This window comes from Xenopus tropicalis, chromosome 4 (genome assembly GCF_000004195.4).
Source record: "Xenopus tropicalis strain Nigerian chromosome 4, UCB_Xtro_10.0, whole genome shotgun sequence".
NCBI lineage: Eukaryota > Metazoa > Chordata > Amphibia > Anura > Pipidae > Xenopus > Xenopus tropicalis.
In genome coordinates this window covers 121,980,396-122,102,543 of record NC_030680.2, presented here as the reverse complement: position 1 = coordinate 122,102,543, position 122,148 = coordinate 121,980,396, and the positions used below count along the sequence as shown (strand labels likewise).

The 122,148-nt window shown below is 40.2% G+C and overlaps 4 protein-coding genes across 6 annotated transcripts; 3 read left to right on the top strand and 1 right to left on the bottom strand.

The window, feature by feature from the left end:
* Positions 1-9,546: 9,546 nt before the first annotated feature.
* eif3l (eukaryotic translation initiation factor 3 subunit L) lies at positions 9,547-19,887 on the bottom strand. The gene is given in 15 exon segments (NM_203649.1): positions 9,547-9,743; positions 10,191-10,271; positions 10,813-11,002; positions 11,092-11,265; positions 11,372-11,505; positions 11,941-12,111; positions 12,213-12,367; positions 12,861-13,032; positions 13,176-13,249; positions 13,379-13,448; positions 14,665-14,726; positions 16,061-16,140; positions 16,632-16,842; positions 18,129-18,177; positions 19,804-19,887. Coding segments are annotated over 15 exon segments (1,689 nt in total). The 5' UTR covers positions 19,831-19,887; the 3' UTR covers positions 9,547-9,704.
* Positions 19,888-21,933: 2,046 nt separating this feature from the next.
* ankrd54 (ankyrin repeat domain 54) lies at positions 21,934-34,879 on the top strand. The gene is made up of 8 exons (XM_002934211.5): positions 21,934-22,257; positions 24,815-24,862; positions 25,070-25,168; positions 26,344-26,415; positions 28,338-28,385; positions 29,969-30,093; positions 31,809-31,916; positions 32,294-34,879. The coding sequence occupies exons 1-8, from the start codon at positions 22,053-22,055 to the stop codon at positions 32,366-32,368; spliced, it is 780 nt and encodes a 259-aa protein (XP_002934257.1). The 5' UTR covers positions 21,934-22,052; the 3' UTR covers positions 32,369-34,879.
* Positions 34,880-39,007: 4,128 nt separating this feature from the next.
* hmgxb4 (HMG box domain containing 4) lies at positions 39,008-49,117 on the top strand. Of its 3 annotated transcripts, none has more exons than XM_012961211.3 (11): positions 39,008-39,032; positions 39,308-39,384; positions 39,985-40,133; positions 40,335-40,407; positions 40,814-41,643; positions 42,187-42,268; positions 42,721-42,785; positions 43,256-43,361; positions 43,909-44,078; positions 44,582-44,704; positions 46,832-49,117. In XM_012961211.3, the coding sequence occupies exons 2-11, from the start codon at positions 39,363-39,365 to the stop codon at positions 46,874-46,876; spliced, it is 1,665 nt and encodes a 554-aa protein (XP_012816665.2). In that variant the 5' UTR covers positions 39,008-39,032; positions 39,308-39,362; the 3' UTR covers positions 46,877-49,117.
* A 1,938-nt stretch (positions 49,118-51,055) lies between these two features.
* tom1 (target of myb1 membrane trafficking protein) lies at positions 51,056-107,874 on the top strand. The gene is made up of 15 exons (NM_001016770.2): positions 51,056-51,160; positions 65,844-65,928; positions 66,632-66,710; positions 68,618-68,767; positions 69,292-69,426; positions 71,965-72,114; positions 72,363-72,479; positions 73,312-73,445; positions 74,482-74,530; positions 75,725-75,821; positions 98,471-98,591; positions 103,667-103,742; positions 104,827-104,886; positions 106,123-106,162; positions 106,848-107,874. Exons 1-15 carry the CDS (start codon positions 51,109-51,111, stop codon positions 106,988-106,990), a joined length of 1,488 nt encoding a protein of 495 aa, NP_001016770.1. The 5' UTR covers positions 51,056-51,108; the 3' UTR covers positions 106,991-107,874.
* Positions 107,875-122,148: the final 14,274 nt, after the last annotated feature.

Sequence of the window (122,148 nt, the reverse complement as noted above, 5' to 3'; positions counted from 1 at the left end):
ACAACACAAAGAATCAAGTCATCTGTCAAAACAACAAGAACTTGTACACGATTTTTGTAATACTTTTATTTAGCACCTGTTTACTAGGCAGAAACACAAGCAACACCCCCCCTGGAATATTTAACTGAATATGGGGAAAAACAGAATAATTATATAGAATTAAGATTAACCTTTTCCCTTCAACCAACATTTGAAATTAAAATCCAAATTAATGAGGCAGTGATGATTATTATACACTTACAAGCACACATTCACCTTTTGGACTGTGGACCAGTATAGCAAATTGAGTGCAAAAGAAACTGGCCCACTAGCCACTTGTTTAACCTCAGTGGGTGGGTAGTGAACTTAAAGGTGCCAGTTAGTGTGTTGGCTTTTAATCAGCTAAATCCACTCAGTATTGACTTTTCCACTTGCCTTAATGTTAACTATACAGTATAAAATGCCATATTCTTAGCTTGTGAATTATTTACTCTCCAGTTTTCAAATGGGGGCCAGTGACCCTGGCAACCAAAAAAAATATATTTCTCTGCAAGGCTGTAATGTTATTTTGTATTACTTTATTCCTTCTACTTAGAGGCCGATTCATTAAAGTACGAATTACAAGTACGATTTGCAACAATTAGCATTAAATGCGAAAATTTCTGATGTGCGTTAATGTTGCAAAAAGTTGCGTCGTGCTTGTATGAAAATATCATTGTGCGATCCGAAAGTTCCGGAATCTTCGTATCCGAACGTCGGGAAAACCTTTCTGAACCTTCAGTGCATGATTTTGGAAGCCTCCCATGGGACTCAATGGCACTCTGCAGCTCCAGCCCGGCCCAAGGAAAGTCTCCCATAGGACTCAATGGCACTCTGCAGCTCCAACCCGGCCCAAGGAAAGTCTCCCATAGGGCTCAATGGCACTCTGCAGCTCCAACCCGGCCCAAGGAAAGTCTCCCATAGGACTCAATGGCACTCTGCAGCTCCAACCTGGCCCAAGGAAAGTCTCCCATAGGGCTCAATGGCACTCTGCAGCTCCAACCTGGCCCAAGGAAAGTCTCCCATAGGGCTCAATGGCACTCTGCAGCTCCAACCTGGCCCAAGAAAAGTCTCCCATAGGGCTCAATGGCACTCTGCAGCTCCAACCCGGCCCAAGGAAAGTCTCCCATAGGGCTCAATGGCACTCTGCAGCTCCAACCCGGCCCAAGGAAAGTCTCCCATAGGGCTCAATGGCACTCTGCAGCTCCAACCTGGCCCAAGGAAAGTCTCCCATAGGGCTCAATGGTACTCTGCAGCTCCAACCTGGCCCAAGGAAAGTCTCACATAGGGCTCAATGACACTCTGCAGCTCCAACCCGGCCCAAGGAAAGTCTCCCATAGGGCTCAATGGCACTCTGCAGCTCCAACCCGGCCCAAGGAAAGTCTCCCATAGGGCTCAATGGCACTCTGCAGCTCCAACCCGGCCCAAGGAAAGTCTCCCATAGGGCTCAATGGCACTCTGCAGCTCCAACCCGGCCCAAGGAAAGTCTCCCATAGGGCTCAATGGCACTCTGCAGCTCCAACCCGGCCCAAGGAAAGTCTCCCATAGGGCTCAATGGCACTCTGCAGCTCCAACCCGGCCCAAGGAAAGTCTCCCATAGGGCTCAATGGCACTCTGCAGCTCCAACCTGGCCCAAGGAAAGTCTCCCATAGGGCTCAATGGCACTCTGCAGCTCCAACCTGGCCCAAGGAAAGTCTCCCATAGGGCTCAATGGCACTCTGCAGCTCCAGCCTGGCCCAAGGAAAGTCTCCCATAGGGCTTAATGGCACTCTGCAGCTCCAACCCGGCCCAAGGAAAGTCTCCCATAGGGCTCAATGGCACTCTGCAGCTCCAACCCGGCCCAAGGAAAGTCTCCCATAGGGCTCAATGGCACTCTGCAGCTCCAACCCGGCCCAAGGAAAGTCTCCCATAGGAATCAATGGCACTCTGCCGCTCAAACCTGGCCCAAGGAAAGTCACGATACTGAAGCTTGAATGAATTCTGAAACTTATGTACTCAAATACGATTTTGTCGCAAAGTATGAAAAAGTCGCTCAAATTAACAAAAAAAATCGCAGAAAATACGCAGTTCTAGAACTTAAAAAAAAATACTAATTTTTTGTATTTCTACATTGATGAATGTGCCCCTTTGTGTCTCCTCTAGAATCTTCCAGTCTCTTATTCAAACCATTACCTGGTTGCTAATATAAATTGGACCCTAGCAGCCAGCTTCTAATAAAAAAAAAATGTGCAAGTCATCCCTCAATACCACTGTCTGCATCTTAGTAAAAGTTAATTTAACAGTGAACAGAGTCTATCCCCAAGTTCCACAGCTGCTTGATTTACTGTGCCTTGTTCTGTATATTAGTGTTGGAACATTCCAGCCATATTTCTATCATTGCTGAACGCACATTTTCCAGGCATGTTGTAGTGCTTACAGGTTTAGGTTTTTTGGCCCTGATTATTGCATGCCCAACCTTTTCCATATCTCCACACTCTTCTGGATTTGTATTCTTATTAAAGAATACCATTCTAGATTGCAAACTCAGACCTGTGTAACACCTTTAAAATTAACTTTCAGTATGATGTAGAGAGTAATATTCTGGGACAATTTGCAGTTGGCCTTCATTTTTTTTTTGTGGTTTTTGAATTTTTTGGGTTTTTGTTCAGCTGTCTTATGGATTTTATCTGGCTGCTGAAATCCAAATTACCCTAGCAACCAGGCAGTGGTTTGACTGCGACTGGAATAAATACAGCGAGGGACTGAATAGAAAAATAAGTAAAAAAATGCAGTAACAAAACTGTTGCTTTACAGCTATAAAAAGTCTGAAAAAAATAAGACCAATTGAAAAGTTGCTAATAATTAGCCATTCTATAACAAAAAAGCCAACATGAAAGTGAACTACAGTTTAAGGTAGTTGCTGAGAGTCTGGCATATAATATATGTATAGTACGCAGATGACAAGAATGTATTAAAACACTTTTTTGCTAAAATCTCCTGTATTTATTGCCATTTATATGAAAAAGTATGTGTTTCCTTGTTAGTGAAATCAGCATCACTGTCTCCTTGACCTCTTCTGTGATGTGTGTATCCTGTTTAGGAACAAGGCAGTAATACTGTATATTGCAGATAATTCTACCATTTAACCCTTTCACTGCCAGCCGTTTTGGTCAAAGCGGAACTTGTATTGCCAGACAGTTTTTGAACATTTTGCACTGTTTCACTTTAGGGGCCTTTCCTCTGGGGTACTTTTAGTTTACCCAGGAAAACAATATATTGTTTTTTTCAGGACAAACTAAGCTTTCAAAATATGGTAGAATTTTGGTGTAATTCCAATTCTGTAACAAGATATAGGCTTCTAAATGTCTAAATTTTTTAAAAAAATCATATTTTCCATAATATAAACACATATACCAGAAACAAAAATTATTTTATGCACAAAAATACAACTGATTTGGAATGTCCCATGTCTCCTGAACGTGCCAATACCAAATATATATAGATTTATGGAGATTTCTCCCTTGTATAGGTCAAAAACTCCCAGCAGTACACTACCAAATTTCCAAAGCACTGCTTCACATAGCTGCATACTTTAGATTTCAAGGCCAAAACTTCCACTCACAGAAGGTTTATCCCAGAAAATTACACATTTCTAGAAAGAACAGATTCTGGGGAATCCAGAATAGGCACAATTGTCTGTCTACTCCAAACTATCAAGTCACAATGCTTTCCTAAAGTTATAGGTTTTTATAAGTTTTTTATAAGTTTTTAAAAAATCGCTTCAAAGCTTCGAGTCTATAGTATCTTATCTCCTACAGGTCATAAAGTAACCAAATAAAACACCCTAAATATGAACGCCAGGGGTCCACTGAACAGTTTGATGCCCAATATGTATAGGTTGACATAAGTATGTGGCATGTAGGGGCCCCAATGTGAACATACCCCCATATGATCTATCATTTCTGTCATTTCAGCTCCTGCAAAATCAACACATTTACATCATTATATGTGGGATAAAGCTAGTAAAAAGTACACTCACCCCAGAAAGTCATATATTTTTGGAAAGTACACATTCCCCCGAATCTAAAATGGGTACCCGTGTCTTTCTACTCCAAAGTACCAAGCCGCAAAACATTTCTAAAGTTTGCAATTTTGATGAAATTTCAAAAAATCCCTTCAAAGCTTCCAGTTTCCAGCACCTTATCTCCCACATAGCATTAGGTACCAAGATAAAACACCCTAAATTTGAATGCCAGGGGTCCACTGAACAGTTTGATGCCAAATATGTATAGGTTGACATAAGTATGTGGCATGTAGGGGCCCCAATGTGAACATACCCCCATATGATCTATCATTTCTGTCATTTCAGCTCCTGCAAAATCAACACATTTACATCATTATATGTGGGATGAAGCTAGTAAAAAGTACGCTCACCCCAGAAAGTCATATATTTTTGGAAAGTACACATTCCCCCGAATCTAAAATGGGTACCCGTGTCTTTCTATTCCAAAGTACCAAGCCACAAAGCATTTCTAAAGTTTGCAATTTTGATGAAATTTCAAAAAATCCCTTCAAAGCTTCCAGTTTCCAGCACCTTATCTCCCACATAGCATTAGGTACCAAGATAAAACACCCTAAATTTGAATGCCAGGGGTCCACTGAACAGTTTGATGCCAAATATGTATAGGTTTACCTAAGTATGTGGCATGTAGGGGCCCCAATATGAACATACCCCATATGATCTATCATTTCTGTCATTTCAGCTCCTGCAAAATCAACACATTTACATCATTATATGTGGGATGAAGCTAGTAAAAAGTACGCTCACCCCAGAAAGTCATATATTTTTGGAAAGTACACATTCCCCCGAATCTAAAATGGGTACCCGTGTCTTTCTATTCCAAAGTACCAAGCCACAAAGCATTTCTAAAGTTTGCAATTTTGATGAAATTTCAAAAAATCCCTTCAAAGCTTCCAGTTTCCAGCACCTTATCTCCCACATAGCATTAGGTACCAAGATAAAACACCCTAAATTTGAATGCCAGGGGTCCACTGAACAGTTTGATGCCAAATATGTATAGGTTTACCTAAGTATGTGGCATGTAGGGGCCCCAATATGAACATACCCCATATGATCTATCATTTCTGTCATTTCAGCTCCTGCAAAATCAACACATTTACATCATTATATGTGGGATAATGCTACAAAAAAGTACGCTCACCCCAGAAAGCCATATGTTTTTGGAAAGTACACATTCCCCCGAATCTAAAATGGGTACCCATGTCTTTCCACTCCAAAGTACCAAGCCGCAAAGCATTTCTAAAGTTAGCAATTTTGATGACATTTCCAAAAATCCGCTCAAAGCTTCCACTTTGCAGCATTTTATCTCCCACATAGCATTAGGTACCAAGATAAAACACCCTGAATTTGAATGCCAGTGGTCCATTGAACAGTTTGATAACCAATATGTATAGGTTTACCTAAGTATGTGGCATGTAGGGGCCCCAATGTCAACATACCCCATAATGATCTATCATTTCTGCTCCTGTAAAATCAACACATTTACATCCTTTATGTGGGATAATGCTACAAAAAAGTACGCTCACCCCAGAAAGCCATATATTTTTGGAAAGTGCACATTCCCCCGAATCTAAAATGGGTACCCATGTCTTTCTACACCAAAGTACCAAGCCGCAAAGCATTTCTAAAGTTAGCAATTTTGATGACATTTCCAAAAATCCGCTGAAAGCTTCCACTTTGCAGCATCTTATCTCCCACATAGCATTAGGTACCAAGATAAAACACCCTGATTTTGAATGCCAGTGGTCCACTGAACAGTTTGATGCCCAGTTTGTATAGGTTTACCTAAGTATGTGGCATGTAGGGGCCCCAATGGGAACATACCCCCATATGATGCGTCATTTCAGAAAATCAACACATTTACATCCTTTATGTGGGATAATGCTACAAAAAAGTACACTCACCCCAGAAAGCCATATATTTTTGTAAAGTACACATTCCCTCGAATCTATAATGGGTACCCATGTCTTTCTACTCCAAAGTACCAAGCCGCAAAGGTTTCCTAAGTTTGCTGATTTTTGTGATATTTCAGAAAATCGCCTAAAAATGTTGCAGTTTGCCGCATTTATCTCACAATATCTTGCGTACAATGGCAAATCACCCCCAATAGGAACACCAGAGGTCTACTGAACAGTTTGATGCCCAATATGCATAGATATACCAAAGTCTGTGGTAAGTACTGACCCCAAAATGAAAATAGAGTATATGGATTTCTCGCCTGCCAGCTCAGCTTTTGCACACAGAGCCCCCTGTCAGTGTATTATGTGCAGTAACACCCCCAAACTATACAGAAAAACCCAGAAAACCATATATTTTTGGAAATTACACATTCTGACAAATCCAACATGGGTAAAGAGTCCTTTCTACACCAAAGTACCAAGCCGCAAAGCTTTTCTAAAGTTAGTGGTTTTTATGATATTTCAGAAAATCGCCTAAAAATGTTGCAGTTTGCCGCATTTATCTCACACAATATCTTGCGTACAATGGCAAATCACCCCCAATAGGAACACCAGAGGTCTACTGAACAGTTTGATGCCCAATATGCATAGATATACCAAAGTCTGTGGTATGTACTGACCCAAAAATGAAAATAGCGTATATGGATTTCTCGCCTGCCAACCCAGCTTTTGCACACAGAGCCCCCTGTCAGTGTATTATGTGCAGTAACACCCCCAAACTATACAGAAAAACCCAGAAAACCATATATTTTTGGAAATTACACATTCTGACAAATCCAACATGGGTAAAGAGTCCTTTCTACACCAAAGTACCAAGCCGCAAAGCTTTTCTAAAGTTAGTGGTTTTTATGACATTTCAGAAAATCGCCTAAAAATGTTGCAGTTTGCCACATTTATCTCACACAATATCTTGAGTACAATGGCAAATCACCCCCAATAGGAACACCAGAGGTCTACTGAACAGTTTGATGCCCAATATGCATAGATATACCAAAGTCTGTGGTGTGTACTGACCCCAAAATGAAAATAGCGCATATGGATTTCTTGCCTGCCAACTCAGCTTTTGCATAAGAGCCCCCTCTCAGCATATTATCTGCTGTAACACCCCCAAACTATACAGAGACCCCCAGGAAACCATATAGTTTTGGAAAGTACACATTCTGATATATCCAACAAGGGTAAAGAGTCCTTTCTACACCAAAGTACCAATCTGCAAAGCTTTCCTACACTTATTGGTTTTTATGACATTTCAGAAAATCGCCTAAAAATGTTGCAGTTTGCCGCATTTATCTCACACAATTTTTTGCGTACAAAGGCAAGTCACCCCAAATAGGAACACCTATGGTCTACTGAACAGTTTGATGCCCAATATGCATAGATATACCAAAGTCTGTGGTATTCACTGACCCCAAAATGAAAATAGCGCACATGCATTTCTCGCCTGCCAACTCAGCTTTTGCACACAGAGCCCCCTGTCAACGCATTATGTGTCGTAAAACCCCCAAACTATACAGAGACCCCCAGGAAACCATATATTTTTGGAAAGTACACATTCTGAGGAATTCAAAATAGGTAAAGTTATTTTTCTACACCAAAGTTACACCTGGCAAAGCTACGCTAAAAACAGATCAGGAATACTAATACAGGTATAAAAATGCAATAAAACCACAAAAATTGTGCAAATTAGTGAAACAACAAAATAAGTCACACAACAGTGTAATTAGTGGTCAGAATATCTGATCCAATAGTCACGCTGTCATAATAAACAGTTTTTAAGAAAAAGAAACTAAAAACAAAGTGGTAAAAAAAAAATTAAAAAAATAAATAAATAAAAAATATTTGTGTATACATGTGTGTACATGTGTAAAAGTTGTGTGACAGTGTGTAAGTGTGTATATTAGTGTGTATAGGTGTATAAAAGTCTATATAGGTGTATATGTGTGCAAAACAAAAAAAAAAAAACAAAAAAAAAAATAAATGCAAAATTGTATGCTGTATGTGTGTGTAAATGTATGTAAGTGTGTATAAGTGTGTATAAATGTGTATAAATGCAAAGAATAATCACCCTTACCTGTCCTGAAGCTTGCCTGGTCCTGGTGCTGCAGTCCTGTCCTCCATCTCGCGTGAACACGCGTGGGCGTGAGAGGAAGCAGGAAGCAGAAGGGAGCCGGCAGGTAAGAGCAGCAGACGCGATGCGTCTGCTGCTTGGGGGGGGGGGGCCCTGCGACGATCGCGTTGCAGGGCCGGCCTGACAGCCCCCCTGGCTCGTTGCCCAGGGGGCTGTCATGCTTAAAAGCTCTCTGCCGAAGCGGCACATGCCGCTTCTGCAGAGAGAATGCTTATCTGCCAAACAACGTACGGCGCACGTTGTTGGCAGATAAGCTCTTTCCCTGCAACAACGTACGCCGTACGTTGTTGGCAGGGAAAGGGTTAAAATGTTGTTCTTAGCTGAGCCAGACTCAGATTTTTACTATTGAGTGCTATTCCCATATGTATTACTAGGTGGGACATTTTTATCAATTGCAGGTGTCAGGGAACGGCTTGGTACCTTCTTTGTTCTGCTGATCGGCTGCTGGGGAAGTAAGGGAGAGGGGAGATATCACTCCAACTTGCAGCGCAGCAGTAAAGTGTGACTGAAGTTTATAAGAGCCAAGTCACATGGCTATGGCCACCTGGGAAACTAAGAATATGGCTAGCCCCATGTGAAATCTCAAAATTAAAATTTAAAAAAAAATCTGTTTGCTCTTTTAAAAAATGGATTTTAATGCAGGATTCTGTTGGAGGAACTCATTTATATTTTCCAGGGACAGAAGCCCTTTAATATCTTTCTGTAGACCTTCAGTACTAAAATCAACATCTAAGTATAGGTCTCACCAGTGACAAGAAAGTAGTAGGCATGGGCACCAAGTTAATCCTTTCAACTTTAGTTTTTTGTTATAGCAAAACCAAGAAATGTTTATCTGTCCAATCTGATCATTTTACTTAAGGCCATGTCCAAAATGTTCCTTCATAATTGCCTTAATGAATGTTTTTTTGTGGTGTTTCATCTTTTGCAAATGTTACTGTGCTGAGATACTAGCATAAAGGTAGAAGCCACTTCAGACATTGCAATGACACTATGACCCTCCCTGATGACCTAAATGCATTGACATTTATCATCATCTCCTTTAGGGAGAGGTTTGCACAGACCTCTAGTGATTTGTACTTTTCTTCTTTTCAATCTTTTTCTGCTTCTGAAGACCTGCGAGAATAGAGTTCCTGCTTTTTTCTATGAGCAGACTTAGGATATTCTTCCTAATAGTTGGCCCTTAATTCAACTGATCAGCCTTTGACATGGGATATAATGCTACAGACTGTTTTACTTTCAGGCATACATAACTGCTGTCAAGCTCATCGAATCCCTTAGGAGAAAAATGCTATGTAAATAACCCCAGTTGGGATTCTCGTTTACTATATTTGTTGGTTTGTTACATTGCTAAATTGCCATCATTATTCCACTATATAATCATATACCTTTACAAACTTTATTAGGCGAGACATCTTATTTAAGAAGAGATAACAGAATAGAGAATTGAAGGTATTTTATTAAAAGTTGTTGAAGTCCTTTTCTGTGTATGTTCCACAGATTTAAGGTTTGACAAACTGTATCTATAAATAGTTGAGTCATGTTAAGGTTTCTGGCTCATTTTCTTTAGGGTCTTGTTCAGCTGTGGATAAAAAGGAAAAGCATGTCAGTACCATATCAAAGGTTCTGGATGCCCTTTACTCTACACTGCTTTCACTCTTGAACACAGTCGCAGACATGACAATGGCCAAAAGCAGTTAAGATAATGCTGCATCTGCCAAGAACAACATTACATTGACATGGATTTAATCTGAAACATATAACTCCAAATTATCATCCAAGACTACGATCAATGTCACTATTGTCTTTCTGAATGTATGTATGCATAATACCCAGAATTCATAGAATACATAGTGCCCTGTTACGGTAACTAGCAAATAACTATAGATCATTACTACCCACTATAAACAAACCGAGACAAAGGTTTTATATGACAACAGTACAAGGATATGGACACATTGTTTCTTTATGGGACGCTAAAGTGAAACACAGCATAATTACTTCCCATGGAATACTGTAGTCCTCTTACCTCCTCAAACTTGTGAATCTGTCGTATGAAGAAGTCTCCATACCGCCTAGCAACTTTAGTATCTGCAATGTGTATCATATCCTGAATATAGAAGACAATATAGTTAAGAAGGCTGCAGAACAAAAGAGTGTGTGTATATCTATACATATTTTTTTCTCCAGATGCACACTCCACTTATATTCAATCCAATTTATTGCTTCATAAAATTACATCAACGTTTCGGCCCTGGTCTAGGGTGAGGACAGAAGTCGGAGGATGCTAAAGCAGCTGCAAGGATCCGCAGGTCCCTGGGGGGGGGGGGGTGATGGAGGATGCTGGGGGTGGAGTTGGAGGATGCTGGGGTGGGAAGCTGCAGGATGCTGGGGAGTGGAGCTGTGAGGCCCCGTGATTTCTGATGGCAGCCCTTGGCATAACGCTGGCCCGGCCTGGCTGTAAGTGAATGTGGCCCCTGAGCCAAAAAGTTTGCCCACCCCTGGTCTAGAAGGTAGGCAGTGGTGCACACACAAGGCTCTACCAGAACTGGTTAGATTAGAGCCTGGTTAGATGAAAACATGTTAGTCCTTGAATTCTTAATTAATGGCTTTAAAGGTCCTAGCTGGAAGGAGGAAAAGTTATCTGTCACCTTATCTATGTAGAAGTCTACTTCTGAGGCAGACTGGAATTCTCCTTCGAGGGCAGAAATACCACTGGTCCAAACCAAGTTCTTCATTTTGTGTTTGAAAACCAGTAACTGAATACGGAACTCTTGTTCTGGGAGATCCAAGAATCCAGCCAGTTTGGCTACAGGCATGGTTGTATAGAGTTTCAGAAAACTAAAACACAATAGAGAGTAATAGGCATACAATGAAATCTTAATGTAAGCCAACAGTGTCTCTTGTAAGGTGTAAAGAGGCAGACTTACCTTCTTATTGTGGAAAGCTGGGCTTGCTGCTGCACCTCATCAAGGAACACCTTAAGTTGCTGCAGGTAGGGCTCCTTGTGGTAGTTGGGATGAACGTTGTCATAATTGGGGACCACTGGGGACAGGAATTTGGGGCAAGCATAATTGAAAAGCTCCTCATAGATCTGGGCATCTCTGTAAAGGAAAAAAAAGTCGGTCAACCTATAGGTAGAAGCAGTTTAACCCATCCGCTCTATGAGCCTTTTTAGCAAGTTTTATCATGTTACTCTTCATTACTCACCCTTTCTGCATGCGAAGCATCTTATCCCCATATTTCTCTCTTAGCTGAGTGTGGATGCTCTCGTCAATTCTCATGGGGTACATGGTGAGGGCGATGGCTAGAAGACCATGCATCTGCTCATTCTGCTTGTTAATCTGCACCAACAGAAGATAAGTTAACTGGTATCTAGTGGGCAAAAAACTGAAAAGGGCAAGAAAAGTAAGACTTGATATGCAACCAGATGCATTCAGCTACGGGAAAGAGGATACTTTACTTTTTCATAATAACCCTAGCAAAGGGCAAACTACACTGGGGCAGGGGTTGAAGCATTTTTAAAAAAAAATGTTGTTGTATATAAAGGACACTAGTAATAATTTAAAGGGAAGTTCACCATAAAATAAATTCACATTTGTCTTTGGCCTTAGTTTAGTTGCCAATTTAAGGCAATATAGATACTGTGCCTCAAGAGTAACAAATATTTATATATATTTTTTGGTGTGCAGGGGAAAAAAAACAGATATGATCATTAAATTAGTTTTACAGGTGAGAAGAGACAGCCAGCATGTACATGAGCAATAAAAAGGACCTACCATCTCATACTTGTATGTGGTCCTTTGAAACATACTCTTCGTCCTCTGAATATACAGCAGAATGTTGGCAAACACACGGATGGCATCCTGATATCTCCTCATCATGAGGTAAGCAAAGCCTACATAGTAATATGTAGTGACCTGGCACTCAGGCACACGTGAATACATGCTCTGTCAAAGAAGGAATAAACAGAAAAGAACTGCAGGGTCACAAACCTACAGGAGGAAACTCCACTTAAAGGCTCAAATAGGAGTGTATTTGGGTATATTACCTTTTTGTTAAGCTCAATATTCTCCAGCACCTTGATGGCTTGGTAATAATCCCCTAGCAGGGAGTGGAGACGCAGGAGACCAACAAGGCTGAAGTAACCCAACATCTTGTAAAGAGAGTGTCGCCCATATTCCCCAGCCACACTTTCAGGGTCCCCTGCAAACAAAGAACTAATCAGAAACATACTTTGTGCAAATACCTTGAGTCTTTTTGTTTATCAATTACACAGAACCACTGACATGCATAATTGCTAAAAATCTCAGAAGCGAAGCTTTAATGGAATAGGTTTTAACCTTTCAAACAGGAATGGTGATTTCTGTAGTGGCTTAAACAGTTCTGGCAAGGGATTTAAAAAGATCACCAAACAGTTGGGTATCAATCAAAATGTAATCACGGCACTTACAGATAGCTTTTACCACTGCTGAAGTCAAAGCCATTGAAGTCTACCATTAGACACAGGCTGAATAAATTAGATCTACATGGGAGATGTACCAGGAGGAAAACTCAGCAGTCCAAAAAAGGGCTTAAAACTACAGTTTGCCCATTAACACCACTGTCTTGGTTAGCGTCTATACACTATATTTTAGGCCATCTAACAGGCCCCATAGGTTGCTTCATCCTTTGAACCAAACAGGGCCCCTTTTCTTACCTCCACTGGTATAGACCTCCAGCTGGCGGTTGATGTTGGACTTATCAACCAATGAGTGTAGAACATTTAGTACACTGTGGACATTCCAGATCTTGGGGTTGGAGCGCAGGAATTCAATCTCCTCCTCTGATTTTTTGGCTGTTTTACAACGATATTGACTGAATGACTGGAACTGAGAGAATGAATAAGAAAAAAAGAAAAAGGTGCTTAGAAAAAAAATCATATTTTAATACAGACTCTCTAGGTCACAGAACACAAGTACAGCATGGTCACCTGGATGTTCCAAATTAGACATACAAGGAGGAAAATACAGACCTGGTAAATAAATTCATCTATAATGTCCCACAGCCATTGGTTTGGAAGTTCTAAAGGAGCAGGTCCATCAGCATCTGTGATAGGAATACACAAATTTTACCCTGCTTCTCTGTTAAGTTCCACTCACAATCTTGCAGACTCCCTCCCACACAGTTTCCCAATAAGCAACAATCGCCGCACTGCATACATTCCTGTACACTTACTGAGTATGTAGTTGAAGAGGTTGCAGTAATTGTAATAGGATTCAAAACGCTGCTCCAGTGTTGGACCACCCTGAAGTAATAAATATGCTTATTATTATTAGTGTAGACAGTCAGAAAGAATGATGTGAAGGTCAAATAATAAACTGCAAGATATAAACTAAATATAACTAGAAGCACTTTAACATTTATAAGATACCTTAACAATCCATTCTCTTGCGAAGGGTTACGTTGGCAAACTAACTAAATTCATTCCTGCTTGTTCTACTGTAGATTTGCTTTTTATTTTTCAAAAATGAATGCCATTTTGTAGCTACAGGTTCACAGTTCTGTCTGCTGTATTGCCTATCTATCACAAAACATTCTAATAATCTAGATACTACTCAAACAGGGAACATTTTACAATTCTCAGTCAAGGGGAATTTTTCCAAACAGTTTTTTGCACAATAAAACAAAATGTAACTATAACTTTTAAGGATAAATTGATTAAAAATGTTCAGTGGTTTAAAAGATACAGTATTTTTAAACATAACCAACTGAACAGTATCTGTATCCCTTGTGTGTGTCTGGTTCTAAAGCTTAAAAAATTGCAGTTCTCCTTTAGGTCTTTGAAGCAGCTGTCTTCTGCTACATTGTTTGTGGAGTCCAGAAAACAGACTCTGTTTTAATAGCAAGTACATTTACATACATTTACAACATACATTTTGCACAATTGTATGCTCTCTCCCTCATTTTTTGGTATGGTTTCACAACACTGAATTATGTAGGCATCTTATGAAGCGGAGGCCACCGTAGAGACCAAATAAAGCAGGACATGTTATTCGGATTTGTTTATTTCACTGCCCTGCCATCTAATTAGGGAAACTTTACCCACTGTTGCAAACTTGTGTATATCTGTCACAATGCCTTGCTATAATAGGTCCTTTCTTACAGAACTATTAAATACAAAACATGCAAGGCATTGTAGGAATTAGTACTTGGCTAAAGGGAATTGTACTATACACTTTCAACGGTAGGCGTAAATTAGGACAAGCAGTACATACATGGCAGATACAATTACATATACACTTTAAAATAATCAAACTTTTAAATTGATGTATATTGAAAAGGTGATAATAGCATTTTCTTTCACTGTAAAGACTTTTACATTCAGTATTTGGATGGAATTCCCCTTTACAGAGGCCTCTGTAAATAATCCAATAATTGCTGTACCTTTTCAATCAGGATAGCAATACATTATAAAGCTATAAAAGGACTCAATCAGCACTACTTTTCACAATGATACTCACACTGACTTTGGCGTAAATGTGCCTGTAATATAATTCTTTATATAAAATCAGGAACACTGCATCTGAAAGAAAAAAGATGTTATATTTACCTTAACACAGTCCAGTAAGGGTAGGGTAATTGCACTGAAAGGAAAACTATACCCCCTATACCAACAGATAGTTTATTTAATGTAAAAGTAGAAGGTGAAATAAAAACTAAGTAAGCTTTATCAGAAAGGTCTATGTAAATACAGCCATAAGCACTTTTTTTTGCAAACGTTCCAGTGTCTGACTTCCTCTCTCAGAAACAGCCTTAATTCCAGGGGCCAGAGTTTGCATGGTTCTCTCCCCTCTCCTGCTCCCCCCTCCCACCAGAATACTCCCCCGCCTTAGGAATGTGTGATCTCAGCTATAACTGCTAAAGCAGGACTTTCCTTCTCCTTTAAGTCACCTATTAAATAATCTTACCTATCTATTTATCTAGATATATATATATATACCATGCTGAAATACTTTTTGTAAAACCTTTATTTTTTCTGATGATATTATTTTGAAGTCCTGTGAGTGCTGGCCTCTGCTGATGGGGCCTGGCATGTATGTGTGCCTTTGCTTGTTTTTTTCCACTGTGAATCCTATGATCCCTGGAGGCAGCATTTAGTTCTTAAAATGGCAATTTTCTATTTAGAACTACCCAATAGCACATACTACTAAAAAAGTATATATTTCTGAAAATGGTTTATTTAAATGAAGCAGGGTTTTATATTTGAGCTTGTTTATGCAATATATATTTTTTTTATAGAGACCTATATTATGTGGGGGTATAGTTTTCCTTTAAATTTACTTTAACAATGAAAGTGCTAAAATATATAATCATATTGATTTAAATATAATGTTCATTTAATCAGCACATGCTTCACAGCTCTAATATAATTTAGAGACACCTTATAGCCTTCTCATGAAAAATATATTGTTCTCACAATATATGCCAGTGGAGAAACCAGTTATGAACCCTGTGATTTTAAGTACTAAAAGCCAACCCCTCAAGGCTTGTAAGAGGGACTGTGCTCACAAACAAACCAGGAGGACACATACATGCTATGGTACATCAGCCAATGAATGACCAGACCCATGTCATTTACTTTCACAATTCCTTTTACAATTAAATGCCCAATTTATTTTTTTTAGTCAGGTGGTCAGTGAGTGAGCATAAAAAGGGAAATATTTACTGATAAGTATATGCCAATTTGATAAGATTCAATTTGGCAAGGGTATTCTTATCCTGATAAGGTCACTTATTAGGATATAAATTATCTGTTTCATTTAGAGCATATTGTTCTCCTTTAAGGTGGAGCACCCTAACATACACAACCTCTACTGATGCTGGACCATAAACACCTACTGTGGGAAAACTACTCACCATTTCCAACTTGAGGTGCAATGGCTTCTGCTTCAGGCCAAGGGGAATTCTTGAAAAATCGCTCTGTGAGTTTGGTCCAGCTGTATGATGAATTATGATTTAGGTACAGCAGATTTCAATGGGGATAAAGATCATGAAAGACATCTGATAACTAAATCTAGCAATTCACCAAAAGTATAGCTTCCTATTAAATTATACAGAACACCAAGCTCAATTGGATATTAAGAATAAAAACATATGTTTAAAGACACATTAATGTATTCAACTTGAGGTAACATTGCAAATGAAAACACAGTTAAACTGATATAAGAGCTACTTATGCAGAAGACTGTAACATGCAAAGTATCTATCTTTATAAATGCTGTCAGTAAACTTGAAATGCAGATAACTGCAGGGGCAAATGTGTGATGCCTGGTGTAAGTGTGTACCCTTTGACTGTACAAAGCAACTTCAAACTAACTTGGTGTTCTCCTCTTCAAAGGAGTATGGTGACTGGTTTGCAGTTCTTAGGTTTCAAATTTCGCTACAAATGTGTTTAAATCATTGGTGACAGATAATCAACAATATTCACCTGTTTTCATAGATGTCCTGGATTTCATAAACCTTCTGATCTATTACATCGCTGGACACTCTGCTGGCCTGCAGCTCATACACTTTTTGGTCAATAAGGTCAGACACAGTCTTGTGGAAGTACTGAATGAAATTTTTAATTACTTCAGGGATGACTTGATAAGTCTGCTGTTCATACTGTCGTTCATAAGCCAGGTCTTGCTTAGGGTCACCTGCAAACAGAGGCATAGATTCAGGAAAAAAAAACTAGCATCTTATCAATGCAACTTCTGCAGCACTTATCTCCTACAAACAGCTTAACCATGATCTTTATGTATTTGTTTTGTGTGTTTCTACCCTTATCTGGATATTCAGTAAACGTTAAAGGAGAAGGAAAGGTAAAAACTAAGTAAGCTTTATCAGAAAGGTCAGGAAGCTTCCTCATAGTCTTAAGATAGTCTTACAAACTGCACATGTACAGTGGTCTTGGTGCAGGAGCATGGCATTATGGGAATTTTGTTTACAGAGCTCAGCTGGTTTTTTTTTTTTTTTCTATGAGGTTTCTGATTATCTGAACAGGCGAAAAATGGGGAGACTTAAGGGCACTATTGAGAAAACTGAAGGTATGCCTGCAGCGTGAGATTAACACTTTATTAGTCTTTTCTTCTCCTTTACTAGGGCTCATTTACAGTGCAAGTGCTAGTTTGGACACAAAATTAAGCACACAATAAAGAAAAACTGACACCAGAAATTAAGCTGTTTTAATATATCATAACATTATCTTTGCCTGAGCTTCGAATTTTTGACATAAAGGTATTTTCGCAATGCTTTCACATTACCTATCTGATCCCCTATGTTCTTTTATGAAGGGGCTGCCATATTTGTGCAGCAGTAGGCCTAGAATCTTTAACCGACAGACTGAGAAGAGACAGTCAGGTTAGCAAAAAAGTCAGGTTTAGGAACTTCAAGTGACAATTATTAACAGATGCAAACCTATCTGTAAAAAAGGATCAACATGACATATTACTTTTTATGAACATTAATATTTTGAAAAGTAGTTTTTTTTTCATGTCAGTATCACTTTAACACTCTTTACAAAAGGTTTCCTCCCCTAGTGGGTTGGCTTTATAAGCCAGTACCAATGTGCCAGAAGTGAAGGAATAATGTCCGTCCCAAATGGTCACTGTAGCTTGCAGCCAAATCTGTCAAACCAGATAGTAAATTGCTTCCAAATTGTGGGGCGTGCATCCTAATGGGTGCAGTGGATGAAAATAGAATTTAAAGGGAAAATAAACAATGCATCATAGATTAAAAAAACCATGGTAGTTGCATGATATTTGTGTCAAAAAAAGTGCATCTTGCACTTTGAATCACTTTGCAAATAAGCCTGATGTCTGTAATCACAAAAAAAAAAAAACTATTTCACTGCAATAGCATGACAACATAGAATTACAAAAACTATATTTAATAAGAAAAAAAAGAGTAAATGTATAAATCTAGGTGCAAAAAATGTACCTACCAGTATGCATATCATAATCTGCCTGGTAATTGTATGGATCATAAGAACCCTGTAAAGAAATAAAAATGTTAGTATGGAGCAAGATGATAGTATAAATTGGCCGATCTGTGTTAGGCTGAAGCACTTTTACAGATGCAAGTTATGTCACAAATAGCAAATTGAAATAAGCTAGTGTAGGGACCCATAGGGTTAAATGCCCTATGGAGTGATATCCCTACCTCTTCACATATCCCTGGGCAGAAGCCTTTGTAACATTTTACAGGTATATCTTATCCTTTATTGGCCCATATGGTTGTCCACACCCCTTGTAGCCTCATATAGTGTCTAGCAAGGAGGTGTGGCTTCCTCTTTGGCTCTCTGTCTGTCATCCAACAACAGCTCCACTGAGCCTGGGCACAGCAACAGGCCCCAGCACAGCCATTATCACCCCAGATACCAACATCCTATCTGGAGAAGTCGGGGACAGGGCCCCGTGAACGAGGTGTAGACAGAATAGCAGTTCTTGTGATAGCATCCTCTAGGAGGAGTGAGCTCAGTTAGATCTATATAGTAAGGGCAGCTCAGCCCCCAACTAGAAGACAGCCCTGGGAGTATTTCCTCCACTAGGCAATATTGCCTTAGCTTAGGGCCACGGACTAGTGACAGGATACAGGTTAGTATAAACCCTGATCTCTGCCCAGCCATAGGACCCACAAGAGTTAAAGGTTATCAACCTGGGGATTGACTTCACTATCCAGACTGCCTTCCAAAGTGGTGCCAAGCTGACAGGTACTTTACCCTGCCCAGACTCTACCAAGAGGTGGGATAAACCGGTGGTACCCTCCTTTACTATCCTCAGTGGGTTCTGTTATATCTACATGTCTCTGAGTATTGATTGAGCCCTGTGCTTATAACATCTGTCTTGGACAATAGAGAGTTAACAGTTTGATTGCAAGAGCTCCTGGCATCCATTTTCTAAATTTGAACTAACAAACTACACAGTACCAGTGGGAGTTGTAGTACAACAACACCGTTCATCCCAATTCCTTTCACATAGCGAAGGCCCATTCCTTTGAGAGTCCCAATGTACCCCATGCTCTGTCCATAGCCGTAGTTTGTCTAATTATAGCCAAAAAGGGGTTACACTAGGATAGTGGGAAAGCCAAAGGAGCTAGTCTGCCCCATGTTAGATTGCAAGCCACTATACTGTTGGACAGAGCCATAACTAGCAGTCAGGGCCAGCTTGTGATACATTAGACTGGCTGGGCAGTACAGACAAGTGTTACTGCTCTGATATATACATGTGTACAGCAGGAACCCACTATGTAGGCTCACAGTTGCTATCTGGCCAGTATATTACTGACCTGGCTACTAGGCTTACTGACAGTGTTAACAAGGGTGGCAAAACCGGTATTCGTTAATGTGAATATATAGCAGGGAGGGGATTCAGCACTAACACACGTCTTTATTTTATAGTCCCACCTTGCCACCAAACATGAAGCCTCAGAACTAATCTGCCATATTACAAAATCTCAAATAAAGATAACGTGCATATTATTACTATGGCATTGTTCTTTTAACACAAGGGATTGAAGTCCTATAACCCTAACTATCATATCCCACAGCAACGTCTCTAGCTATAGTGCAATGCACCGCACCCCAAAGCAATCAGGGCCAAAAGGCCAACGCTACTCACTTCAAACTCTTCGTTGGCGTAGGACATGGTTATATCGTGCGAACAGGACACCGAACACCGGCACCCGCGGAGCGCACACTACACACTTAAACAGGAAGAGAAAAGGGAGACTTCCGGCGCCTTTCTAAAACGTCATGGCGTACTAATGAGCGCTGCCGAGAGATGGCGCTGGAGAAGCGCGCGCTTACTAAAGTAAATGTAGTGAGATCTTGTAATTATAACTGGTATATTCTGTGTGGAAGGGAGGCACACCGTCATAAAACTGTTCTTCTTTATGCCACCTATACTTGGCACCCAGCAGCCACAGGCCCTTGGTTTGTGGCAATTGTTTGTGTTCAGCTTGGCCTGGTAACTACAGCAATGTGTCACAAACAAACATTATGCTTCCAAAGAAGCAGCACAACCTATAGACTGGGGCTACATTTCTGCCATTTTTAATGACATGCTCAAGAAGCAGGGCTTTTCCTTTACTGTTCCAAGAGTCTGAACGAGCAGTGCAGAGAGGGACAAACAAATACTGCTTTTATTTTCAATTTATATAAAAAATATCTGTGGGTTTCTCTTTTAATTATAGCAACACAGCTGAAACTATATTATGCTAACACAAGTATTAGTATTATACAAATATGTGTGATATAGGATTTATTGAACCATTCCCAGATCCTGTGTCACAAACGTGAATTATGACCAAGCTGGGAATATTTTTTTGTTCACTTTGTGGACATGCACATAAGCAAACACACCCATTTTACCAAAACACACCCCAGATGTGGGTATGGGTAATGTGCATATTAACCCTAGATGTGCCAGTAAGATAACTCTTCAGCCTCCCTCTTCCTGATTATTAAACCACTGTGAAAAAAAAATCCACAATGGTGCATTCCACAGTGGCAAAGCATCTTGGATTTTGTTTAGAAGAGCAGGGAGCTGATAGCTGGCCATGACATGTGGCACAATTTATTATTATTAACATTTATTTATAAAGCGCCAACATATTCCGCAGCACTGTACAATAAGTGGGTTTCATACATTGGACATACAGAGTAACATATAAAGCAATCAATAACCGATACAAGAGGTGAAGAGAGCTCTGCCCAAAAGAGCTAACAATCTACAAGGAGAAAGGGTTGAGACACAAGGTGTGGGAATAAGAATACAGTCCAGGACAGCAGGCTGTGTGCTTAACTGTGACTGTCCCATAAAAATTAAGACAGATAGGAGATATGCATCTACCCCAACATGGCCATACACACTGGGAGCTTCCACCAAGTGCTTGGGGGGGAGGGGGTCACTTATTTTCCCCATCTGTAGTGTGGGCTCTGTTACTTGTATGTGATAGATACCCTTTCATAACATTGGCATCATTTTTTACTGGCCAGGTGGCCACCATAGATATGTGTTACCCTGGTCTCCCCACATAAAGCAGTGCAAAGGAGATAAAGGAAAGTGAAAGAAGCTGATTTATTAAGAGAAAAATATTGGGAACTGCACAGTCAGTTCATATGCAGTTACAGGAACATACAATGAAATTGTTTTGGGTCCACATAAACATTAGTAATATGAACATTGTTCACAATCATATATTGATTATATTGTATTTATATAGCCCCACAAGGGTACACAGAGCTTTAAAAGCAATAGACACAAACAGGGGTATGGTCATTATAAATCAGACAGTTAAAACAAATATTAAAACAAATATTGGGATGAGGTCCCTATCCCAAAGAGCTTACAATCTTTTCTAGTCGGCCCCCTACTTGGCCTCAGCAGCTACTCATTCAGAAACTGGGTTCTGAATGGCTTTTCATTTTACAAAAGCCTCATTTATATTTCACAAATGGTTTTACTGTATTTAGAATTGCACAAGACAAGTAGCAGTAACGTTGTGAAAACCATCATTAATGGCTTCTGTAGCTGCGGTGTCCAAAACTACACTTCCCATAATGCGTCAGGACTGCACGGCATTGGAGGCCTTTATAGCCGGATCGTTCCGCTTTACAGCTGCCCATCAGTTACTGGCGGAAACAACTGTCTATCAAGATCTTTCAACCAATGAAGGATGGCTATATGTATTTTGCCGCTCGCTGTCAAAAGTCTGTTCATGTTGGTTGGCCGGAACTGTCATAGCGCTGATAGAAATCAGTAAAGCTGATTGGTCGAGATTTACGCTTCGCAGTCTTCGATTGGCTGTAGCCTTCCATTGCTATGGTTACTGTGGCCTGCTGGTCCTTTAGGAACCTGTGAAGCAAATGGAGCTTGAGGAGCAGGCTAGTAAGACTGTACCGACAGAACTATGTCATGTTCCCACGGCAGGGGATTTCTGTGTATCCGAGGTACCCGAGCTTTTAAGAGCTTTATGGGAGGAACCAGAGAGGCCACGGAGAAACCTAGGAGGTCGCGTTAAGACTCGGCAGCACCGTCACAGGCTCTGTCCCCTGGGGAGAGAGAACTATGGTAATATGCTGTACCGATATGGGCACCTGAACGCCTGAAGAGGGTTACTAAAGTAACGTTTGAACCAAAATAGCAATTTCCTCTGCAAATAACTTTAAAACCATTGCAAATGTTCAATTAATGTGTATTGGAAAGAATTACATTTTTAGTATGCAACAGACATTATTTGGGTGGAGATCCCCCTTTAAAAAGCCAAAGCACGTGGCTTTCTGCGCCAGTTATTACAAACCTACTAGACATGGTGATTTCTCAATTCTTCTAAACTTGCTTGGCATTCTGGGTAAATTGCACAGAAGTTTGGGAAACCAGATTGTGTTTAGTGTTGGAAGTATTAGGGATTGTGTGTGTAAATGAGCCCCAGTGACCCAGTATTTGGTTAGAGAAGTCGCTCAATGTTTTCCCCAGGCCCTTTTTACGGGGTGGATTGACTGGTATTTTCCCCACCACCTGGTGCCCCTCTGGCCCGCACGTTGCACACGGTGTCAGAATTCTCATTTCAGAAGCCAATAATACTGCACTGTGTCCAGTCCTGTTGGCTTGTACAAAAAATTTTGTTCAGGGGAGAACACTATCATACTTGGGGCTGCAAGGGGGCCATAAAGATTGTGGGACATGTTTATTATCACTGGTGTGTCAGACAGTGGATCTTACTGGTCACTGGGTGGGAAGCATTGATGCTAAGAATCATCTAGGATAGGCAGCTGATACAAAAGAATAACATCAGCAGGAGAGTAGTACAGAGGAGTTCTTCAGTATAATTATGCATATATTGTGTAACTCCACTCATATGAATCACTACTATATTTGGTGCATTGCTCTGTTTCTCTGGTATTACCTTAGTAGACATGCACAGTATCATGTGGACTAGAGTATTCGTGCTTTCAGCCCATTCATTATACAACAGGGGTCGGGAACCTTTTTGGCTGAGAGAGCCATAAACACCACATATTTTAAAATGTAATTCTGTGAGAGCCATACAATATGTTTGGCCGTGGATGCTGCGGGGCAAGGTAGGGTGGGTGCCAAGGATGCCGGATGCAATGCGGAGGAGGTCGTGGCCTGCGCTCGGCAGATAGAAGATGTGTTCTAAGGCTTAGAACACGTCTTCTATTCGCCGTGCGCAGGCCACGCCCCCCGTTATTTTTTTTATTAAAGATTTGTTAGTGAGCCAGATGCAGCCATCAAAAGAGCCACATCTGGCTCCAGAGCCATACGTTCTGTACCCCAAGAATGCTTGTCTGACATTGAAAATGTGTCTCACAATTGGAATAAATGGATTGTGCTTAGTATTCCAGTAGAAAGTAGTAGGGGGGCTTCTAAATGGGGATTAAAGGGGCGATTCACCATTAAGACTTTTAGTATGTTATGGAATTACTTTTCAATTGGGCTTCATTGTTTATTTGTTATAGTTTTTTAATTATTTGCCTTCTTCCAACTCTTTGCAGTTTTAAAATGGAAGCCACTGTTCCCAGCAGCCAAAAAACTATTGCTCTGTGAGGCTACAGTTTTATTGTTACTGTTACTTCTTGTAACTTTCGTTTCTATTCAGTCTCTCTCTTATTCATATACAGGTATAGGCGCCGTTATCCAGAATGCTTGGGACCAAGGGTATTCTGGATAAGGGGTCTTTCTGTAATTTGGATCTCCATACCTAAAGTCTACTAAAAAAATCAATAAAACATTAATTAAACCCAATAGGATTGTTTTGCATCCAATAAGGATTATTGATATCTTAATTGGGATCAGTTACAAGGTACTGTTTTATTACTATAGAGAAAAAGGAAATCGTTTATAAAATTCTGAATTATTTGATTAAAATGGAGTCTATGGGAGACAGGCTTTCCATAATTCGGAGCTTTCTGGATAACAGGTTTCCGGATAAGGGATCCCATACCTGTACCAGTCTCTCGTCCAAGCCACTTCCTGGTTGCTTAGGTAACTTGGACCCTAGCAACCAAGTGCTGAAACTCCAAACTGAAGAGCTGCTGAACTGAAAACTACAAATAATAAAAAAAACAAAGATCAATTGCAAAATGTCTCAGAATTTTACTCTCTACATCATACTTAAAGTTAACTCAAAGGTGAACAACCCCTTTAAGCATTTATGCATGGAGTAATAAAATGATCTTTGATTATATAAACAGAGATACCATCAGGGGAAATCAGAGCCAGCTACAGCATCCCCACCCATAGTCACCCCCCCCTCAATGCTAGTTTACCTGTGTAGCCTGTTTATGAATTCCATCACAAATATTTAAGTATCTCCCTGTGCTTTGCATGTTCATTACACACCAAGGAATCCTGGTAATTGCTTACATAAAGGAGGTGTTAAGTGGTGGTTAGTGGACCCAGACTGGCAGTCTGTAGATTCTGGCAAATGTCAGAGGGGCTGCTGCGAGATGCCATAGGCAGTCACTATTTAGTGGTCTGTTGGGGCCTCTGAAATGCCAGGGCCTATTTTGAATGCCTGTCTGAGCCTGGTGGATAGGCTGATTTCAGTTGCATTAGTGTCAGTAATGAACCTCAGTATTAACTAAACTTAATTTTGTACTTTCAGCGTTAAGGAAGCTAAGGGAAGCAGCCAATGGAAATGATTTGGATACAGGTGTGTATTTCACAAGCTTGATATACTATCAAAGCTAAAAATAAAATTAAATAAATAAATGAGCATACTCATATTTCTTTAAACTATTAAATATAGTGTATTAGGACTTAAGAATATCCACTTTAAAAGCCTATATAATAATTGCCCTCCTATAGCACCCCTCATATTTGCTTGTGATTGGTCATAACCCCTTTTGCTCTCTTCCAGTACAACGATTATTAGATGAGGGGGCAGATCCATGTGCAGCTGATGACAAGGGACGGACAGCACTTCACTTTGCATCGTGCAACGGAAATGACCAAATTGGTAATAAACTTGAATAGGGACAGAAAAAGAATCATTTTTGTGTACTATTGGCAAATCTTCATTACCAATATTTTGTGTGAGGGCATAGTACTTTTACTGACAGAAAACTATCATGTGATAAATATTGCGTGAACACAAAGCAGAGAAAGGAGTATATCTAGACTTTCAGACACTCAAAGTATACACAGCCTAGCAGGAGGGTTGTAGTTCTTTCAGGAGTTTGGCACTAATAAGGTAACTCTGGACTAAGAGATGCAGTTTGGCTTAAGAAGAATACTAACATTGTTCCTATATTACAGTACATTGGAATGTCTACTGCAGCACATATTGCTAGTGCTGCATATCCCGCATTTGTGGCAGCACCTGGGTAAGAGTGACCCCTCAGTGCAGTGACGTGTGACCGCAAGCATAACGCCTCATATGACGCGCATAAGGCTGCGTATGATGTGCTGATGTGCATTACACCACATATCACACGCACGGGTCTGACACAATAACAAGCAAAATGCCACAACTGCGCTTCATAGGTGTCAAACACTGTTTGCCTGCTTGGTCTGCTAATTTCTGTCCCGTCCCCCTCCCGGTAATTGAAATTCGCTCCCCACCGGTCCGTGGAAACATTTTCTAAATTGTAAATTGGTCCGTAGTACAAAAACCGTTGGGGACCGCTGTTATAGGCTTTAGTTCAGTTTGGTTTACTCCATTTTAAAATCTATCAAAATTGGTGTGTAAGGCAGCCATCTCAGTGCATTGTGCCTGAGTCTGAGCTTTCAGAAGGAGCCAGCTCTACACATTAGAACTGCTTTCAGGTAACCTATTGTTTCTCTTACTCCCATGTAACTGGAGGAGTCCCAAGTCAGACTTGGATTCCTTGATATTGAGTGCTATTCTGATATCTATTTGGAGCTGCTATCTTGCTACCTTCCCATTGTTTAAACTTGTTGTAAAAAACTTACAGTTCAGCTGAACCAATTTCTTATCCTTGTTATGTGACTTAAAGCACTAGCCAGTACAAGGTGACAGGTCTTTTTTTTTTCTCTGTGTTGGCAGTCATTGCTCTATTACTTGGGCATAAATAGAAAATAATTAAAATAAAGTGGATAAACCTGGTCTATAAACTATAAAACATGCTCCTTGTGTATATGCTAAAATAAAAGTTTTTTTTCACTTTTTAGTTAGATTACTTCTAGATCATGGTGCTGATCCAAATCAAAGGGATGGACTGGGAAACACAGCATTACATTTGGGTAAGTTATGAGATTCAAGAAAGGAGTGTGAGAATATACTAGATGAACACTATTAATACTACTAAACTACATGGGAGATTTTTGGGGTCAGACTTTATCTGGCCCACAAAATCTTGTCATGCAACAGCATAAATCAGTACAAGATTTTGTGCTGTCCTACAAAACCTGATCCCCCACTTTAATGTAAATTTGATCAGATAAAGCCGGATGGTGTTTTTTGTTCATGCATGTATTTTAACAAGAAAAAAAAGTCTTTCAGACACTATCAGATTTTATCTCATAGGATGCAGACCCAGCATGCAGTATTTCCTTCCGAAAACCATATTTTCCTGTTTAGAATATGTCTGTGAAACTTCTTATTCATTCAGATCAAGGTGTATCTGTAGTAATTAATTAAATCAACTGGACTTGCTGTGTTTTTCAATTTAGAATGACTTGTACAAGGATCTTTTTGGAATATATACCCTGGAATGTTGCTCTGTTTAATCTGTTTATCATAACCAGCATAAGGTCAGGGATCTCATAAAGGTGAGGTTTTGATTGTATTAGTAAGATTGGAACTGAGGTGTTATTAAACATTCCAGTGAGAGGTACTGAAACTGCATTGTATTGTGGCAATTCGGATGTCATTCTGAATTGAGAATGCCAATCTGATGACTGGTGAAACATCTTCAGAAAAAATACAGCATGTTTAGTTGATTTGAATTATTACTACAGATATACCATGACCTGGATGAAAGTGTTGGAACATCTCAGAAGGGCCCTTAAAACTTGCAGGTATCCAGATTAGGCCCTTGTTAAAACTGGTAGAAAGATAAACAACAGTACTGGTGAAGGTGGAAAGCATGACAGGCCAAAGAACTTGGTCCTCCCATATGTAGCTGGGTTCTCTGAAAAACTTAGAAGGATCTTTAATAAACACTGCATCCCTGTCTGCTTTAAACCCAGCAACAGAAGAGTAACATTGTGTATGCAGTGCAGCGAGGAGTGCTCTGACTCAACTGTGTACCTACATCTAAAGATAAAAGGACACACATTTGAAGACTGGCAAGTCCGCATCTTGGACATGGAGGATTACTGGTGCAGAAAAGGTGTTAAAGAAGCCATATATATAAAAATGGAAAAACCAAGCTGTTGCGAGGGGTGCGAAATCTTGTTAATACAATCAACCTGAGATCCCTGAGGCCATGCTGATTATGATTAACAATTTATGCTGATTGCAGTAACATTGCATGGTATATATTCCAAAAAGATTGTTGTACAAGTCATTCTGAATTAAGAAAGCCAGATGACTATGAAACGTCTTAAAAAAAAAAAAAACACAGTTGATTTGAAATATTACTACAGATACTCCTGTGTAGAAATTATTTAAGCACAGGTTTATAGTTTAACTTTTCACTCGACTAATGTATTGTTCTGTTAGGATCAAAGGGCATTCTCAGTAGTAGAACAGTGTCTCATTAATTCCACAATGTGGTAAAAAAAAAACAAACAAACTTCATCTTCTGATTGCATGTTCATATATGAATCCTTGTCTTACAGGGGATGTTTGTTTGTATTGTCAGCAGGTCTCATTTAGCAACAGTAAAATCTATATTTAAAACTGCTAAAACTGCTAATGTTGATTAGCTTTTATGTTGTTTTATGTTTGTCCAGCAATGGATACATAGGCTGTATCTCTCTTTGCTTCCCAGAAAATGTTAGCTTTTTAGCAATATTAGCATTGATATGGAAGGTGCTTCTTCCCTTCAGTCTAGCACAGGTTTCTAATACACTTTCTACATGCTTCCTCCTGTCAGTGGTTTGATCTGAACCTGATTCTCCAACTCACTTCAGAAAAAAAAAATGCTTCAACCATCCCTATTCAGTATTGCCAAATAAACCAAGTTGTGTGGTAATTATGGTTGTTTTTTTCATTCTAGCTGCCTGTACCAGCCACGTTCCAGTAATCACAACACTGCTGCGTGGGGGTAAGTTGTCTTTTAGCTATCTAATGGTTAAATAATAGTTATTTATAACAGTTGCCATATAGTTTATACATTATTAAATTAATCTGTGTTTAATAAATTAGTTTCACTTGCACATTAATAATATAACTATAAAAAAGCAATGTAATAAATATATATCTACAAAAGAAATATTAAGGCATTCATGTTGCTTGTTACCCAAACCAAGGACCAGTGTACTACCACCTCCTTAAAAAGGTTCTCCAAGGACCTTTGTCATCTGTAATTGTTTTCTTTTTTAACAGTTTCTAAAATTATTTTGGGGGGTTTAGATCCCCTTTTTTAATGCCATGAAAAGAATCTTGTGGAATTTTAGCATGTAAAAGGGAATTATATAGAGCAACCAGTGGTATAACTAGCTGGGGGAAAGTTGTGCACAGTGCTAAATTTTAAACTATTAGGGCTGCAATGTGTTGTGACCACAAAATTCTAATACACACAAGTGTGGAGAGCCCAACCTGTGTAAAATCCTTTTTGTAGGTGGGGTGCTGACCAGTGAGCCGGCCTGCCATGAGTCATGTAGTATATCCAAAGAGCAAAGTTCACTGTAGCAGATGGCAATGCTGAGTAAAGGTGCTTCAGAAGTGCTCTATTGGCTCCATGTGTAGATAAAAATAAAGGCATGCAAGGCGTTGTTTTGTTTGTATCTACACATGGAGCCAATAGAGCTCTTTTAAAGCACCTTTACTAAGCACTGCCTTGTGCTACAGTAAACTTTGCTCTTTGCACAAAATTTATATAAACATAAAGAAGAGGTCCTCTGCACTCACCCAGTATCAATATATCTAGGACTGTGATAGACGTGGACCGCGTACCCAATCCCACCGGCGATTTACATTTTAGCCGGTGGGATGGCATTTTGGGGAGATTAGTCGCCCGCGACAAGGAATATTTAGTCGCGTGGCGACTAATCTCCCCGTATGTCACAGCCCTTAGACATTCTGTGCATTAAGCTACTAAGAAATGCCCTCCCCTTTAAACAAAACAGGGATTGTTTGTCCACATATTGCAATATATTCAAGCAGGGGCATTGACAAAGGGTGAGTGACCCTTTGTTTCCATATAAATAACTAAAGAGGGAGCAGCAGGTATAACTCCAAAATACAGCCTACTTAAGACACTGTGCATGCAGCATGGCAACTAGCCCACAGGCCCCTAGTTATGCCCTACTTACAAAAATAAGGTTTTAAGTTAATATATACACATATTTTAGGCATATGTTTAACCTTTAGAAATCAACAAGATAAAATCCGCTTTACTATTCTACAATATTGTTTCGTGTCCTGTTCAGTACAACAATTAATCAAATCAAAGGTGCAACACCCATGGTTGTGATAACTGTCAAGGCAGGGAGTAAAGGTGAAGTCCACTAAATAAAAATAAGTAGGCTGTATATAGACATATTCTAAGCAACTAAAAGACCCTTATGTTATGCAAAAATGTACAGTTGCTGTACAAACAGCTGCACTCTCATTTCCATTTATGCTTTAACAAACAGGACTAGTTTTTAACAGTCTTAATGACTTAAAATGTTGTTTTGTTGCAAGGTGCCAGAGTGGATGCTTTAGATCGTGCAGGCCGCACTCCACTTCATTTGGCCAAATCAAAGCTTAACATTTTGCAGGATGGAAAGTCACAGACATTGGAATCACTGCGACTGGAGGTGAAACAGGTGAGGATATGGTAGTTAGGGGTAAAGTGGATAGGTAGTTTTTGAAAATTATTTAATCCAACCATTTTTGAAAAGTTGTGCTATATCTATAGTGATGGGCAGAGCTGTGGAGCCGGAAGCAATATGGGGTTTCTGGAGTTGGAATCGCCAAAAATGTTCTGACTCCTAATAAATTTAAATTGTAATGAAAAGAAATGCAATATTTTACAATGTCCTATTTCACAGATAATAGTTATAATAAAGTACTTCTCTGCTGTAAGAATAAAGGCCAGTGTGTAGTTGTTTTACTAGTGTGAAGTCCAGCTGAGCTATTAGAACCTTATTGTTTTAATTTTTTGTCTTTTTAAACTTTAGGTGTAAGGAATGTTTTATTTGAAAAATAAAAAGCCACAATGACTAAAGGTCCCCATACACTGGCAGATCCGCTCGCTTGGCGATGTCGCCAAGCGAGCGGATCTTCTCCCGATATCCCTCACCTACGAGTGGGCGATATCGGGAGAATCCAGGGTAATTCGATCGAATTATAATGACGGGCATAGGCAAAAACGGTCCGGGGACCGCATCAACGAGCCGATGCAGTCGCCGATCCGACTAGATTTTCTAACCTGCTCAATTGAGATCTGGCCGAGGGACCTGTCGTGAGTGCCTATACACGGGCCGATTAGCTGCCGAATTGGTCCAAGGGACCGATATCAGAAGCTACTATCGGCCCGTGTATGGGGACCTTTAGGCTTAGTTATAGATTTAGACCCAAACTTGAACAGTATTCATGTTGGCAGTGCCAGGCTTGGATGGCCAGTAGGTTAGTGCGCCATCTCTTTGTTCTTTGGTTTGTTGCCAAAAGCAGACACCATCTTCATATAGCTTTAACATTGCTGAACTTTGGCAATGAAGAAATGTCTTGTATGTTGTGTTCTTTCAATCAACATGAAAAATACATTAGTATATTAAAAAAGAGGAGTCTGAGGTACCATAAACTGAGGAATCTGAGTCAAAGGATTTATGTTCCAACGCCACAGCCTTGCTGATGGGGAACATCACTATGGAGCATCAGTAGACCCACTCCTTGTATCAGATACCTTGGTTTAATTGAAAAAAGCAGTCGTATGTGTGTGAAAAAAATGAAATAAAAAAAAAATATATATAATATTCTAAATAATACACACAGACTCTATTTTTTTTAATATGGTCATAAAACTACACTCTGTCTTTATGTATGGCTGTATGTCTTGAATTACCTGTCAAACTTCCAAACTGCTGCTGCCAATGCAGTTAATTATACATGTCGTTTTTGTCTATAAACTCTTGTCTTCTTCATATTTAAGGTGGCCATACACGCACCGATAATATCGTACGAAACCTCGTTTCGTACGATCTTCGGTGCGTGTATGGTATGTCGGCGAGTCGACCGATATCGCAGGAAGCTGCTGATATTGGCCGACTCGCCGATCGGACCAGTTGGAAAATTTTTATCGGGCGCCATAGAAGGCGCCTGATCAAAATCTCCCTTCAGCGCTGAATCGGCAGAAGGAGGTAGAAATCCTATTGTTTCTACCTCCTTACCTGCAGATTCAGCCCTGCATGGTGTGTGGCACATCTGACGATGTTTCGTGCGACTGATCGTCCGATCGCCACGTGTATGGCCAGCATTAGACTCACATTAGATAATCGATTGATAAATGACTCTTTTTTTTCTTCTGTTTTCCAATCCCTAGATTATCCAGATGTTGCGGGAGTACTTGGATAAGCTTGGACAGCAGGAGCAAACAGAACAGTTGGACCAAATCTGTTCTAGACTGCAGCGAACTAGCACCAAGGAACAGGTAATATCTCAAGCTAACAAGTTGAAAGAAACTGAAAAAATCATATTTAGCGCTTAAATTCACTTTTTTTTTAGTTGTTTGGTGGAATTAATGCTTATGCCCCCTCAGTATATAATAATACCAAAATGTAAAAAACAGACATGGCTTTGGATACCTCAGCTCTGATTCCCTTTACCTAAGTGAATTTTTGATGCTGCTCACATATTGTTATTTCTAAAACTAGCATTTTAAGTTAATTGAATGATGATGTATCTATGCATATATTTGTTATTACTAAGCTAAAAGCACACCTCATGCAGCTTTATAGATCTGTTTGATAGCAAAAAGATGTTTGCAGCTGTCAGTCATATTATATAACTGAATTACCACTCTTGCAGGTGGATGAAGTAACAGATCTGTTGGCTAGCTTCACATCACTCAGTCTCCAGATACAGAAAATGGAGAACAGGTAGCCAGACCTCATCCAAGAACTTGCATGTCTTTCAGTGACATGAACTTCACCATTACCTACCTGGAAAGATGCTGTCACTTTTTATTTTTTAAATGTTTTATGGAAAGGTAATTAAAGGTACGAATACTGACGGTGCTTTAAACATGTCTAATCAGGTTTCAAGTGCTTACCTTCTGTCATTAAAATAAAAAGTCTGCGTCTGAGCACAATGTTTAGTGGGTGGGGGTGCTGTTAAAAAAACCCCCAAAAAACTGCAGTTTTGAATAAGATAAAGCTACCTTCCTTTTACAACCTGGGTCTGTTTACCTAACTCATATTTATTCTTTCAATCGCATGCAAAATATTGTGCAGTCCCTTTATAGTGTAAACTGTATTAAAAAAAAAAACCTGTATACTGTAATAAAAAAACCTGGAGAAACGTTAGGGTAATATCATACACAAAACTTTTCAGCTGGCTAAAAACACCCATAACTGCCTCCTGGAGCTCCCATTAACTTGAATGGAAAATGCACAAAAGGGTAGATGTGAGCACTCATGGCAGTACTTTATTTTGTTTCCCATTAAAACAAAGGGAGCCACAGGATGGATACCTGACAGGATCTTTTCAGTCAGCTGAAATGCACTAAGCTGCGTGTGATATTACCCTTAATAAAATCATTGTAAAAAAACTGGCTTAGTTGAGTAAGAGGAAAATCAGTTTCTATTCAAGGGCGTATACCAAAAATGTAAATTATGGTGACATTATTGCAAAAAATGAGAGTATCTCTTTACTTCTCCTTCTTTATCCAAGGTGCAGTATTAGGCTCATGGCACACCAGACATGCCCAAACATAATTGTGCAGACAGACACAGTGTCAGCTTGTTAGTGCACAGGGGGGGGCAGATCGCATCTCAGAAACCCAAAATCTGCCCTGTCTGTACTAACTGGAGGATGCCTTGCCTGTCAGAGCACAAAAATGCTGAAGTAGCTGATGGTGTTTTCTCCCTTTGTAAATATCCTGGCAGAGAAATGCCTGGTGTGAATTGGGCTTTGATGTGGCAATTTCCACACACTTGCCATACCATTCAGTGTATTAAATTTGTATTTCCACAAACATTACATTTACAGTACTGGGCTGTTCTCTTTTATATTTCTTATTGTGCTATGTGTATTATAACCTCATTGCAGTGTAATTTCTGTGTTCTCTTGGAAATCTTTGTCCTATGTTCAGGTGTAACATTGCCATTTTGCTCCTCCATGATAGAGTTCAAGGTTAAAAAAATGTTTTATCAGTTGAATTGCCACTGTAAAAAGAAGTTGTAAAAAGCAATCGTATATAAAGTCATTCCCTGCTCATCCCTACTTTCTGCTTCTCATTGAGCAGTTTATCATTTACTAAAATTATTTTGTATCCTTCACCTGTTCTGCTGTTTGTACCTACCCTGTCTCATTACAGCATTGTTTTAAACCCTCTGTTGTGTTTTATATATTATGCATGTAGAACTAGTACAGGTATGGGATCCATTATCCAGAAAGCCTGAATTATGGGAAGCAATTTCCTATTAGGTTTATTTAGTGTTAAAATTATTTTCTAGTAGTAAGGTATGGAGATCCAAATTAACCCTTAACGTGGAAAACCCCAGGTCCCAAGTATTCTGGAGAACTGTTCCTATACAGGTATATAGTTATTCATCAACATTTTAACAACAAAATGTTCCTTTAAAGGTGAACTAAACCCTAGTCCATCCTCAGCCTCCCTCCACTGTTCCTCCTCCAAGCTCCCTCCCCGCAACATCTATGCTGTTTAAAATTGTCCCTATGTGCCGACATGCCATAAATCTGCAGAGTTGTGCAGCAGAATTCAAAAGCACCATCTTCTGTTAGACCTCCGACACAGATCTTGTAGGGGAAAATGGTGCCTTTGAACTCCTCTGAACAACTCTGCAGATTTATGGCATGTTGGCACACAGGGACACTTTTAAACAAATTTCAGTTCTCTTTTAAAGCTCCAAGGAAAACAACTAATAATCTGTAAGACATCCAGAGCTCAAGCATTTTTGCAGCATACCATTAACTAAGTTCCAACTGTGTGATCATTAAAAGTGATATTCTTATCCATGTCAGTCCAGTCAGAACAGATACACTTTAAAAATGAATTTCAGTGCAACTCATTGTCATTTTGTGGCATTAATGATACTTTAATTAAATAGCAGAAAGACTACATGCATAATATACTTGAAACACAGTGCTGTGCGCTTTTTCACCAGAAAACTCAATTTTTCACAGCAATCATGGGGGTATAAAGGGAAAGATGTACTGTGTAGACATAGGACATGTGCTTATACATATGAAAACTGTTCACAAACCTAACTTAATCCTCTGTATATTAAAATGGGGGGGTAACTCACAATGATTGCTGCCAACTGACAAGGGTAATAATGCTCAGATATTTTGACATATCCGCATATCTCGTTTGTTTACATTTTAATCGTACACATTATGTTTTTAAATAAAAAAAAAAAATTAAAACCAGTAAAGTTTAAGGTTTTTTTTTTTAACAGTAATGTGCTCAGTGTATGTGATGATCTTGTAACTTTATACAGTTTTGTATTGGTGCAATTTCACATACACAGATTTACCTACAAAGAAAATGTAGCAGTTTAACCCTGTGACATTCTGCAGGGAACAGGAGGAGCAAGCCCAACCACTGAATACTCTTATCTGTAAATTCTCTTTCCTTCAGTCCATGCTAACAGCACAGCCTAGGACAGTTATGCCCACCTAGATAGGAAACACAGCTTGCAGGCACCACCTCCTGTCCAATTAAATTAAATATTCATCATTTAGATAGATATATAGCCCAATCAGGGAATAGCAAAATATATTTTTATGAGGAGTAGTGACCTTTCAACAAGTCCAAATCCTCTCCATTTTAGTGAATTGGATTGGACTGTATATCAGAACAGGTTTCATTTTGTTAGTGCATAAGGGAGATTAACCAAGGGATCCCTAAGCTATACTATACCAGGAAGGTAACATTGGCAATGCAGACTGTGCACTTGTAAAAACTGTCTAATATATCTTCTGTCTTATTTAGTATGTGTTTTGTTGTGTAGTATACTGTCATGACAATCTATTCCTTGTAAGGAAATAAAAATATTGATTGCTGTTCATGATTCACTGTTGATGTTCCTAATTAATTTCTGTTTGACTGAACTGCCACTTTGTGATTGAATCCTCTATAATAGGAGATATAGGTATATTCTGTATAGATGTGCATGCCCAGGCAACATACCCTGAGGGCCCAATAGTTAAAAACAAGCATAGATGGGAACTCTTCAGTATACTCGCATAAGGCTGTAAAGGAAGCAGCTCAGACCCAAATTTAACATAATTGAAGACAGGCTTATTTTTAAATAGGAAAAAGTAAAGTTTATATTTTTTTACAATATGTCCTGTAAGCTCTCCCTTCTGCTCCTGATCACTTTAGGCTTACGGCTCACTGTGTATTCAGTCTGCCAGGAAAAAACACCAGCAGAGAAAAGGCCAATCTGTTCCACATCATCCCTTGTGTGTGGTGACAAAAATAACTAAGATCTGCTTATCACTTCACACATGGGGCAGATTTCAGCCAAAAAACATAAATACAAGCAATATTTTAATACTGGCAGAGAAAATCCTCTGTGTGCCAAACACTTAGCATAAGCTGTGCCTCGGCATTGCCTACATTTTCTCTGCAGGTGGAGAGAAGCTGATGCACTCTCATCCACTGTGACGGTTCTCTGCACTGACATGCACTACTCCGGCCTGTGCACACATACCCGGAGCAGTATGAGAAGAGGCTCTGATAGTGGCAGGTAATGTTAGCAACCAGGAAAAATGTTTGGAAACCCTAAATCAGGGGTGCCCAGACTTTTTCCCCCAGCAATCGACACGCGGAACCACTGCATTTCCCGGCTTCGACACGGTCCACCAGACATCAACGGGGGATCAGCTGGTGGACCGTGATAGACGTTTTGGCCACCCCTGCCCTAAATTGTGAAAAATATTATCCTTGTCAAAGAGCACTCATTTTCATTTGGCCCTAGTCTGTACCTAAACTCTTTCCTTTTCGTCTTTCTCACAACCGGGAAAAAATAATTCTGACACTACAGTATAAAAAAAAATAAAGATTACTGCTGATTCTCATAAATTAGCCTATACAGTGTCCCTAAATTATGAAAAATATTGTCCTCTATCTTCATATAAAACACTGTAGTGGAATTCAAAATAACTGAAAGTCTGTTTATGGGTAAGGGGGAGGGCAGCCGAAGCGTTAATCTGCTTCTCAGCCCTGCCCTTTACTGCCTGGCTGAGAGAAGCGGATCTGCTCTGTGTGCGTGCATTAATAGCTATGACAACCAGGGCCGCCATCAGAAATCACGGGGCCCCTCACCACAAAATTTTGTGCCCCACTGGCCACCAATGAACCAATGACAGGGCCCGGAGTTCTTTAAAGGGGGCCCGAGCTGAAAAACTGTATCACGGCCGGGCCCCCTTTAAAGCAACCATCGTCCGGGCCCGGGACAACTGTCCCCCTGTGCCCCCCTGATGATGGCCCTGATGACAACAGCCAGAGTATTCGCACACAGAGCGATGCGGATCGGCAGTCAACATGGAAACCGCTTGGTTTCCCGTTTTCCAGTCCGACCGCCGATCCGCACCGCTCTGTGTGCGCACACTCTGGCTGTTATCATAGCTATTAATGCACGCACACAGAGCGGCGTATGGAATCAGATCCGCTTTGCTCAGCCAGGCAGAAAAGCGCAGGGCTGAGAGAAGCGGATTAACGCTTCATTTGCCCTAACTGTTTGTGAGTAAGGTCTAACTTCTCAGTGAAACAGAACAGTGCCAGCACCGGGTTTCACCTACACCCTTTTGGGGCCCTGGAACTTTCTGCTGTGGAACTGACAGGGAACCAGCACCCACCAGGGATTGGACCAGAGAAAACAAAGAATTAAAGATTACTTTTGGTCAATTTTACCCATTGACTTGTCCTAAATTAGCCACTGTTCCATTCCCTGTTTGCACAAAAATACTGGGCCCCTCAAAGTACATAAAAACTAAAGAGATGGGGGGGTTGGCTAGCCGTTGAGCAAGCAGGGTGTATACTTGTAGACCAGAAACTGGTATAAATCAGATAAAAACATGTGAAAATATAATAAAACAAACCACTGGAGAATATGGGAAAACTCCCAAACAACAGGACTCCCAACAGCTTTTGAAGCACTTTATCAGTCCAAATGTAGGCTGATGCCACACGTGGCGTTTTTACGCTGCGTATTTTCTCAGCCTAAAAACGCCGCACAAGCCACACAGCCTCTGACTATGGCGTTTTTCAGCCTAGTACTGGTGACGTAGGAAATCCCGTTTCCATGGTACTAATAGTGCGAAATAGTAAAAAATGCCGTGTATTTCCGCTAGGTCTGGCAGCTGCCTTTGTGTATACATAGGAATAGCTTGCTGTGCAAATACTGGTGTATTTCGCAAACGCTTGAAAAATCCGTGGTAAGGCGCGTTCTAGCGTATTTACGCATTGTGTGGTTTGCTTCGAGTCTTTTCAAGTTATTTCTATGGATGATGATATCGTGCGTTTTTCAGCCGCTGAGAGAATTAGAAAATACGCAGCGTAAAAACTCCACGTGTGGCATCAGCCTAAAGGTAAGTAAAATGCAGACTCAGCCCTTAGTATGGATTTTCCATAGACTGGGCAGTTTTCACCTACCAAGGAGTACCAGCCTGGGGAAAAAACCTTAGAGATTTATTTCAAAATGATGGCACCAACCAGTAAAATACATTTTGCATGTCCTTTATGAAATTGTATGAGCATAAAGGGTTTACCATGTTTATGGCTTCATAAAACATATCTGCATGTCACTTCACTAGCCCCTAGTTTGCAAAAAAAATCTACCCTTTTTGTCAGATTGGGAGATAAGGCTCTGAAGCATGAGACCACAAAAAGAAAGCCACACTCCTTGTAAAAAAAACATCTTTAATTCTTGAGTAAATATTATGAATGGCTACCGCAATGCAAACAGCCTGTTTTGGAAAAACAAAACAAAAAAAAATCTTAAGGGATTAAGGTTTTTTTCTGAAACGCTTTTTGTGTCGCATTAGCCACTCATGTTTTTAACTCAATAATAAACGGGTTTTTTTTTTTAGGAGTGCGACTTTTTTTTTCTTTCTGTGTTCTCAGTTACACAGCGGAGGAGCACTGAGGTAAATTAACCAGCACCAATCCTCGACATTTTCCCTCGTTTATGTGAAGGCACTGAAAAGATGGGTGTCTGTGCAGATCTACTTTTTATTACTGTTTTTAATTGTGGAAGGGTAGGCATGGTGGGCAATCAGGAAAAATATTTTTTTTTAGTTCTCTGGAACAATTCGAACTCTGGGCAGAACGTAAAAACGGCTTCTACGGAAACTGGGAACTGATGTGGTGTAGGACATGGCAAAACAAAACGAAATACAAGTCTTTTCTTATTTTCTTTTTTGTTTTCTGACTTAGGTTGGATGTGAGCAACCGCTACATATTAGCGGTCCCGACTGTGTAACTCTAAGCTACGCGGGAGCGTCACTTCCAAAGGCAGCTACGTCATGCGCCGCCGCGTTACGTGTAATCGTCACGCCAATATCGCGAGAAGAGATTTGTGGCTTCGGGATTTCCTGTCAGACAGGAGACTGGGAGACTGTGGGATGTGCAGGTAGCGTTCTGGAATCGCGGACTACGTTAGGGAAAGTGGGACTGCTGGGCAGTGTGAAAGCTGTGTAGGGGTAAACATTCAGGGACTGTAACAATCGCAAGTCCCTCCACAAGTCTGCAGCTCAGTGACAGTAGGGGGCCGGTAAAGAAATTTCCAGTAAGGGAGGCACAGTATGTTTTTGGTTCCAGGTATACTTAATATAATATTTCTCTTACAGAGTTCAGACAATGTGACATTTACATTCTGGTGAAAAACTGAGGACTGTTATAGCCATGTCCTTCCGCGATTTAAGAGGTACAAATAAATCATTTCTCTGTACAGTTGTTCCCCCATATAATATAAAAGGCCCAAGGATAGTCCAGGTGCAGTTACACATAGACGTTTGCAAGGAAAACAGGTGCTGATAGGTTGCTCTATGTGACAAGACTTACTATTATACACTGTTATGTAAAGCAATGTGTGTATACTTTACAATCCAAAAGAAATAAGAGATGAAGAAGAGAAATAAGAGATGGCCTGTAGGGCGATGCTTACAAAGCATGTGTCAGTATACTCGGGAGTGGGGTCCAACATTAGCATTTTGCTTTCATTTGTCTATACTGCAGTATAGATCAAGGCTATTTGCTGTCTCATCATAACTTTGAATTACTCCCATGTGTATGTGTTTGTGTGTATATACATTAATCCATATTGAACAACCTGGGGTCTCCTTTAGCTGTCAGTAGGTTTGGCTGTGATAGTCCAACAACAACTGGAGGGCAGCAGGTTGCCTGTCCATTAAATGCAATTAAAATGAATTCAAATTTTATAAGTAAAATTTTAGAGCAGGTGTATCAGTTTATTTTGTTTTGTTTTCAAATTATGCCTCTAACCTGACCTTTTTGCTGGTATCAGAATGCATAGATTCAGAGCGTGGAATGGAGGATGTAGGTTTGGCAGCTGGCAGAAGCCAACGGGAGAAGAAGAGATCATATAAAGATCTGCTGCGTGAGGAGGAGGAAATTGCTGAGCAAGTTCGGAAGTCCTCTAAAAAGAGATCCAGGGTACGGAATTCAAAGACAGTAAAATTACATTTTGTTCACTGTTGGGTGGGGAAACAAGGTTGGAGATTTGTATAATCCTTTTATCACAATTCATTTTTATGTGGTATCATAAATATATGACTGATGTGGAGCTATCTTTTGGGATCTGTGGTAATAGTGGGGTAGAGTTAGTCTCTGCAATTATATAATTTTTTTTTTCAGGAGTTAGATTTATTCTTGGCATCTGAATCACACAAGAAGAAGAAAAAGCATTTAACAGATGACTATCATGCAGGTGAGGCTGTCTCCTTACAAATTACAGAACCAGGCAGTAAGAGCTATTTTGTTACTGCTCTTCCTTTGCTACCTACAATTATTAACTGTCTTTTCTTCTCTCTGGGGTTCTTTGCATATTTTGCCTACTTCTAACAGATGCCATCACTTCCCATATCCCAACTTCTTTCAGCCTTATTAGTTCTGTCAGCGATGACTTTTCTGCATTTTCAGTTATTGTATCTCTCTCATCTGGTGCGTGTTTGTACCATGCCATTTGAATTTAGCTGAAATCATTATAAGATGTAATTCAAAATTATTTATCAGATAAGTACTGTTTCCTTCCTGTCTCAACCCTCCTTACACAGACTTTGTCAGTTTGTTCTCTCTGTCTCAGTTAACTGATGGTTGTCTGCTATGTACTTCAGATACCCCTTCACCAGACCTTGCAAAGAAGAAAAAGAAAGCTTTACTTCCCAGTCCTGCTCCTCCTTCTTCTTCAGACACAGCTATGGATCTTCTGAAAGCCATTACTTCTCCTCAAGTGGATACCTCCACCACACACCTCCCCAAGAAACCAGAGAAAATACTGGCAACTCCTGTTAACTTTTCATCCCCCAGTCAGTCATCACACAAAGAGCATCACAAAAAAATTGGAGAAGTATCTGGGGATGATTCTTCCCATCGATCAAAGAAATCAAAACCTCTTACTCTGCGTGAGCCAGATGGCTTAAGGATGAAACTAATATTGTCTCCCAATGAAAAGAGTGAAGAAGAGTCTGCCTCACCACAGGGGGGTCCAGGACATAGTGAGGGTGCATCTTCTAAGAAAACCAGCAAGAAAACAGGAAGAGAGGAAACCGAGAGCAGATCTAGCCACAAAAAACACAAAAAGGAATCTCATACACCACGGTCTGGTGGTACACCTGATTCGGCATCATCCACTGGTGGGGAGCTGGAAGCTGGGGAACTGATCATTGATGATTCTTTCCATGAAATGAAAAAAAAGAAGAAATCAAAGAAAAGCAAAAAGAAAAAAGACAAACACAAGGATGAAAAACACAGAAAACATAGCAAAAGTAAAAGAGAGCATGAGGGGGAGCAAAGACCAACGCAAATTGCCTCTCCTGTGCTGCCCTCACCACCTCCTCCCACTGCTACAACACCAACTTCACCACCATCTGTACCTCCACAAGCACTCATTACTCACGCAGAAGAACAGTTGGATAAGAAGAAGAAAAAAGAGGACCCAGAGAAGGTTAGAGCAAATAGCCACAGTCATTCCAAATAACACTTAATTAACAATTAATGGATTGTTTAAAATGCTGTATATATGAGCAGCAGAGTGACCATTTGTTAGTAATAGTACAAAGAGCATACCATCATGGGGATATTTGAGAATGTGTTTCTCTTTTGAGACTGAGGTAAAGCAAGTTTTGTAGTGTACTTACTTATCCAGCTTGAGTGGAATACATTTATAGCCCTGCCATGCCTTTGAAAAATCTTTTATCAGCTCTACTCCTGTCTGTCAGGACAGTGACATATGGTGGGAGCCTGATCTTTCTTTATCTCCCCTGGCACACAAAAAAAGCTCAGGGTATTTTGATAATCATAAAATTAGTTACTGTTAACAGAGAGCTGAGGTCTATTGGGCACCCATACAGGAGAGAAAAATCAACATTTTCAGAACAAGCTGGAATTTAAAGATGAGCTGTTACTAGGGCTATTTTAGGATAAGAAAATAGTGGATTTGATATAAAACTTCATTATCACTTACTGATGTATGCTTATCCACCACCAGCCCAAAAAGAAGAATATGTCTGCTTACCAGGTCTTCTCCAAAGAATATCGAGGTAGCATCATTGCAGAGCACCCAGGAATTGGTAAGTAATAAAGGCATATGTTTTTATATGAGAATTGGTATATATGTTTTGTGCTCAGTGTGTAAAAATATATAAATAAATTATAAAACAAAATTACACTCGGTCTTTTTTAAGATTCCCTGTGCCCTCTCAGCAGTAGCTTGTAGGGTAGCAGATAGTAGACAGTCTTTGCTACCAGGAAATTTTGCCTGTTTATGAATACGATTCTTCAATCACTAAGAGGCAACTGTTTGTCCAAGAAAACTGTCCTTTCCCCCAAACAACTCACTGTTAGAAACAGGTACGTATTTGTTAACAATAACAAATAGGTACCTGCGTTGTGAAAGTATATATAAATATAACACTTTTTTTTAGAAATGTCAAAAAGGGTATATTGTAAATTATGAATAAATTCTTCTTGGTATATTTGTTTTTTTACTTGCTATTTTACTCACTTTTCTTCCTGTTAACAGACTTTGGGGAGTTAAGTAAGAAACTTGCTGAGGTGTGGAAGCAGCTTCCGGAAAAAGATAAACTTGTGAGTTCCCTTTCTGAATGATTATATTACGTTTTATATAGAATTTTAAAATAATTTAAGTGCTTTGTACAGGCACTTACAGTTAATCAGGATTTTAAAAAAGTAAAATCCTGATTAACTGTAAGTTACCCATTGTTCAGTTCAATTCACAAAGAAATTTGAGTAGTAGAGTTAAGAAGTAGTACTTTTACAATGCTCAGCAGAACATTTTAGTGTTTTTAGTGTTACATGGCTTTAGAGTGTCTTTACGGGGGGTTTAGCCATGACGGAAAAAATAACCTGAGATTATTGTCCACTACTCCTTAACCCAAAGGGGCCCCCTTTTTGAGTTTTATCCTAACAAAGTGACTCCATAAAATATTAAAGTTTAATTTTTTTTACTTCTGTTTTCTTTCTAATGTAAAACAATGCAAAACTAATTTTAGGTGTGTGTAAGTTTGAGTGTATTTTTTTTTTTTTACAAACTGTAGGCTTGGAAACAAAAGGCTCAGTATCTCCAGCACAAACAGAACAAAGCTGAGGCCACTACTGTGAAACGGAAATCCAGCTCCTCTGAGTCTGCTGCAAGGAGCAAAGGTATTGTCCAGTGGCAGTCAGAATTAATAATGTACATAACAATTTTTACTGTGCCATGTTTCCTGCAAAGCTGCTGTTGTTAAAATACCAAACCCTTTATTCAGAAACTGGTTTACCAGCTAGGCACAGATCTGTGACTGCTTAGTCCACTTGGTGAGAATGAAGAGGGCAGCACAGTTCCATTGTACATTTGCCCATTTTGTGAAGAAATCTTCACAAAAACGTCATAGTGCTCTGATGTAAGTCTTCTACATGAAGACACCTCCAGCACACACAGGGCTACAAGAGCATGCAATGTAGCCTCTTATTGTGGAAAGGAAAGGCAAGATCACTCTAATGACTTCTTAGTGTTTAATTAAAATACTTTTAACATACTGTTGGTGTTGGGATTTTTGATTAAGAGGTAGTTTGCCTACTATTGCACTCAAGTACCAAGATTAATGATAGGCTGTTTCTGATAGCAATTAAGCAAATATACATTTCCATTTATATAATGATGGAACTGTTTGTCTTAAGTCTGTCATCCTTATGTATTCTATTTTTTCAGGCTCATCTTCCGGTCTCCCCTCCCCAAACAAGAAGTCACCAACCAGTGTTGTTTCCTTCTCCACCTCTCCAGCCAAGGTCCCTGACACAGAGCCAATTGATGTAGCTGCACATTTGCAGCTGCTAGGGGAGTCTCTAAGCCTAATCGGACACCGCCTCCAGGAGACAGAAGTTAGCATTTAATTTATTTGGTTTTTAGTAGTGGTAGTCCGCTTATGGATGCTAAAATGTGTAGAATTATTAGAGGTAGAGAGCTACAGGTTGTATAATACTTATTTCTTGCACCCTTAAAGCATGATTGACTAAATGTTGCAACAGTGCTGTTTCTGAGGCTGCTTTCACCTCAGGGAACATCCCCAGCAAAGTTCCCCCTTATTTCTTTTTGGCAGTGTGCACAAAACATTTGGGTGACTTTGAGCATAAATTTATAAAGCAGGCAATAAACGTACTGATTTCAGCAAATGTATTTGTGATGGTGTTTGTTTGTTTACAAACATATGAACACTTGTACAGTAGTTGGCTCATGTGCAATCAGTCAGATACTAAAGATTTGATAGTTGGAAAAAAAAAATCATTTTTATTTAAGGTAAAATAATAATAAGGTAAAATAATCTTTTCTTTGACTTATTATAAATCATCCTGCCTAACCATCTTTCCTTACTTATATTTCAAAGGGAATGGTTGCTGTCTCTGGCAGTCTGTCTGTGCTACTGGATTCTATCCTGTGTGCCCTGGGCCCATTGGTATGTCTTACAAGTCATGTGCCACAGCTCAATGCTTGCCCCAAGCAAATACTGGTGAGTATGAAACTGAGTGGAAATGTAAAATATTTATAATGGATTTGTTAATCTGGAAACACACACGCATTACAAATGCCTGCCTGTTGTAATTCTGTTGCATCATTTAAAAGTAAATCTCCATGATGTAAAGTACTGCAGAAAGTGTGCACAGAGAGAGAGTACATTTCTTCTAAGGACACTTGATTGTGCATTAGCTAAGGGTGTGCTAAGTATTTTTTGACATTACAGTGATGAAATTGGGAGCCAAGGGACTGCATTCCAAAGGCCTCAGAGTTTGCCATAAAGTAAATAATGATTAGGGTAAATATCACTCCACCAAACACACAACACTAGATGAAGATGTAAGTCAGCATACAAGTATAGTATGGACAAAGGACTGTATGGAACTGTCATCACAAATGAACCACTTAATTTTCTAATTCTTTTCTTCCAGTCTGCACTGACAGTCTGGGCCTATGAGAAAAAAAAGTTTCCAGTTAGTTCAAAATCTCCTTTTTATCCTCACACAGGCATTAATAGTGTTCTGTTATTTTCTGCCAGATTGATCCTAATGTCACATAAAGCCTTTTCTCTGCCAGTAGCTAAAACACCAGTACTGCTCTGAAGTGGAAGCAGCCATTCGGTGTTGGACTGGCCCACCAGGATACCAGGAAAACTCCCGGTGGGCCCAGGTGTCATTGGGCCCTCCTGCTCCTGACCCATCTGGTTTATGGTCATTCCCTATTTCTGAATGGAAAGAAAGAGGAGAAATAAATGGAAAATAGATGCTAGCATGTAAATTAGGAGACTAGGAGAATGAAGAGTTTGGGTGAGAAAAGAAGGAAAAATAGTTTGGAAAGCAGAGCCTAGGGTCTAAAGTTTTCTGGTGGGCCCCTGGGGTCCCAGTCCGACACTGCAGCCATTGACTTAAATAGCAACTGTCTGATACTGTTAAAGTTAAATCCACCGGCAGAAACAGTGGAGGTAGCAACACTGTGCTATTAGCTGTAGAGCTATGCTACATGGGGTGTTTTGTTCACTGCTGCTATCTGGCCAAAAAAAATCAGTGGTCAAAATGCCGCTGTGCATAAATGAAGTGTCGTACAGAGCACATGTGGAGCAGTGCAGAAACACTCAAGGAAATAAAAGTATAACATATTAAAGGAACGGTAACACTAAAAAATAAAAATGTTTTAAAATAATTAACATATAATGTACTGTTGCCCTGCACTGGTAAAAGTTGCGCGTTTGCTTCAGAAAGACTACTATAGTTAATAGAAATAGCTGCTGTGTAGCCATGGGGGCAGCCATTTAAATTGAAAAAAGGAGAAAAGGCACAGGTTACATAAGAAGATAACAGATAAACTGTGTAGAATACAATGGGAATCTGCTACTTATCTGTTATCTGCTTAGTAACCTGTGCCTTTTCTCCTTTTTTCAATTTAAATGGCTGTCCCCGTTGCTACACAGCAGGGTATTTATATAAACTGCAGTAGTGTTTATGAAGCAAACTCACAAATTTTACCAGTGCAGGGCAATAGTACATAATATATTAATTATTTTTATACACTTTCATTTTTTGGTGTTACTGTTCCTTTAAAGCTTACAGAATGGGAGGGAAAATCAGTGAAACCAGTACTTTGGTCAGTAGACACCTTTCTTGAGAAAAGCAGCAAAGCAGGGAGGTGCCAGCCTATGGAAAATATAATCAGAAGTAAATAGGAGCACAACATGGGATTTACCCTGATCGGTTCTTAGCAACTTGATGAATGCATGTTCTTGCACATATTTAATTAAACCTGGAAATGTGCACTCATCAATCCCCTCTATTTTATATGTTTGTAGTAAATGTAGGCTCTTATCCTTGCAGTGTTCTCACAACCCTTTTTGTATAACTTTCTGTTTGCCCATGCTTTACAAAGCGCTTTATAAGCACAGTTTCCCAGAAGTACATTGCCATTGAGAAGAACTTGGGAATATAAGCTTTAGAGTTCCCACCATAAAAATGAGAGCACCTAAAATGTTTCATTATATTTAACAAAAAAAAAAGATTTTCAGCATAAGCATTATATACAGATGTATATTTCTCTTTGAAATTCTCACTTGAAGGTTTTATTCATTATTATTCCTTATTGCTTCTTCTAGTCAAACACATTGGACAACATTGCCTACGTGATGCCTGGCTTATGACAGTAAAGGACTTGTTGGTAAAAGAGAGAATAAATAAAGGGCATCAGATGCCAGATTTTATATTTGTACAGTATTAATGGTATACAAAGTATACAGTATTTTATACTCACTGTCTTTTATTGTCTTTTAGAAGTCAGCACTGAATACATCTATTTATTTGGCCTGGGTGCAGGTACACTGGTGTTGAAATGCATACTTGCACATTTCAGGGCTGAAATCCTCTCCGTGTACCTGCACCCTGCCCAACGCAGTGGCACCTGGTGCAGACATATGAGAGGGCTGATTCTTGCCTTGCATTGATCTGCAGGCCGAAAAACAGCCCATTGTTGCATTAGCCTTATATGAGGGCTTATATACATATAGTAATAAAATAATTTTAAAAATAGAATCTACTTCCTGTTTGCTGGACCATATCAGATAGCATTCTTAATTTCACGTTGAAGAGGAGCAGACTAGAATCACAAAGAAATAAAAAGACCTAATGTGAATGACCCATGGCAGAGCTGATTGGATTACTTCTATGTAGCATATAAGAAAAGTACAGTGAATTTCAGCTGCGTGTGCCTGCAACCGGGCGGGTTCATTGCTCCCTGGGGCAGCCACAACGAGAATGTTTGTTTTTTCAAGTGTACGGACGTATTGTTAGCCTTCGCTTATCGGCAGGCTGACAATATGCCCTGTTTGACCTTGCCCTAAATCTTAAATATAAATGCCTTTTTTACCCATCAAATTTAGTCTTCCTTCAACATCATAGTTTTGAATTTATACCATTTTTCTAAGAAGGTCAAATACTGCCTTTAAATGAAGGGTCTTCTAGTGTTGTTTTAGTAAGGTTCCATAGTTTTTTCTCCTGCAGTTTTCTGCTGGCTGAGAATTACCCATGACTGCCTCCTGCACCTCTAATTTACACTTACAAAAACAGGGACCAATGATTAGATCATACAGCAACGGGGCTATAGAGACCCATCAAACCTATTTAATAGATATCTGGTGGATTTTCAGATTGATTTTGCTCATACGGGCCTTCCGAAATGACTGCAAACAGACCAATAAGCTGTTGACTAGGTCTGGAGGGGCTGAGTTGGCTGCTTTTACAGCAGGGAAACATCAACGCTTTTCTCAGTAAATATATTTCTAATGGGGCTATTGACATGAAATTTATACCAGATGTCGGCAACAACCCAAGTAATCCACACATATAAAGAAATCAAAACAAATTAGTCCATAAATTAAGTTATGTGTAGTAAAGTGGAATGATACAGGGAAGAAGTATTGAACTCACAGTTATTGAAATGTATTTAATACTTAGTAGAAAAGCCTTTGTTGGCTTCAAGGTGCCTCCTGTGTGGAGAAACTAGTTTCATGCATTGCTCAGGTGGGATTTTGGCCCGTTCTTCCACACAAACTCAGTGCCAATTTTCTTAGAATGTAATTTTCAGCCGTTTGGGTTAGCTACACATTATGTCAGTGATTCCAAAACTGTGGGTCTGAGGCCTGGAGCAATGGCAGGGTGGTTGAATTATGGTAGGATTTGGGGGAAAAAGCCTATTTGCTCTCCTAGATACACTTGAACGCACAGTAAAACAAAAAAAGGTTATTTGTGGTAAACCCTTTCATTTGCTGTCCTGGGTATACTTAGGCCTGGGCCTAGTGCAGCATGCCGCCCAGCTGCATCTAAATTGGTTCTGAAAGTACTGGCAACACCTAGGAGATTGGATAGCTCTTTAAATCTCCCATGCCAGTCTCCAGACCCAATGAGGAAGGACTTGCACAGGTACACATTCTCACAAAAGGGGAGGGGGGGTTTCAATGAGCGGTGCTGGCCTAGGAGCACCCGCTGATTAAATCTAGGCCTGGTCTGAATATTTAATACACAATCATTTTCTGTACTTGTAACCTCGTTATGAACTAAGGGGGTGCCCTGAGCAACGACTGTGTAAATATTGGATTGAATTCTTTATTTATCTAATTGATTTGGATGAAAGATATAATGAGCGGGAGGGCGTGTGTGTAGGAAAGGCTGTAATTGTTATATAATAATTACATCATGCTTTCAGTATTGCAAGTTCTAAACAAAATAAAAGATGTAGGAAAACTGCTTTCTTTTTGTATTGTAACATTACCAACTGATCTTATATTTTATTTCAATGACACAGAAGTGTAAACAGTCCTGCATTGTCTTTGTGTATCATTTTTAAGATTGTTTTTAATAGTTTTTTATTAATAAAAAATAAAACATGATCTCTTGTTATTTGCGTATATAATTCTGGTCTGTCTGAGAACTTTTCGAGAAGAGTGACAATATAACTTTTGTGAGATTCAGTCATGAACCAGAGGGTTACTTATTGCACATTCCTTCACAGCCAGAGGGAAATGGCCTAGTGTTTTGGTTGTCATTACTGGATGCAGAGACAACCAATAGTCCATTTGTGCAGGTGGGTTATCTGTAAATTGGTAATCTAATTAGCACCTCGCATGAATCAAACATGGCGTAGATGCAATTTCCCTGTTCAGCTCAAAGAATAAGAAAAAGATTTAAACAACAGGCTAAATGTATGTTCACCATAAGCCCTATTCATTACACTCTGGTTAAATCCCCTTTAGGGATTACCTTATACAAACAGGGAAAAATAGAGGCCAACTCATCTGTGGTTTAAAAGGCACATCAACCAATGAAAGCAAATGCAGATTTATAAAATAATTGTTAGCCTATAGGGGAGGGAATGTATATATGATGGTTTCTTCTCCCTTAAATACTATTTTATACCTAGTGATTGTGTCACTGGTGATGTGGCCCTAAGTAATAGAAGGTATACCGAAATCCAAAGATTATATATGGCATTTGTGTGACTTCTACCCCCCCCTCTTGAACATTAACTCCATACAAATAAGATGTGGACTTTATCACATTATATGCTTTGAAGTGGTGAGAATCTAAATCCCCCTGCATTCCATCCTTGAGGGGGGGGGGGGTGTTGTGAATTGCAATGACCATCTCAGTGCAGGAATGCTGTATTCAGGGTGTGCATATGTGTTTTTTTTTGTTTTTTTTTTTAAATGGGGCATTAAGCTCCAAGAGGGAACTGTACTGCCAAATCTGGTATTACACTTCTTTAGAGGATTGTAAGATTATTTAAACCCCTCATATTTCCACGCTATAGAGACCTGGTTGGCCTAATTGGGGCATAGCCACACCTGACTCATAATCCATACCTGGATTTCTAACCTGTGTTTTTACCCAGTCATAATTGTAAGTGGTTGAACTGTCATTTAATGCCATGAGTCATTGTGCCATTTAAATCTGGGAGTTACTGTGTCATTTAGTTCTGGCAGTGCCTGTCCCATCTGAGGCCATGAGTCACTGTGGAATTTAATTCTAGAAATTGCTGTGTCCTTCAATGCTGAGGTCACCCTGATTTTTTTTTCCACCACTAACTATTGTTTTACTTAAACACTCAGTCCCAGGGTAGTTTTGTGCAGGCCATCGCTCCCCTCTCCCAACCGCTTTAGTCTGGCTTCCAGACATGGTGCATGAGCATTATACTACTGGAAATCTGTACTATGAATGTGCCAAGTCTGATGCAGCATAGATTAGGCTGCCACCTTTTTTGCCATATAATACCAGCTTTTCCTATTGCATATTCTTAGAGCAGGATGTTACAATCTAATAAATACCAGACAGATGCCAACTCTTAGGGGCAGATCTATTATTATTATTTGAACCTGGCGTGTAAAATATTCGTGGTAAGAACATGGCTGAGAAAGCTTCATTTTGCTTGCACTGTCTTTCATTTTTTTTAAAAGGTATATATATGCAAATACAAACGCACTGCTCTACTGACGACATTGGCAGCACTACACAGGGGGTATTGAACGCTTGAAGCTTTTGCCAAATGTTGCCGTACAATGCCCGTACTGGTTTAAATCATTGATGTCTGTGAATAAATATGTAAGGGTGAAACACAATTTCCTGTTGGCTTGTCCCTGCAATGCGCCGCTGCCCTAATCCCTGGCTCACTATCCCTGGCTGCCGCCTCAGTCGCATCTGACTGCACTCAGCTGACAAGCCTTGGGATCAACAGCAGCTTCCGGAATGGGCGGGACTAAGGCAGTGGGCGTACCTCGTCTAGCGCACTAAGAAGTTGGGCGTGTCCGCATCTGAGGCAAGTGTGTCACATGATCAATCCTCCCAGCAGAGGCCGTGGTTGGTGCGGAAGAGTTGCAGTGGCATCATGGATTTCCTGCTGGGAAACGCGTTTGCAACCCCAGTGGGGCAGCGAATCGGTGAGTCCTGAGCGTTGCGTCTTTAATAAGAAGTAAGAGAGGGCTGAGGTGTGCGGCTTTGCGACCCTTTAAGCCTCGTCTCTTTCAGCCAATGGGAAGTTGTCTCGTTTCCGAGGGTAGCCTATCAGGAGCCGCCGTTGCATTGTCTTTGGTAAATATTGCAACAGATACATCGGATACCAGGCTACCGGCATAGGCATTCTGGCTGCTTTGTAGGTGAAATAGCAACCATTTAGCTCCCACAATACCTGCCAGAGGGCTGTTATTGGCTTTGCTTAGTAGGGCACGCCCAGGTGTTTAAACATTTCGTGCTACTCGTTATCTGCCCCAACTTTCTGCCTCTCAGTAAAGTAGGGAATGGTTGGAATGTGTCACCTATTGGCAATGCATGGCAAATACGTCTAATATTCCAGCACCATAGTGGGAGGTTCCCAGCCATAGTGTCCCTACCCGCTCTGTGCTGCCTCACATACAGTCCCTGTAACTGCCTGTGTTATGTAATGGGGCTTTTCCCTTTCTGTGACTGTATTACTTAATGCTGCTGTTCATTGCTGAGGTTCAAAGGAGAACTAAAGCTTAACTACAGAAGTAGGGAAAAATGTTGTACATTTAGTTTTGTACCAGCCCCAGGCACCCACAGCCCTAGGCACCCACATCCCTTTAGCAATGAATAGCTGTGCCTGTCAAAGGATGCCCTTGAATTAAAACTGCAGGTATAGGTGCCATTGGGCCGAATTGGAAAGCTGAAATGTGCCAACTTTACTTAATAAGGTGTGCCCAATATATAATTTGCTGCCTGACAGCAGTTAAGGTGGCTATACACGGACAGATTTCAGCTGCTGATTCTGATCTTTCAGACCAATTCAGCAGCTTATTTCCCCGTTCATGGGCACCCCGACCAATATCTGGCCTAAAATTGGGTACATCTTGATTGGGCAGGTTCTATTTAACGTCAGATGGGGGACTGCATCAGCTTGTTGATGCGGTCCCCAATCCAACTGCACCTATGCCCACCATTGTAATTTGATTGTTTGACCCTAGGGCCAAACGATAGAATTAGCCTGATGTCACTACCTTAAAGGAGAAGGAAAGGCTAAGTCACTTGGGGGGTGCCAAAATGTTAGGCACCCCCAAGTGACTTAAATCGCTTTCCTTGTACCCCGGGCTGGTGCCCCTGTTAGGAAAAAACTGCACCAGCCCGGGGTACCTGTAACGCTTCCTCCTTCCTGCTTCGTTCTGACTAAACGACAGGCGCATGCGCAGTATAGTGAAAAGCTGACTTCTCTGTTAAATTTCGGCTTTTCACTCTACTGCGCATGCGCGCGCGACCCAAGATGGAAGGAGGAAGCGCTTCCTACAGGTACCCCGGATGGTGCTGTTTTCTCTGTACAGGGGCACCAGCCGGGGTACAAGGTAAGCGATTAAAGTCACTTGGGGGTGCCTAACATTTTGGCACCCCCAAGTGACTTTGCCTTTCCTTCTCCTTTAAGATACACTCTGTGTATGGCTTCTTTATTTACTGGGACTAAGTACACTTTTTGTTTGGATGCCTTCAGGGTCAGGCTGGAGTGTGCAGGACCCACTGGAGCTGACACCCCACAGGGTCCCTCCGGCCTGACCCACCACCATCCCACCACCCCAGCACATAGCTCATACTTTTTTCCTGGTGTTCTGCTGGCCCAACCTGAGCCTTCACTACCTTCTCTCTTTATACTGTACTTGCCCTGTACTTAGCTGGATACTTTACTTAAGGCTAATAAATGCCATATTTTATATTATAAACTGACTGCACTGGCTTAAAGTTTCAGCATCTCTATAGTAGTAATGATATAGGTCCTTACAGTTGTCACAGGAGCTCCTCATCTTGGATTCTGTCGTCCCCCCCAAGGTAGACTTGGGGGTCGCTGCAAATGATCAAGCAGAAAATGAGGGTTGTCTCTCATATAAGCTGATTCTACAGGGCTAATTATTCAATCCTCATGCAAATGCCCTGGTTTTAGATCTGTCATGTAATGTGAATAAATTACTAATCAGCTTTTTACTGTTACAGTTATACTCTATTTATGCAGTATATTTTGAGTCGGTCCCTAACCTTAGTAACTGCCAGCAGCAGAAAGCATGTGCAGGGAATCAGCAGATAAGAAGATTGGGGGCTACTGGGGCATCTTTGGGGACACAGATATTCCCTGCTAAAGGGTTGTGGTCACCTTGGGCTGCTACAAAAACCCAAAACATAATGTACAACATTTCTGCTTACGTCTTTACTTAGGCTTTAGTTCTCCTTTAAAGGGCTCGTTGATGCGGTCCCCGGACTGACTTTACCTATGCCTGTCATTATAATTGGATCTTTTGGCCCCAGGCCAAATAGCAATTTTATATACAAATAACTCAAAAACCATTACAAACTTGTAATAAATGTATATTGCAAAGCTGCTTAGAATTTTGGTTTCTTTTATTAGGCAAAACATTATATTTTGCATTGCCTTGTCCTTTATGGCACTGGAAAGCCCATCAGTGCAATTTAGTATTTTCTATTGCAGAACTCCCAACAAGATTTTCTTTGATGCATCCTAAACCTACAACAAAAAAACTGTTTTTTTGCATAATGAAAGAAAATGTATTTCAAAGCAATTTTATAATATTCAGTAAGTAATTATTTTGAATGATTTAAAGGTATAGGATATATTATCCAAAATGCTTGGGACCTTGGGTTTTCTGGACATGGAAAATAAATAAATGAATACATGAGCAGTGTGGAAGTTTTTTTTCCATAGAGCTATTATAGCTCAATAAAGAACCAGTAAGAGCCATAAAAATGAAAGTGTTATGTATCCATTTATATATAATGTACTGTTATGTTGCACTAGTAAAAGTTGTGCATCTACTTCAGAAGAACTACTATATATATATATATATATATATATATATATATATATATATATATATATATATATAAATGCTTAGATGCTGCACACCATATGAGGTGATACTACCTGGGTGCCTGTGCAAAAATAATTAAACAGGCATAGAAGTGACGGCACACGCAGGATTTTCACACACAGATGAGAAGTATGTTGGCGTTTTATAAATACATGTTTTATAAATACATGTTAACAGCAATAATAATCGTTCTATACACGCGGTGCATCCTGCGTTTGTTTTAGGTTCAGATAAATTATGAAATCAATCCTGACTATGTTTACAGAGTTATATGGTCCCTAGATATGTCACTGCTCATTACTCTCCAGCCTCAGCGGAGACTTATCCCTCGGCACCTTTTCTGCACAGCAAATAGTGATCTAATTGTAGATCTACTGAAATTGTCATGTGTTTACATTTAAATAGAGAGCATTTAAAAAGAAAAATAAAACCATGTATGTGCTTCTTGTATTTACCAGGGGATATTGTGGCTGGTTTGTCAGCTGGCCTGATGTGTTTCCTGACTCATGTTGCTTTTCACATCTCACTTGAGATCCTTCTGGACATAGTGCAAGTTCATGTGCTGGGTGTATGTATCTGGTTACATTCCTGACGGGGGCAGCCATAGATGCCTGCTACAAACTGCTCAATTTTCCAGCAGTAAGAATGTATGCTTCCACAATTTTGTCTAGACTCTTCTAACCCAGTATCCTTTACTCTGTCACTGCACACTGTGCCGTTTTAGTTTGTAAAAACTGTATCTGGCCCTCTGTCCTCCAGCCGTTTGGTCTATTTGTGGATATTGAAGGGATCCTGCCTAAATGAACACTTAAAATATACAAACTGAACACATGAAAAAATCCTGCAGACAAATGAGTGCAGTCTGAAGCATGGAGCTAAATTATAATGTCATGAATGTCATTTAGCCCTTAAAGGAAAACTAAACCCTAAAAATGAATATGGCTAGAAATGCCATATTTTATATTATAAACTGACTGCACTGGCTTAAAGTTTCAGCATCTCTATAGTAGTAATGATATAGGTCGTTACAGTTGATGTAACACTGATGTTTTTTGTAATTTGAATTCGTCAGTGTAGTGTCGGACTGGCCCACAGGGATACCAGGAAAACTCCCGTGGGCCCAGGTGTCAGTCGGCCCTCCTGGCTCTTACCATTTGGCCTAATTTATGGTCATTCCCTATTTCTTTATGGGAACACAGAAACTAAATATAAAGAAGAATAGATAATAATATGTTAAGATAAAAGACTAGGAAAATATAGAGGTTGAGTGAGGGGTGGACGAAAAATAGTTTGGAGAATGGGCCCATGGTCTAGGGTTTTCTGGTGGGCCCCTGTCATCCCAGCCCAACACTGTCAGTGTTACAACATCACTCATATACTCATAGTTGCTTGCACTTTGTCACCTTTACTTTGCCCTTTTGCATTCATCTCTCTATGTACTTTATTACCCAGCATAAATGCTATTTCAGTATAACCATTCACTTTAAAGGCACTACAATAATAAAAGTTGTGCTTCTTGTTGTGCTGCTTTTCAAAGGCATGAGCAAAAATGTAGCTGAGCATTTATTTTGTCCTGCTTTAGGGTGAAGACACACAGAGCTACTATTAGCAGCTACTTGTCACGGCTAGTAGCTCAGTGTGTTTTCACCTTCACTCTTCTAGAGTAGATAACTTGGATAAGATGAAAGTCAGGAGATCAAAATAAAATTGCTCCCCCAGCCAGCCTCCATATTATGATAACATGGACTTGCTATGGCCCGAGCCATTCTTATGGGGTGGCTAATATGAGCAACCTCTCTGTGCTTGAGAAGAACGGTGGGACGCTGATTGCAGAATCACTTCCATCAATATAAAGGCCCTACATTGAATAGCTTTCCCTTGGCCCCTCATCCTCCTAGGACTGCCCTGCCATAGAGGGCTAAACCATTGAAAATGTCTGTAGATGGGAATGGTACATACATTTTATATGTGTTAATTAGTTCCTGTCCTTTTTATTGTATAATTGTGACTCTTAATACAAAGTGACATACCAGTAAAACACTGCACAGAACATGTGACTATATAAGGATCCACTGATCTTTTTTTTTTTCAATAATCTTTCTTTATTGATTTTCTTATATGTAAACGAGGGGACAGACGACAAGGAGGGGGTAAAACAAGTTCAGATTGTTACATAGCGTTCAAAATTTACATCACAGGGTTAACAGCGAGTCATTGCTATAAAGAAATTGTATAATGCACATAATAACCATTACATTTTATGTATATGTATATCTTTTATTTTTGGCGTTGTGCTTGAAAAATGTATTTCATGGGTGGAGTGATAGGTCCAAGCAAGTAATACTTATGTGTTTTTGCACTAATTTCTTTGTGATCGCAGTCACCCAAAAAGTTGTGTATGTGCATTGCTGATGGAACATTGCATACATGCAGTTATTAAAGTTACTTGAGAGGCTGAATTCCACAAGGAAGCTATGGTTTTAGCAAGAAACAGAGAGGGTTTTGCCAAAAGATCCAAGAGTTGGATGCATGGGGGTAACTTCAGAAGCATGTAAGGCAGTAAGTTCCTTCTTAAGTTCTGTCTCTCGCCCACATGCACTCCACACTGCACATTGGTTATTCCCCAGCAGGGCATACCAGTTTCAGCTTCTCACTTGGGCTGAGCTTATTTAGGTTGCAAAACCAGTCCCATAGCAGCTTGGTATTTCACAAGAAGTGCACAGGGACCCACCTTGGGGTGTGGGGCATGTTTAGTGTGAGCGTAGTCATTCTCTGCTGAGTTAGCTTAGAATGTTATAATAAGAGCATTGCGTCCAGTGTCACAGAAAGGAAACAATATTTAAAATTTTATTTGGTGGAATTTAAATGGCTATAGGGCACATGGTTTCCTGTTCCGGATAAAAACTTAGCGGAAAGCTTCAGTTATTTTCTACTTACAACAACTTGTTTGTGCTCCTGTTATAATGGTCCATTTCACTATATTACGGTGAAACCCATGCAGCAGTACCTAATACATTTTATAGGAACATGGTAATATTATTAAGAGATTAGGGGCATATATGTTTTTTTTTTTTTAAGCCCTGTCACTGTTCAGACTCCCAGTTTAAGTAGGGTATTGCAAAGGATTTAGGTAGTAGACCATATCTAAGGGGCAGATTTATCAAACTACGATTTTCGTACGTTTAAAAATTCAATTTTTTTTTGTATTGTCTTTTTAAAGTATGAAAAATTTGTGTTTCAAAATACGAAAAAATCGTATCTGATCATATAATGGCCGAAAAGTACGATTTTTTTTTTCGTATTTGAATGATCATATAATGCAGGAAAACCTTTCTGACTTTGATCCTTCTGTGCATGATTTTGGAAGCCTCCCATAGAACTCAATAGCACTGTGCAGCTCCAACCCGGCCCAAGGAAAGTCACGAAACCGAAGCTTGAATGAATCCAAAACTTTCGTACTCAGCGTGACAATCCAATTTTGTTGCAAAGTACGAAAAAGTTGCGCAAATGTATGAAAAAGTTGTAACCTTTAAAAATAAAATACTCATTTTTTTTTGTATTTGGACCAGTAGTACTTTGATGAATGTGCCCCTTAGTGTCAGTATACACTTGGCTCAACATGAGAGCAATAAATAGGGCTTATGATGGACTTTTCCTTATTCTTAAATGAGAAGGAAAGGCTAATAAAGAGTTAATCTCAAGCTGCAGGGATACCTTCAGTTGTCTCAATAGTGCCCTTAAGTCTCCCCATATTTCACCTGTTCAGAAGATCAGAAAGCAAACAGGAAAAAAAAGCGCTGAGCTGGGTAGAGAAGATTCCCATAATGCAACGCTCCTCCCCAGACTTGGCGACTTGGGACTGTAGGTGGCGCATGCGCACACATCTGGAGCGTCTGGTTGCTATGGCGACGCAGACCAGGACAGCTGGCAGGAGGAGAAGCAAGAAGCGAGGCGGCAGGTGCGGGGAGCCCAATTCAGTGCCAGTGTAAGTCTGTGCTGTAATATGCTTTAGGCTACCCTCTCACTAACGCACAGTATGACGTTGGCGAGCAGCCAACAGGTCCCCTCATTAGATACCGGGTCTTGTACCCCTGCCCTAAATATTATAATCGGCGACCGGGGGGGGGGGCGGAGTTGGGGGCGGCTGCAGTAGCAATTTGTTTGTGAGTTTGTGAGCCGGCCGGTGCTGGGATAAAAGCGGGGGGAGGGGCGGCGGCGGTGGTAGCACTAGTGGTGGTTTGTGAGCCGGCCGGTGCTGGGATAAAAGGGGGGGGGGGTGGCAGCGCTAGTGGTGGTTTGTGAGCCGCCCGGCGCTGTGATAAGAAGGGGGGGTAGTCGTGGTTTGTGAGCCAAATGCGGGGATCACAGCAGGGGGTGGGGGATATGGGTTTGTGAGCCAACTGGGATCAGAGGGGGGGGTTGTGCTTTTCAGCACAGGCATGCTGGACAAGTTGGCGGCGCCGTTCACTGCAACAAGTATGTAGTTTCTAGCATGTGTATCTCTGTAAATCTTTCATTAGGCAAGCCAGAAATATAGCATTTTTACATAGCAATAGTAGTACTATTTAATAGTGTGCTTCATAGATTTTGACTTTCCTTGTCCTTTAAAGGAAAAGTAACACTAAAATTTTTTAAGTAAAAAATCTATTCTACCCTGTACCACAACTCCTTCCTATACAGAAGGAAGGCTAGGCTCGATCAATCGATCGTCGCATAGTGGATGCTGCTCCTTCCTTCGCCGTATCGCCTTATTTCAAATGACCGGAAGCAAAGTTGTAGTAGGTATTTTCTAATAAAGCATTCAAAATACTAAGTGGTTTGCAGGAAAGGGCAATTATTGGTGCAGGGTAGAATAGATTTTTTTACTTAAAACATTTTAGTATCACTTTTCCTTTAAGGTTTTTGCCCTGCCACTTTCCCACCCTAAGGCTAATGGCACGCAGCCTCTTCTTCCTAATGAATTGTAAGCTCTTCAGAGTAGTGGTCTCATCTAAGGGCTCTGGCACACGGGGAGATTAGTCACCCGCGACAAATCTCCCTGTTCGCGGGCGACTAATCTCCCTGAGTTGCCGCCAGTTGCCATCCCACCGGCAACAATGTAAGTCGCCGGTGGGATGGCACACGCGGCGGCGCGATTTCGGCAAATCGCCGAAAATGCCTCGCGAGGCAACTTCTGGGATTGCCGAAATCGCCTGCGCAGCGTGTGCCATCCCACCGGCGACTTACATTTTCGCCGGTGGGATGGCAATCAGGGGAGATTAGTCGCCCGAGACACGGGAGATTTGTCACGGGCGACTAATCTCCACGTGTGCCAGAGCCCTAAACTGTGCATCACCTAACACTTAAACATATAGTTATTTACTTTTACTGTCTAATTTATAATAACTATACCGCTGTATGTGTTTACGCCTTTTAACGCACTGCGTACATTTGTGGTGCTATATAAATAAATACATACCACCTTAAAATTGTATGTGTACAATATATCCACTCATCTGTAGGTATAACATTACTGAGATGGATAAAGAAGGAAGAGAATGTTTTTCATCAGCAGCAAAATGTTGATATTTTAATTCAAGTGGGTTCAATCATTATCCTGTTAAGAGTGGAAATAAATTGGATTTATGATCTTTGTTTTCCATAGAAGTGCTTTTTCACAATGTTTCTCTTCTAATTACAGTTGCCTGTAGAAATTAAAACTACATTCTAATACTCTGGCTACAAATTGATTTCAACCTGCCCACTTGTGAGTTTCATACTCACAAAGCAAAAATGCTTACAGTAGAGCCCTTCCCCTAAAAAGTACCCAAAATGTAGAGCGCATAAGCGACGGCTTTATAGGAGGTAGTGGCAGTACCCTGTCTAAAACACACATTTTGACTTTTGTTATTCATTGAAGTTTTCTTGTAGCAACACAAAGCGCCATTTATCTAAAAGAGGTAAACACAAATTGGTAGGAACCAGAAGATGCCTTCCTACTCTGCATGCACCAATGTGGAAAAAATTTAGATGCTTATCTCCTCTCCTCGTGGGCCCCCCTCCAGTTTCTGGCTTCCTGGGTCAAATGCCGACATGGAGCATGTGCAGTGGAATCCAGGATGAGAATGGCTTCTACTCCACATTCTCCTGCTTGGGGATCAACACTGGGAAGCCAATAAAGGGAAGTGACAAGGCCAAACATGGTGCTTTCCAACCCCACTGTGCAGCTTTGCTTATAGAGATCAGGTATGGGGGAACAGGGCTTATTGGTAGGAGGCACATACGCTTGAATAGTTGGCATCATGCAGTGGGTGTAGTCTTCCTGTAAACAGACAGTTTAGCTCATAATTAGTATAATTTATTTTATTTTCCTGAAAAATACTGGCTAGTCTATGCAGAAAGCCTTATCTGTATATCTAGGATTAATCATATCAGTGTGAGCAGTCTCAGTTGCTCCAAAGTGGTAAACCTTAACAGACATTACTTAAATTGGTTTCTAAGTGCAGCCATATGCAATAATGTGAGTTCAAATTTCAAACCACAGACTTTGAAATGTGTGGGTTGTGTAACTAGCACAGTGGCTTTTGGTTGCATGTGTGCATAAGTGGCATTATAGCCATTGGCCATTGTGTCAGTGATGGTTCAGCCAAAAACATTTTTTACTTATTGTACTTTGAGGGGGCCTAACAATAAATATATTTAAGTGTTTACATGTTAGAAAGTGAGGCACATGAGGCACATTCTCTGCTCCCAAAGAAGCACCTAAACACGGCCAGACAGCTTGTTATTTATATTAATGGTATCCATGAGTGACATGTGGGTTTCACCCTAAATTTTCACATTGGACTATTTTCTGTTTAAACACATCACTGATGGCAGGTCCATTAGTAGGAATGCCATGCTGTACTTACAGGTTTGGGCACTATTTGTGCCAGGAGCACATGGATAGCTCAGTTTCTAATATGTAACATTCTAACTGTATTTATTGTTCATTTCTGTTGGCAGCTGCTCATGTGTAGCAATGGATAAACTTTTTTTTTTACCACTTGTAAGATATATTATTGAATGGGAACTTGTAATAAAGCAATCATGTACATGTCTGTTCTGGCCTATTCAGATAACTGCCAGTCATTTCAATACTTTGAACTAAATGATCCAAATACTTGTACGACAGCTGAAAATATTGTCCACAAATCCAACGGCCACTTGAGTCCCAACCCTCCTGCCTAGCCAGTGACATTGTGCCTAGTACTAATACAAAATCTGGAAAAAATGGGCTTACCAGAAAGTTTAGGGACTCTAACAATTCCTTGAAATAAGCTGCTTATGCCTATAATTGAAGGAGAAGGAAAGTCATTTTGGCATTTTACTTCCAATAGATTAGCCACAATGTGCCACCTAGAATGCTATATTTATTCTGTAGAAAGCTTTACCATACCTGAGTAAACAGCCCTAGAAGCTCCCTCTGTTTGTTTAAGATAGCAGCTGCCATTTAAGCTCGGTCTATGTACTTTCAGTAGCTCAGATCACACATTCTTATGGGGGGGTGATTAACGTTCCTTCTCCTTTAAGGGCAGAGCCACCTGAAACACATCAGACAAGCAGTGGTGCTGTTTGTCCATTCTTTGCCTTTTATTGCATACCAGTAAATAATATTATATTGGATCCTGTCTGCTGCCATTTTGCTTTCATTGAGATAAAAGATGCTAATCTTAGGCTTGCACCCTGAGGAGACCCAACAGTATGTCTAATATTCAAAATAAGCAATGCTTGGTTGAATTGTGGGGAGTCTGCAGCAGCCCTTTGTTTTTCTTTTTTACAATAAGGTCTGATTTTCCTAGACACATCTGTCATTCTGCTGTTCAATCTTTTTGATACCAGCATAATCTTTGGCTTTGCTCTTGCACCTTATCCGAAACCAGTTCCGATGGACGTAATATTCTCCTAAGTGCTTCCTATAGTTTGCGGTTTCAGTTGTTTTGGCTGTTGGTCTGAATGAGCATGACAATAGAAAAGCCAATTGTACAATTGTATTGTATAAGAATGAATATTTGTCAGTGTTTGGACACCTTTACCCTTGTCTACCATAGAAGTATGCAAAGAATTCCAGCTGGCTGCTCACACAATTGTGGGTGTGACTGGCCTTGCACCGAAATAAATAAAGCAGTTGTTCTTTCACATTATTTCATCTACTGTACAGCGCTGCGTACATAAGTAGCGCTTTATAAATGAAGATATACACACATACATGGCTGTTATGACTGCTCACATTTAGGCCTCCGTTTTGTCCCATATGATTATAGAGAAATTGAATACTGTGTGTTATATACAGTGCAGTGACATGCCAAGCTGGGTGCCCTAGGCAACCCGGCTGGCCACCTCACCCCTAGGGTTGTTACCCTACCCAGAAGTGATCGACCATTAAAGATAACTCCAACTGCAAGGCATCTAATAGTCTGAGAAGAACTCAGGGTAACTTAAAAGCAACTGGCGAATATTGATGTTCTTGTGTCCAGCATCAGGAGAACACTGAACAGCAATGGTGTGTATGGCAGGGTAGCAAAAATATTGCTGACCGTGTACAGTTTGCTAATGATCATGTAGACAAACCAAAAGGAACTGGAATAATGTTTTTGGACGGATGAAGCTAAAATAGAGCTTTTTGGCTCAATGAAGTTCATTACATTTGGAGAAACAAAAACATTGCATTCCAGCATAAGAACCTTATCCCATCTGTGAAACATGGTGGTGGGAGTGTTCTGGTTTTGGTCTGTTTTGCTACATGTGGGCCTGGACAGCTTGCCATCTGAACTATACCAGAGAAAGGAAAATGTCAAGACATCTGTCCGTGAACTGAATCTCAAGAGACTGTGGGAGAGAGACTGTGCAGAGAGACAACGATCCTAACCCACATGTTGTTTTACTAAAGAATGGTTGATGAAGAATAAAGTGGATGTGCTGGAATGTCCAAGTCACACATTAATTAGTCCTCATATTAATCCAATTGAAATACTGTGGAAAGACCTAAAGTGAATGGTTCATGTGAGGAAAACCAGCAACATCCAAGAGCTGAAGCTGTTCTGTATGGAGGAATGGGCTAAAGTTCCTTTGAGTCGATGTGCAGGACTGATCAACAGTTACCACAAATGATTAGTTTCAGTTATGATGTTTATTTTTTTCAATAAATACTTGACCAACTATAGCAATTTTTTGTTTAGATTTTTACCATCTACTTTTAGGACTTGTTTGAGAATCAGATGATGTTTTAGGTCACATTCATATAAATATATAGAAAATTTTAAAGGGTTCCCAAACTTACAGCACCACTATATGTATATATGTAATATATATTGTAACAGTGTGTTTAGAAAACACAGCTGTCTTCAGGGTCGGACTGAGGGGTGCAGGGCCCACCAGGGCTCCTGCCCCAGGGGCCCTGCAGGTCACCATGGAATGTAAAAATTCATTGTGAGTCCCAGAGAGGGGACAAATTTTGAATAAGTTTGTTGAAACCGCTGATGAACTGTGTTCCTGTTATCATTATGTTGGGAAGAGTTTGCCCAAATAAACCTGTGTTATTGCCTGAAGAAGTGGTGTCCCTGTCTCCTTGCTCCAGATGCTCTGCTTACCTGCCTACCATAGCTAATTTCCCCCAGAAATTACATGTACAGGCAGACGGCATATCACAATATATATACCGTATATAATATATTTGTGTGTGTGTGTGTGTGAGTGCTGAATCATTTTGTTGACAATTCTATTTCTATGAAGGCACGACAGTCACATGGTACCAGCAAGAATGTTCTCCTTTCAGAACGAGCCATAATCTCTCTTACGTAATGTGTTGCTTTCAGACATTGTAAAATGATTACTAGCAAAACTGAGCACAGAAATACTGTTTGTTTTTTGCATCAGTTTGCCATCTCCTCCTACACACTTACTAAAGTGCATTTAGGATGCATTAGGAGTCTGAAGAAAAAACATGTACATTCTTACTGCATGAATAACAACATAGACATTTGTACATTTCACTTGGCCCAAAAAATGCATTGTTGGAGTAGGATAGGGATACACAAGACTGCATCACTTCAGCAAATATTAGGAACTCATAAAACTAGAATAATTATAAGCCAAATGTATCCCGTAGCAGCCAATCAGCTCTGATCAGTCTCCCTGAATATAATTAATAAGAGCTAAAGGTTTTAGGCTTCTGTTGGTTTCTGCTACGTGGTTAACAGTTTTTCAGTTTTGCTGCTCAACACAACTACTAGTGAATATTTTGGTTGTAGTCCAGTTAGTACTGGAGATATGTTGATTTCTTGGTTTTTACATGGATCGTATGGTTTATATGGTGATATTTTAACACAATAAAGCTGGCCTCACATGAGCAACTTTATCTGGCAACTCCAGACCAGCCAGGAACTTATTTGTCCACACATGGGGCCAAAATGTCTACCTAGCCAATTAACTGGTAGTTTTTAAAAAATACCAATGCATGAGCCATGTAGTCCTTTCCCAACGTTGACAAGGGAGATTTGGGAATGTAAGGCTTTCTGACTTACAGAAGTTTCATTTGAATTCAGTTGCAGGCGACCAGGAGTCCTGGATGCATCTAATTATATAACTTGGATCTGGTCTGAATCAGGGAAAGGAATGTTCTTGGCTGGGTGCTGTGTGTTTTTATATTGTGTATTCACCCTCTGTTCAGTACTGCATTTACGGAAGGGCAGAGAGGGCATTAGCTCTTATATTACAGGAGTAGTAAATATGCAAAGAGAACAACTTATTATTACATTATTTATTAGCTTTGTTGTATTTAAACAACACTACAAATGTATGCATTGCTATATAAATAAAATCCTGGCAAAGTTTAAACACAATGAGGGCCACAGTTGATATAAATGAAACAGTGGCAATCATAAACACAATAAAACGTAATACAGTATAAACACTAAAATGGTTGTAGTTAATGTAAATGAAACAGTCAGAGTAATTACACAAGTGCTAGGATTTTCAGTTCAGTTAGAGTTAAATCGTTACCTCAAAGAGCTTACATTTTATGAGAAAGAGAAGACAAGAAAGGGGAGGGGACAAGTCAGGTGTGCTGTAGCAGAGGGAGACTACTCCTAGAAAATTATTCCTTAAAGAAGAACTAAACCATAAAAATACATATGGCTAAAATGCCATATTTTATATACTGTAGTTACTGCACCAGCCTAAAGTTTCAGCATCTCAATAGCAGCATTGATCCAGGACTTCAAACTTGTCACAGAAGCTCCCTATCTTGAAAAGTGTCAGTGACACTACACATGCTCAATGTGCTCTGGGCAGCGGTTGAGAAGCTAATCTTAGGGGTCGTTGACAAAGGCTATTGTGTTAGCCGAAATGTTTGTGTGCTCCACAATAAAAATCACTTTTGCTGCATTATAAGTCCTGTGAGTGCGGGTTCCTTTACATTGTGGGAACTATCTTTGGACTGAACCCAGGCACTGATATTCCTCTTAAACATCAGTGCCAGCATTTGAACTGTGTTATATATGATATATATTATATATACTGTATATATGAGAACCCTGACAGAAGGAAACTAGCTGGTCACTCCCACCTTGACCTAAGATATCTAAATATGGTGGCTTGTTTATTAAGAGCATGTAAGATAGACAACTAAACCTCACTGAATATATAGCCAAGCCTCTGCTTGTTGCATTTTGTTATTTCACAAAAGTGCCCTTGTTCATCAACACAATTAATTTTTGTCTTTCAGAAAAAGCCACTGATGGATCCCTTCGTTCAGAAGACTGGGGTCTTAACATGGAGGTCTGTGATATTATCAATGAGACAGAAGATGGGTAAGGACCAAGATATGTTGTATGTGAATGTAAAGACTGCAAAGATGCATGTTGTAGCCTTAAAATGAGCACATTTGAGTTTGAGAATATATAGGGATTAATGTACTCGCTATTGTAAAAAATAGGGATATTAGAAGTCACCTCAGAGTACCTGGGTCTTTGACCTTGTATATGGTCATGGAACTCCTTATTTATAAGGGTCACCAGGTCATGTGGATTAGTCAAATGCAATCACCTTGCAATATCTTGTAATGGTACCCTTATTTTATTATGGGGATTGCTATAACATCTCATATAGGATTTTATGTGTGTCCTTCCATGTAGTCATTGCAGTATTCTATAGGAGCTATGGTATAATCCAGTGATCTCCAACCAGTGGCTCTGGAGCAACATGTTGCTCACCAACCCCTTGGATGTTGTTTCCATTGGCCTCAAAGCAGGTGGTTATTTTTGTTTTCCTGGGGGGCAAGTTTGGTTGCATAAAAACCTGGTGTCTTGCCAGTCAGAATCTCCTGTAGGCTGCAAGTCCACTTAGGGCTATAATTGGCACCCCTCAGAAATTTTTGCATGTAAAAAAGGTTTGGGATCCCTGGTGTAATCTATTCCTTCTCTTTTATGGCAAAATGGTTCCTGCGCTGAGCACAAGACAAAACTCCTTGTTTTACTTGGTTTCCTCATTTCCAGTAACACCATGTTTTTATAGGCCAAAAGATGCAATCCGAGCATTAAAGAAGAGGATTGTGGGTAACAAGAACTTTCGGGAGGTGATGCTGGCATTAACGGTGAGATGTAGGCACCAGATTTATTGGGTTTTTTTCAGCTTATTTAAGAGGTTGGTGAAATATTTTCTGAAGACTGAAGTGCTACAGCCTGGAGATGCAATCATGGCGAACTCATCTATAACCATCCCCACAAGTGTTAGGTTATTAGCCAACCATGCCACTTACAGAAATAAGTTCTAGTACGGACTGTAAAAGGGCATATCATTTTCTTCTCTCCATAATGTTCTCAAATCCCTGAGTTTAATTGGAACATGCTCTGTGAATCATTTACTCACTTAGATGAGCCCAAGGGTTGATTTGTTTATTAGTAATCATTAAGAGTGGCCCAGTGTTTTGGTACATTCTACATATTGAAAATTTCCATGTTCTCTCAAAAAATCATTGTAGAGATAGGACACTGAGATTATTATTGTCTCTGGGTAAAAAAATTATACACTTAATGAGAGCAACTGAAAATGTATTTTTGATGCAAAACACCAGTCTGTAGCTAATGGGTTTTTGATGCAGGAGATATTTTACCCAATATTTCTAAAAAAGTTCTACATGGGGTATTTATTTTACTGAATAAAGCATATAAAACTGATTTATGACTGTAAAGTTGCTAAAATCAAGGCAGATTGACATATGGATTAAAGGTACTTGTGGACAAACAGGATCCTTGCATTTTTGAATAGTTGCACAGAGCTCCAGTGTTCCTGCTCAGCCTGCTCTGATAAATGGTATGTACTGACACTGGGGAACACTGGTATTACCACCACCCTGAATATGGCAATCATTTCAGGGTTCCCACAGCAGGTAGTGTCAGTAGACACTGCTGACCTAGCAAATTGGATAAAAATGTTGTTTTATGACACTGTGTTTATTTGTGTGAAAGTGAAACCAACCCCACTCTGAAGATGCCAAATGCAACACGTATACGCAAAGAGCTTGTTTTTTGGTTGTGCTCGAGACAATCTGAAGCTTAGGCAAGGGGAAGAGGCATCTTCATGAGATTTGTTGCAGATCTATTGTGGCCGACAAATCTTCACCTCGTGTAATCTTTGTTTAGTGTGCATCTAAAGCGTGCTGGGGATTACTTTGTGTGTATCAGCAGGGAGATAAAGATAACTCTATGTATAATCGTAGGAAAGTATGTTCCAGAAATAGCAGAGACGTATATCATCAGATGGCAGTGCATATTGTGAGAAAGATATTATTGTTATCTGATAAAATAAAAATGTTCTAAGCTATCTGATTGACTAAACAGCTGATCACCACAGTACGGAAATTGTTGGAACAATTATTAGGAGCCAACACATTGTATGAAACTTTGTTTTATATCGGCGCCTGCATGGCCAGCTTTATTCAGTGTATGTGTATGTGTATGTGAGGCCTACTGCATATGTACGCGCTGTGATTATACTCACTGTGTATCTGTGGTTTCATGGCTATTAGTGTTTATCTGTAACATGGCAAGGATTACTAATGTGTAAGCCTTAAGGGATTTGTTCCCAGAATCCCTTTTGACTATTTGCATACGTATGAGGCGGTCTCCTCAACCCTTTTGACTTGTTCGTGAATCCCATCAGAAAACCCTGCACTGCACTGATGAGCCCCAAGAAGGGCGAAACTGGTCTGTAGTTGGGAATCTGATCAGCTATTATCCTGGCTTCTGCTTTAAAAACCCAGTGGGTGAGCTGTAGCCTATAGGATAAACCCATGTAAATGGGATTTTTCTAAGAGCCTTAAGGAATTTGTTCTCAGAATCCCTTTTGACTAATGTGTGTACCAATATTGTGCTGAAGAATACATCTGTGTGTACTTGCAATGTGCTGAGGATTACTGCATGTATGTTGCTGTCTCAATAGATAAAATGTAAAATGTTTCTTTGACTCTTACTCACTACTACTTTTTTAATAATTTTCCAGCTCTTGGAGACTTGCGTGAAAAACTGCGGTCATCGATTCCACGTTCTAGTAGGTAGCCAAGAGTTTGTGGAGGGAGTTCTGGTGAAGACAATTTTACCCAAAAACAACCCTCCAGCCATCGTCCATGATAAAGTTCTAATTCTAATACAGGTAAAGGTGATTATAGGGAGCATTCTCAACACTGTGTTGGGTTAGAACAAGAGGTTTTTATGTAGTCTGTGATCTTCTTTGTGTATTAAAATAAAAGTAATATACTGGGCCTCACTTGCTAAAAAATGGCAATTTGCAATGTTATTAAAGTACCCATATCTTAGCCAGATTTATTAAGTAGTGCTTTAGGACATTTGGTTTCCTCACTGGGCTTCCTGAACTCTATAGTGCCAGAGGTAATCCCTTATACTATGACATTTTTAGAGGTGTAGAGAGGCCTTTTAAAGGGAAATTGTTGCTTTAATTGTTCTGTACTGTGACTCAGAAGAATGAAAGAAGATTGCAAACCTTAATTTCTAGTAATGCTGACACCTCTTTTTATTTATAAAAAAGTTCCTATGAATTATATGAATGTGTCAGATCTCCTTTGGGATCATTTGTAATCCAATCTACCTTTTTTAGGTTTTTTTTTTTTTTAATAAACTTGAATGATGATCTTAACCTTCTAAACCTCTCTTTTGTAGGCCTGGGCAGATGCCTTCCGTAGCTCTCCAGACCTGACTGGGGTGGTCAGTGTATATGAAGATTTGAGGAGGAAAGGCCTGGAATTTCCAATGACTGATTTGGACACTCTGTCTCCTATACACACACCGCAACCAGTAAGGAACTTGTGTGAATAAGTGGGATGGGGGAATTTTAAGTAGTTCCCAAAGCTAGAGAAGTCATAGGACAGTACTAAATGAGAGCCTTCTTAATGGAGGCCATACACGTTACAGTTATGACCTTTCCTGCAACCACTGGTTGTAGGAAAGATTATTTATACACTCCACTAACATTCAGAGCTGAATTGTCAGATATGCAGGTAGAAACAAAAGAATTCTACCCCATCTGATGCAGCACTAAATGTCGGCTTTTGCCGATCTTGGTTGCCTCATCTCTCACTATACATGTATGATAATATCAGTGCGTGTATGGCCACCTTAACACTCTCAAGCTTAAATACTAATAAAAAACAGCATGCAAATTAATTTATCATCATACAACAGATAGGATGAAGTATATAAGTGATTTGTAAGCATTATTCAATAAAACTACTCACCTAATTTTGTTCTATAAAGCTGTGTTTTCTATAATTGTCTGCTATACCATACGCTGAACACTTGTCCTTTTTTGTTATCAACAACAGTCCAGTGTTCAACCTTATTGATCCCCTTGGCAGAAATTATAGTCTGCAGTTTAAGATTTAATGCTTTTTTTAATAGCCACTCTTTATAGCCCCCAGCTAAACAATACTATGGTATCTTGGTCCTAACTAGATATCTCTAGAGTGCTAAAATTGTAATTAGTTAATAAAGTTACCAGGAACGGGATTCTGCCGGAGGGTCAATCATAATGGCTCCTTAATGATGTAAAGCAAAAAAAAATCCTAATTTTAAAACTTTTATTAGGGCTATGTCACGCTCTGCGTTTCTGCGCCTACAGTGATTCAAATGAAAGTTCTGTTCCTCTGATCTAAAGGGGTGGAAAAAGATCCATCCCTATCTGTCTATAATCCCCTCAAATATACTGCACTGCATACTCAGGGTGAGGCAAAATTATGTTTTCAACCCTTGAGTCAATGCCCTTTTTTATACAAGACAGCACTTTATTTGCTTTAGTAGCCACAGAATGACATTGCCTGGAATTTGACTTGTTATCTACAAAAATCCACAGATCCTTCTCAAGTAAGGATACCCCCAAGCCACCATTTTGTGTATAACTTACATTCATATTATGTCTACCAGAGTGCATAACTTTGCACTTATCAACACTGAACCTCATTTTCCAGTTTGCTGCCCAGTTTTCCAATTTTGTCAATTCACTCTGCAAAGTGGCAGCATCCTGCATGGAACTTTTGCACAATTTAGTATCATTAGCTAAAACAGAAACAGTACTTTTAACGTCCACCTCCAGGTCAGTACTAAATTAAAAAGGAAAGGTCTAAGGGACAAGTTTGGGTAGAGGTAATGTCATGTTGGCTTTGTGGGAAAGTATATGGGGGAGTAAAACGAATCATGGGTAATTTAAAAATACACTTGGCTGATAAAAGTAAGTGAAATCGCTTGGATTTTCAGGAAACATCATATGTACCTTAGCCCCTAAGGGTAAAGACACACAGAGCTACTAGTAGCAGCTACTTGTCATGGCTACAGAAAAAGACAATGCTGATTATTTACTGATAAGTGTCTCTATGTATGTTTTAACAGAGTCAATTCACAGTATTGTCTATGGCTGAGTATTTTCTTGCATTCAGTAGCCGTGACAAGTAGCTTCTAAGGGCTCTGGTACACGGGGAGATTAGTCGCCCGCGGCAAAACTCCCTGCTCGCGGGCGACTAATCTCCCCGAGTTGCCTACCCCTGCCATCCCACCGGCGAACATGTAAGTCGCCGGCGGGATGGCAGACGCGGCGGGGTGATTTCGAGAAATCGCAGAAAAAGCCTCGCGAGTCTTTTTCGGCGATTTGCGCGAAATCGCGCCGCCGCGTCTGCCATCCCGCCGGCGACTTACATGTTCGCCGGTGGGATGGCAGGGGGAAGGCAACTCGGGGAGATTAGTCGCCCACGAGCAGGGAGTTTTGCCGCGGGCGACTAATCTCCCCGTGTACCAGAGCCCTAATAAGTAGCTCTCTGTGTCTTCACCCTAAAAGTTGTATCTGTTCAGCCAGCACATACAAATAAACTATTTCTTTGCCATAAATGTCGCATTTTATGTGAAAAGATTTTTATTCTGTAGTTCTGTAGGGAGACATGAATGACATTTAAGTCCTGTTTATTATCCAAAACCATTGTATTTTACAGAGTTTAACTGTTCTCTATGTAATCATTTTATCTATTGCCTTATTTCAACTTGAAGGCTAATGTTACATGGGGCTGATCTTGGCCTGTGTACTGGCACAGGTAGGAAATCCTTGGGCATCCTCTCAGTTGTGTGTCTGCACCTGGAGCCACTGCATTGGCCTGGGTGCAAATTTTTAAAAGATAGAGGCTACTTTGTAGAAGGTGTAATTGAATTGTTTTATATTAGTTCACATTAGATGAAGTGAAGTAATGGTAAATGTAATAGAACCATATTTTGGTGCAAAGAGATGGAAGGGAAAGATCTTTTTGGTGTTCCCAGTGGTTCTTTATTTTCTAATTTTGTCATATTTCCCCTCAGAGCTTCTCTGCACCAGAATCCCCTTCTCAACAGGACTGTCCTTCCTCAGAGTTTCCTCAGAGGGGAGGGTCAGTACATTCTGAGCCTCCCCCATACAATGTTCCAGCTACAGCCTCTGGCGACACTGCAGTTACCCCCACACCTGATCAGGTAAACAAATATTTTGTCTTTCTTTCCAAAAGGAAAGCCTAATTATTACCTGGCACACAGTTCTCATTAGTTCTTATTAGTATACCAAAAAAAAATTGTAAAGAGTAAAGCTTGAGAACTGTTTTAAAAATATCAGTTACTAAGAATATACATTGAAAGCACATCTCTATTTGACCTTCATTACCTAAATATGTCAGACAACAGACTTTATGAAATTGGTCCCTAAATGGCATTTCTGTTTGCAATAGTTGGCAAAGCTTCACAGCGAGCTGGAAATTGTGAATGGTAACGCAAAGGTGATGTCGGAGATGTTGACAGAGCTGGTCCCTCAGACAGCCAAGCAGTCTGACGTGGAGCTGTTACAGGTGGGGCAGTAAATCTTTCCTATCGGAATCAATAAAAATGTTGTTATTGTTTAGTTTCTGACTGAGATTTATCAGCTAGTGTTGGACTTGTGGTCTCTTTACATACCATACCACAGGGGTCAGGAACCTTTTTGGCTGAGAGAGCCATAAACACCACATATTTTAAAATGTAATTCCAGGAGAGCCGTACAATATGTTTGGCCGCGGATGCTGCAGGGCAAGGTCGGGTGGGTCCCAAGGATGCCAGATGCGATGCAGAGGAGGCGTGGCCTGCACTTGGCGGATAGAAGACATGTTCTATGGCTTAGAACATGTCTTCTATCCGCCGAGCGCAGGGGCAAGGTAGGGTGGGTCCCAAGGATGCCGGATGTGGATGTGATGCGGAGGAGGGCGTGGCCTGCGCTCGGCGGATAGAAGACGTGTTCTAAGGCTTAGAACACGTCTTCTATCCACCGAGCACAGGCAACGCCCCCGTTATTTTTTTTTTTATTAAAGATTTTGGCAGTTCCTCCAGTGTCTGGAATGGTAATTACCTGGACCTCATGGTGCACTTGTGGGTCAGGCAATTATTGTTTAGAATTGCTTATTGCAGTGTTTTCAAGTTTACTGTGTGGGTCCAGGCAGTTACCATTCAAGTGAATGGGGGGGGGGGGGGGGGGCACAATTCAGCTGGAAATCACATGGCAAATGGTGGTTTGAAATGTACACTGTAGAGAGGACTTGCAACAACATAATTGAACATGGCAAAATGTGAAATGACATTTAGATTGAAAACATGATAATCCCATGTGTTTCATTAATGAATGTCTACAGTTGCTTTTCTTTTGCACAGGAATTGAATCGGACGTGCCGAGCAATGCAGCAGCGAGTTTTGGAGCTAATCCCCCGTGTAACCCATGAACAGCTGACTGAAGAGCTACTTATTGTGAATGATAACCTCAATAATGTCTTCATTCGCCATGAAAGGTAATAAATCTATAGAGATATAGAGTAAGGGTTCTAATTGAGAATATTATTTTAAAACTGTGCTGAGGTTTGCTAAGATTACCTATTTACATAGTAACATAGTAAGTTGGGTTGAAAAAAGACATACGTCCATTTAAACTGCTGTTACCTGGAAAGTGGCCATTCTGGCACTTTTAGGTGTTTCCTATTAAACATGATCGGCGATGGCAGGGGACTTTGGCTCATTGTATGGTTCAGCTCTCCAAACACCTGAAATCCACCTAAGAGGCCTTAAACCTGGGAATTTAAAGGGATAATGTCATGAATTTTATGGTATACTTTCAGATAACCTATTGTTTCTCCTATTCCCATGTAACTGGAGGAGTCCCAAGCTGGACTTGGATTTCTTACTATTGAGTGCTATTCTGATACCTACTGGGAGCTGCTATCTTGCTGCCTTCCCATTGTTCTGCTGATCGGCTGCTGGGGGGGGGGATAATATCATTTCAACTTGCAGCTCAGCAGTAAAGTGTGACTGAAGTTTATCAGAGCACAGGTCACATGTCTGTGGCACCCTGGGAAATCAGGAATACGGCTAGCCCCATGTGAAATTTCAAAATTAAATATAAAAAAATCAATTTGTGTTTTTGAAAAACGTATTTAAATGCAGGATTCTGCTGGAGAAGCTCTATTAACTGATTTTGAAAAATTATGTTTTCCCATGACAGTATTCCTTTAAACATCACAGCTATGTACAAAGAAAGATATTTATCTTCATTGTTACAGGCCAAGACCAGTATTAACACCAATGCAATTTTCCAGGATTAAGTAATGATTTGATTTGCTTACTAACCCCATTCTGTCTTTTGTTTTTGTTTTTTTTGTAAGTTACCTACTTGTTTTTCTCTTGTTCATTTCAGGATAATCCGATAATTATAGCAAATTCTTTAGATAAGTTTAATAGTTAATGCATTTAAATTGCTATACAGATAATTTATTCTATAAAACAGTACAAGCTTTCCAAATATTGTCTGTCTAATGCAGCTTTTGCTTGCAGGTTTGAGAGGATGCTCGCTGGTCAGCAAGGCCCAGTAGCAGAGGCACAGGTAATTTTAACAAGTTCTAGAAATAGATTTGCTACATGATCTGTACAAGACATAAAGATTTCAAGTGCCAGATAACAGTCACAACCAGCTTGTAACACTTAGACCTACATTCCCATGATTAATAAAAGTAGGATCTAATGATGCTGCATCTGACTGTAGCAGTGTCAATTTTCTGATATTACCTTAAGCTCCCTACTTTTCCAAATATACTTCATCCTTACTTTTCTAAATAGTTATTCCTGCTGTCTCTTCATTTGCTTTAGAATTAAATATGACTCTGGACTATAACCTTTTCAACAAAGCATGTCAAAGGGAGCACCTTTATTTTACACGTCATAAACATACAAATCAGATTTTCAGAATCTGCAACTGGCCATTTCAGTGTCAGCTGCACAGACTGTACTGCAGAGATAAAGTATGTAGCCAGCAATCTTCCCCACATTATAAAATACTACAGAAATCTTTTCATTCCCAAATAGACATTTGTAACAAAATATGTTCTTTTACCTCACTTGCTGATCATCCTGCACACTGAGCTGCAGTGTCCTTGTCTCTTTGTTTTAATAATCACTCTCACTTTATATTCTGTAAGATGCAGATGGTGATTTGAATTCTACCATCAATGAAAAGAGTGATAGTTTTGAAATAAAAGATTAAAACATTACACAGTAATTTTCAGTGCCATTCAGAACAACCAAGGCTTTAAAAATGAAATAATAATCACTATATATGCACAGACTATTATATAGATAATGACTGTTGTAAAAAAGTAGTTTTATACCTGGATATTAGTTAGTTCATCGTAATGGCACACAAATAGGGTATTTGAAAACCTGTTGCAGTTAAGAAGTTATTTTCTGCCAGCAGCTTCTACCCATTCTGGAACATACTTCCCTCTGGCACATAATTATCAAGCAAGCATCTTTTCGGAAAATGGAAGTCGCCCATTTCGAACTTAATGACCATGCACTGTGCTGTAGGGCAGCGCATTTTTGCATTCAACCATAGTTGTTGTGGATGAGTATTTGGATGACTGTAGTTCTCCCTAAGTCCATCATTGTGATCAGAACACCCCATGTACTCATGTTTTGCTCCCTATGTTTTCATTATATTCTGTTTTTTCTTCTCACCATAATTTTAGTCCTTGAACCCAGTGGACATGTTGCTCTTACTTCTATCTATCCTTCTTGATAGGTTGCAAGAGACAGGGTTCTTCCCCCATCTCTTATTGACCTCGAGGAAACGCCCTCTAATTCAGCTCCGACTCTTTCTACGCAGTTAGCAGGAATCAGTAAGTCTTCTTTTATTTTTGTATTTTGCCTTTCATCTGCTTATATATCATCTGCTGGTATATTATAGTGTTGGGAAATCTTAGTGTTGTCAGCTGGCAGCCCATTGTGATTGCATGAGGATGAGATGGGAGCAGAGTGGCAAGGACTGGAGGTTGAATCAAGAGAGAAGGATGTGTATAAGGGGTCAAGGCAGAATGAGAGGAGCAGGGGAAAAATGTACATAGGAACAGAAAAAGAAAAGAGAAGGGGATAATTGAATGTGCAGAGAAATTAAAAGTATGTGGCAAATTAATAAGAAGTCTAAGGGGAGAGCAAAGTGCAGAATAGAAGGGTTGGGGCACAATATACAAAACAATACATACACGGGGCACGTAATACATACAGAAATTAAATAGCCTTTTAACTTAAAGTGATACTAACACTAAAAATCTGCTCTTTAAAATAAAAATGTACATAAAAGTTACCTATAGGTCATTTTGATCATCCCTTCCCAACCTTTCATGCAAAGACAATGTTATGACAGATGTAAAAAAAGGTGTCAGTATGGTGTCAGTATCTCTTTAAGGTTAATTGATTCTGAAAATGAAAGGGGCATTAAAATATAGTGCTTTATGCTGTATCCTTTATTTAGCACAAACCAGAAATGCATTTGTTTACCATACGCGTCTGTGGAAAGTAGTTTCTTACTAGGTGATTAGTATATGGCTATGGGCATTTTGACTACCACTTTTTTCCCACAACAGTTGTCAAAATGACCCCTGTGCCATATGGCTTGCGCATTTTGCTCAAGGATACAAGAAAACTCTAACTATGTTTGAACCCCCAGGTATCAAGCATGGGTAATAACTCTCATGTCTGTACTAAGCAAGATTTACTAACATCTGACACTAGGTGGCAAAAGACATTAAAAAGATGAAGCTAACTGCAGAACTCTGATACTTTAGTTTCATATGAACCTGCTGCTTGTGGCAACTTGCGTGAAATGTGTGTAGTCTTTTTATAGCCTGGTGAGAAAATTGCATTGAATAGGGCTTGTGCTGAACATACTTTTTACTTGTTATTTTAATTGCAAAAATACCTTACTTTTGGTATTTGAGTTCAACGGGAATAAGAGGGAGATTGAAGTTACTCTGCTTCTTGAATGGTAGATAATTAGATTACAATAATAATTGGAATTCTACAATCCCAACCTTTCCCTTTTTATTGTGACTAGTTTGTCCAGTGTGCGGGGGGGTTAAATGCCCACTGGTAATCTAATTATCTTTCTTGCAAGGGCCAAACATAGAGTAGCTTCAGTTTCCTTATTTGCCCTGTTTCATTCAAGAAATAACAAAAACCATACATAACTATAGGCGCATAGTATGAGTTCAGTTTTTACTTATGGCTGTGGCCCTTCACTCCAGTCAGGTCATATTCATATATTATCTAATGCTGCCAATTATACAGGTATAGAATATATTATCCAGAATGCTTGGGACAAAAGTTTTTTTCTTTTTTTTTTTTTGGTGAATTAGGGGTTCTTCCTTTTTATTTGGATTACCATACCTTAAGTCTACTAATCATTTTAACATGAAAGAAACTCAATAGAAGTGTTTTGCCACAAATATGTACTGTACAGTTTAGAAAAATGAATAAAAGTTACTTAAATTCTCTATGGGAGATTGCCTTCCTTTAATTTAGAGCTTTCTGGTTAGCAGTTTCCTGTATAATAGATACCAGTGCAAGCATGAATTTTTGCAAACTGGGCCCCTTTACCCTTACCTTATCCTTTAATAAAGTCTTCTACAGTGTGAATGTGCTGCTGAAGTCTGGTTGCCCAACAGCTAGTATTCTACTGGCTCAGTTACTAAAATGTTATTGATATGAAAGTAACATAAGGCAGACATTGAAGTGTGTCTTTCTGATGTTATCTTGTTAACCTTAAGACCGTGAACCAGTAATGCAAGTTAGTTATTAGATGCAGGCAGCATCTACTAACATGTCTGGTCTGGCCTACAACAGCCTCAAATGGGGAAGGTGGAACAGTTGTTGTCATTGTCCTCTAACTGTATCTGCCATATGTTCTAGAGTCTCAGAGCACCAATAGTATATCTAGACCCAGAACTAGGAGTCAGCAGCTGCCTAGGGGTGCAGTTAGAAAAATAAATTACTACACGGTCACTCGCACACTTCCGTCCACTATGTGTTGGGGATGGTTGTGGCTGCTGAGACGGAAGTTTCTACAGCAGATGGCAAGTAGCAGGCAGAACAAGAGGTACTTGCGTTGGGCAGAAGTACCTATCAGGGGTGCAGAGGTATAACAGTAGGAAGCCAGTGTCTTAAATAATGCTTCTATAAGTTGGATACAAAATTGTGCTTATTTCCTTATACACTTGGCATTAAAGTTGCAGCATGACCAGGCAAACATGCAAATCTAATTTCATAAGGGCAGACGAGAATATGTAAGGAGGAAAGAGTGCAGCGTGCTGTACACGATATTAATGCACCAGATCTGTATATCTTTATGGGGTACTACTTGCCCTAACTGTCACACTAATTGTAAAACCCTTATATTGTGCCAACAATATCTATTGTGATCATAAAATATTGATAACCACAACAGTATGTGTTAGTTTTGCTGCAACACTTTACATCTTAAATCACCATGTTTGAAAAAAGGAGCTTAGGGCATACCGCAGCTAATTTATTAATACTGTGCCCCAGTGCTGTAACCCATAGCAACTAAGCAGACATTTGCTTTCATTATTATTACAGCAGTATACAGATTTAAGGCAATTGCTAATAAGTTGCTATGGGTTACTTCTTATTATGATAATAGCACAGTATGGCCTCATGCGTGGAAGGCCAAATTGATTGTTAGTTAGTAATTGGTTTTAATAAGTGTGTATATATACAATAAGGATGCAAGTCTCTAATTGGTTGCTATGGAATACTGCAATGGGTCAAATTGGTACTGTAATAATAAATGAGCAGCCATAGGTCTTAAGTTGCCCTCTTGCAAGGAGGACAAAGGTTGTTTTGGACAAATAATTTTATTTAAGGGTAAATTATGAGGCCAGCTTAACTCTTTATAAGGACAATTCACTCTTAAGCACACACACCTGTCCCTTCATTGAAAGGCCTGGCTTCGGCCTGTGTTTCGCTACATGGACTGCATATTGGCTTAAAAAACATGAATGAATGCATTTTTATGCTGATATTTGCTTGGTGTAGCTCCACACGATACAATGTTGGGCCTGTCAATGGAGCTATGGAGGTGTGCACTAAGGGTGAAGAAACACGGAGCTACTAGTAGCAGCTACTTGTCGTGGCTACATAAATAGACAATATTGATCATTAACTGATAATTATCTCTACATGTGTTTTAGCAGAGGCAATTTCAGTATTGTCAATGAGAGGGTATTTTCTAGCATTTAGTAGCCATGACAACTAGCTGATACTAAGTAGGTCCATGTGTCTTCACTCTTAAAGGAACAGTAACGCCAAAAATGAAAGTGTATTAAAGTATTTAAAATACAATGTACTGTTACCCTGCACAGGTAAAGTTGTGTATTTGCTAAAGTAACAGTACTATAGCTTATATAAATAAGCTGCTGTGTAGCCATGGGGGCAACCATTCAACCTGGAAAAAAGGAGAAAGGGCACAGGTTACATAGCAGATAACAGATAAGCTCTGTAGAATATAATGGGGCTTTATCTGTTATCTGCTATGTGCCTGTGCCTTTTCTCCTTTGAATGGCTGTCCCCATGGCTACACAGCAGCTTACTAATATAAACTATAGTAGTCTTTCTGAGGCAAACACACCAGCTGTACCAGCACAGAGCAACAGTACATAATATCATAATTATTTTTATACACTTTCATTTTTTGGTGTTACTGCCTTCCTCCTCCTCAAATACCAAAAAAAAGCCTGTGGAGGAAAGTAGACAATGTTCTTAATGTGCCCTTTCCCAAACTCTACCTAACATCAGAGAGGTCAGTATGTCAGCCTCCACCGCTCATTGATGACTGCATTTATACTAGTAAATTTGGTTCTCTGCGCAGATGAACCCATGCCTGAACATTTAAATGGAAATAGTTAACTTAGGCCATACTTGCACTTAAAGGAGAAGGAAAGTCATTTTACTGCAAATAGCTTAGCCACATTACCTAGAACACTATATTTATTCTACAGAAAGCTTTACCATACCTGAGTAAAGAGCCCTAGAAGCTCCCTCCATTTGTTTAAGATAGCAGCTGCCATTTCAGCTTTGTCTCGGTAGATTCCATGTTGCAGTTCTTGAGGCTGGTAGCTCAGATCACACATTCTGATGGGAGGGGGAGTGAATTCTAATGCATTCTAATGGAAGGGGGAGCAGGAGAAGGGAGAGAGGAGAGAGCTGCACTGACTCCACCCCAGGAATGAAGGATCTTTCTTAGAGAGGAAGTCTGATAATGAAAAAACATGAAGAACATGTTTACAGAAAAGGAGATAAGAAATCCTGTTTCTTTTGATAGAGAAGTCAGTGCAGCAGTGAGTGCTTATGGCTGTATTTACATAGACCTTTCTGATAAAGCTTACTTGGTTTTTGCCTTTTCCTCTCCTTTAAGCTGTCTTCTCTATCTAACGTTATATTTTTCTGTATGATGACTCAAATAGTAAATTGGTGTGTGCTCAGACTCTAAAGAGACATCAAATAAGTTCTGGTGGTGAAAGCTGTGAAGTCCATTATTTTTTTTTACACCCCCTGGGTCTTTAAGAAATGTGAAAGTATTGTGAGTAATCAGTCACTAGACAGAGGTGTGATGACAAGCTTGTGTTAGTTACTTGGGAACTAGTTTATCCAAGAAATGTTTTTTTTTTTTCTTTTTTCTTTTTAATGCAGATTACAAGAATTATCATATCTGTACAAATAACTCAGATTCTCAAACATAAATCTGCATAGGCATGATTATGATTATTATTAACATTTATTTATAAAGCGCCAACATATTCCACAGCGCTGTACAGTAAGTTGGTTTCATACATTGGACATACAGAGTAACATATAAAGCAATCAATAACCGATACAAAAGGTGAAGAGAACCCTGCCCAAAAGAGCTTACAATCTACAAGGAGAAAGGGTTGAGACACAAGGAGTGGGAATGGGCATGACCAGAGTTGTGAGAGGTGTGGCACAAGGTATTGCTTTTAGCAGCACACTGAGGTTATGTTAAACTAGATTAGGGTAAGCTTCTCTAAATAAATGTGTTTTTAGAGATCTCTTAAGGGCTCTGGTACACGGGGAGATTAGTCGCCCGCGGCAAAACTCCCTGCTCGCGGGCGACTAATCTCCCCGAGTTGCCTTCCCTCTGCCATCCCACCGGCGAACATGTAAGTCGCCGGCGGGATGGCAGACGCGGCGGGGCGATTTCGGGAAATCGCCGAAAAAGCCTCGCGAGTCTTTTTCGGCGATTTGCGCGAAATCGCCCCGCCGCGTCTGCCATCCCGCCGGCGACTTACATGTTCGCCGGTGGGATGGCAGAGGGAAGGCAACTCGGGGAGATTAGTCGCCCGCGAGCAGGGAGTTTTGCCGCGGGCGACTAGTCTCCCCGTGTACCAGAGCCCTGAAGGCAGAGAGATTGGGAGAAAGTCTGACAGTTTGTGGGAGCGAATTCCAGAGAAGGGGGGCAGCCCTTGCAAAGTCTTGAATGCGAGCGTGTGAGGAGGGAATGAGAGAGGAGTTGAGGAGCAACTAGTATGAGTTGAGATGAGTTCAGAGATGTAGGGTGGGGCAGAGTTATGAACTGCTTTGAATGTGAGAGTCATTAGTTTGAATTTTATCCTGGATGGTAGGGGAAGCCAGTGCAGGGATTGTCAGAGTGGCATGGCAGAGGAGGAGCCGTTGGAGAGGTGTATGAGCCTCTCCAACCATATGGTTCCTCTCATAGTCTGGTCTGTCCTTAGTGGTATTGGAGCCTGGGGCACTATGGTTTGTATCCCCAGTGTTTATTCGGTATAGGGTTGCCAGCCTGCTACCCTCCAGTTTTCGTTGAACCACAAATTCTGGCATCCCCTTGTCACCTGTTATTTTTTTGTTTTAATAATCACCCTAGGTTTTACTGGTCTGGGTTTCTAATATCTTTCGAAACCAGACAAATGGCTAAGTGGGCAAATGGAGAAAAATGCTGTGTATTGGGAGTAACGAAAAGCGTAACATGGGTCACTTCTTTTTTCAAGGATGCATTGCCATAGACACTGCTTACTACTGGTATAGATTAATTCATAAGTAGCATGTGCAGTCACATCACTAACTACTTAAATAATAAGTAAGTCAGGAAATGGTTATTGTATGCCTTACCAACACACAGACGGGTCTTTTTTGGCTTAGGGAACTGGTTGTGTTTGAGTTATAACATAATTGAGCTGTTCAGAAAGAGTCATGGAACCATTGTTTTGAAAGAAAGAAAGCATGGAGTGTTCCTGGCTTAAGAATCATCAGAGCCACTGGTGCACATCTTAGGGATTTACTGAAAGTAACAAGTCTTGCTTGGCTGGAAAGGAAGAGAACTTGCAATAAGCGTAGTTGCAGCCAGCATTCAGTATATGGGCCAATATAAAGCTGTCCCTTCAGTAAACACTGGGTTGGCTTACAGAGACTAGAATATGAGTTCTATATTTCCTTTAGTGATTTACCTGTTTTGTTTTCCTATTCCAATCTGCAAATGAATATATAAATGACAAGGTTGCTGGTAATATTCCCAGAACTCTTCCCTATGTAAAAAATAGCTTATAATCATGCTTTCTGATTCTTGCTTTTTCAAAATCTTCTGACACAATTTATATTTATTATTAAGATTTACGTCTTTGAAAATGCCAGTTTTTGGTGGTTATTCATAAAGCCGACTAGGAACTGGTGACATTTAAGAAACCTGACTGATTGATTACCTTCTCATACTTGCTCTTTTGCAGCCCTTTTCAGATGCAATGCCATAATTTAAACGGAATGGATTGTGAGAGGGTATTTTGCTTGCAGCAGGTTCACAGCAAATAGCCCGATACTCCTCATTTCCTGTTATGTTAAGCACTTATCCTTCTCTTTCTATAGTGCGTGTGGATACATATAAACAACCTTAGGGCTACATCTCTGAATGCAAACATTATGGGAATATATGGAATGAAAGGGTGATCTAGTGGTGCCTCACTAGAGGTTCGTTAGACATCTACATGTTTGCTGTTTATTATATACTACAGGGTAGGAACTATTAAACTTACTAATTTTATAAAAAGAAATATCAGCATCCTATGAGTGGTGTAATAATTGACCTGTTTATTTTGATATAGAGCTGCATTAGGGCATTTGACACACACAGCACAACAAGTGTAACACACTTGGTTTTAATAACCAGTACTCTGATTTTGCTGTTCCCTTGGTATAGTTTTATAGTTCATATGGAGATAAAGTAGGGATGCACCTAATCCACTGTTTTGGGATTTGGCTGAACCCCAAGTCCTTTGAGATTTGGCCAAATGCCAAACTGAAACCTTATTTGCATATGCATATTAGGCTACACAGCACTCACGGCTAAAAATGTTTAACTTGTGATTTTATGTGATGGAAAGTCATGTGATTTTAAGGATTTGGTTCACTGAGACACATGGATTCAGCTGAATCCTGCTGAAAAGGGCTGAATCCCAAACCAAATCCTCGATTCAGTGCATCCCTAATAAGTAGTGACTTTAATATAGATATTTGGTTATCCCTATACTGCTGGAGGGCTGCAACCAGGTCCAAACTGGGATTATTGGCATTTTATAGCAGCCGCTCTGGCATTTTCCAGAATCCATAGATTGTCATTCCAGTCCTGGCTGCAACCCAGAAAACTGATACTGAAAAATAAACCAATGAGCAAATGGAATATAATTTGTCTGGTAGTTAGTACGTTGACTGCAGGCATCTAAAGCATTAACGTGGGTGACCAAGCCAAGACAAATTCTCACCATATTGTGCATAATATTGGGACTGCACCATGTATTAGACACAGCAGCAACATGGGCAATGTATGTTAATGTTATTATAAAGACAAGCATGTAAACCGGACAGCACTTATTCCTACTCATATGCTATGCTTACCTGGGTATTAATAAGTACCTACTAGACACCGTCGCTAATTACCATAAATGAAAAATGAATTATTACAAGCGCAAATGAAACTGACCTTCACTGCGTTAAATAATAAAAGTTCATTTGTAGATTTCCCAGTTCTGTTAGAGAAACCCTCTGAGTGATCTAATTATTATTAAGTGCTTTCTTACAGATCTCTCAACTTTGCCTTTGGGCTTCCATCTTTTCAGCAGACACGGTTATTTAAGTTCACAGTGGTTTCCCAGATATGCTATTTCTATATTTATGTGGGCACTGCTAAGCCTGGAGGTATTCACTGTTGTGCATACACCACACATACATATGTTATAATGCTGACAAAAAATTGGGGAAATAAAGTTTCTAATTTCCAAGTGATCTCTAGGTACTGCTTTCTCAGCCCTGCTGGTGAGCTCCCAGTCTCACTGTCTTACTGAATTACACATGCATATAGAATTCTTCCATCGGGAATGTGTACTTGGCATCTCTGCCACCTGGTGTCCTGTCATTGGCTTTGGCATCAGTGCATTCACATCTAGCACATAAGCAATTCTGTTTCCTCCCTGCTGCTGACAGGTGTTATGGTATTTAAGCCTTGAATTCAGCCAAAAGGTAGACCAGAGCCAACAACACTAACAAGAGTATCGTAAAAAGAAAGCAATATATAGTAATGCAAAGGGTTCACATACAGCAGAGTTTAAAGGTAGAGGCTAAAGGTATTAATATGGTGGAGATAAAGCAGAGGTATCTGGCGTTAATACTGATGTTGAAAAGGGTTTTATAGAGTAATGGTGACAAATGTGGCAGTGAAAATAGACAGATATTGCAGAGGCCAGTAATGTACATGTGAACTATATGCGCGTGTGTGCGTGTGTGCGCAATATTTCTTGTCTTTATACAAGGTAATCCTTTTAAGTCAGATGAAATTTCTTTGGCTTTCTAATAACATTCCCTACACCTGCTGCAGTCTGGCATTTCAGAAAAATGAAAAACATGACGTCTGCCACAAAATGGAGTTGTATTAAGTCCCAGTACATACACACAAATAATCAAATCTAACTGTCATAGACTTTTCATCTCAAAAATACAAAAAAGGTTTAACTAAGCACAAAATTAAAGAAATCCTATTCATAATGACTATAATTAGGACACTTCAAAAGACCCCCCCTTACATTGGAGGCGAGTACTTTTCAGTGATATTTCTGACTGCTTCAGTTAGGTATTAGTGTGTTTCTGTAGCAGATTTAGAAGGCTGTAACGAAGTAAAGCTGCAAACTGGCGTCTGGATTTTATAAGGCAGAGATACAGTAATAGGAACTGCACAATATTAATGTCAGCTTTGCTGTTAATTACCATCTGCCAAAGATATATTCCCTTCCATTTATTGACTACATCTGGTTAAACGAAATAGCCCACTGAATTGATGTTTTCTCACCCCCACAAACTATTTGTCATCTCCTCCTACACAGACTTTTGCTGTCATAGGTGTCCACTACAGTGGGGGAGGGGAACAAGGATATATACAGTATCTTTAAATTCATCACATGACCATCAAAATGTCACTGCCCCATAAGCCCCCAGCAGGTTGGCTGTGGCCACAGGAAAGAATTTTTATGAGAAACACAGTACTAGATTATAACTGTGTGTGATACTGGTATAGCAGAGACATACTGAGATATATTTGTGTATTTAGGCTTAGCTTTTCTATGGGGGAGGAGGGAAAAACCTGCCATTGAAACCCCACATCTACTGTTTTCTATTGTAAATTAATTGTATTTTCTTGCTACTCTCATCTCATAAAACTATCACTCTAAGTACCTGGTCACAGGAACAGGGAAATCGGATCCAAGGGCCTGATATGGATGCTGAACCAATGAATAACAGGACTGTGGCAGAAGGAATTAACCTTTTTCCCAAATTAAATAACAAAAAATTGATTTCCTTTTTCTCTGTAATAATAAAACAGTACCTTGTACTTGATCCCAACTAAGATATAATTAATCCTTATTCAATGCGAAACAATCCTATTGGGTTTAATTAATGTTTTATTCATTTTTTACCAGACTTAAGGTGTGGAGATCCAAATTACGGAAAGACCCCTTATCTGGAATACCCTTGGTCCTGAGCATTCTGGATAATGGGTCCTATGCCTGTAATAGAAATTCTAGAATTCTCCTCAATTTCTCATAAATCAGGAAAAATATTCATAGTTGTAAATATTTTTACCTGAATTCGCACATAAAAAACTCAGCCTTTTGTGCATCTGCTCCTATTCTCCCTTCAGCATAAAAAGTGAATGAATTAGTAGCCAGGGTCTACTTGTTATAAAACTGTCATTTCTTATGATGTGCATTATTTAAATCACCTTAACAAGCCATCAACCATGTTCCTTACTAAAGATGCCAAACCTACAAGTCTGTAATACTTAGGCTGTCGCCATATTCCCTTCTCCCGCAGTGCAATTACACAACTAAAGGTCCCCATACACGGGCCAATTCTAGCTGCCGATATTGGTCCCTTAAACTGATTCGGCAGCTTATCGGCCCATGTATGGGCACTAATGATGGGCGTGACTGACCGACATGTGGCCTGAAATCGGGCAGGTTTGAAATTTAGTCGGATCGGGGACCGCATTGGCTCATTGATGCAGTCCCCAAACTGACGGTCACCTATTCCCGTCGTTTTGATTCAATCGTTTCGCCCCAGGGCCAAACGACCGAATTAGCCCGATATCGCCCACCCGTAGGTGGGGATATCGGAAGAAGATCCGTCTTAGCATGTATGGCCACCTTTAAAGGAGAAGGAAAGGCTAATAAAGAGTTAATCTCAAGCTGCAGACATACCTTCAGTTCTCTCAATAGTGCCCTTAAGTCTCCCCATATTTCTCCCGTTGATGATCAGAAGCCTCATAGGAAAAAAATAAACACTGAGCTCTGTAAAGAAAGTTCCCATAATACCTCGCTCCTGCACCAAGACCGGTATACATGCACAGTTTGTAAGACTATGAGGAAGCTTCCTGCTGATTGGCTCAGATCACAAATTTCTAAGGGGGGGGGGATGGAGTCCTTAGCATTCTTGGGGGGGGGGGGGAGCAGGAGAGAGGAGAGAGCTGTGTGTCTCTGGCACAGGAAAACAAAGAGAAAACAAATAATGTTTCTTTTGATAGAGGACTCAGTGTAGCGTTTCTGTGAGTGCTTTTGGCTGTACTTACATAGACCTTTCTGATAAAGCTTACTTAGTTTTTACCTTTCCTTCTCCTTTAAACCAGTGTTTTTCAACCTTTTTTGGGCAAAGGCACACTTGTTTCATGAAAAAAATCACGAGGCACACCACCATTAGAAAATGTTAAAAAATGTAACTCTGTGCCCAGCAGCAGTGCCCCCCTAGTACATTGGTGCCCAGCAGCAGTGCCCCCCTAGTACATTGGTGCCAAGAGCAGTGCCCCCCTAGTACATTGGTGCCCAGCAGCAGTGCCCCCCTAGTACATTGGTGCCAAGAGCAGTGCCCCCCTATTACATTGGTGCCCTGCCTACGGCACACCAGGCAACATCTCGCGGCACACTAGTGTGCCGCGGAACAGTGGTTGAAAAACGCTGCTTTAAACAATTGCTAATTGTGCCTCTAGCACAAAATTGCATATAGGCTGTACAATAACAATAACAGGGAATACAGAGTAAAGCATCTGCATCTCGTTCTTGCTTACACATACGTGCTTGGTGTATACTCCAGCCAAGGAGGGCACATGGAACTTGCCGTTCTATCGCTCAGATAGTGAAGAATCTTTTGTTGTGCTTGATTAAATGAAAGAATAAAGGCAGTAAGCCTTTGCATGATCTTGATTTTGTATTTATACATGCTCAAAGCGACACGAGCAGTGAGGCAGCTCAATATGTTCTCTTCTCAAACACTAAATCTTTAAAGATCTGTCAGAGGCATATCTGTTTTGCTGCGGATAAGGAAATGCACAAGGAATGCAGGTTCCCAGAGAATACATGTATCCGTAGTGCATCTCCCTCATAGATTAGTTTCTATCTCAGTTTACAAAGAATTCATAGTGGGGCTGAGACACAGCACATGTTGCTCTCGTACACTGTCATAGGGTTTTTTGATCTGTTTGTTACTGTTGTAGTGCATCGGTTTGTGAGGAGCAAGGGGTTAGCAGCTTTAGATTTTATTACCCAAAGTACAAATGCATAAAACACCCCCCTTTTGTGACGTCATTGCGGGGTGGGTCGGACGCAGGTCTATAAATAGAGGGAAGAAGCCGGGTTGGGTTAGGGTTGGTTGGGGGTCGAGGATTTCTCGACCCGCGCATCACTATTGGATATATAATTCTATTAGAAGTGTTTGTCAGCTCTATTCTCTGCCCTGGTGACTCTAACAACAGTGTAACACAAGGCAGCAGCCTGACAGACCTGCCTCGCTGGAGGAGACTGACCTTTGCAACATTGGTTAAAAATTAACAACCAGGAGTTCAGCAAATGCTGCTTTCAATAGCAATTACATTTACACATAACTTTTAAAGCACTACAGATTTTCAATAAATTTACATTGGAAAGTTGTTTGAAATTAGGTTTTCTATTATTAGGTTGACATGTCCTTTAAATGTTATACTTTGAAACTACAGTCAATATAAGCCAGTGTTTCCCAGCCAGTGGCTTTGGAGCAACATGTTGCTCCCGATGACCTCAAAGCAGGTCCTCATTTTTGAATTTCTGGAAAGGAGGCAAGTTTTGGTTGCACAAAAAACAATTATAATCCCAAACAGAGCCTCCTGTAGGCTGCCAGTCCATATAGGGGCTATCAAGTAGCCAATTATAGCTGTTATTGCTACTCCGAGGAGCCTTTTTCATGCTTGTGTTGCTCCCCAACACTTTCCATTTAAATGTGGCTCAAGGGTATAAAAGGTTAGGGATCCCTGATATAAGCTTTGGATCAGCGCTTCCTAAACTCTCACCGATTTGCACTCTGCTCTCTCAGTAGGGGATTTCCCAGAACAGAACTTGGCAGGCAGCAAAATAAAAAGAAAGTTCTCACTGAACTCGTTCTGCCCATTCCTTCATTCTCCTGCTTAATTTGCATATCTTTGATACCATTGGCTGGCAAGGTTTAGCCAATCGGATCAATTAAATACAAATGAAGCAGGAGAGGGAAGGCATGCACAGTAACCAGTTTAGTGTCAACTTCCTGTTAGGGCAGAATGCAAGTTATATATTATATATATAATTTACAAAAAAGTTTTTTCCTGTTGGGCTTTTCAAATTCAGATTATTGTCTGAAAGTGAACACCCCCTTTGAGTGTCACAGTAAGTGAAATTGGCCCCTGCCGCCTCCCATTGTGTACTGAATGGGAAACCGTTTCAGGTGAGAATCAACAGAGAAGAGTCAGTGCTGGCGCTTACACAAGATTTCCATTAAACACAAAGGGATGAGGCAGGTTTAGGAGGACTGATATCTTGTTTTTAGATGCTGAAAAGGGCAGGGGGGCAAAAATACAAGAATCCTCATATGCGCCACAGATCTGAGGGCAAATGTGTTTCCCAGTGGTGCTTACCCCCAGTTCCTATAATTATTAACACATTAATGCATTTATTTATTTTTTTTACCACAGGAAATAATAACCTGTGTATTTGTGATACATTTTCTTTTGCTGCTGTTTGTGTGGCTTTTGTAAACTTGTTGCCATTTTCTTTATCTCATCCCACAGCCCTCCTTTAGTGTTACAGTCATCTTACAAGAGACACAGACTAACATCCAATGGATTTGACATATCTGCCCTTTGCAGGACATGCTCAAAATGGCATTGATTATGAAGCTGGCTAGCATAGCACTAGCAACAATGCCAACAGTATTAGCTTATATATCCCCTTTACTAAATTAACAGTATAGTGGCCCTTTGAAAGTTTCAAAGAAGCTGATTCCAAAAAAACACATGGTATAGGAGTTTTTTTTTCTAAATTTACATTCCTGTAGCAGGGGCAGGTGGGAGTGTTTTCACCTTCAGGTTAACTTTTAGTATGTTATAGAATTGCCCATTCTTAGAAAATTTTAGTTTTCATTTTTTTAAAAAAAATTTCATAGTTTTTGAATTATTTGACTTCCTATTCTGACAGTTTGCAGTTTTCAAAAGGGGGTCATTCAACGATGGTTTTCACAAGACTAATGGCAGACTTATTAGCATATGGGTTATTTTCCTTTAACCAAAAGCTGTCATTTATAAATGACCTCCTCCTCCTCCTTGTGCAGCCCCATCTGAATTAGCTGAGAGAGTATGGGAGGTGCATGTTAATATGATGATATTTTTACAGGGTGACTGCTGAAATGTATAGTATAGGCTGGTATATGGAATGGCACATAAGTCTCATGCATGGATTTCTATAGTTTGGTACCGCATGACATGATCTGGGATTCATTTTATTCCAAAATATTGGTGCAGTTAGTTTGTGTAGTTGGAAATGAGATGAGAAATGCAGAGCTGGGGCACTACTAATGTGAACAGCACAGGCACCACATCACCAAGGCTGTTAAATATGATGGTGGTGAAGGTGGTTCTCACTTTAACACCAGTATTGGGTTAAGGCTGTATTTTTCTGATGTTATAAGGAGCAGAATGCTCAAGATTAGTTGGGCATTTTTGCTTGAATATGTATTTACCAGCTAGGGTATTCTCAGATCTTTAGCAAGACGACATTGCTGTGACATGTGTTATACATTATGGGAAACCCAACCAAATGTCTTAAATAATCTTCAAACCTTTGTCTACTTCTGCCAGTTTTTGTGGTTATTATTGGTTGGGCCAGAAATGAAGAAAATATTGGAGGTGATTTGAGGTGTATTGATGACGCATTTTTAACAAGAAACAATGGAGCATTTTATACAACATCATGCACCATCACCCTTGGTGTTCAAGTACATAATAAATTCATTTCCATTTTGTATTCAAAGTTTTTGAGTTTTTTCTAACTTTTTTTTCTGATGCTAAACATCATTGCAAACTCTGATTAGATACATTGCCTTACAATTTAGGATTCATTTATTCTAAACTGTTATTCACATTCCCCAGCCTCCTTTTTTACCCTGTCATAACGTTATTCTGTGCTCATGGAAATAGTGCCATTGCATTATAATTCATATAAATCATTCAGCCGTCTAGCTTATTTGCATTGCCTTTTGTTAGACTGATAAACAACTGGGATTTCCACCTATTCTGAGTAAATGAAAATCTTAGATTTTCTTAGATTTTAAAATCATACTTAACAGCACATTGGCCAGTCTCTCAGGTACCTGTCTAGTGGCTGTGTACCAGTGGTTTGGCTATTGGGCAAACAGGCCGTTCCTACTAATATGCCTCTGGACCTAAAGAGAACGTGTAGTTCCTCTCAGTTCCTTATCTGCTGACATATCCACTGAAAAAAAGGGAATTGGCAGATTACAAGTTCACCTTGAACACCAACTGTGATAAATGGCTTGTCAAATCTGCCCCCCCACACACACAAACACACACACAGGTGACATATGTGCTCACACTATTGAAATCAACCAAACTACCTGACCAAATCTGGGCACATATTCTTAGTATGTTAATAAATCAGCCCTTATATCTGCCAGAGATGACTGGTAAAGGTAAACAAGATGGTGGCTTACAGTTTCTTCCCCCACCCCCCACCAGGGGCTCTGCAATGTTTTCCTAGAAGGAGCACTGGCCCCTGGATAAAAATCATACATTTTTCACTACTTGCTGCCTGATCAAGATGTTTAATTTGCTGCCTCTTTTGGTCAGTCAGATGTAGCGTGCACTCGGCAGCAGTGTGTGTGTGTGTGTAGGATTGTTTGATAAAATGAAAGCACAGCACTGTGCTCTGACTGATCCACTGAATATAATTGTGTTATCCTGAACTAATCAACATTTGATATGCAGTTATAACATTTACATGATGTGCAAATTGTTTTACTTCTGGAACCTGTTACCACAATAAGTAATTTTCTTGGTTTCTAATCTCCCCTTAATTAAACACTTTTTTTTTTTTAATAGAGATCATAAAAGACCAAATTCGAACAATATAACTAATGATACACGGGTGACTCTGTGATTGCAAACCTCTTAAAGGAATACTGTTTTTTCAAAACACATCAGTTAATAGAGCTTCTCCAGCAGAATCCTGCATTGTAATCCGTTTTTCAAAAATGTGAAATTGTTTTATATTTAATTTTGAAACTTCACATGGGGCTAGCCATATTCTTCATTTCCCAGGGTGCCACAGCCATGTGATTTGTGCTTTCATAAACTTCAGTCACACTTTACTGCTGAGCTGTAAGTTGGAGCAGTATCACCCCCCCCCCCCCCCCCCAGCAGCCGATCAGCAGAACAATGGGAAGGGAGCAAGATAGCAGCTCCCAGGTGGTATCAGAATAGCACTCAATAGTAAGAAATCCAAGTCCGGCTTGGGACTCCTCCAGTTAAGGTGCCCATACACGTGAAGATCCGCTCGCTTGGCGAGGTCGCTAAGCGAGTGGATCTTCTCCCAATATCACCACCTACGGGTGGGCGATATCGGGGAAAATGTAGGCTAATTTGATTGTTTGGCCCTGGGGCCAAACCAGGGGTCTCAAACTCGCGGCCCGCGGGCCATTTGCGGCCCTCGGTACAATATTTTGTGGCCCGCACCAACGCCTTCTCAAAAGCAATGAATGGATCGCGATTTTTATTGCGATTCAAGGGATAATGCAAGGCACGGCGGGCGGGAGCTGCTGATTGCGGAAATGACGTTATGCCATCATAACAGTTATTATGGGAAGACGTTCTGTGTGCACAATTAGCTGCTAAGGAGCTAATTGTGCACACAGAACGTCTTCCCATAATAACGGTTATGATGGCATAACGTCATTTCCGCAATCAGCAGCTCCCACCCGCCGTGCCTTGCATTATCCATTGAAAGCCAATTTTTTGTGAAATCCCTTATGCGGCCCAGCCTCATCCTGACTTTGCCTCCTGCGGCCCCCAGGTAAATTGAGTTTGAGCCCCCTGGGCCAAACAATCGAATTATAATGGGGGCAATGGGGCAGTCGGTTTGGGGACTGCATCAACAAGCCAATGAGGTCCCTGATCCGACTAAATCTTTTAATCTGCCCGATCGATATCTGGCCAATTTCAGGTCAGATATCGGTCGGGCATGCCACTCGTTCCTGCCCCTACACGGGCCAATAAGCTGCCGAATCGGTCCAAGGGACCTTTACATGGGAGTAGGAGAAACAATAGGTTAGCTGAAAGCAGTTCTAATGTGTAGCGCTGGCTCCTTCTGAAAGCTCAGACTCGGGCACAATGCACTGAGATGGCGCCTACACACCAATATTACAGCTAAAAATATACATTTTTTGGTTCAACACTAATTTTTAATTTTGAATGATTTGCTATGTAAAAAATGTAATTTAGAAAAAAAAAAGAACATCATAAAAATCAGAATCCCTTTAATTTTTCAGGTCTGGCATGGTGCAGAGAGATTGGCAAATTGCTAATGAGGTGCCACTATTCAAAAAGGGATCCTCTTCTCAGCCTGAAAACTATAGGCCTCTTAGTCTAATCACAATATGTATGAGTTTGTGCCAACATGGTTTTATGCGTAATGGATCTTGCCGGACTAATTTAATTAACTTCTGTGAGAAGGTGAGCAGGAATCTAGACGCTGGGATGGCAGTGCATGAGATCTACTAAGACTTTGCTAAAGTGTTTGATACAGTACCATACAGAAGGGTACCGATGAAATTAAGTAATGATGGCCTGGAACATATTTGTACTTGAACAGAAAACTCACTGAGGGATAGGTTTTAGAGAGTGCTGGTAAAGACAGATGGAAATATCAGCGCACCAGAGGCCACCCCTTTAGATTACAAAAAACTGAACTTTTGTCCGAAGCAGCATAGGTGGTTCTTCATGGTAAGGGCAGTGAGGTTGTGGAATACTCTGCTCAGTGATGTTGTGATGACAGATCCTATTAATGCCTATAAAGGAGAATGCAAGTCAAAATGTAAAAAGCATACTGCCCTATAGTCCTCCTATTGTTTAGTAACAACGCCACACTTTTGGCTCACCTAATCAAATATTTACTCAGTCACACTTACTTCACATTTTCTAGAACAGGCAGCCATCTCTAAAAAGGTATTCTCCCTTCCTTTCCCTCCTTGCTTCATACTGCACATGTGTTTCATTCCCTCCTCCCCCTCTGCCAGATCCACTTCTGATTGGCTGGTGGGCATGTGTAGCTCAGAACAGCAGACAGGATCAAGTTACACACATGCTCAGAGAATAGGAAGGCTGCCGCTGGCACCTACAGGAAGGGGAGAGAGATTTGTGATGTCACTGTAGTCTTCACACTGCTGTAGGCTGCCAGCACCATATCTCAGAGAAGCAAGCAGGGATCTGGGAATTTAGATATGCAGTAAGTACTTAAAAAGAATGCATTTAGACTTACTTTTAATTTATATTAACCTTTCATTGTCCTTTAATAGGGGCTGGTATGATGTTTTTAACAATCATTATATCTAAGGCTAGATCTTAAGCTCTATGGCTAGTTAGTATAGGTATCAGTATATATATAGTAAGGCGTGTGTGTGTGTATAAGTGTGTGTGTGTGTGTATGTACATACTTAACATGCTTAGAGGTTGACTTGAGTTTTATACTCCGGGGTCATTGACTCTTCTTAAATAAATTAATCTGTTGCGCCATGAGATTCTAATTTATTTTTTGACAGAGATATTTCTTAGCTAAGCTAAACACGTTCTTGAAACACTGAATCTCATTAATCTTCTGAAAAGCAGAACCGAAAAAGTTTATTTACATTAGAAGAGATTTGAAATACTTGACTCTAATTAGTCCTTATGGAAAACTTATCAATAATTAAAGAAAAACTGGCAAAAATATACATGGGGGATTTGCCTCATAGTGTAAAAATGTATTTATTTCTGTTTTATTTCTGAGTTACTGTACAAAGAATTATAGTATATGTGAATCATCCTTTTTTAGATTTGGTACAATGGACCCCTTTTAATTTATCTACTGTCTTGCTGAAAGTTGTATCCTGTTCCATGGATGTAGATTTAGTCTATGCAAGGATACTGGGAAAGTACTGGTAATGGCATTGGCAAGGTCTTTGTACAGATAATGGCATGCCACGTGGCTATGTTTTGTCACAATGAGCCTATGATTGCTTCTAATTGTAATTCACAATGGGATTTATTACCCAGTGTGCAAAGGGCTTATAGTTTTTCATATAAATGTTTTTCTTTTTGTTTTGACAAACAGAAGTCAAGCTCTACTGCTTCACGCTTTACTTCTCTTTAGATTTCCCTGACCTATTTCTATTCACTACTCTCTTCTCCGGTGCATAAACTTATTTGGCTTTCTGCTTCTCACATTTTGCCTTGAATTTCACTTGTTTGCAGTCTATTGAAGCCCACAGAATTGATGAGCCCAGGAAATAGTAAACCCTGAAGCATCTCTTACTGCTTTTCATTCTTACACACACCTGCTAACTTATTTAAAGGAAGTTCAGTGTTCACATTTGTGTAGTCATGGCTGTTCTTTAGCTCCAACTTGTGAGTCTATTTAATTCAAACAAACGTTATTAGCATCTATCAGTTTACAACAAAATGCTTTTTAATACTGCTTGAAAAGCAGTATTCACTGCAGGCACACAGAAGCATATTTATCAAATATTAAACTCTGACTTTCACCCATAAATGATAAATATGCTTCTAAAAAACCCATAGGGATGAATAGAACATGGGTGAGTTAAGTATTAAACTCTAAACCCACATTTTGATAAATCTGCCCCACAGTGTATGTCACACAAATTTAAGCTTTTTCTAAGTAAAAGGAAGTTCAGCTTAAAGGGGAAGTAAAGCCCCAGTGCTTCTGGGTCCTTGGATTTAAACATTTAGCCTCTGACCTTAGGTACATACGTAGCAAACCAGCTGTAAGCATACATTATTTGGAAGACAATCTCCAGACAGGAACCAGTTGCAAACTTGTCTAGAGGCTATTTAGCAAGTCTTTTGGCCTGAAATGTCATGTAAGCAATAGTGGTAATTTGCAGTTAGTTCCTGGCTGTGTTTCACATCTTTTTTACTACTTCTGGCTTGCTAAGCACTTGTTGGCAGTGGTGTGCATCTGAAGACAGAGGTGTCTATATCACCAGTTATTGCATTTGAACGTTTGCACCTGCCTAGTAATGTACAGTATATTTCTGGAGTCGCACATTGTAGACAAGGGAACAGCTCTAAACATGGCTGCTTGCTGAAAGAAAATATGCACACATAGGATGTACTACCTTAATTTGTGTGCCTTTTTATATGCCATAACCATTGTCTGCTAGCTTGTCTAGTCTTAATGATCATTTATCATTATTATTGTTTATATCTCACTTTACTGTTTAGATCATACTGCATCCTTCTGTGTTCATTTTTAATAAGATCACCTTTTTGCCCCTAATTCTGGATAAAATTAGAAGAGATGCTGAAATTACTTTTAAAGCTGAGGAACCTGCTCCATTTCTTCATTCTGCTCACCTTTTGTAAGGTTACACTGATCTTTCCTTTGCTCTTCTGAGCTTTGCCTTAATTATATTTCTTTTAAGGCATGCCCTTGGAACTCAGCTACTCTCTCAGCTTCCATCCAACTCACATTATCACTGCTTTTTTCATCTAATTCACAGAAAAGGTTTTCATGTGTTACATGCAGTGAGGAGTTTTAGACCTTGATTTTGCACACTTTCTCCTAGAGCTGGGTGATATACCGTTTAATACCGAATACCGGTGTTTTTTTTAAAAACTATATTCATTTTTCACATACCGCAATACCGGGGTGTCAGGGTACTCACCCGTGCGGGTGCGTTGTCCACGGGACGTTGCGCATGCGCATCCAGGTGCGCGTGCGTCAAAGCGCGCACGTCCGCGACGCGCTGATGGCGCCGGTTCTGCGCATGTGTGGGGGGTATTTAAAGCTATCAAACGCCTCCTCCTGTGCTATGTTGTCTGCGGCCTTGCCTGGGAAACTAAGCCTGCCTGATTTACCTTACGACTTTCTGTTGCCGATCCTTCACTTGCCTGACTCTGATTTTCAATACTGCAGTAATTATTCTCTAATTTATTAGGAAATGGGGTTAACACCTAATCATGCATGGAAAAAAAAAATACCGTCAAATACCGTGACACCGATATAATTTTGAAAAATACCGTGATGTAAATTTTTGGTCATACCGCCCAGCTCTACTTTCTCCAGCCTGGACATTTCCAGGTTCCCTTTTGCTTCTTTGTATTTTTGCCTGTTTGTCTTAGCCAGGAATGCCAAGCCAGCACCTTCCTCCTGACTTGTTCTTAATTCCTCAGCTAGGGTACAGTGATACTTGGTGCTTTGGTTAAGGCTGTGCCAGGGATAAGCAGCTTTTATTACTCCAGCTGGTTAATGAGTCAGTCTTTAGCCTTTATTTAATCAATGAATGAAAAGCTAGAGAATGCAAATAGGGTCAGCAGATTTGGCAACACAATGACAATGTCATTATCATATCTGCCCTATTTATAAGGGTTATGTATTCTTTCTAAATATATGTATATTAATATACCAGTTGTGCCATACTGTTTTCTCCTCTGATATAAAATAAAAACAACACCCTCAGATTGCAATGCAATAATTCTCCAAGCAGTCGCTTTATGATAGAGCAACATAATTTGGAGGGACACAGTTTAGGGTTTTTGAAACAGAAAATATGGAAATGGAGGACAAACACAGGTTTACTGCTAAATGTGCGATTTTATTGCAATGTGTTTGGATTGGAATAAAATTGGACTTGCAGCAGTAAACCTGCATTTGTCCTCCAATTCCTTATTATATCTATTTCCTGTTGGAGTATTTGATGCCAAGGACAGAGTACCAATGGGAATAGTTCTAGAACCCATCACCTCCTGGCTCTAGTGAATAACTGTATTGTGAATGAAAGAGTTCCACTGTATGTTTGGTACCCCTTGGCTGACTGGCTTACCTACAAAAATTTGGGTAATATGCTGGTTTGGTGTAGAATTTTCAGTATAAATTGTGGGTGGCAGGTTGCATTGGATAAAGCTGTTGTGAGTCAGATTGAATGGCTTGTGTGAGAAGGTATAAATGCAGGATGTAAGTCTTTGGGTTGGTTAAGGGTCTCTCTGATTAGGGCGCTGGCACACAGGGAGATTACCGTGGGTGACTAATTTCCCCAAAATGCTTTGCTACCAGCAAGTGAATCTCCCTGTGAGCCATAACCCTTAGATGTTTACTGGCCTCTATTACAGGTAGTCCATGTCTGGTTGAATAAATTGATACATTTCAGCCTGTAAACAGTAACCATTGCTTTGCCGGTGTAAATGTGCTTTCAGGTGTGTTGTTGCTGGTTTATATAGTATTGTTTAAAATGTAAACATACATACATACTATTTTTGAGATTTTACTGTGATATGACTGTATAAAGGCATTGGATATTTGGTATCATTTTTATCTGATCTCTCTCTCTGCCTCTCTAGACTTGTCCTCTGGGTCTGTGAGTGGAACCCTGCAGTCCCTGGGTGGAACCAAGAAACCAGATGATGATTTTGATATGTTTGCACTGACCAGGGGAAGCTCTTTGGCAGACCAGCGCAAAAGGTGAGTGACCTGTAGGTTTGGATGTAGAAGCATTATATGATGTTGAATCAGTCCATTGGAGAGGTTTTAACTGTATTGCAGTACAAGTACCTGACAACAGAGTTGTTATAGTAGTTGCAATAGAGTTGTTTCTCACACATGCCAAGCTGCCCACACGTTTGGTACCTCTCTCAAATATAGCTGAAAAATGGATCAATATCAGACAGGTGATACCATACTGCAGCGGATCTGGCTTAATCTTGGGGAATTGCAAAGGAAGGCAGTTTTCCGCGATTAGGCCTGGTCGTTGAGAGAAATATGTTTTACTCATGGCAATCCCAATATTAGTCAATGGAAAGCCTTTTTTGGGGAGACTTGTCGCCAGTGAATTTTTTTGCTACAAATTTGGCTACTCATTTTCCCTGCTGTAAATCCCTAAAACATGGGTTATCCAGTGTTTTTCTCAGCAAAAGGCAAATATTTTATAGCTTGATAGGGACTGATATTAGGTTCAATAGTGGAGCCCATGGTGCCCTACCATGATACACGGTTCATCTTATCAATCTTAGGGCAATGACACACAGGGAGATTTGTAGCCAAATTTGTAGCAAAAAAATTCACTGGCGACAAGTCTCCCCAAAAAAGGCTTTCCATTGACTAATATTGGGATTGCCATGAGTAAATCATATTACTCTCAATGACCAGGCCTAATCGCGGAAAACTGCCTTCCTTTGCGATTCCCCACGATTAAGCCAGATCCGCTGCAGATTCCCCACGATTAAGCCAGATCTCCCTGTGTGTCATTGCCCTAAGATTGATAAGATGAACCGTGTATCATGGTAGGGCACCATGGGCCCCACTATTGAACCTAATATCAGTCACTATCAAGCTATAAAATATTTGCCTTTTGCTGAGAAAAACACTGGATAACCCATATTTTAGGGATTTACAGCAGGGAAAATGAGTATTGAACACATCCGTGTTTTTCTCAGGAAATATATTTCTAATGGGGCTATTGACATGAAATTTATACCAGATGTTGGTAACAACCCAAGTAATCCACACATACAAAGAAATAAATAAAAAATATGTCCATAAGTTAAGTTATGTGTAGTAAAGTGGAATCAAACAGGGAACAAGAATTGAACACGCTTACTGAAATGTATTTAATACTTAGTAGAAAAGCCTTTGTTGGTAATGACAGCTTCAAGGTGCCTCCTGTGTGGAGAAACTAGTCGCAGGCATTACTCAGGTGGGATTTTGGTCCATTCTTCCACACAAACTGCCTTCAAATCTTGAAGGTTCTGGGGGCCTCTTCTGTGAACTGTGATCTTTAGTTGTTTCCATAGATTTTCAAGTTGGGTGATTGACTGAGCTATTCTAGCAGCTTTATTTTGGCTGTGTGTTTAGGATCATTGTCTTGCTGAAATGTCCACCTTCGTTTTATCTTCAGCATCCTGGTAGATGGCAGCAGATTCTTATCAAGAATGTCCCAGTATATTTTTCCATTCATCCTTCCTTCAATTATATGAAGTCTGCCAGTACCATATGCTGAAAAACAGCCCCACACCATGATGTTCTCACCTCCAAACTTCACTGTCATGGTGTTTTTGGGGTGATGCGCAGCACAATTTCTCCTCCAAACATGGTGTGTGCAATGACATCCAAAGAGTTCAGTTTTAGTCTCATCTGACCAGACTACATTCTCCCAGAATTTCATTGGCTTGTCCAAATGTTGTGCAGCAAACTTTAAAGGAGAATTATACCCCCGGGTGATAAAAGCCCCCTTTATTATCCCTGCCTTGACCCCTCCCTTACCGCTCCCTTATTGCATAGTTTCGAAGCTTAACAACCGTCGCTATGGCTAACCCCTAGCTAAACCAGCAGAGTAGCGCAGCAGTGTACCTGGCCGATATGTTCCCTGCAACTGAAGACACTTCGGGTCTCTCTGCCAATACGACCCTGCTTGCACATGCTCAATTGGAGGTAGCAGGAAATCTGCTTAAACTGCGTATGCACAAGCAGGATCCATGTTGGCGGTGAGACCTGAAGTGACTGGTTAAGGGTGAAACAATGTTCTTTCCACTTCCGGATTATGGTCCCAATGGTGCTCACTGGAACGTTCAGAAGCTTAGAAATACATTTGTAACCAATGCCATCAGTATGTTTTGCAACAATAAGGTCGCGAAGGTCTTAAGGGAGCTATTTGCTTTTACCCATCATGAGATGCTTCTTGTGTGATACCTCGGTAATGAGAAACCTTTTTATAGGGCACCAGTTAGAACTAAACCAGCTTATATTAATTTGCACTGATAGGGGGCAGGATTGCTTTCTAAATACTGACAGATTTCAGCAGGTTTCTTGGCTTTCCATGCCTTTTTGCACCACCTTTTCTTCATGTGTTCAATACTTATTCCCTGTGTCATTCCACTTTATTACAAATAACTTAACTTAATTTTAAGACTTATTTGTTCTGATTTCTTTGTATGTGTAGATTACTTGGGTTGTTACCGACATCTGGTGTAAATTTCATGTCAATAACCCCATTACAAATATATTTATTGACATATTCAATACTTATTTTTCATACTGTATACAGTATTATTCAATCTTTACTGCTTTATACAGTAGAAGCTGTTTTTCAAGACCATTTCTGAAACTAGAATAGAGCATTCCAGTTCAGCAAGGTCAATGGGAAATGTTTTATATATGTATATATAATACTAGAAAAATATATGCAACCCCCTTCATTCGAATACCTATACTTTAGATCTTTCTTTCTGTTAATGCTGGTACAATTACCTTAGCCCCTGTGGTTGGTGCTTAGGGAATATTTCTCCTTTATATTCATTAAGTCTCCCCTTTCATCTAAAGGGCATTGCTGGCATTCACTTTAGCATGCAAGGTGCCTCATAACACTTGATCTGCGTTTTTCTCCTTTAGCCTTGTCCACAGTAATCGTTTAATTAATTTTTCAATCCTTTGCTTTGTATACTGCCGTCTGTTCAAAGGCTCTGCCAGACCCTACCAGCTAGTAAGGGGCCCATGATCCTAGAATGTTTTTCCCTATTTTTGTATGTGCTGTTTTTCCATATTTAAGTGTTTGGAGCATTTTTCTCATATTTCTATTTTATTGTAATAAGAGATCTACACCTGGAGCACTAACTGGTGTTTCTGGTGTGGTGTTGGAATAACCTGTTGTATAGTCTGAGCTGTGCTGTTAATCTGTATTCTTGTCATAGTAGCAAGTGTTGTACCGCAACTGATCAAAGCAGGCATACAACACGTGAAAATTCCTTTATTGAGCTTTCAGGACAGACTAAGTCCTTGCTGCAGGCATGGTGCCAGCCATAGTTATGCAGTGTGTGTGCCTGGTGTTCCTGTCCCACATTTTATATATTACTGTTTGTTCTCCATTGGTTCCCTGTATGCCATAATACCCTGTATTATCTAGTTGTTATGTTAGTTCTTAATTCCCTCATTATATATCTATATATTATATAAGTATGGTGTTGTTATCTACCTGCTGTCTATTAGTTTAATGTCTGTTCTGAGTCTGTTGTTCTCAGCCTTATTATATGTCATTGTAATGTGTGTTCTACAGCTAATGCCACTATTTCAGTCTTGTGTATAATGCTATTGTAGTTACTGCCTTTATCCCATTGTTTTATATGACTAATGCATGTGATGAAGGATTTCCCATTTATTTGCTTGCTGCAGTGAAAAATACTCACCAGGGAAAGCCGTGCTTGCAGTTGTCTTTCTACAAAAGAGAGGAAAATAAATATAGTTTTAAGGTTTTTAAGCGAAATACAGTATAGCATCCTTTGGGCTTTTTCCCCTCTTTTACAAGATTGGTAAGCATATTTTTTACATGGGGTAGAATTATGTTCATAAATTGCACTTTGGGTGTGACTTGCAGCAATAGTGTTAGTATTAGTGGAAGAGGGAGTGCCCTGAGGCCTGCTCCCCAGTTAAAGCCCACCAGGAGCACTGAATCACTGCTGCATGAATCTAGTGAAGCCTTATGATCCCTATAGTGCAGTTTTGCCCTGGGGCTCATAAGCTTTCATTATGCCGTCAGATGCCATAGCAGTGTACAGATACACCAGCCCTTATATCCACTGCAAAAACTTGTTCAGGAAATCAGTGTAATTCAACATGACTAAGTCCCTTGGAGTGAACAGTAGAGCTCTGTGAAGGGGCACGAAACCACAGCCAGTCGTATGACTAAGTTACCCAAGATGTAAGCTAACACTCTGGATAATATGATCCACACTGGGTGGAGGAAGGCTAGGTGCCAAGTTTTTGTGTTAGACGGGGGTAACATCACATTACTCCTCCTGTTGCCTCTTCTATTTTTGCCTCCTTTCTGCTCATACAGCTCATTCTCCTCCTGCTCTCAGAAGATCACCACTCTGTGGGTTTGTGCACGGAATCCAGAAGTGCCATCGTCTGCCTTTTAGCCATTTCTTCAAGCTGTTCCTGTTTTGCCCTTGTGTATCTCTATTCCCAGTCTCCTTGCCCTCATACTTTACCATGCAATGTGCAGAGCATTGCACCTGGTGCAAGCACTTAAGGTCTTTTGTGCCCTTTTTTTTGATAAGCGGCCTGGTGGTGAGCCTCTATTTTATACTGGAGGCTATTGTATTCAGTGGACCATTCTCTGATGAACATTTCTTTGATAAATTTCACCCTCCTCACCCTAAACTGATTCTTATGAACAAGAGCCAGGATTTAAACATCCCACCACTTTGACTTCTCCTGCTCCTCTACTTATACAATGTAGCACCTGCATGACTGTTTGCGGTTCGAGTTGCAGTAAGTGAAAGCTGTTCTGGGAAACTTTATCAGGTCTGGAATTTTCCACAATATAAGTCTGCTTTGAGCAATATGTGTTTTATGGCTTACTTGTTCTTTGCAGTGCTATTTGCCATTTGACAATTCAGGGCATGCACAAATGCACAATTATCTAAGGTCTGTGCTGCTGGGTGGTATTAACGAGGTATCCAAGGTTGTACTCTAATACGATAATGTACATTTTGTTTGCTTTTTAGCCTCTAACAGACTTTTTCATTTCACTTTACTTTTCTCAGTGTAAAGTATGAGGAACCGCAGGCTACAGATGGTCTTGCAGGGGCTCTGGATACCCGGCAGCAGAACACTGGAGCTGTAAGTGCCTGACAGTCTGGGTCAAAAATCTCTGCTAGAGCTTCTAAGGCCATACCTGATATTGTGCCAGTTGGGATTTGTGACCTATGTAAATAAACCAACTGTTTTTTGTGTCCTGATGGAGCTGTAGGAAAGCTAGGCTAATGTCTGATAGCAGCTTATATACATGCTGAGTCACTCTGTCCCATAGACGTGTCCTATACAAGTCACTATGTGGGCTTCTGTAGACCTGCCAGACTTCCATAGTCACTGTATAGCCTTGATGTGCCATAGCTCTGTATGTATAGCAGTGTTTGAAGTAAATATGCCATTACATTACATTACATTACAGACCAAATAAGTTTGAAACATCATTGCAGCCCATTTCACGGCCTCCATGTGTGAATAAAGGCTTTAAAAGAAGATTTGTGCACAGCGCTGTTTATCTGTAATATTCCTGAGTGAACTGATGGATATAGCTATCATATCACATGCACTGAGACTGTATTCTAACAGTTTGACTTGCTAACAAACTTGTACAGATAACCATCTTTTATGTATAAATAAAAGGGCTTCCAGAGATTGCCACACTGCCTGATGTATGGGCTACCATATGGGTGCCATACTTTCTGGTGTACAACTGTGTATTTTACAATAGATGTGTCATATTTTATGATATACAGCTGTGTCATACTGTCTCATATAACTGTTTCATTTCCCATAGATGCACCATAATTTTTGATGTGCAACTGAATTTACCTACATGTGCAAGATTTCTTGTGTATTTTACAATAGTTGAAGTATGGCACATGATATATAGCTTGATACGTTATTAAAAATGTGCCATATGTTCTGATTTCCTATAGACCTGCAATATTTCCATAAGTATACTTGCCATAAGTATGACTGCACTTCCCTAGGTTTTATGCCCCAGCATTTCCAGCCTCACACTAGTACAGACCATGTAGCACCATACTTTGTACCTGAAGAGTTTGCTCACCATTTTTAGTGCTAGATTGCACCTCACACAAGAATGGAATATCTGCAGCAGAGCATGGACCCCCACTGGTAACAAACCAATCACTGATTCCTTTGTCCCATTCAGATTCCAGCTGCCCAAAACAACTTTATGGATGACATTGAGAAGTGGCTGTCATCAGATACGGTGAGCATACGTGGGCAACATACGAAATGGGTTAGGCTGGATGCAGTATGTATAGAACCATAAAACTGTAAACATTTGATACAAATCTTTTTATCATCAACCTGGTTTAATGGTGCAAGAGCACAGGTCTACAGTAACTATTGTGCTGGCACTTTTTAAAGCAAGGTTGAACACAAAGATTACATTTATTTTATTTTTAAAAGGTCAGCAGATTATTCTATAAAATGATGTACATTTTATTGCTTTTCATCATCAAAAATATCCGATGGCCCCAGTCTGGCCATTCTTACTACTCCCATTACTGCAGTCAGACTCTTTTTTACCTTTTATACTGCACCTGCTTAGTAGCAATCATAATAAGGGGCTGGCACTGTGTGTAAGGGAGAAAGTAGGCAATGTAGTACAGGTATTGGAGCCGTTATCCGGAAACCCATTATCCAGAAAGTTCCGAATTACAGAAAGGCCATCTCCCATAGACTATTATAAGCAAATAATTCTAATTTTTAAAAGTGATTTCCTTTTTCTTTGTAATAATAAAGTAGTACCTTGTATTTGATCCCAACTAAGATATAATTACCCCTTATTGGAGGCAAAACAATCCCATTGGGTTTAAATGATGTTTAAATTATTTTTTAGTAGACTTAAGGTATGGAGATCCAAATTACGGAAAGATCCCTTATCCGGAAAGCCCTGGGTCCTGAGCATTCTGGATAACAGGTCCCATACCTGTAATAGAAATGATGGTTAGAGGCAAGCACAATATACATAGTTTCAATAATGCGCTCCACATATTGGTTTGGGTTTTTATCAGAAGCTAACAGGAATTCCCTGCCATGGGGTATTAGTGCTGCATACAGCAAGCAGTTGTTTTTCTATTGTAGCTTTAATTTTTAACTTTATTTTTATTTTGATGTACAATAATAAAAGTGATATTTTAGTAGGAGAGCGCCATGTAAGAGCATTAGCAGGATCACCACCATATAGATTATTTTTGTTGCTGTAACTCATGCATTCTTTTGAGTTTTGATCTTTATAATGATATTGCTATGAATTTTCTGGCAATTTCGAATCCTTTAATGAATGGACCTCTAATTATTTTTGAAATCTGGGATTATGCTTCTGTTTCAAGTAAAATACCCGGTGCCTCATGTGTTCTTACAGTGTTAAGCAATATTACATGTATTACACACTCATGCCACTTTCAACTTCCTCCTGTGCTGCCTTTTTTTCGCTCAGGGTGAAGAGATTGAGGGGGAGGATGGTGTGACCAGTGAAGGTAAGGACTGGGACTCTGTCCAAAAGCACTCATTGGATTATATTTATAAATGCACTTGTTTTCAGTTAATCAGATATTGCGTGTGTTTAAATGAAACTGAATAAAATCAAGAATTGAAATTCCCACAGTGAGCTTCTAGCTCTATTGCTGATAAGAAATATATTGTATTGTTGTAAAAATACATTTCTGATTATTAAAGAGATCCTGATTACCCACACCACACAACATGTGGACCCATATGTTGGTAACCCCCAGCCTACACAGTACAAACTATACCCATATATTCCCAGCTATAGCATGTCAATGTTGAACCACTAGTCCCAAAATAATTAGCCAGCCACCTGCCAGATAACTAAACAGCTTGCTAAATTGCTGCTTACACAGCTTGTGATTAGCGAAAGACTGTAGTTCTGCAAAAGCTGGAGACCACGGGGACTGATATGTGATTAGAGAGCCTCCCGTACAATAAAATTTCAGTGTATATGTCCTTGTTATTTTCCATTAATGTTTGTGCCTAGCATATTGTGTAGTTAAAAATTTACAGCACAACCCCCCCCAGTAAAGTAGCAAGCAAAGGCTCGTTGGGTTTTATAGAGACTGTGTAACTGGCCTAAAATGTCCCTCTTTCTCAATCAGGGATATTCCGTGGTATACCTTAATACACTGTATCTTTATCTATTTACAGAGTTTGATAAGTTTCTGGAGGAACGAGCAAAGGCAGCAGATCGCATTCCATCACTGTCATCACCAGGAACAGAGCCCCCCAGGGCAGCACCAAGCACAAAGAGAGACAAAAAGGAAGCGGAGGATGCCCTTTTTGCCTTGTGAGTCCTCCCCATGGTGGGTGAGTGTGTTGCTCCAAGTAGAAGGAGTTAATAAACATCTCTATGCGTGGCAGTGATCATCTCACTGTTTTTTTGGAGTTTGCTATAGAAAATTCCTCTGCTGAAGACTAACTTTACTGGGGTACGAGAACGTTTTGCAATCTGGATGCCACTTCTTACACCAACCCATGGAACTGTGGGAATCTACTTGTTCTTTACTCAAGTCTTTTTGGTGCTGGAACCAATGTATTACTCCTGTTCAGCTAATGCTTCTGTGTTATGATCCCACATAATATATCATGAGAACTCTTATGCGGACTCTGGAAGTATACCTTACCACTACATCCCCATGCGCATCTAAATATGCCACTGTCAACATCAGTTGTGCCTCTTCCCACGTTGGCCGCGTCAATGTTCATCCAGGCAATTCAGTATTACAATACAATAAGCAGTGTAATTAACCTATTCTCTTTCTAGCTTAATATCCAACCTGTGACTTTCTGCTTGTTGCTGAGGATGTCAGAATATATATGTTGTAGTCCCGCAACAGATCCAAGGTCACAAGATTGTATTTACCAGTTTCTTTTAGGTAATTATGAAGGATAACCATAAAGGATTGTGGATTTTGATTACTGTCCAAAGTGCCTTACAAATTTATTGTAGGAAATTAGGTTTGTGCCTACAGTATTATAGTTATATAGTCAGTTTTAACAGATTATTTACCTAAAACCTAAAATGTAGATGAATGTTCAATGCTGTATGTTGTGTATGCCAGTATATAAATCATTCTACCCTAGCACAGGGTAACATACACCAGCACCAAAATGGCAGTGCTGTCCTATTTAAAGGGATACTGTTATGAAAATAAAAAAGTGATTACGTGTGCTTAAAAATAATGTAGAAGATGTAAAACCTCAGGTTGTGCTTGTCTTGGAATCCCGTTGGTCACCTGGTAGATTCTGGCAAATGCCAGAGGGGCTGCTGTAAGATGCCATGGACAGTCATTGTTTAGTGGGCTGGTGGGGGCTGTTGGGGCCTTTGTGTACCTGAAATGCCAGGGCCTGTTTAGTTGACTTAAATACATTGAATTGTAAACAATGATGTGACTGAAAATAACAGCACTACTTCACATTGTGTAAAATATAAATGGGATTAGAAGCAGGGGGTGGTATTGCATATGAAGACAGAATTCTTTTCAATCATACGGCATCTTGGACTTATTTAAAACATCACATATCTGGATATACTGAACAGCAGAAAAATGTATTGTGTGTGTTGAATCCACGCTGTGTGAATTAAAATCACCGTATTGTCTGCTGAAGGAGAACATTTTCTAACTGCTAATTAATCAGATGCTTGAAACGCAGCAAGCGGCTAATTTCTTATTTCTTCTGCTTACATTATTAATGTAGTCTAATCACAGTGCCGGGCTCTTACTTGTTCTGTCTGTTAGATTGCTTATGTTTAATGCGGAACAAAGTCATCCTAAACATACAGTTATCCCTTATCAATGGACACAGACTTTCAGTTTCTTCCCTTCTAAAAGTCATAATGGAAAGGAAATAAACCACTGTCGTTTGTCACCTTGCCCTGATATTCTCCAACAAATGTCTGCCTCCTTGCTCTCCCCCTAGCCCCCCCGTAACCAGGTGGGTACTGGACTACTGCCTTTCTTTTAATTAAAAATCTCACAGGCTGAGCACATAGTATGACATTCTACCCAACAGGCTAGCATCCTGTACCCACAGGTAATGAATGGCAGGGGCATATATATACAAAAAAATTTTAACTGCGTGGGGGCAGGTTTTTTGTTTTTTTTTAATGGATAGTGACATTGTTGCTGTTGGTAAGTGTCACTATCACTCTATAACCAGTAAGAGCTAAAAGTTAATATAGTTTTTATGCTTTTATAGCTGATACTTCTTTCTTTCTATTATCTGCATCTATAAGTTATTTCTTGGCAGCAACAGTCTATTCTGTATAAGACTATATTTATGTTATTCTATTATTTGACCCCCTGGCAAATTAATGTTTGTGCAGGACCGGCCACCACTGCTACAATATATTTTATTTATGGAAATGGAAGAGTTTCTGAAGAAAACACACTTTCCTTGTAAGAAGTTCATTATTTTTAAATGTATGTGAAGCCCTTTTTATCTTTCAGGGTTGCTGGCCCTTTAAGAGGTCAATAACTTTTTGACATGAGGGAAGCCTTCAGAAGTTGGCCAGCATAACCCAGCTTGTGGCAACCTGTTGTTCAGCTGAAATAGAATCATTTATACCCACAATATCACAGGCAGCCTCTGTTGGTTAATAGATGCCAGCACTCGCAGTTAAACAGTAGCTGGAGGGTGACGGTTTGTTAAGCATTAATTAGCACATAATTTACCATTCAGATAGGGCCCACCTTTCCTTTCCTAAAGGAAAAGGAAAGGTCGAATCATAAGTGGGTTTCCAAAATGTTAGGCACCCCCCAGTGATTGTATTCACTTACCTGATCCAAATAAAGGCACCAGCCTGGGGTACCCACAGACCAGCAACCCTCTTCCGCCTTCCTTCTTTGCGCTGCTTGCACATGTGCAGTAGAGTGAAGATCGGCCTTTTGACTCTGGCCCTGGGATCGCAGAAAAACAAGAAGGAAGAAGATTGCTCCCCTGCATGTACCCCGGGCCGATGCGATTTTCTGCTAATTTAAGCACCAGCCCTGGGTATCGGGTAAGCGATTACAATCACTGGGGGAACCCTAACTTTTGCACCCCCCAGTGATTTTAACTTTCCTTTTCCTTCAACTCCAGCCCTGATCACAGGCTGTTACACAAGCCCCGTGTGGCTACCACCATTATGGTCTTTTCCTTCATTGTTATATTGCTTTTTTTTATCCTTTTATTAATGCTCACATCCGGACACTACATGACTGGAGAGAAAGAATAAAACTGCATTTGGGTCAAAGTCTCCCAATTTGTATCTACTTCTTTATTGAAATATCAGTTAATAAAATCTGCAAACTGTCAACACAAAGAGTTAGTTTTAGAAAATGAAATGTACGACATGCAAAATATGTTGGTGATTTATAAATATTTGATCATAAGAATCGCTCTCTTGTTTCTTTCTTTTGTGTTCTTTTAAATGCTTAAGTCATTTCCAGTTCCTTGTCGGTGGACATTACAGGTAGGTTTTATTCCTAAGACTGATGCCACACGAGGCGTAGGGCTGAAATTTTCGGCAGGCACATGTAGCCGATATACGCATGAAAACGCAAGAGAATGCAAAGTCTCGCTTTTTCATGCTTATATCGGCTACATGTGCCTGCACCCGAGCGTATTCCATTCATTCGGGTGCAGGCACAAGTAGCAGGCGTAGGGCTGAATTTTCGCTAAGCGTTTTTCCGCTTGCCCAAAATTTCACGCCTCGTGAAAGCCTTAGGACCTTGGCACACGTGGTCTTTGATTGCCACCTTGTGTTTTCAAGTGCTAATGGGTGTTTCCCATTCAAATCAGTGTAATCTGGGCCTATTAGACCTGTTTTGTTCAGTCCCATAGGTAGAGGGGATGAAAGCCTTTGCAATGGCTCTAACTTTTATCTAAGTAGGCCAGGGGGTCCCCAATTTTTTTGGTTATTTGGCTCCATCTAAAAATTGGAGGCTAAAAATATAGCCTTGTGCTGCACTGTTGTGTTATTACTGTGCTGAGCTGCAAGCTGGGCATTACTATTATAACTTCTGAGACCAATGGGAAGAATTTGGTGGGGATCTGAACATGGAAAAAACGACGCTATCTAAAATCTGTTGAGGTCATGCAGAAGTCAGTTGGCGCTTTCCTAGGCAAATTAACAATCTTTATTTTATTTGTGGTTCAGCGTTTTTTTTGTTTGTAAGTGCACACAAATTTGAGGTTTTCTTCTCATTTTATATCCATTTTTAAAGGAGAAGGAAAGTTATTTTGGCAATTTACTGCCGTTATAGCGGAGATCACACATTCCTAAGGGAGGGGGGAGCAGGAGAATAGAGAGCTGCCCAGACTCTGGCCACTGGAATTAAGGCTGTTTCTGAGAGAGGAAGTCAGACCCTGGAACATCATGTTTACAAAAAAAAGAGACAATAAATCCTGTGTTTGTTTTGATAGAGGACTCAGTGCAGCGTTTCTGTGAGTGCTTATGGCTGTATTTACATAGACCTTTCTGATAAAGCTTACTTAGTTTTTACCTTCTCCTTTAATTCACTCATAATTTTTTTTTAATTTGCATCTTAATAACTATACATTTCCCAGTGCATCATTTGCTCTAGCTATTAAAACTGCTGTTTCCTGCTGATTTGGTTGCCGCTTTCGGGAGTATGCCCAACGTCTGGAATATGTTCTGCGCTTCCCAGCAGGCATTATTTCTACCCTTTCTCTGATTATATAAGCCGATATCCTGTTGGCTTTCTGTCTCTCCCCATCAGCAGGATCTGATTTACCTACATTTCCTCTTTGCATTGTTTTGCTCCCCTGGCACATTGGTTTGCCATTCATCTGCACGGTTGGCACTGATTATTCAGCACCCTAAGAAGATCACTTTAGAAATTCATGCGTTAAATTGATTTTTTTGGCTGGGTTTTTTTTTTGTCAGGAAAAACTTGTACGTACTGGAATATTTGAAGAAGGTTTCCTCACAGTATTTTGAATGTTATCAAGATATACATTGGAAATACAGTTAGTAACGTAATAATAGGCTTAGAGTGTGTCCCAGGTCTATTAACCCATAGTAGCCCGTCATATATATATATATATATATTGCATTAGTCAGTGTAGGACTGACCAGAAGGGATGACTGTGACGCAGTTGGCCAGTATATTGCAATATATGGACAAACAATTTCTGTTTTGCTTAAAGGGGAGGGCATTTCTTGGTAGCTTAATGCACAGAATGTCTTAATGTCCTATATATATTGATAATGGGTGAGTGTAGGGGGACTCTTGTTGTCTATTTTGTGGTCACAACCTCATTGCACCCCCTCCTAATGCTTTCCCTTTTTTGCTTTATATATATATATATATATATATATATATATATATATATATATATATATATATATATATATATATATATACAGTGGTGTGAAAAACTATTTGCCCCCTTCCTGATTTCTTATTCTTTTGCATGTTTGTCACACAAAATATTTCTGATCATCAAACACATTTAACTATTAGTCAAAGATAACACAAGTAAACACAAAATGCAGTTTTTAAATGAGGGTTTTTATTATTTAGGGAGAAAAAAAATCCAAACCTACATGGCCCTGTGTGAAAAAGTAATTGCCCCCTGAACCTAATAACTGGTTGGGCCACCCTTAGCAGCAATAACTGCAATCAAGCGTTTGCGATAACTTGCAACGAGTCTTTTACAGCGCTCTGGAGGAATTTTGGCCCACTCATCTTTGCAGAATTGTTGTAATTCAGCTTTATTTGAGGGTTTTCTAGCATGAACCGCCTTTTTAAGGTCATGCCACAACATCTCAATAGGATTCAGGTCAGGACTTTGACTTGGCCACTCCAAAGTCTTCATTTTGTTTTTCTTCAGCCATTCAGAGGTGGATTTGCTGGTGTGTTTTGGGTCATTGTCCTGCTGCAGCACCCAAGATCGCTTCAGCTTGAGTTGACGAACAGATGGCCGGACATTCTCCTTCAGGATTTTTTGGTAGACAGTAGAATTCATGGTTCCATCTATCACAGCAAGCCTTCCAGGTCCTGAAGCAGCAAAACAACCCCAGACCATCACACTACCACCACCATATTTTACTGTTGGTATGATGTTCTTTTTCTGAAATGCTGTGTTACTTTTACGCCAGATGTAACGGGACACGCACCTTCCAAAAAGTTCAACCTTTGTCTCGTCGGTCCACAAGATATTTTCCCAAAAGTCTTGGCAATCATTGAGATGTTTTTTAGCAAAATTGAGACGAGCCATAATGTTCTTTTTGCTTAAAAGTGGTTTGCGCCTTGGAAATCTGCCATGCAGGCCGTTTTTGCCCAGTTTCTTTCTTATGGTGGAGTCGTGAACACTGACCTTAATTGAGGCAAGTGAGGCCTGCAGTTCTTTAGATGTTGTCCTGGGGTCTTTTGTGGCCTCTCGGATGAGTTGTCTCTGCGCTCTTGGGGTAATTTTGGTCGGCCGGCCACTCCTGGGAAGGTTCACCACTGTTCCATGTTTTTGCCATTTGTGGATAATGGCTCTCACTGTGGTTCGCTGGAGTCCCAAAGCTTTAGAAATGGCTTTATAACCTTTACCAGACTGATAGATCTCAATTACTTTTGTTCTCATTTGTTCCTGAATTTCTTTGGATCTTGGCATGATGTGTAGCTTTTGAGGTGCTTTTGGTCTACTTCTCTGTGTCAGGTAGCTCCTATTTAAGTGATTTCTTGATTGAAACAGGTGTGGCAGTAATCAGGCCTGGGAGTGACTACAGAAATTGATATTGAAATTGAAAATTGAAATTGATAAACCACAGTTAAGTTATTTTTTAACAAGGGGGGCAATCACTTTTTCACACAGGGCCATGTAGATTTGGAGTTTTTTTTCTCCCTTAATAACGTAAACCTTCATTTAAAAACTGCATTTTGTGTTCAATTATGTTATCTTTGACTAATAGTTAACGGTTTTTGATGAGCAGAAACATTTAACTGTGACAAACATGCAAAAGAATAAGAAATCAGGAAGGGGGCAAATAGTTTTTCACACCACTGTATATATATATATATATATATATATATATATATATATATATATATATATATATATATATGCTACAATCCTACAATAAAAAGTGGAGCAAATTCTATCATGTTTCCAAGGTTGGAGTCACACAAACCCCTCCATAATAATCACTTCAGAAAGGTGGTGAATCCTTTTTAAACCAACCAATGTATCATTCATTCTTTCCTCATGCTTCTTATAACTTGACTTCTACAGGAAACAACTCTTCTTTTACTGATGTGGAATCTCCTTTTATCCTTTCACAGTGGATGTCCTCTTGTCACCTGCAGGGACCTATGGGAACCTGCTCCATGACATCTATATCCTATTGAAACATATTTGTATACACTGGCCATACATGCCTAGATTTGGTCTGCCAGTTTGGCCTTTGTAGCCCATACCTGCCTGACAGTCTGGACACATGTCACCTCAGTGACCTCACTTTCATTTCTGGATACACCTTAATGCTTGTGACAAAAAAATTAATAGGACAGGTTGAGGCATTAAGCGGTTAAACCGTGGTCTTGTATCTCTATATATAATCTCCAGGATCAAGCCATTACAGGGCTGCTTCTGATCCCTATTGCTGAAACTCTGTGGCCAGACTGGCTCCACATACACAGGCTCAAGGCTGCTGAGTTAATGTTTAAATATATTGCAGAACGATTCACAAAAGGTAAATGTCCATAATAATTAATGGAAATTGGACATTTATGACCCCTGTCTGAGTTTAATAAAATTTCAAATGTTAACGCTCAGCGTCTCTGAGGAATGGGAATTTAATTCCTAGAAGATAGCTTGCTCCATTATATGAAGAACTAATCAGGAATTTATATAAAATAACGAGTAAATCCATCAGAACCAGGCGCTTAATTAGTCTTATAAGCTTTAATTTGCCTTTGCAATACATTACCAGGGCTCCGAGTGTCTTGTGGGCTTCAGAAGGATGAGTGTTAAATTGATTTTTTTTAATCTTTTTTCTTTACTGATAATTACCCCAGTGTTCTGATTTAGGTTAATTTTAATGCCTTTTTAAAATAAGGATAAGAAGTTCATGAATGAAAAGTAGAACTTAATGCCAGAGAGCTTTGTTCCCTAATAGCAACATAAAAGCCTCTATACCTGTCCCCTGCTTTGAAGAAGTTGTCAAGTGATTGAACAGTCGGCTGAGCCCAAAAATTATAAAAGCAATTTATTAAAAGCAAACTCATAACCTAATAAAAGCAGGTGTCCAAAATGGATTTCTACAGATTTCTTACTAATAAAGTATTAAGTTATATTCAGTGAGGACCAATGTTGGACTGGAACATCAGAGTACCAGGAAAACTTCTAGTGGGCCCTACTGCTCTCCCCAAACCCCCAAACGTTGTCCTTTTATGGATACATCCCTGTCTTTTCCCATTTCTGTATGAGCAAAGGATAAAGTCTAGCATGTAAAGAGAAGGCACTAGGAGATCAATTGAACTGAGGAAGAGACATGGAAAATGTTTGGAAAACGAGCCTTTTGTGAAAGGTTTTCTGGTGGGACTTTGGTGCCCCAGTTCAACTCATATCAAAACAGATGCTGGAGGCGTCAGTCACAAAAAGAATTAGTATTGCAGATGTAGGGAGATTGGTTTCGGGAAAAGATTTTGCAATAAACAGTAGATAATATAAACTACAAGTTTAATGCTGATTTTCAGAAAAAGTGCAAAAACTTCTAAATGTTTATGGATAAAAAAACATACTTGCCTGTCCTGAATTTTTCAGAAAGTGTACTTTCCAAAAATATATAGTATTCTGGCCCTGAGGGGTTGTTCACCTTTAAATTCACTTTTAGTATGTTGCAGAGAGTGCTTTTCTGAAACTATTTGCAATTGGTCTTCCTTTTTTCTTATTATTTGTGTTTTTTGAATTATATAGCTTTTTGCTCAACAGCCCTCTGGAATTTTAGCAGCTATATGGATGCTAGGGTCCAAATTACCCTAGTAACCAGGCAGTGGTTTGAATGAGAGACTAGAATATGAAAGGGTCTGAATAAAAACATAAGTATTAAAAGGTAATAATCACAATGAAATTGTAGCCTCAAAGAACAATAGTTTTTGGCTGCTGGGGCCGTTTGAAAGCTGGAAAGAGTCGGAAGAGGAAAGCAAATAATTAAATAATAATAACAAATGAAGACCAATGGAAAAGGTGCAATAACACATTAAAAGTTAACAGAAAGGTAAACCACCCCTTCAATGCAATTGGGGGATTTCCAAATCAGTTGCCCCTTCATGCAGGTAATACAATGTTTGATTATGCTCTACATTATAAAAAATGTAATTGTTTCTATTTATTTGGTGCAATCTGTGTCCCTATGTATTTAATGAAAAGAAATCAGTGTCGGATAGGGGTTAGGAAGCGTAGCAAATTAACATTTCTAAAAGCTAAAAATGAGATTTTCAGCCCAAAGAATATTCAGCAGATATATTGTACAGTGCAGTGTGAGCTCAGTCAGTGCCGCAGTAATGGTAGCTCAGCTATACAATGGCAAATCAGCAGAACGGCATATAATAAGTCCTATAATCGGCACAGAATCCAGTTCAAAATGGGGAGACAAGAAAATTTGCCCAGTTTTGCTGTGAAATGAATAATATTCTTTTTTTTTTTAAGTCTATTATCTTACATATATATATACTGTATATAAAAGGAAAGAAATTCAGTCCTGGCACATAAATGGTCAGAATTACATTACTAGGGGGAGCTCAATAGCTGCCTTCCCGGACTAGTACCAGTAGAACATGTGTTACATTGTACTCTCTTACCCAGAATGGGCCTTCGCTAAGTGGAAGAGGAAGGTGAGGGTGTTGTGCAACTACACCTCTCTTGCTGCTATGCAGAAAAATGAAAACAGAGGGCGCCAGAGGTTCTTGCAAATAACACAGTAATAAGTATTTATTGAACATCCACAGGGTTTACTCACAATACAGCTTCAGAGGCCATTGGTACATGCAACACATACCGAGTGTATATTCAGACTAACACTCTCCTGCGGGCAGACTGGCAGGAATCTCCCTTCACCTCTGCGACACACCCTGTAGTGGATCCCTCAGGGAATTCTCTATCCTGATTCCCTATTCACTTGGATCCCTACACTACAGGCAATATGGCCTGGGAGATAATGACAAGCGGCGGGGGCAATGAAAAAGGAGCTAGGGGTAGGCAGGAGAGGATCCTGTCTGGCACCCCCCAGTCGTTGCACCCTGGGCATTTGCCTCTTCTGCCTACCCCTAGTTCTGGCCCTGGTATAAACCTTTCCTTTTTGTTTGTGTTACTGGTCTTTTACCAGACCTGGAAAGGAGAATGGGAGCTTGCAAAGCATCACTTCTATTATCTCACAGGCTTATTATTATTCTTCCGTACAAAAGTTCGGCACGGAACTTGTCCCGCACCGTTTGTCGTAGACCCATGAGTGAGGTGTCAAATCGTGTGGCCTATTCGGGAATGGGGTGCTATGTCTTTTCTAAGGGGTTGGCGGTTAATTTCCCCTGCAGGGGGCAATTAACTGGCCCAAAAATCCCATAGACTTAACATTGAGGCCAACTTTGACGGATTGTAGCGCAGAGAGGGAATTTTTTCGAAACGTGAAATTTACCACATTTGAAGAGGTTTGCAACCTGTGTCAGAAGATACCCCGCACAAGGGTATAAGTTTTACCCCCGGGGCAAGAGAGGTCCCCAAATTTGCCCCATTGACTTATAATGGGGATTTTGGCAAATAACTAGTTTGTCGTAGACCCATGAATGAGGTGTCAAACCGTGCGGCCTATTCGGGAATGGGATGCTATGACTTTTCTGAGGTGTGGGTGGTTAATTGCCCCAGCAGGGGGCAATTATCCGCCCATAGACTTAACATTGAGACCAACTTTGAGTCCCGCACCGTTTGTCGTAGACCCATGCATGAGGTGTCAAACCGTGTGGCTTATTCGGGAATGGGGTGCTATGACCTTTCTGAGGGGTGGCCAGTTAATTGCCCCAGCAGGGGGCAATTAACCACCGTTTGTCGTAGACCCATGAATGAGGTGTCAAACCGTGCGGCTTATTCGGGAATGGGGTGCAATGACTTTTCTAGAGGGTGGGCGGTTAATTGCCCCAGCAGGGGGCAATTAACCAAACTGAAGGAAACATTGTAATATTGGGGCACGAATTTTGCCACGGCAAGCACCACTCACATTTTCTTCAGGAAATGTACCTCTCTAGTTACTATTATTATTTCTATGGTGCGTGTTATCTAAACAAGTGCAGGGAGTAGTAAGGGAGAGGGAAATAACTGCACATTTGTGTTTGGGTTCACAAGCTCTTTGGGAGTTCCCAGTGCTACAGTGGCCCCAGACTGCTTTATCCTGAATGCTGAAGATAAGTGGAATCTCAGCTATAATGTATGGCAGAACGGCTGAGAGAAAGGAAAGAGACGTAACCATTTCATTCCTTGCCCTGTGCAGTCAAAACCATTCAGAATTTGCTTTCATTACATTTTTTTGCTCCATTTTATTGCACAGGCCTCTTATCTAGTCATGTGACCAATTTACCCAGAGACTTATCACGACAAACAAATGGCTCTCGATTTCCTACGTGCGGATCTTGCACTTTAATTAGACAATTCGTTCAAATAGATTTCCATGAAGACAGTTAGATATGATTTTACACATTCCGATCTGATCAGGAAATTGCATGATGCAGCTGTCACATTACAATCAATTTTTACATAAGATTCTCAGTTGGGCAGTTATAGTAGCAGTAGGGGGCAAATTGCCTTTATGCCCAGGGGTCTAACAGGCTGGTATTGCTGTGAATGGCTGCCATATGTCAGACCAGCTGTACCGCTCATTTTCAGTACAACAGAACTGTGTTTTGGAACAGGTTTATATGCAGGGCTAAAAGATGCACTTATAATGAGAATATATTGTTAGTCTTTATAACCATTGATCCTTCTCTATCTGTTACTGAACTAGACCTACCCATCTCTATACGGAGCTTTCCCAGTCCTACAATGGCTCTTGAGCTCTTGTAATTCCACCTAAGGTTGTGTTTCTACTTGGTTTTCTCAGCCAGGACCTGGGGTGGTTTGCCTATAAGATATCTTTTAGTATGTTTTAGAATGCCCGATTTTTAGTAAGTTTTCAACTTGTGTTAATCTTTTTATAGTTCTTGAATTATTTGCCTTCCTCTTCTGGCTCTTTACAGCTTTCAAATGGGGTCACTGACTCAATTAGCCAAAAAGTATTACTCTTTGAGGCTACAGTTTTATTGTTATTGTTACTTTTTATACTTATCTTCCTGTTTAGTCCCCCTCCTATACTTTATTCCAGTTCCTGATTCAAACCACTGCCTGGTCCTTAGGTAAAATTGGACCCTAGGAACCGGATAGCTGCTGAAATAGGTGGAGATACAATTTTGAGGCATTTTATGAACAGCGTATTGGGCTGGGCTGTAGTGGAATCTATGGGGCCCTGCAATCAGGCCCGGATTTGTGGAGAGGCCACAAAGGCCCAGGCCTAGGGCGGCAGAAATGTAGGGGCGGCATGCCGCCCCGCCGCAATGGAATTTTTAAAGTTTTTTTCAATACGGAGCAGTGGGAACTTCTCCCCACTGCTCCGTATGGGGCTTTAAATGTGTGCGCATGCGCACTCGCGGGCGCGCAGGAGGGGCGGGGTAGGGAGGCGAGCGGTTGTTCGCTCATTCGCGCATGCGCATTGGGGGGGGGCCTAGGGGCGCGCCGAAAACAAATCCGACCCTGCCTGCAATGCATATATTGCATAAGCAGCCGCTGTGTTGGTATGTATGGCTTAGTCACGTTCTAGCTGTTCTGCACTGAACTAGAACTACAGGATAGAACACTCTGTGGGGTTACATAATATAAATGCATTAAAATAATAAACCTAAACTAAAGAAAAAAGCTTAAAGTTATAATCGGTGCTCAGTGATGTACCGTATATACTCGAGTATAAGCCGATCCGAATATAAGCCGAGGTACCTAATTTTACCTAAGAAAACTGGAAAAACCTAATGACTCGAGTATAAGCCTAGGGTGGGAAATGCAGCAGCTACTGCTAAGTTTCAATAATCAAAATAAATTCCAATAAAATTAGGATCTATCAATCTTACTGAACAAATACATACAGGGAATGAGTATGCGAGATGCCAGGCTCTCCCCTACTGCCTTCCACAGTCTTAACAGCATGATCAACTGGAGAAGGAATCACTCATTAATACCTGCGTTGCTATTGAACCACCCCTTCCCGATTCCCACAAAATGCACAAGGTTGCTGGGGGCTGATGGAAATTCCCTCTCCCCACTCCCCATTAGACACATAGAAAGACGCCATAGAGCAAATTCAGGCATTGCTGTCCTTAAACACAGACCCAACGCAGACCTCGTTGTCTATTCCTTCTGCTTCCCAACCTCAGGTGTTCCAGACTGGGTCCAACAAACTTCTGCACAGTGGTATCAACATTAATGCTGCTCCATTCCAATCAATGCAGACTGTTTTCAATATGAATGCACCTGTCCCTCCTGTGAATGAGCCAGAAACACTGGAACAGAACCAGTACCAGGCCAGTTACAACCAGACCTTCCCTGGCCAACCTCATCAAGTGGAACAAAGAGAACTTCAACTTGGTTTACTTGGATGGGTTGAACTTGATGGACACAGGTCTTTTTTCAACCCTATGTAACTATGTAACTATGTAACCAGAGCAGCTATAAATGATTGTAAACACTTACCATGGCAACATCAGACCAGAGCCATCAAACGTCCTCGGGGCACCAGCAGCCCGCACAGCAAAACACTGGGCTTTAGAGGAGGATATGATGGCTACCATACTGCTTTGTCCAACACTTCAAACAGCGGTTACCCCCAGGCACAGTTTAATGCTCATCGTGACTACAGCACAGCACGTCAGCGGGACGGATACCAACAAAACTTCAAGCGCGGTGCTGTACAGGGAAGTCCTCGGGTTGCCCCTCAAGGTGTGACGTCACGCCGGGGGCCGAGCAAGGAGTCAGGAAGTTGCGGCGAGCAGAACGCAACCCGAGGACTTCCCTGTACAGCACCGCGCTTGAAGTTTTGTTGGTATCCGTCCCGCTGACGTGCTGTGCTGTAGTCACGATGAGCATTAAACTGTGCCTGGGGGTAACCGCTGTTTGAAGTGTTGGACAAAGCAGTATGGTAGCCATCATATCCTCCTCTAAAGCTCTCTTCTGCTCGCCGAAACTTGCTGACTCCTTGCTCGGCCCCCGGTGTGACGTCACACCTTGAGGGGCAACCCGAGGACTTCCCTGTCCAGTACTGCGCTTAAAGTCTGTCCCGCTGTAGTCACCTGGAGCATTAAACTGTGCCTGGGGGTCAAGGAATCAGGTAACAGAGGGTGCAAGCAGCCTGTAGGGACTCGAGTATAAGCCCGAGGGTTAATTTTTCAGCACATTTTGGGTGCTGAAAAACTCGGCTTATACTCGAGTATATACGGTAATTACTGTCACGTGACTCATTGAACCTACATTATAATCCACAAGCCATGAATATCCTGTAAATAGTATCCTTATAAACAGCACTTAGTGATGTCATTAGTTATAATTTGTGCTTAGTGATGTCATTTCTGCCACATGACTCACTAAAACCTGTGTATTATATTAAAAAAATACCTCTTGTTGTAAAATCTGAGGATATTACCTTGAAGTTCCAGAACCTGGGTAAAAGCACCCAGCCTTCAGCTTCATACCTTTAATTGGTCATGGGACTCCTTGGTGACTTATAATATCCTTATATTTTCCCAAGGGGAGGCATCATTCCCTATTTTACTCAGAGGCAGCAGTAGTGTTGGCATCATACACAGACCAATAAGCTTCTGACTCTTGTACCAGTTAAGCTGGTAATCAGTGTCTCTCTTTGTCTGTCTCACTTGTGCAGAACTGCCTGTGTCACCCAAGGTGTATGAGACAGCTGAGCATTGGGTCTGTGTCAGCTTAGGTTTTGCTTCAAGACTTGCCTTTTACAAAGCCGAGAGCCCTGTAACTAAGGTATAGGCTGCAGGCCTTGCCCCTGGCATACCCTCCGATGGATCATGTTACTTCTGTGGCTGCAAGCACATTTACAGCATGTCCTGCCGCCAGTTGCTGAGCTACAGTGTGTTAAAATTACCATAGCCCACTCCTATGTCCTTCTGTTATGGTCATATATATATATATATATATATATATATATTAAACAGGCGGCACACCCTATAAAAACATTACCTATAATTTCAACACATTATGCAAGAGTCCATGTCATGTTTTTATAGGGTGTGCTGTTTTAATATAATTTTTGTATATTTATTGTAACTGTGCACCCTGGCATATATGATTTTTGCATTTGAGTGCAGATATTCGAAGGACTGACACACATACACAACTAGTAAAAAAGTTTTTTAGCTCT

Coding starts and splice junctions, on each gene's coding strand:
- hmgxb4 (XM_012961211.3), top strand. CDS start 39,363: ATGTCCTTCCGCGATTTAAGAG. Junction 42,269..42,720: donor TGCAGAGCACCCAGGAATTG/GTAAGTAATAAA, acceptor TCCTGTTAACAG/ACTTTGGGGAGTTAAGTAAG. Junction 44,705..46,831: donor CTTGCCCCAAGCAAATACTG/GTGAGTATGAAA, acceptor TGCTTCTTCTAG/TCAAACACATTGGACAACAT.
- ankrd54 (XM_002934211.5), top strand. CDS start 22,053: ATGGAGCTTGAGGAGCAGGCTAGTAAGACTGTACCGACAGAACTATGT. Junction 26,416..28,337: donor AAACACAGCATTACATTTGG/GTAAGTTATGAG, acceptor TTTTCATTCTAG/CTGCCTGTACCAGCCACGTT. Junction 31,917..32,293: donor GAACTAGCACCAAGGAACAG/GTAATATCTCAA, acceptor CCACTCTTGCAG/GTGGATGAAGTAACAGATCT.
- tom1 (NM_001016770.2), top strand. CDS start 51,109: ATGGATTTCCTGCTGGGAAACGCGTTTGCAACCCCAGTGGGGCAGCGA. Junction 73,446..74,481: donor GTCTTCATTCGCCATGAAAG/GTAATAAATCTA, acceptor TTTTGCTTGCAG/GTTTGAGAGGATGCTCGCTG. Junction 98,592..103,666: donor TTGGCAGACCAGCGCAAAAG/GTGAGTGACCTG, acceptor TACTTTTCTCAG/TGTAAAGTATGAGGAACCGC.